General features: G+C 42.8%; 1 protein-coding gene and 1 pseudogene across 1 annotated transcript; one reads left to right on the plus strand and one right to left on the minus strand.

Moving 5' to 3' along the window:
• Positions 1-760: 760 nt before the first annotated feature.
• On the minus strand, positions 761-72,614 carry LOC124268743 (phosphatidylinositol 4-phosphate 3-kinase C2 domain-containing subunit alpha-like). The gene is given in 37 exon segments (XM_046703773.1): positions 761-4,814; positions 11,437-11,559; positions 12,202-12,300; positions 12,844-12,960; positions 14,290-14,395; positions 15,206-15,342; positions 15,761-15,836; positions 18,969-19,094; positions 20,132-20,238; positions 21,961-21,996; positions 21,998-22,118; positions 22,811-22,980; positions 23,748-23,884; positions 24,213-24,342; positions 24,871-24,890; positions 24,964-25,029; positions 25,518-25,626; positions 26,245-26,422; positions 26,974-27,068; positions 27,704-27,797; positions 34,435-34,623; positions 35,766-35,846; positions 36,031-36,092; positions 36,704-36,809; positions 37,434-37,598; positions 38,301-38,426; positions 39,654-39,881; positions 40,679-40,755; positions 41,635-41,769; positions 42,221-42,290; positions 42,693-42,763; positions 43,341-43,452; positions 43,938-44,061; positions 46,283-46,431; positions 47,924-48,000; positions 48,430-49,726; positions 72,536-72,614. Coding segments are annotated over 36 exon segments (5,256 nt in total). The 5' UTR covers positions 49,675-49,726; positions 72,536-72,614; the 3' UTR covers positions 761-4,622.
• A 22,257-nt stretch (positions 72,615-94,871) lies between these two features.
• On the plus strand, positions 94,872-99,650 carry LOC124268804 (annotated as a pseudogene).
• The last annotated feature ends 1,817 nt before the right edge of the window (positions 99,651-101,467 follow it).

Genomic DNA, 101,467 nt, shown 5'->3' on the forward strand with positions numbered 1-101,467 from the left:
ATTCTCATCATAGTTTTGTTGAACTCCGCACATACAACCAATGCCATTATGATTGCTCGTTCAAGAGTGATCTCATGATGTCTTTCAATCAGCTTTGATAATGTAAGTTTACAGTATCAGTGAACATATTTCATTCACAAAAAATATACTTTTTCAAAATGAAGGAATGAGACTTGGTACAAAGGTCCACACCAAGTTTTTGAGGGGAGACAAATCTTACAAAATAGATACTAGTCTATTCATATATACTTGTAGGCTGTTATCCATAAATGAACACATTCCCAAATGAATGGGATCGTTACATTTCAAATATTGTAATTCCCCATATCACTTCACCAGTCGTGTAAATTTCTGATTGTGACACAGCAGATTGATAGGAACTGTGTTTTAACAACTTCCAGATCAACATACACTCTTAAATGTCTCCGGTGATATAGGGTGTAAACCACAAGTGATGTTCTAGTGACATATTTCATCAGATGCTAATCTACTTCACATGTGATTTGATCACACATTTTACAGGAGTACTCAGCTGAATAACATGTATTAACTCCTGGAATTTATAGTGAGTGAGTTGGGTTTAATGCCGGTGTTCCAGTTATGTCAGGATATATCAGTTTGATGTCGGAGGAAAAAAATTTGAGTGAGTGAATTTGGTTTTCGCCTCACTCATCAATATTCCAGCTATATGGCGGCGGTCTGTAAATAGTCGAGTCTGGACCAGACATTCAAGTGATCAACAGCATGAGCATCGATCTGCGCAATTGGGAACTGATGGCATGTGTCAACCGAGTCAATGACCCTGACCACCTGATCCCGTTAATCGCCTCTTACGACAAGCATGGGTTACTGAAGATCAATTCTAACCCCGATCTTCATGGGTCCAAAAAGATCTGAAGTGAATCGGGTCACTGATATCACTTTGGTGAAACCCACGGCACAAGTTTGCTGCTGACAAAAATAGATACATGTACATTGGAGGGAAACTGGGATTCCTAACCACAATTATAGTGTCCTTGCATGCCCAAGGGACATAACTCTCCACAGCAAATGGCAGCATCTTAGAAATGACTGGCTCCATGACCCAGAAATTTAGAAATGTGTTCATCTTGATGCAACAGCATATCTTGTTTTTCTCCACTTGAGCCACTTATCCTTCTAGGAAAGGATATGAAAACACTTAAAACAGCTATTAATGGTTATTCGTATAAGGTTGGATTAAAAATACCTAAAATTGAACTAGCGTTGAGAAGGCTAGGTTTAAATACATACATATAGATATAAACAATAAATACATGTTCCTGTATACAATGCTGAATCAGTGATAAGATGCTAGAAAGTAATACAAGCATAAAATGAATTTTATACACATCTACGTGTCATGTGTAAGATAAAAAGTGTAACTCCCATCTTTAACAGAGCTGAGACAAGCTCCACACAGTGACATAGGGCACTGAAGCCGAGAACAACATACCTTTAACAACAAATATTGAAAAATCACTACCTACACAACAGCTATCAGGTCTATCAACAAACAATTTTAAAAATCAATTTACATTTGATGTATAATGAAAGTGCACTTTTTGTACATGTAAAACTAGGGGCTACTTTACACTGCTGATATATACACTGTACTACTCTGTACAAATCTACCGTATATCGCAGAGTATAAGGCGATTTTTCGTACCTGAAATGAGAGGGTTATAGACTAGATTAGATATAGATTAGCATTGATTTTGAAGGTTTGTAGATTGGGGTTGTCGCACTATACGAGGCTATATACAATATCTGGTCCATGGTATTTAATATATCCCACGGTAGTTGATTGGTCCATTTCACTGGGATATAAGGGAGATAACCATTCTTGGCAATTTCAGTCTTGATTATAGTGGTGTGATTATCAATAATTTCATCTATTGGTCTTACCCCTAAAACTACCTGTGGAGTTAAGATGACATGCAAGCTTCATTCATACTGAAACATTTACAAATAAATTAAGAAAATGAAATACTCTGATGGCAAGATTTTCATACTAATCTACAACCAAATATTAGCTTGAGGAAATCATTCTAACAATTTCTTTGTATTTATTCATCTGCACCAATTTCATCTAGAGATTCCCTCTCACATGTATTTTTATTAGAATTAAGTATTTTGTGATCTCATTACATAGAACTTCTGCCCATAAAAGGAATGCTACACAGTAAAATCTTTGTCTGAGTCCTAGATAAAGTACAGTTAAATCCTATATCCAATTCTCAGATGAATAATGTACAATTCAGTTCAAATCATGACCCTAAAAGTACAATTAATTCCTACTTTTGACCCTTAGATGAATAAAGTACAGTTAAATCCTACTTCTGATCCTTAGGTGAATAAAGTACAGTTAAATCCTACTTCTGATCCTTAGGTGAATAAAGTACAGTTAAATCCTACTTCTGATCCTTAGGTGAATAAAGTACAGTTAAATCCTACTTCTGATCCTAAGATGAATATAGACCAGTTAAATCCTACTTCTGATCCTTGGGTGAATAAAGTGCAGTTAAATCCTACTTCTGATCCTTGGGTGAATAAAGTACAGTTAAATCCTACTTCTGATCCTTAGGTGAATAAAGTGCAGTTAAATCCTACTTCTGATCCTTAGGTGAATAAAGTGCAGTCAAATCCTTGTCCTAACCGCTTGAAATGCGTCATTATGATTCCGACACATCAATGAGTGTAAAACTGATACAAGTTTCTACAACCAAAGCTACTCTACACACAGCAGCTGCAACTACGTGGAAAAACATCAGCTGCACTACCAGAGCTACTGAAGGGTACTGCCATTGTACTCAGGCCAAGCAGTTACCATAGTTACCATGCCAATCTTTGGTGAAAGAGGATACTGGGGATTATGGTATCACCACTTTGAATATCACAGGAAATTAGTGTGAGCGAGTGAAGTCTTCATCAGATATATTGCAGCCTTTCACAGCAGTTTTGGGTTCCAGTCCAATGTTTATAGTTTAACACCACACTCAGTATGCCAGCTACATCGTGGTGGCAGTGTGCGAAATAGCCACTGGCCCGTTAGCCCGTGGCTAGTAAAAGTCCAGTCGGGCCAGTAAATTTCCACAGTCACTGGCCCACTGAATTTTCATGGGTTCATTTTCAAAATATATCCCTCTCTCCGATTTGCTAAGTTATAATACACTTTAAATTCATGCCAGATTACGCCGGATAAATGATATTTTACCTTTGTAATATTTTGATTAGTTTCTACATTCAAATTTCGGGCTAGTGAATTATTTTGTGGGCTAGTAGCTTTCAGGCATAGTTAACCCGACTGGCTAGCAGAACATGGAAACTATTTCGCACACTGTGTGGTGGTCTGTAAGTAATCAAATCTGGACTAGACAATCCAGTGATCAACAGCATGAGCATCTATCCACAGTAAACATTGCTGGATAGGGGTTGAAGACTCATCAAGTGATAGTGTGCAGTGTTCCGATGTGAGCACCAGATAATGAGGGTGTGTTTTGATACAAGATGATACATGTACAAGAGTGTGTACGTGAGAGTAAATATCTGATAAACATGGTCCGGTTGGGTCTCTAGTATTACGTCAAGTCTGCTGAATCGTATTGCAAGTTGAAAGGGGGTCATCAAAATTCCTTATGCTGAGGTTCAGTGCAGAGGTGGATCGAGGATTTTGAAAACTACACAAGGTGAACCAAATTCATGCTGGCATGTGCTCATCACTTCTGGACATACCAGTAGTTAGCGACAGATGTGTACTCGCATCCATCCATTAGGCTTTAACCAAACACTGAATTAGCCAGGGCGAGTTGAAATATACTTGTGCTCTTGTGTGCTGGGTTGCTTAAGGCTGTCCTTGAAATCATATCAGTGGACAATGTCCTTAATATGTGATCGTGATGGACAGCATGTTTAACAAAATGATTAGATAATGTTTGTACCTGACAAAAGGCAGGGTTGTTATGTTTTACACCAATATGAGAAATTCAACAGCTTCAACAAGGCACCTTGTAAATATCTGACTCGTACATACCATTGATATTATGATCAATATCAACATATCATCCACAGATCTGACATGAATGTGATCCACAATTTCTTCGTATTACATCCAAATGATGTTTGATGATCCTATACATCTACAAACAGCCCCTCTACCTAGCATATCAAAACATAATATCAACAAAGGTAAATGTCAGTTAAAAACAAAATAACAAAGTTTCCTCCTGAACACATGTAGTATCTCCTGCAGGCCCTCCTTGGTGACAAGCCAAAATGTCTGCCATTCTTCTATGCCATGAGGCTATGTCTCGAGGCCATCTGTTGATGTCAGGAGGCTATCTATGCCATGAGGCTAACTATTGATGCCATGAGGCCATCTGTTGATGTCAGGAGGCTGACTGTCTGTGCCATGAGATTGACTGTCTGATCCATGATCCTATCTGTCTATGCCACAAGGCTAACTATCAATGCCATGAGGCTATGTCTTGAGGCCATCTGTCGATGGTATGAGGCTAACTATCAATCGACAATGCCAGAGGCTATATCTTGAGGCTATCTGTCAATGCCACAAGGCTCTCTGTCTCTGCCACGAGGCTATCTGTCTATGCCATGACGCTATCTGTCAGCTGGATGCTGCCAAGATGATGCCACTGACAGAACTCCTTGGAGAGGTCGAGATCTCGGAGCTTGAGGTACACGGTGCCCATGAGGTTGTTCTGCCCCAATGCCTGGTCCCACACTGACACCTGGAGAACGCGCTGCTGGATCTTCTCTAGCGGCATCTTGTACTCAATCTGAAAACAGATGACGAATGGTGATAATGTTGAATGTTGTTAATAGTAAATGTTGGAAGAAGTGAATATTGGAAACAGTCAATGGCGGAAACTGTCACTGTCAGAAAACAGTAGAATGGTGAAACAGAGATTGCTGGGAAGAGTGAATGTTGGAAACAGAGATTGATGGGGACAGTGAATGATTGAAACAGTGAATGGTTCAAACAGATTTTTTGGAACAGTCAGTGATTGAAACAGTGAATGTTGGAAACAGAGATTGTTTGGAGCAGTAAATGATTGAAACAGTGAATGGTTGAAACAGAGATTTTGGAAATTTTAATATAAATTGTATATTTATATACTTATCCTATCTCACGACTTGCACCTCTCTCTCTTGCTTCGACTTTAGTGGAACAACTGTAAACTTTTTCCATAGGCCTCCTTGTCCATTCGCCCGTGCACTCCATGCTGCTCTCCTTAATTAGCTTCCTAGTTCCTAATAAAGCTTGCAGCATGCTCCACTAATTGCCCACGTGACTACCTTGAATGATCATTCTCATCTTGGAGCCAACGTTGTAATCTGAGTAGTGGGGAGGCCGGTCGGGCATCCATCACGTGAGATAGGATAAGTATATAAAATATACAATTTTTATTATAAATTGTCCAAATATATAAACTTATCCTATCTCATGACTTGCACTTATCCCACGGGTTGGACTGGCGGGCCGCAGATTACCCTTCTGTCTGGACAGTGCGAACAGCTGGTCTTTGAGCTGTGTGGACTGATGACAACTGTAGATAGCGATGTACAAGGGAGGCCTGTTATGCATGCATGCAACTCCTATGCTTGTAGTGGGTTCTCTGGAACCCCTTGGCTTACAAAGCACAACGACTCCCAGGGAGATGGGTGCTCCTGAGTGATGTGGTGTTCGGCTGCAACCTTGTACAAGACAAGGGACGCAACTCGGCAAGTAAGCCTCGCCTCACCACGAGTTACAAGGTACCCCCGTAATTAAAGTCTTGCGACTTGAATTGGGCCAGCCCCTGCTTCAAGAAGGCCCCCCAGACACCAACCGAGGCGGGGGAAAGAGAAACACAACTCGGCATCTCCACGGTTTAACGTTCAGTTCCGGGCAGCATCAAATCGACCCTCACTCCTTTGCCTAAGCTTAGTCAAAGGATGTGCCCAGCAACTTTGGAGGCAGAATGCAACGAAATCCACTGGAATTCGGGAGTGTCACACTTCACTGACGTCATTGCTCCGTGGAGTAGAGGTCAGTAAGCGTGAATGTCGAACACCTCCGCAGCGTCATACTGATTGTGCCTCAGGTCCATAGGGCCATGCTAGGTGGCCATATTCCGATGCCTTGGTATGGAGGCCAAGTGAAGTAGTTCTTAAACCCATATAATGAAAACAAAAGGTTGAGATCCAGTTCAACTTTTATTCAGTATATACAAGAAAGTAGTAACGCGAATGCGGAACCGTCCCTCATCTGCGTTGTTGGACCGATGTAAGCTGCTGAGCCAGTACAAGAGGTCCGAACTGGTGTAGTCCCTGGACATCCGTGACAGACAAGTCTCACAGGTAATGTGAAGAGAAGACTGTATCAGAACGCCAGAAGCAACCTTCCATGATAGCGGTCAAGGAGCAGTTGCTATGGAGTGCCATTGTTGAGGCTAGTGCACGAGTCTCATGAGGATTGGAAGCGGCTGGAGGAGGCAACCCTGCAAAGGTGTAGGCTCACAGCATCGTGGCACGCATCCAGGAGGCCAATGTGGTCCGGGAAACCTCAGTTCTTGAAGCGTTCGACAAGGGTATGAAGAGGCGCTTCTGTAGCTGTCGACGATCTTTGGAGGCAGCAAGGTAAACGTGTAGAGCTCTAACAGGGCAGAGTGTCAAATCTTCATTATCATCAGGCCCAAGGATGGTGGACAAAGGGGGAATGGTAAACATCTGGTCCGGTTGCCCTGGCAGTTGGTTTTTCGCAATGAAGTCCCAGCGGAGACCCAGGAAAGCCTTGCCATGCTTCTTCCGCTCGAACCGCACCCGATTGACATCAAGCACATTCAGTTCAGATATACGAGCAGCGGTAGCCAAAGCTACCAGGAAGAATGTCTTGAATGTCACTTGTTCGAAGTCCTTGTCTTCTAAAGGTTCATAATCTGTAGAAATCATATGACGAAGGACGACGGACAGATCCCAGGCCGGAGGTCTGAACTTCCTGGACTGGTCAGAGAGTCTATAGGAGCGTAGTAGACTCTGCAACTCGGGAACAGTGGAAATCTTCGTGCCTGTGGTGGTAGCCAAAACCGAGTTGATTGCGGCTAAGTAGGTAGTTAAAGTAGTACCCTTGAGTTTCTTAGTAGTGCGGAGATGCTGGAGAAACTCAGCAACGACCTGAACCGTGGTGGAAGTGCAATTCCCCTAAGCTTGCAATAGTCTTCAAACTTCTTCCACTTGTTGTCGTACAAGGAACGGGTCGAAGTACGATGCGCTGAAGTGATAGCTGTGGCTACTCGGTGAGAGTAGCCCTTAGCTATGAGAGACCTCTGAAGATGCGCCAAACATGTAGATTGAGGGTCTGAGGTGACCCGTGGCGCAGTTCCGAGTGAGGGTGAAGAAGTAGGTCGTCCCGGTTGGAAAGCGGTACTGGGTTTGGCTCTGCCAGGCTTCTTAGGTTGACGAACCAAGTTCTCGCTGGCCAGAAGGGTGCGACCAAAAGCAGTAGTATGTTGCTGGTGGCCAATAGTTTCTGTATTACTTTTGGTAGCAGAGCTGGAGGGGGGAACGCGTAGGCATTGAGACCCTCCCATGATATTGCCAACGCGCCGAGGTCCCACGCCAAGGAGTCTGGGATTGGTGATACGAACTTTGGAAGTTGGTTGTTGAACCTTGTGGCGAACAGATCTATTTGAGGCCGTGATAATGGGTAGATCATCGACTGAAAGATCTGGGGCAGTAACTTCCACTCTGTCGGGGACGATCGGTTGGGACGGGACAAGGCATCGGCGATCACATTTTTTACCCCGGGAATGGGTCTGGCTCTGGCTACGATGTTGAGTGAGTCGATGAGATGGAAGGACCTGATCGCCCATTGTAGCAGACTGGTTGATTGAAGCTCTGTTGCCCAATGTGAGATGGCTTGAATTACCGCCTTGGATTCCAGCTCGTTTATAGGAAGTACCTGTTCGTCAGATGACCACAGCCTGGCCACTTGGTGGTCGAGGAAGTGAGCTCCCCAGAACAGGTACAGGCGTAGAAATCACTGTATCGGCCGAAATTGGAGCTGGCCTCTGTACGTTAAGGCTGTAGCTGATGTCAGAAGGCCCAGTAGCTCCTGCCACTGTCGTAAGGTTCTTGCCTGAGACAGTGCTGGAGGAATGCATTGCTGAATCTTTATCCACCTGTTGTGAGGTACGAACATCATCCCCTGACGAGTGTCGAACAGTGCTCCGATGAATTGGAGTTTCTGAGTCGGTATTAGTTCCGATTTCGTGGTGTTCAACAGCCACCCTAACTGTCTGAGCAGCGTGGTGGTGATATGTACCTGGCGAAGCAATACGATCGGATCCTGTTGAGCCTGCATGCAATCGTCTATGTAGCTTTCGAAGGTGATCCCTTGAAAGTGGAGGAAGCTTGTTATGGGCTTGGTAATTCGGGTAAAAAGCCACGGGGCCGTGGAAATTCCAAATGGTAGGACTTTCCATTGGTAGTGATTCCCATTGAACACGAAGCGAAGGTACTTCCGGTGTTCTGGATGTATCGGAACGTGAAGATAAGCATCCTGAAGATCTAGGCTGATGAGGAAGTCTCCCTTCTTCAGGATTGTGCGTAAAAGGTTGATCGACACCATCCTGAAGTGAGGCGGTGGAAGCAGGAATCGGGCATTGAACAACTTCATATTGAAGATGAGCTGGAGTTTATTGGAATTTTTCTTTGGAACCAAGAAGATGGGGGAGTAGAACCCTGGAGTGATGGGCGATGGACCTAGGAGCTCTATCGTGAGTTTGTCTAATAGCGTACCTATTGTGGATTGCAGAGTCTGAAGCTGGTCCACAGGATATGAGCGATGAGCCGGATGCGACGTCAGAGGTGGATTGCCAATAACGGGTAGCTGATAGCCGTGAAGAAGCAGGTTGGTGACGTACAGATCTTTGAGGATGGTCCAATTCAGGGCGAAGATCTGTAATCTCCCGCCTACCGGAGTGTGGTAAATCGGAACGACTGGGGGCGGGAGGTCCCAGTCGTGCGATTGTCTCAACCGTCACTGCTTCCCGGCCCTGGTCCCTGGGCCAGAGTTGGTCCTGGGGGGGCGACGGGAGGAACCACCACGGCCACGGCCTTGAGTGGATGTGCCACGAAAAAGATTGCGTAAATCCAGGATTGGTAGGGGTGAACTGTGCAATTCGACGCTGTTTTAATGAGTCCTGGAGCTGTGACTTCTGTATCTTTAACAGTTCAATCGAGACTTGAAAGTGGGTTTCTTTATCAACTTTATTAGATACTTCTTAGATGCTACCCTTGAAGAAGGAGATGTTAAGGGGTCCACGTCGGCAAACAGCAAGAGTGTAGCCCAAAAAATCAGACAACTGATCCAGGATAATTTGGAACTGGTCCAGAGCTAAAGTCATGCATCCTCGGATGTAAGCGTCTTGATCAGAGTAAGTATGCTCCAGAGCAGTGTTAACAGCGTCGACTGCTGCAATCACGCAACTAATAGATGGCAACGTCTTTCTCATCCATGTGAGCCAACTCTCGGTCCTCAATAAGGTAGGGCGAAGCAGCTCGTTTGCCACACAGGGTTCCAATATCTTCATCAACTGTTGGAGCCGTAGAGATTTTTGTTAGGCCGTGGACATGAGAGGCAGAGAATCCGTCCTTAATTCGTTTCAGGCTCTTGAAACCATCATTTAGTGTACTGGATAATTTCAGAATACAAGGTCGAGGTGGTAGGGTCATGGTAGACCAATCCCGGGTCCTAAGAGCATAAGAGTGATCCAGGTCATCTGCTGAAGTACTCAAGGGAAGTTGGTGCTTCTCAACAAGCCAAAGGAGTACCTGAGGTGTCTCAACTGCTGCAAAGCTACCCCCAGGGGTAGATAACTGAGGTTATGGCCCTGATCATCATATTTAGATCCGGAGTCGCTGTAGAAGTGGGATTGTTATCAGGTTCCCATGACTCAGCGATGATCCTAGAGAGAGTCAAAGGATTCTCAGAGCGTGTAGACGGAACATCATAGGAGACTGTAGGCCTATTAGTGGTATCAGAGCAATGATCACCCGAACGTCGGTCAGAGGAACTGTATCGAGATCTCGACGTAGTAAGTATCGAAGTAGGTTGGTAAGCCGGTGATCTGGATTCCCTAGTATGGCTAGGTGATCTGGTATGATATGAAGAACTAGTCCGGGTCGCTGTAGTTCTAGTTGGTGATCTGGTTCTGATTGGAGCTCTGGTTCGACCATCTGAATAGGATCGGCCATGAGATGTGGATCTGTACTGTCATCCCGATTGGTCAATGGCTCTGTAAGGTGATCTAGATCATAGAGGTGACCTGGGTTGGTAAGATGATCTGGATTTGTAAAGTGATCTGGATCGAATCGATGCACTAACTGGAAACTGTGATTGTGATCTGGATCTATAAGGTGATCTGGATCGAACAGGTGATCTGGTTTGCAGTTGCGATCTGGCTTGATTTGGTGATATGGATCGGTTAGGTGATCTACTTCGATGTTGCGATCTGGATCGGTTAGGTGACCTAGATCGGTCCGGTGATCTGATTCGAGGTTGTGATCTGGATCCATTCGGTGATCTGGATCGATTAAGTGATCTGGATCGGTCCGATGATCTACTTTGATGTTGTGATCTGGATCGGTTCGGTGATCTGGATCGGCTAGGTGATCTGGATCTGTCTGGTGAACTGATTCGAAGTTGTGATCTGGACCCGTTTGGTGATCTGGATCGTGACTGTGATCTGGATCGATCCGGTGATCTGGATCGGCACGGTGATCTAGATTGGGCTTGTGATGGTGATCTGGATCGTGAAGGTGATCTAGATCGTTGTGGTGATCTAGAATGATGTGGCGGTCTTGATCGGCGATTAGGTCGTCTATTCGTCTTGCATTGAGCACAAACATTCCTTTTCCTTGACTGATTATCAGTTTTCCCCATGATGTTAGGGTGAAATAATGTCCCTAATATACAGCACGTCCACACAGTCGTGCGACAAGAAAGAGAATGATCATTCAAGGTAGTCACAAGGGCAATTAGTGGAGCATGCTGCAAGCTTTATTAGGAACTAGGAAGCTATCTAAGGAGAGCAGCACGGAGTGCACGGGCAAATGGACAAGGAGGCCTATGGAAAATGTTTACAGTCGTTCCACTAAAGTTGAAGCAAGAGAGAGAGGTGCAAGTCGTGAGATAGGATAAGTTTTAAAATGTTGGGAAGAGTGAATGGTTGAAACATAGATCGTTGGGAACAGTCAATGATTGAAACAGAGATTGTTGGGAACAGTCAGTGATTGAAACAGAGATTGTTGGAAACAGTGAATGAGGAGAACAACGTTGATTACAGTCAGGGGTGGTAACAGTGAATGAGGAGAACAACGTTGATTACAGTCAGGGGTGGTAACAGTGACACTCACCACTTCGTTATATGTAGGATGTGCACTGTTCTTCATCACTTTGGTCTTCTGCTTGGTCTGCTTCTCGGGGTCAGGCAGGAGATACGTCTTCACATAGGGGCTGGGGAAGTCGGGCCCGGGGGACTAGGAGAACAGAACATGTTCTGGTTAAATACAATCCACAAATCTATGAAGGAGGGCGTCTGATAAGGAACCTTATGGGTTTTCTGAACACAACCTGTTAACTCTAGGTTGTAAGGGGCCACCAAATGTATGATGTGGCTGTGCTCAGTGAGTTGGGTTATTGTATCAACCGTGATGGCGTGTATCATCCTCATAATATGGATCTCCAGATTATTATTATAATAACATCATAGCTTCGAGAGGGATTTTGGGTTGGACTGAGTTTGGTTTTACGCTGTTTTTAGCACTATTCCAGCAATACCACGGCGGGGACACCAGAAATGGGCTTCACAAATTGTACCCATGTGGGGAATCAAACCCAGGCCTTCGGCGCGTGAGGAACGAACACTTTAACCACTAGGCTAACCCACTGCCCCGAGAGGCATTTAGAAGTCCCAGCAGTAAGGAAGGATAAAAAACATGAATGAACAATTTCTTTATTACAATAAGTTTATCATTTCAGTGTATGTTCTAACACTTGCTTGACAACGGTGCTAGAAACGTTGCTCTAACAGTAATATAACATATACTGCTTTCCTTCCATCTGATCCAGATCTCATTACACACATTTACAGGCCAGACAATGGCTGCTGTTCCACTCACCAGATCCTTGGCGTGCATGATGAGCACCTGCAGCGAGTCCTTCTTGTACTGCAGAGACAGCTGCACCTCGCCGCGGACACCTGTAGCGCTCCCCGTCGTCTGCATGACCGGGCCCTGAAACAGACGACGTCATCAGTAAACATTTCTTCCTTTCCCAAAGGTCATATGTCAGAACAGACGCACTATGGATGAGGGATGGAGAACTACCTTCACTGTTCCTGATTGTGAACAATCAAATTGTCTTTGGGTGCAGTAACTGCAGTACTTTTTGTGCAATTTTTCAGTAAACCTTGTAGCATTTCTTGAGCTTTATAAGGCTAGGTACTCTCCAATTGAAATATGCAGGTTCTGTTTGCTGGACACTTTAGAGAGAGTTGATAAGCATTACACCTTGTGAAGTTGTCAGCTGCATGGATCAATTCACTCTCTTTCAGCTGTTTCCTTGGCTCAAGTATGAATCATTAATACTTGCCTAATACCTTTCTTTCAAATTGGAGAATCATTATTAAAATTTCTACCTGATTTCAGTAATTAGATCAATGTACATTTAGGATGTAGTGAGTTTTGTTTGTTTCAAAACCCATCCCTAAATATCTTCGGGCAAATTTACCCCCAAAATGTCACCACACACATATTTTGTGCTCTTTGAACCAAGGGTTGATCCCACCTACCTCTACTCCTGGGGTTGGCACTGTTGGCACTGCTGTTTTCCTGCTCGTCTCTCAACAAGGTGTGGAAGAATGTGTAGACGAGATCACACTGGAACAGACACAGCGATAGAGCATTCGTAACTACTCGTGTCATTCCGGCAAGCCGGATGGTGTCTCGTACCCCTCTAGTAGCCATGTTTACGACTGGGCCCTGTCTAAGCGTAAACGGGCATGGAGATGAAAATAGTCTAGTACTATTGCCAAGGAAAGATAGCTCTGAATTTCCAAACATGGCTCCCAGAATATCCTATATCCCGTGGGCAAAACAGCAATACAGTCATTCCCTTTGTAAATATATTAAAGTGTTTAAAGTTTCTGATCCTTTAGCTCAAAGTTTATGTTTAAATTGTGCTTTGCATAGTTTAGCGAAGTTTCAAACTTCAACGGTTCGGCCATTTTCATGCTTCGAAATGCGTTTTACTACGGGCGATTTGATTGGTTTGCCACGATTCTTGGCAATAATGGCGCACGATAGGGGTACGAGTCTTCTTGTAGGTCACGGAAAGAGGCTAGTAGTTACGAATGAGCGATAGAGTTGGTGAAACACTGTTTTACAGAACACTTCACATATATCACAACGTGTCCAACAAACTCAAAAATCAAAATATATTTAAAGACAAACACATATATTCAACTGACAAATTATCAAAATAACACAGGTTTGATTAAGTTTTGGGAATAATCAGACATAATCAGTTTAGAGAGTGAGGAATACAATGTGTTTTACCACTCATTCCTACATATATTTTGTGCTACTCCAAAGTGGTTCGGGTTTGTACATAATAGTAGAATACCTACGAACATCTCATATACCTCTCAAGAAGTGACCCAGGGTATTATTAACATGCATGGGATCTGAAAAAAAGAGGAGCTACGTTACCCCTCTTCCAATTTGCCATTGCCATTTTGTGTCATAAATGGTATAACATTCTTTACAAATGGTACCAAGAGTAAGGAATCAAACCCAACTCTTTGATAAAATCGAACTTTGTCAGAAGAAACACATTTGGTCTCTGCATTAACAGATGAGTGAAGTTTATAGAGTATTTCAGTATAGAGTGAGTAAGTTTAGTTTTACGCCACTTTCAGCAATATTCCAGCAATATCACGGAGGGGGACCCATGTGGGGAATCAAACCCGGGTCTTCGGTGTGATGACCGAACGTCTTAACCACTAGGCTACCCCAGTGCCCATTTCAGTATATAAGGTGTGTTAGTTTGCTTTGGAAGGAGCTGGATGGTGTTGTCAGACCAGGATTTGAACCCAGAATCACAGGTTGGTGGCATTGATGGAATAAGGTATGAGAAACTCAGTGTGCTTGTTTATTCCATCGTTTTGTGGGAGACGCTAAATTAAGCAGCTTGGAGGTAGTCCTTACCTCAGAAATTTCGGGTGCTTTTTGCCACAAAGCCTCCAGAAATTGACGTATCTCTACACCACGACTTTCTGCTACTGTTCTGATATTGCTTCGTCCCAGAACCATCCTAAACACAGAAGAATAATGAAGATGATTGCATGGTGGAACACATCACTAACAAACAATAATATCAAAATAATACAAGGCACAGGTCACAGTGAAGATCAAGGTCAGAATAGGGCTTGGGCAATCCATGCTTGTCGTAAGAGGCGACTGTGAGGTCTGGTTTGTTGACTTGGTTGATGTATCACACTGTATCCTAATTGTACAGGTCAATACTCAGGATCGCAATCTGAGTTAGTGAGTGAGTTTAGTTTTACACCGCATTCAGCAATATTCCAGCTATATGGCGGCGGTCTGTAAATAATCGAGTCTGGACCAGACAATCCCGTGATCAGCAGCATGAGCATCGATCTGCGCAATTGGGAATTGATGACATGTGTCAACCAACTCAGCGAGGCTGACCACCTGATCCCGTTAGTCGCCTCTTACGACCAGCATGGGTTACTGAGGATCAATATTCTAACCCGGACCTTCACGGATCTGATTACATACAGCTGGAGTTTATAGCCAGTATATTGCAGTATTAAACATCAAATCCAACATAACAAGCATGATGAAACACAACTTAGCCAAAAACAATCAGATAAACAAATAATGGGACATATGTTTTAATATATTGTTATTTGCATCGAAATTAACAAAATCCAACAAAACAAGAACTTCTACTTTATGTAAAATGACTGAACCAACACACTACATTGTGTTTGGCCACTGAAAACCTCTCCTTTTGGGAAAAAATGCTTGGTAATCTGCTGCAATGACACCAAACATGTTCATTAATGACTTCAGCGTGAGACGTAACAGTGGAGTTTACCTTGTGGAGAAGTTTGGCCACGTGACCAGTGAGAAGATGGATGCAAGTTTATCGCGGAACTCGACAAACTCCTGGAACAGCCGGTAGATGTGTGTGTGGACTCGCTCGTCCTGACGCTCAACAAGCAGCTTGTAGATCTGGCCAGGGAACAGTTGTTATTGCAGTAAATATCTAATACTTCTAAAAACTACAAAAGATGCAACGACCTTTAAATATCTGCAAATACTTGTAAATAATTATATAAGTAAATTGATACTAAATAATTGTGAATACTTGTCAATGTTGGCTGGCTGGCTGAGTATGGTTTTACGCAGCTTTTAGCAATGTTCCAGCAATATCACGGCGGGAGACACCAGAAATGGGCTTCGCAAGTTGTACCCATGTGGGGAATCGAACCCGGGTCTTTGGCGTGACGAGCGAACGCTTTAACCACTAGGCTACCCCACCGCCCCTGTCAATGTTGGGAAATATTTGGGAATATTCACATATCTGTACATATTTGTAACCTTTAAGACCTCCTGACCAAAAACTTTCGCCAAACATGCTTGAACTTACATAATGCTTTTCTGGTGTGTATCGTTTGTCGAAGTACACCAGCTCGACACGTAATATCTTCCCGTCAGTCTGCATGCTGAGGAGAACAAAGAAATCAGTGTACACACAGGACAGGCAAAGAGTTCATGATGTGGCTCGGTGGTCTTGGTAGGACCTTGGTAGGACCTTGGTAGGACCTTGGTAGGACCTTGGTAGGACCTTGGTAGGACCTTGGTACCTAAGGGACAGATTATGTTCTGAGAGTGCCTCTAGGCTGCAGATTTCAGGTGTCAAAAATCATGCTGGTCTGGCAGTCAAAGGCAACTACATTGTACTGGGACAATTAACTTGATTTTAGTGGTTCTTGTGCGAAATCCCTCTACTCTGTGGTTAATCACGCAATATTTTGTTCGATGACAATGCGACTAACCGTCATTTGTCAATGTCCATGACACTACAAGTTACTGATGTTTGTAGTACTCTCTGACAATACATATTTCTTCTAACACATGTTATATTTGGGATGACACTGTCTTAGTAAAGTACAGATTCTAGTACTTTTGTTGGGTTGAGTCCCCTCCGGAATTCGAACCCACACCCAGAGTCAGGCACCTAATCGCTAGCACACAAAGTCAGACGCCTAGACCGCTCAGCCACCGCTGGCGATTAGGACTCTGAGGGTGTGGGTTCGAATCCCGGATACTAGAATCTGTACTTTACTAAGAATGTGTAATCCTTATAATGTGTGTGGTGGCTCGTGGTCCTGTGCTCAAAGCTCAGGTCACAACTCAGTGAAGTTAAGCAGCGTCGAGCTCGGAGAGACCTTGGATGGGTGACCGTGTTTGGCAGCTTGACTCCTGAGAGTTTCTAGGACTTGAGTCCTGCCCCACAACGAAGCACATGTGACACATGTGGTCTCACCTTAGGCAAGTGAGTTTGTTCAAAATTGTCTCTGTTCACCCAGCAGGAAAATGGGTACCCTGTGGACAAAAAGTCATATGACTATAACCTTCTAGCGCCTAACAGGCAGCTTGGGTTATCCAGGGTAATAATGTGCTGTGCCTTGATTGTTAGCGCTATGAGCATACCTAGTGTGGAGTTTGGCGCTATATAAATGGACACATTATTATTATTATTAATCCCAAATATAACATATGTTACATTTGACCACTTTCTAAATGGCAATGTGTATTTCACATATTTCTTCTCACTTTCAGTCTACTGTTTTTGAAGTAATCTGGTTCTCACACAGTTTAAACAAGGAACTGATGCATATTTTATCTTGTCTCAAGATTGCACTGACCCACTGAAACAGAACACAAACGTCATAAGTAAGGTCACCCTGACTACAGCTTACACTTTATACTTTGTGTGACACGGAAAGTTTCCGTTATATCTGTACATTATCAAGGCGATGATGACAATGCAAACAGACAACACCAAATACATTAAACTAAAACTAAAACTATCAAGCTTCAACACTGAGCTGAAAGCCACTGAAACACCGAGACATAACATCAGGAAAGTAGTGTGTCGTAATCTCCTCAGTTCCTCCCCATTGCTGACCTGGAATTTGATATCAAACATGATTGATGGCATTAATCTCTTACTGGTTTCTCATCAACAGCTTCAGAAACAACTTGTAGCATACGACTCGTAGGAACAACAAAGAACATAATGACTTTGTTTTTTGTGTTGTTTTTAAGTTGCATACAACACGTGAGATTCTCCTTTATTACCCACGAGGTCAAGGTATTGGTAGTTGCATACTAATCTCGTACGTCACACGAGTGTCGTATCACGTGGACCTGTGTTGTAACGACTTGACCTCAGATTCAAACGATTTGATTGGATAACCGATGACCTCTCAATTAGGTCACATTCTGAACTATTTTTCCATTATACCGTGAATTCATTCGAAAAACTTAAGTCGAACTGAGACATTATAATGTTTCCACCAGTGATGTTAGGAGAATGAAGCAACTGGAAACCAAGAAACGAGGTGCTAGGGAGTAGTTTACTGTAGGAGGCTGTACGAGGCGATGACAACTGACATGCATCGTGACGTCGGTTACCAAGGCAGTGATGTCATTACAGTGTGACATCATGCAAATATTGTACTACAATACAAAACTTCCGGAACATCTTTATGAAACCGGTTTCAGTTTGAACCAAAAACATAACAAAAATATGCTGACCTCGGTCAGATACCATAGGAAGGACACTCGTCATTACATATTGAATTATAATTCTTCCTATGTTATGTAATGACACAATGATAATTCGTGTAGTATTCTCCTGTATGACATGGCAACATGGAATCGTCAAGCAACAAAAAGAACTTGGCATTACTGTCAGTATACTTGCAGTCACTAAAAAGAAAGAAAACAAAGGATAAATGGTTGTGGGTTTGCGACTTGATTCTTGGACGAAACACTGTTCAGTTTTTTCTCTGGTACGATTAAGTTTCTGTAGTCTGGACTCTAACTTGATGTCAACAGAAACAAAGGGATGTCACTCTGAGGTGGATACAGATATAAGCGATTTGACTGGTTGAGAGCCTCTTACTTGTGGTATGAATTAGAAAAGTCTTATGTCTTACAACTCGGATGCAACTGGTTGAATGCGATGTAAAATTGTTACAATTAGGGTGTTTGATGGGGATGCCATGATACATCGATGCATCACTACTTTTTCTAAGACGATATAATTATCGATACATTCAAAACTGTATCGATATTTAGTTTTGAAAGTATCCGTTTAAATATGTTTATGTATCGTTTACATTTTGCAAATGTATCACGTTTTTTTATGTAATGAGAGTTATAAATCACTGTTTTTCATGCACAAAGATGGGAAATTAAACCTTTTTAATCTCTGAGAATAAAAAATGTTGATCTTTTCATTGACAATTATAAAATATGAAATATGAATGTCTTTTCGCGGCATTTAGAAGTTGTATATAGACATCCAAGATATTTTTTTTATGGATTTAAGCTTAAATGACATGAAAAATTAATGTTCAAAATGTAACTAAATTTACGCAATAATGCCGTGAAAATAGGTATCGTGATAAGTATCAAATCATGACATGGGTATCGTGATACGTATCGATTCATGAAACCTACCCATCGTGACATCCCTAGACTGTTTGGCGTTGCTGCTGTGTCGCATACTACAAGTTGTTACTACAAGTCGTAGCTTTATGTGCATTCACTGTATTGCTTACCTGTATGTTTTGGGCACAAAGGACAGCAGCGCCCCCTCCTGGTGAGACGAGAACTTGAGTTGAGCGAGATTGTGGATGAAGAAGTTGAACTGTGTGAACACCGACTTGAGGCTCTCTTCTATCATCCTGCAATGAACATCGGGGTGAACCAGGTGGTCAACATCATTTGGCATCACTTAAATATTCAGTCCTCATAGCGATCTAAGGTTTCGGAGATCGTATCTCCCATAGTTTAACATAGGCTAATGAAGGTTGTGCCATTAAGTTGGTGGTAAACATGTCTCTTTTCCTAAATACCTGTGAAGATCAGAGTTAGAAATGATCTTCAGCAGCCCATGCTTGTCGTAAGAGGCAACTAACAGGATCGGGTGGTCAGGCTCACTGACTATGTTCATGCTCTGACCACCCGATCCCGTTAGCTTGCCTCTTACGACAAGCATGGGTTCTTGAAGATCAATATTCCATCCCGGACCTTCAGGGTTGAATTGGTCTTCAGTAACCCATGCTTGTCGTAAGAGGCGACTAACGGGATTGGGTGGTCGGGCTCGCTGACTTGGTTGACACATGTCATCGTATCCCAATTGCGCAGATCGATGCTCATGATGTCAGTCACTGGATTGTCTGGTCCAGACTCGATTATTTACAGACTGCCGCCATATAGCTGGAATACTGCTGAGTGCCGCATTAAACAATAACTTTTCTTTAATACTCAATTATACTGACTGACTGTTTAGTTTTACGCCCGCTTTTAGCAATATTCCAGCAATATCACGGCGGGGGACACCAGAAATGGGCTTAACACATTGTGCCCATGTAGGGAATTGAACCCGGGTCTTCGGGCGTGACGACAATAACGCTTTAACCACTTTACCCCACCGCCCATACTCAATTATAAAAATGCGGGGTTAAGAAAAATACAACACGTGTAACACGCGACACTTTCTCCTGTTATAATGATTTAACAATCTCTAGAAATGATTGGAGAACAGGTGAAACAAAAAACAAAATGGAACGGAAAAAAAGAATAAATCATAAAGTTAAGTGTGCTTTGGTCCCATACTGAGTTTTTTACTGCATTTAAGACTCATAACATGTTTGTTAATATTTGAGTCAATAACGTAAGTATAAGCACAGTAAGAGGACAGAATCAATGTCAAGGTTACCTTGTAAACAAAGCAGCCGCCTGAGCGTCAGATTGTCCAGGAAGCAACGTCTGTCTCACATACGCTGCTGCCCTCTCCGACACCCCCGGTATACCGGACCTCGCCATCTGGGGACAATAAACAACACTTCAGGAAACAGATTCAAAATAACAGACACTTTTGGTAACTGCAAGACATTTATATGGCAAAAATGAAAGAATCATTATGACAAAATCTTTGAAGATCCGGGTTAGAATTGGTCTTCATGCTGATATTGTCCCAGGGTTCATATTTCTGAAAACAGGACTAGCCTTTCTTCCCAGGGATCAAAGATCCGTGTAATCAAAAGCACTGCCAGATGACCAACATCAGCACGCAGCGAAAGAAGTCTCCTATGTAGGATGGGACCCTCTATTATCGCGGTAGTTAATGTTGTCGCCATCGGGATTATGAACGGCTACTGACATTTAGCATTTTATATATATTTTCAGTTGACTGATGTTCAATCTTCACTTCTGTCACAAATAATGTGACACATAGTCGCAACTCGTTTAATACCATTGCGGCAATTCCGATTGTCTCGTTTGACCCGGTAACTGAAGCAACTCTCTATTATCGCGGTATTGCTATTTTCTTACTATGGCACGCGGTACAAGCAGATGACACTGTGAAACGTTTACTTAGACAAGTAACTAATCTAAATAGTTTGATCATTAAAAATATTTAGGAATTTCATTCACATTAGTAATATCATCATGCTTTTAACCCAAACATCAGAAACTTCTATTCATTTGGATACAAGGTAACAATAACGCTACAAAATATTGTTTTTCCTCGCTTAAAACGCATTACCATACAAGTAAGCTGCCGTGTGCAGAGTGAAGTTGCATAATACGCCACTTCCTGTTATATTTTTAGCACGGAAAATATGCAAATGACCTTAAAGTTGTCGCAGGATTGCTCTTGATGAAGTAAGATTTGATTCATGCTAGATGTAAGGGCAGTAGGGGTCATACTAGTTTCAAAATGTTCTAGAACTTACTGAAAAGATGAATGCTTTAATATTTTTCCGATTACACATAACATTCCAATGAAATAAATGACTTTTTCAAGAGCGATGAATATATTTTCCGTAATTTGCATATGTAAACAGCCGATGCGGGGCGTGGTGTTTCTGCTTTCCCGATGTTATTGCATGACGCGATAATAGAGAGCCCGCGATAATAGAGAGTCCCAGTATACTGTCCAGGACCTCTGATTCTATGTAGCAGCAACACAACTACAACAGAGATCTGCCCTGTGAAGATCCGGGTTAGAATTGATCTTCAGTAACCCATGCTTGTTGTACGAGGCGACTAACGGGATTAGGTAGTCAGGCTCGCTGACATGGTTGACACATGTCATCGTATCCCAATTGTGTAGATTGATGCTCGTGATGTTGATCACTGGATTGTCTGGTCCAGACTCGATTATTTACAGATCGCCCCCATATAGCTGAAGTATTGCTGTGCGAGGCATTAAACAACAAACAAACAAACAAACAGAGATCTTGGAAGCATTTCGTCATTTCATGTATCCCAACCTCAGATTATTACAGTATCACAATAACTTCCATTCCATCTCCGTGAGATACAGAAATCAAACATGCTGCTGAGAATGTTTTGCCCGTTCTCACAAAACCTTTTAAAGCTGTGATACTGATTGGCCCTAAAGTTCACAGATTGACTCATTTTGAGGGACAGTCACACTTCACACACTGAGGCATGGCAAGAGAAAAACATTGATTTTTTTTATGATGTTGACTAAAACTGAATTGTCCTTGACATCTTGATATCAACGCTTGCACTGACCATGACAAAGAGACTGTGGAAGAGGTCTGCGTGTTTCCCGGAGAATATTGAAGGCCTTGCAACACAGGTCAACAAATCTCTGGAAGCGATCACGTCTCCGCCCACCGTCGTTAATCACAAACGCCATGTCTGACGTCAACACAAATGGAACTCGATCTCTGCAAGTAAAATATTCACGTAAATACATAAAGTGATAATTATCATAAAATATTCAAAAGAAATTGTTACCATACATAAGCATTTCAGCAAATACTCGCATTGTACATTTTTTATTCTTTACATATGACATTTATGATATGCATCCATACTCAGCTAATAATCTCTTTTCATCATGGCTACATTTGAGCCCAATTTATGCTCAACTTATATGCCTCTGGTTATCAGTTATTCGGTACCAGAAGGAGTTAACAGTAATGTGTAAATTGACCTTCTGGCACCTCATAATGCAGCTTCAGTAGCATCCTTCCAAGGGAGCTGAGAACATAGTTCAAGGTCACCCTCATCCAATGACAGGGCTAATAATGTATGTTCTGAGCCTGCTCACGGGTGTGGATATAGTGCGTTATAGCAGGGGTGGAAATAACCCATTGCCTGACGTCCGAGTCCAGTGTTTTTTTCTGTCGGGCAAGCAAATTTGTATATCACATTGTACCGGTGTCCAGTTGACTTTCCAATGTTAATTATGTTGTTTATTTAAAAAATCAGCAGGAAAACGGTCGGTATAGTGGAAAAATTATCAGGGCAAGTGACATTACATGTGCCACTGTACCGGGAGTACACTATCAATTTTAAAGTTATTTCCACCCCTGAATAGATATGCACATTGTCGTAAATAATCTCCATTTCTCACCTCTTAAAGCTACCAAACATCTGTGTGTCTCCTAGAAACTTGCTGAAGTCTATATGGAACATGTGCCCTGACTGTTTCAACATGATGTTGTCGTTGTGGCGGTCCCCGATGCCGAGGACGTACGTCGCCACACAGTAACCCGCACAGGAACATGAGAAGTTGTCCACAGCCTACACAGGAAACAGACATCATGTACTTCCAACAAACATACGCTGAATATCACAGTCTGTGGGATCTTATTGGTTTTATTAGGGAAATAAATCTCTCAGTCAACATCCAACAATAATTCACACAACACATCATCTCGTTATGGACCTGTGAAGATTCAGGCTAGAATTGTTCTTCAGTAACCCATGCTTGTGCTCTTCAAGATTTAACACTCGTTTTGCTATACCAAAATTCCCATTAAGTCTATGAAGCCTTGAAACTATCCCCTGTTCTATAAGAGCAACCGCAGAGCCATGAAATGTCACTACCAAACACCATCATGCTTTCCAGCAGACGAAAGTCAATATTGATCACTTGAAAGGTCAATACTGATCCTATGATATCAGTCAGTCAATATTTCAAGGTCAGTATCAGATAAATTAATTGCAAGATTCTTTACACGGTATGACAATGTCTGACAATTCTTTACACAGTATGACAATGTCTGACAATTCTTTACACAGTATGACAATGTCTGACAATTCTTTACACGGTATGACAATGTCTGACAATTCTTTACACAGTATGACAATGTCTGACAATTCTTTACACAGTATAACAATGTCTGACAATTCTTTACACAGTATGACAATGTCTGACAATTCCTTACACAGTATGACAATGTCTGACAATTCTTTACACAGTATGACAATGTCTGACAATTCTTTACACAGTATGACAATGTCTGACAATTCTTTACACAGTATGACAATGTCTGACGATTCTTTACCTTCTGATACTCCAGCTCTGTGGGGTTGTGTTTCTGAAGCCACTCTTTGATTGGTCGCTCTTTGAAAGACCCAGTCACACCGTAAGACACCTGGATCTTGCGTAGCGTCTCAGCCTCCGTCACCAGCTCGATGATCCCTGCACAACACAAGCACATCTTACGTAACAGTCTCACACTGACCATCTCAATCACCCTATTCCTAAATCCACATCAGTGTGATGAATTTGTGAGAAAGACTCCATTTCCAATTAGAAAAGCCGAAAGTTCAGTGAAAAAATATCTCATTAATGAAGTTTCTTTTATTCCAAAACTGATAGTTACATCATGCTAATCTGGAAATACTTCTTTCCAGAATTAATCTCTGTCAATTATAAATTTGTAAATCTCAAATAACTTTACTGCAAAGTACAGAGCTGGTTAATGATGTCTAATGGTTTAAAAGGATGTTCCACTTTCATCATGTACCTTTCTTTGGCCCTGTTGCCAGACAGGAGAATGTGATCATACGAAGGTCAAGGCCATCTTTGAGCCAGAGTCTGTCCATGATCTGGATCATCTGCAGTGTCAACATGTCCTGGCGAATGTCGTCTCCCACCTGTGGAGGATCAAACAGGGATGTTTTACAGGTGGTAATGCCCTTTTCTTAGCACTAGCCCACTAAGACACCATGCAACAGTTTAACATGGACAATCAACACACAGTATACTGATGCATATGAATCTGTGGCAGGTGGATGCTGGAAAATGTGATGGAGGTGGTAGCTAATGCAACCAATCATGCTGAATCCAGGATTCAAACTCAACCAGCAGATATGGTGCTGGTGCCAAACCATATGGATCCCAGACATTAAGGCATGAATCCAGGATTCAAACTCAGATTGCAGCAGATCCGATGGTTTGCTGGTGACCAACTGCACATAGAATCTTTTGAAGACGGTGTTACCCAGAACATTAGATCGGTGTTACCTTGAACATGAATAGACGGTGTTACCTTAGCATGACATAAGTTATTGCTTTGACATAGACCTACCTTGAACATGACATAGACGGTGTTACATTGAACATGACATAGACCAGTTACCTTGAAGCTACATAGACGGTCTACCTTGAAATGACGGTGTTACCTTGAACATGACATAGACGGTGTTACCTTGACTTGACATGTTCGAAGTTCTTGAACATGACATAGACGGTGTTACCTTGAACATGACATAGGAGGTCAGACTTGGTGTTGGAGTTCTTGAACACCAGTTTGAGCGGAACGCATTGCAAGTGAACACAAGTTAAAACATATATTCTTTGGAACACAAGTCAGAAATATTGGTTTGAAGATTGTAGTAAATCTATGCATTGAAGATTGGTAGTGCATGAGAGTAACATGTGATGCTGCATCTACTGTATCAATGATAAAGACTGACTGACTGAGTTTGGTTGAAGCTGGTTAGAATAGCAATATTCAGTAACAATATTGTCGCAAGAGGGGACACCAGATCGGTGGTCAGGCTCGCTGATTGTACATGTCATCGGGGGATTGGCGCAGATTGATGCTCATGCTGCTGCTGAGCCAGGATTGTCTGGTAACCACTAGATTATTTACAGAACCGCCATACTGCTGGAATATTGCTGAAAGTGAAAATTAAATCACCATGTTCTTAAAATCATATTGATAAATTCTTTCAGAAGATTAGCTCAGATAATCTGATAAATACCAAGATAGTCCTAAGATTAACAAACCTATTATGATCAGTCTGTGAACTTCCATCTCCACTCACCTTTATGTCAATGCCACACACTTCTAGACTAGGGTTGTAAGGCAAGAGTAGCCTCCCTTTATCTTCAAACAGGTCATAGACTGTTTGCAGTTCACGTTTCAATGTTGTCTGGAAATGAATACATGTCTTATTTAAACAAACTATTTATAATTCCTAGACAGAGGTCAGACATTTGTAAACACATGTAGTTATTTTGTTCATCTCATTCCATCCCCATCCTCTAAGTGATGGAAGTGGAAGTAATCTTATGCTGGATTCTGACAAACTGTGGGGCTTGAATTTATTGAGCATTAATCCACATCAGGCACAACAACATAGAGTCAGCCATATTGTTGGCTCTGATAATCTGTTCTGGCCTGACAGAATCAACACATGGCTCAAATAGCCATCTGTGTCAAAGTCTTAATCAGGTGTGAACATGGTAGAATGTGAGACGGAGGTGTGGAGAGAAAACATGATGCATTATGGGTAGAAGTGGGGAACACAGTATACAGTGTCAGTTGTGTTATGTGCAGACCACAAAATGTGGTGCAGTGTTGCTTATGCAGTGTGCAGTGCACCAAGTGCAAGGTGGTGCATGGTGTTTGCATTGCAGCTTGTGCAGTGTGGTGTATTCTGTGCCATACCATAGCGGTTTTCCTGCGTTCAAAGCAGATGACCAGGATTCAGATAAATGATCACAGTTCTAGAAACAAATGTCAAAAACATTTAAGAAGACCCACTCACATCTTTGTCTTTGGCCTTCTGGACCTTCACTGCTGTTTCTGACAGTGTCCAGACAAGATGTTCCTGTTTCTTAAACTCCCTGTAGAGGGCGTCACCAGCCACACTGGCCAGAGCGACGAACATCAGCTCATATCGGCGCTTGAACATTGGATCGAGCGCAGCAGCACCCTTCAGCAGCCTTCAGAGAGAAGGAAGACATGGAAAGACACATATCTACAGCTTCTCATCACATCGTGACATGACAATAATATTTTCTTTGAGAGGCATTTTAGAAGTTGTGAAGATGAAGGAAAACTGAATTCTATGGATAGTCAACTTCTTTATTGCAATGAGTGTGACGTTTCGGTGTAGGTACTAACACCGTTATCAAGCAAGTGTTAGATAGATAACACATGCTTGATAACGGTGTTAGTACCTACACCGAAACGTCGCACTCATTGCAAAAAAGCTGTTCACTATCCATAGAAATCAGTTTTCCTTCATGACAATAATAGTGAGTGATTTACTATTTCAACTCAAGCTATATTGGCCAAAATTGGTTCAAACACAATGTTCCAGCAGAAAAATCTAAATGTTTCTCAATAAAGTTAAGCAGACGGCAGGATAGAACTTTCAAGTCACTTCATGTTGTGACCAGTTCAAAAACAAATGGTAATCTTTTGTCCTATATTCATAAAGGTTTTGCAACAAGACTGATCAGCTAACAGGGTAGAATTTTCTTCCACTTACCAGAAGAATTGATGGGCAAATCGAATACTCTTGCATGACTGTTCTAAGAGCAATCGGGCAAGAGATGAATTGTGGTAGCTCTCAAACTTCAGAGCCTGAAAGCCAAACCCAAACAGGAGATCACAGTTGATGAAACTGTAGAATGCAGCTCATGAATATTCATGACAGGAACATCAGTTGCCATGGTTACACAAGGGTATAACATGTCACATGCAGGTGTAGAGGTGACAACAGTTACCATGGTTACACAAACATTTTGAGAATCTCCCTCTGCACAGATCAGGAGCAGATCAAGATCGGTACAGAAGTACTGAAACTTGTTTAGCAGGGGCAGATCCCCTCTCCCCAAAAAATTCCCCTAACCTTTGGACTTCAAGATTTATGTGTGCCTCATCCAGCAAGTGTTGCTTGAGACCTAGTCGAATTAATAGTCGAACCAATGACCCCCATGATGTCAATGTTGTGTGAAGAATAGTCTTTACCTGAATGAGTTGTGTGAAGAATAGTCTTTACCTGAATGAGTTGTGTGAAGAATAGTCTTTACCTGAATGAGTTGTGTGAAGAATAGTCTTTACCTGAATGAGTTGTGTGAAGAATAGTCTTTACCTGAATGAGTTGTGTGAAGAATAGTCTTTACCTGAATGAGTTGTGTGAAGAATAGTCTTTACCTGAATGAGTTGTGTGAAGAATAGTCTTTACCTGAATGAGTTGTGTGAAGAATAGTCTTTACCTGAATGAGTTGTGGGAGGAAGTCGATCAGATTATCAGTTGGAATCTTGTTTAGACTATCGACAGAAAACTCTCTCACTCGGAGATCAGGGAACCTGAAAAAGAAGAAAGTAGATCGATATTGTGGACAAACTCAGAATTTTCACCAGAATTATAACTTAATGTACTGAGATTTTTGTTCCCAAAGTGAGTCAGTGATTGCTGACTCTGTTATTGACAGTATTTCAGTTGTATCAAGGTGTGTCAGCTTGAGGGGAGGAAGCAGATTGTAGGTTCTACCCCTCTTGGGAATCAAATCGAACATTTGCAGTGCTAGAAACAAACAATCATCAGCCCAAAATCTGGGATTCAAACCCAGGATCAGCAGATCCCCGCATGGTTAAGTGTACAACAAGTGGTGAATAGAGTGAATTTGATTCAGTGTAGCACTCAAACAAGCTGGGGCAGTCTAATAATGAGAGGAAGAACATAAAGGAGGAAGGTAATAATATTTCTACCCCTTTCAAAACCCACATGGGTCTAGTGTAGACAAAGCATCTTAAGACATTAAAACCACAATCATCAAATCCTTGCATGTTTAAGGGAGGCAACTCTGCTAAGCAAATTGTAAAACTGCAGATTTGAATGAAAATGAAACATATCTAAAACTTAACCCCCCACTGCGTGGAGTTCCTCCCGTGGCGCATGCGCACTCAACTGGGTAAGCACCTAGGCCTGTATCATCATTCCTTCTGCTGAATAAATCAGTGAACAGAATTGCGGGGAGGCGGGAGGCCCTACCCCAAGGAAGACTCTCTTCAAAGAATTGAAAACCTCTTCAGGTTTGGTTAATTCTTTTTCATAGAGATCGTCCTTGGGGTACATATTATGCATAAACACAGACTCCCAAAGACCGGAGGCCAGGGAGGAGGGAATTCTGTCCAAGCATATACAAATAGCAATCGCTAATTGAATAATGTAACAGACGCCATAATCACTCACCTGTCACATGTCCCAGTTTGCGCTTCCGCGAGAGGCATTATGGGAGGGGAACTGACAGGGAGGAAATGCACTCATAGACGACCTCGTAGGTTCGCATAAGAATTCGCACATGGTGCGAAATGTAAACAAACCCCCACCCACCTTGTGTCGATTAGAGAGCACCGGAGGGGGGAATTTAAAAACGCTCACTACCGACCTATATTCTCCGTAGAGGATCGAAATGAGGTTAAGCGCCCAGCAGCGGATATGTCAATAAAAACACAGTATTGAACAGCAGCGTCAACAAAACCAATGAACCAAGACTCACTCGGTCAGGGTGGCAGGACACTGTCCACTGGAGAGAACAGAATGGCCAAAGCTTCGCCACGACACGGAATGTGTATCGAGCTGATAGTGCCGAATAAACGCGCTAGGAGCGGCTCCAAATAGCGGCAGAGCAGATCTCTTCAATGGGGAGTGCCGATCCAAAAGCTTTGATGCGGCTACTGCCCTGACCCGAGTGAGCCTTCAACCCCTCAGGGGGAGGCTTGCCCTTAGCCTGATACGCAGCACAAATAGTCGAAACTAGCCAGCGAGACAAAGTCTGCTTGCTCACCGGCAGCCCAGCCTTCCCGCCACCGTAACAGCAGAACAGATGGGTACCCGTACGGATCCCCTGAGTTCGTTTGAGATAGACCTTGAGTGTCTTACGGACATCCAATGGGTGAGTGCTCGTTGCAGAGGTCCCCTATGTGGAAGGCTGGGTAAGAGTGGGAAGTTCGATAGGAGCTGTCACATGGAAAGCGTGATCGACCTTCGGGCTGTAAGTATCCGGGAGGCGAATACTGACACGATCAGTGTGAAACACAGTCAGCGCCGGGTCGGACGACATAGCATGTAAATCGCCGACCCTACGACCAGATGTTACCGCCACCAGAAATACAGCCTTCCAAGCTAACAACTGAATGGAAATAGCCAATAGGTGTGAGAAAGTGGGACCGGACAGCGAATCGAGCACAATTGACAAATCCCAAGGTGGGCTGGTTCGGCTGACAGCAGGTCTAACCCAATCCGAGCCAGCTAAAAAGCGCTGTACGAGAGGGTGCTGCCCCAGAAGAGCACCATCGACAGGGTGTGAAAGGTGGAAATAGCGTTGGAGTAGCCACGAATGGTCCGAAGCCGCCAGGCCTTCTTCCAAGCGGGCTTGCAAAACTCCAATACTCGGACTAAATCCGCCAGAAAAGGGATCTGCAATCCCCCTATCTGAACACCAGCGCGCATGGCGGGACAACCTATCCTCATACTGAACGTTTGGTCGAATCCGCCTCGAAGCCAGAATTGTGTCTGCAACTGCTGCAGGAATTCAAGCGTGCTTCAAGGCTAGACCTGACAGAGGCCAAGCCACCCACACTGAATCCTTGGATTGGGGTGGGCGCCCGTTCTGAGTGAGAATGTCCGGTCGCCAAGGTAATAGAACAGGAGGCTGAGCCAGAAACCTGCGAATTACCGGAAACCAGCTCTGTGACGGCCAAAGCGGTGCCAGTAGCACAAGCAGCTGAGCTGGCTGGGTGGACAGCTGTGAGAGGACACGGGGAATGAGTACGGGGCCCAGAGCACTTTGCCTGTCCAATCCAGCAGGAAGGCGTCGGCAGCCAACGCCCTCGGGTCCGGTATTCGAGAGCAGAACACGGGTGTCTGACTCGTCCCGCCGGATGCACACAGATCCACCTGGAACGACCCGTACAACTGGGAGATAACTCCGAATATCTGCCGGTCGAGCATCCACTCTTGCGGGGCCAGGATCCGGCGAGAGAGAGCGTCTGCTCGCACGTTCTCCAGCCCCGGGAGATAAACAGTGAGTACCTGACAATCGCGACTGGTCGCACCAGAGGAGAAAGTCCCATGTCTCCGGAGGCCTTCCGGGACACCCGTGTCGCCTTGCTTCAGGATGTATGACATGGCCGTCTGGTTGTCCAACTGAAGACGAACCACCTGGCCCTGGACATGCTCTCGGAAGCGTTCGAAAACCAACCACACAGCTCTCAGTTCCAACACGTTGATGTGAAGGTGGGCTTCGGCCTCGGACCAGATTCCAGACACCGACAGACTGCCCAGAACACCCCCCCAACCGTGAGGGACGCATCGGTCTGAACTGTAAGAGCTGGCGTCGGGATTTCCAAGGGGACACCCCTGGTGAGATTCCCGACATTGGTCCACCACTGAAGGTGAGGAGACAACCACCCGGGGACTGTGAGACTCCGCTCCAGGTCCTCCGCTCCAGGTCCTGCGAGTGAGCCCACAGACTCGCCAAAGCTTGCTGTATAGGGCGCATCCTCAACCGCGCCCGCCACACTACAGAGATCGTCGCCGCCATATGGCCCAGTAGACGGAGCCAAGTCCGTGCTGGTGCCTGGGGCTGGGAGAGGAACGAAGACACCATCTCCCGTACTCTGGTGACCCGGTCGGGCGACAAGGAAACAAGATCCTTGTGTGTTTGGAACCTCGTCCCGAGAAAAACCAAGTCCTGGGTGGATACCAGGTCGGATTTCTTGAGGTTGATGATCCATCCCAGTCGAACTAGAATGTCTATCACCCTGTGAGTAGAATCTAGGCTCGCTGGCTGTGTTAGTGCACCGAGCAACCAGTCGTCGAGGTAAGGGTCACAACGCCTTTCTTGCGAGCGAGCGAGGGTAGCCGGGACTAACATGAGCTTGGTGAACACCCTGGGGGCAGTGGATATGCTGAAGGGGAGCACCTTGAATTGGTAATTCATCCCGTCGTAAGAGAACCGAAGGTACTGCTTGAACGATGGATGTATAGGCACATGTAGATACGCATCCTTTAGGTCGATTGACGTGAGCCAATCCCGCCTGTTCCTCGCCCGGTGGAATGCGCTCGATAGCGGACTTGTCCAGCAAAGCCTGGACTTCGTCGCGCAGTATGTCCGCCTGACATGACGGCACCGGATTGCGGCGTATGCCGGTGAAGTCTGGCAGACCTCGCTTCCACAGTGGTAAATGGCCAACACTGACGGTGGACAGCACCCAAGTGTTGTTTGTAGCCTTCTCCCACTCCGGCAGGAATTGAGAGAGGCGGCCGCCCACTGGGACGTTGGGTAAGAGAGCGTGAGTGGTCTCGAGTAGCGGAGCTGACTGGGAGGGACACACGGCTTGGTCTACAGCCTGATGGGTTAACGGGAGGTCGGGGCAGACCTCCCGAGCCCGCGAAAAGGCTGGGAGCCAGTCGAAGAGGACTGCTTTTTGCCCTTACCCTTGGCGGAACGGCTCCTCCGTCTACCCCTGCCTAGCGGCCGAGGCCAGCCAGCAGACTCAGGTGTAGGCTGCACCCCGGCGGAGGAAGTCGGAACGGGAGCGCGGGGGCGAGAAGCCCGCGGGTGCTCCAACAAGGCCTTGGAGTCCTTGAAGGAGGTAGCTGCAGCGGCAGCCTCCCGGATGACCTGCTGTGCCCCAGGAAACAACGTCATTCCCAGACAGTAGGGGAGGGCCAGCAAGGTCTGCTGTGTCGCTGCCGAGTACCGAGACGTTGACAGCCACAGCTTGCGCATCCCCATGACTGCGCACATCACCGTCGACGCAGCCGACCGCAAAGAGTTGTGCGCAAAGAGGTGTGCCTGGACTTCGGATAATTGACGGAGCAGAACGACATGCGGAGAAACGTCTCCAGCGTGCCCCTCCGGCTCCAGGGCCGACCTCTGTATCGAGGAGAGGTAGGCCTCATGGACCGCACCTGCTGCATAGCGTTCCGGTAGACCTCCTCGTAGGTCCGGTACGCATGCAGCAGGGGGGCGCCCGCGAGGGCAAAAGGTGGTGTCAAACGCCCTTGCCTGGCAGCTGGAGCTGCTCCGGAGGAAGCCCAGCCTCCCCCCAGGGCGACCGAAGTGAAAACACATTCGTCGATCATTGGTACAGCGAACTGGGAATCTTCCCCCAGCTGGTACCTCCGGACAAGCTCAGGCAAGTCGAAACGGAGGCGAGACCCAGACAGGAGGGGATCGAGCACGTCCTGCACCAAGGACGGCAGAATGCGGAGCAGCGTCTTCGTAGGCTGCTGAGGGGCAAACGCCTCGCCTGGCAGGCGGAACTCAGTCGAGTCCGAGCGACTGGTAGGCACCGCGGCCTGGGGAAGGAACTCGGCAATGCGCTGCCGGACTTCCCTCAGAGCTGACGAAAAACGGAAGGCACCCTCAACCCTCAACCTCCCCGAGCCCGACTCCAAGGCTGGGTCTCCTCGTGAAGAGGACCCGAACCCCGACCCGGTGGGCGGCCTAGCACTAGGCACAGAGGAGAGGGAAGAACAGACAGAGCGCCCCGCGTCAGCACCTGCCATCACGCACGAACCCCGGTCCTGAGACGCTGGAGGCAGACCAGGCAGAACTGGTGCCTCCGCTCTCATGGGGCGGGACGGCGCAGGGACCGGAACCCCAGGAATCCTCAACGGACCCTACGCCAACTCCGAGAGGGGAACTGGGAGCGAAGCCTCCCCCTTCGGGGCAGCCAAAGGTGTCCGGACCCGAAGCCAGAGGCAACGGATCGATAGACGCCTCCAGGCCGAGGGATGGAGCCGGGCTCGGCGATCCCACCCCCAGACTCTCCGGCCCCTGCTCCGAGTGGGCGAGGAACTCCTGGCGGAGACCTCCAACCGACTCGTGAACAAGGGACTTCACCGAGTTCATGTGCTGCTGGAATAACTGAGTAATCAGAGACATATCAAATCCGCTACTAGGAGCAGGTGTAGGCGCCGTACTACGTGCTTTAGCTTTTTTTCCCTTTACTTTTAGGCTTTTTTGCTTTTGACGGGGGGACCTGGGTCAATTCCCCTCCCGCCTCACGCATCTCCCTATAGAAGAGGAAGTCGGCCGCCCGTCTCTTCTGGGCCCGGGGGGAGAAACCCAAACAGATTTCGCAAGTATCTGGTGTATGGCCGGTTTTCTCAAGGCACACAATACACATAACATGTCGGTCAGCCCGAGGGATACTTTGCCCGCAGTCCGAACATGAAGAAAACGCCTGAAAGCAAACACGCAAGCATGTAGCTAACAGGGTACCAGCAGCCTAAGATACACGTAGAAAACATTGAAAAATACGTGAATGCGACCACGGGAAGAAATAGTTGGTTCAATACGCAATATTACAACCATGTGGCACGCTAAACTTCCCGCCATGGAAGAGCATTTTACATGTGCGTAAACCACGGGAAAGTGCTAGCGTAAATTTTATAATTAATACAAAGTCACAATTATGAAACAACCGACCGCAAAGCTTTACTGTTCCGTTCAAGGACAGAATAAAGACCATACATACAGGTGGCGTCTCAGACATTATCTTTCTCTTTATCTCACAAGAGGTCAGCTCTGCACGACACATGCGACTTGTCTTGGCAGTGACAGCAGAAGGAATGATGATACAGGCCTAGGTGCTTACCCAGTTGGTACGCATGCGTAACGGGAGGTAACTCCACGAGGTGGGGGCCGTATAATAAATAAAAAGATTTTTATTTATTGTACAATATTTTTATTCAAAAACATTGATACAACTGTCACAGGACATTTTCAGCTCGGAAAATGCATAATATGTACCCCAAGGACGATCTCTATGAAAAAGAAATAACTGGTTTGCATGAGATACCCTACTCAAAAGTAGTTAAGGACGGGATGATTCTACCACCACTGATTAACTACAGTAACATGAAGAATTCCGACTATCCTTAACTTGCTTTGTGTAGTATACATCAGGACACTTCTGGGATACTCACTGGGGCAGCAGCAACTCAAACGACTGCATGGCCTGCACCGGGGGCCAAGACTGGAGGAGGGCGTAGGTGTCAGCCAGACACGCCCAGTCCCAGCTATGGGCCGCCTGCAGGATCCGAGGCAGCAGCTCGGGACGCTCGTGTAGGTAGGTGCGGTATGTCCATAGGATCTCCATCTCTTCTGCGGCGTATCTGCATCATGGCAAGAAGATGATAACACAAAGTTAGACGTTATTGGCAATATCTGAGACAAGGGTCTGAATCCACTTGCAAAAAGGGATCTTAGAGCTAAGACAGGTTGTAACTCCAATACTTATAGACTTATGAAAGTCTTAGTGCTAAGACGGTTGTAACTCCCATACTTATAGACTTATGAAAGTCTTAGTGCTAAGACGGTTGTAACTCCCATACTTATAGATTTATGAAAGTCTGAGTGCTAAGACGGTTGTAACACCCATACTTATAGACTTATGAAAGTCTTAGTGCTAAGATGGTTGTAACTCCCATACTTATAGACTTATGAAAGTCTGAGTGCTAAGACGGTTGTAACTCCCATACTTATAGACTTATGAAAGTCTGAGTGCTAAGACGGTTGTAACTCCCTTACTTATAGACTTATGAAAGTCTTAGTGCTAAGACGGTTGTAACTCCCATACTTATAGACTTATGAAAGTCTTAGCACTAAGACGGTTGTAACACCCATACTTATAGACTTATGAAAGTCTTAGCACTAAGACGGTTGTAACTCCCATTAGTGCTAAGATCACCTTGTGTAAGAGGGCCCTATTACACATGGTGCTTGTAGTGCTAAGGTGATGACATCTCCCATACTTTAACATAGACTTATGGCTACCCTGGTGCAACGATCACATTGATGAACGCGTCCTTGTAAACCAGTGATAGTATAAGCAAAGACTCTTGCTAACAGACATGTTAACAAACAGTCATCAAGGTCAACAACCTTTAGGTTCTCTTTCTTCCTTCCCCGAATAGCCACAGGGGAGATTTCATGTCAAGGGAAGCAACTCTGTTTCATCTGAATACCGCCACTGCCGATGTGACCCCCCCAAAGTATCTTGACTCAGTTTCATACTACAACAATTCTTTCCAAACTTTAGCGAATGCATCACTTTAGGGCATCATGACTTTGTAAACAGCAAGGGTGAGTAACTCAAATGCCTTTTGAGTGAATTTAGTGAACAAGCCAGAAATTTATACCTGCAGCTGGGTTACAGTATTGTGTTTCCCAGCTGCAGGCTAAAACCAAATATCTTGCATGCGTTTCACGGTTTCAGCAGCTGTAGGTACAGAAGGGTTGTAAGAGAGCAGCTCACGTGGATGATGAGTCCTTGTCCAGCACATCCTCTATGCTTTTCTTGATGTCCGGGATCAACATGCTGTACGACTTCCGGGGGCTGCAAAAGGATGGAATGGTTAGAAGTGCGTACAGGGTTGTACAGGTAGGTGTAAAACTGCCTGTTGTGAGTTGACAAAACCACATGACAAATGGATTGAGTGAGTGAGTGATTTGGGTTTAACTCTGATGATGATTATGAAGAACACGTGACAACTACAATTCCAATATCCCCTTCTACCTACCTTGTTGGCTTCTTGATAGTTTCTGGGAAAAACAGGTTCTTCTCAAAATCTGGCAAATTTACCTTTAAAAAGAAAGCGTATATTGACAAACACTGACATGACTGTGTGGATACTTTGAGCTTCACATGTATAAGCACATGTCATCACATATTAATGCTGAACTTCTCAATTCTAAACTTCATTAACAGATTCAGGTGTTGAAGTTAGGTAGGTGGTTCAAATCAGAATATCAGAGTGAACATCAGCGAGTTACAATTTAACGTCACATGGGCATAATTTCAGCCAAATGGCGACGATACCAACTGAAAATCAGATGTTTAGAGGGGGATACTGTTGAATTTGTCTGTGCTTCAATACAACAGTGGATGAGGTTTTGTGTCGTTATTAGCAATATTCCAGCAATATCCAAACATGGGACACCAGAAATGGGCTTCACACATTGTACCCATTTGGGGAATCAAACCCAGGTTTTCGGCATGACGAGCGAACGCTTTAACCACTAGGCTACCCCACCGCCCCCCAATCTGTAGAAACGAAGCAGTATTTTAAACTCAAGTCATCACCATAATTATCAGAACTAACTTCAGTATTGGTCAAGTAAGATATGACCAATGATCAGTTGGGATATCTTTGCAATTTTTAATTTTTAACAAAAAGACAACACTACACAAACCTGTAGCAGCACAGAGTCGGGCAGCAGTGTCTTACAAGACGGCATAATCGGATCAGCCTTGACGCCCATCATGAGAGGGACCAACTGGCTTCCCTGATTCAGATGGCTGTGAAGAAACAACATTGAAGTTTTAACCAGGTTCACATACCACACATTAAGGCCTACTGACTTAGAAAAGTAGCTGGCAGAGTGAGTGCATTTGTGTAAATTGATATACCCTGTGGCAATTCCATGAAGAAATCTTCACACTTTTACTGTTCAAATGGTGTAGTTATAACCATCTTTGTACTAAGATAGTGTTGTGAATCAGAATAAACCGTAGAGAATACTGGTGATGCATTTAAAAGGTCCTGTACTGTGTTGTCATCAACATTTAAGTAATCGTATCCCAATTGCATAGAACAATGCTCATGACGTTAATCACTGGATTCTCTGGTCCAGACTCGAGTATTTTCAGACCGATGTCATATAGCTGGAATATTGCTGAGTGTGTCGTTAAACAGCCAGCCAGCATCGGCACCTGGGGATCCTTTCTATCCTCGAACCCCACGTCAAAAATTGAAAAGAATTGGTGACCCCTTCATCAGGACCCTTGACCTTTACTACATTAATACTCTGTCAAACTCATAAGCATGTACGGTATGATGTAACAGGTCAAGTGGCTTAATCAAGATATATTTGGGATTCAACCCCCCCAAATCACTAGGAATGAGGAGTACGAGAGACTGACCCATCTTGACTGTACAGCTGGATCGTTGCTCCTCCCAGGACGATGGTCACCTTGTGTGTGGTGTCCGCTGATCCACCGGACTGTGGACTCTTCAACCCACACAGCGTCAGGCAGAGGCGAGACTCCCGCGGCAAGATGCACAGCGACATGTTTTTGAAGTCTATCCTGCAACAGTCAACATAAAGGTGTTTGAGAGTCAGGCAGAATATAGTGAGTGAGTGTGTGAGTTTTATGCTGCTTTTAGCAATATTCCAGCAATATCACAGCAAGGGACACCAGAAATGGGCTTCACACACTGTACCCATGTGGGGAATCGAACCCGCGTGACAAGCGAACACTTTAACCACTAGGCTACCCCACCACCCAGGCAGAACATAAAGACCATCAATTCCTAATAAAAGGAGGTGATGCAGTTACTATCTGTTGCAGGTGGTGGAGTGGCTCAATCATGCCCCGTTTCATTGTTAAGTAAGATATCAAGAACCAGCTGTCCCTATGTTTGCCTACAGACTGGCATTCAAATCCCCATGGCAACAGGAAAATCTGTTTTCAGCTGAAAACTTAGTATTGTGTCATCAAATGGGGGGTTACCTACCCCCTGAAGCGGAGAGCTTTTGAGCAATTTATAAATAAAATCGGCAGAAATCAACAGATCAGCAAAAATTTGCCATCCCTGAAAGATCCTGTCACTCCTAAGGGAGAGAAGCAGCTTACACCACTGGGACAACCTGCTCTAGCTGTGTTAGAGTCTCTTACCACTCATCCCTAAAAATCCTCTCACAGATACTCAAGTCCACAATGAACAGATCCTGTGACTGCAAAGGGACATAACTCTAGCCATATATTATTATGGAGGTTGTCTCTCACCATTCATCCCAGACTATTCTCTCACAGAGTCCCGAGGTGACTGCAGGTTTTACGTTGGTGGACACATCCTCAGCCAGCTTCTTTGTTCCATGGTACAAGCTGCACACAACTTTGTATCCTTCATAGCTAGAACAGACACACAACTTTGTATCCTTCATAGCTAGAACAGACAAACATTGTTGTATGCCACAGTCAGAAGTGGGACTTGATCATCGATCATCAACCATCGACTGACTATACGACTGAATATACGTGTGAGTTTTCGCCAAGAAGAATCTATTTTTAAAAATGCTAATTTCTTGTACAATTATGGTACAGATGATATTGCCACATTAACTATTGACTTACAACACCCATTCCCACCCTGCCCAAACAGAAACCCCATTCACCCAGCCCAACCATATACCTCAGTCACCCATCTCACCCCTGCCCAACCAGACACCCATCCTACCCCTGCCAAACCAGACACCCATCCCACCCCTGCCCAACCAGATACCCCAGTCACCCATCCCACCTACCCAACCAGATACCCCTGTCACCCATCCCACCCCTGCCCAACCAGACACCCATCCCACCCCTGCCCAACCAGATACCCCAGTCACCCATCCCACCTACCCAACCAGATACCCCTGTCAGATCCCACCCCTGCCCAACCAGATCCCATCCCACCCCTGCCCAACCAGACACCTCATCCCACCCCTGCCCAACCAGACACCCATCCCACCCCTGCCCAACCAGACACCACCTATCCTCCCACCCCCTGCCTAACCAGATACCCCAGTCACCCATCCCATCCCACCTACCCAACCAGATACCCCTGTCACCCATCCCACCCCTGCCCAACCAGATACCCCTAGTCACCCATCCCACCCCTGCCCAACCAGACACCCCAGTCACCCATCCCACCCTGCCCAACCAGATGTCCCCTGTCACCCATCCCACCTACCCAACCAGATATCCCTGTCACCCATCCCACCTACCCAACCAGATACCCCTGTCACCCATCCCACCTACCCAACCAGATACCCCAGTCACCCATCCCACCTACCCAACCAGATACCCCAGTCACCCATCCCACCTGCCCATCCAGACACCCCAGTCACCCATACCCAACCAGATACCCCAGTCACCCATCCCACCCTGCCCAACCAGATACCCCAGTCACCCACACCCCCCACCTACCCAACCAGATACCCCAGTCAACCAGACACCCCAGTCCCACCTGCCCAACCAGATACCCCAGTCACCCATCCCACCTACCCAACCAGATACCCCAGTCACCCATCCCACTTCTTCCCAAACAGGTACCTGTCACCCCTCTACCATCCCTACCATCTACAAGGCTGTACTCACTGGTTAAGCCAAGCCTGGGGCATCCTATGAGAGGTGGCAACATGTACTATGAAAGTGTCCCTGATGAGGGTGATGTCCTGCATGTCCTTCTGGGTTTCGAGTGGCGGCCCCAGGGTGAAGTCCGTGTGGAAGGTGTGGCAGTACATACGCACCAGCTGCTTCACCGAGATGACCATCTGGTCCATGGCTTCCTGCAGTTCCTCCACGTAGGAACACCGGATCGCCACGCTGGAGAAACAAACACACAGTCACCGTCCTGGAGCCGGCATGAGGGAGGAGGGATGAAGGAGGAGGGAGAAAACATTGATGCGAGGGTTTTATGATTTCAGTGTTTGAGCATGTCCCTATTCTCACTGCTTGGGACAAGTGTGTGGGTACATTTTTTAACCTGTCACAGATACTTGTTTCACAGACCATTATTTTCATGTAACCTCTCAGGAAGTTTTACTATTTTCTTTTAATACCCTATCCCGAGTATGAGGTTTCACTTCATCAGAGTAAGTACAGTAGGAGCTTATATTTCTTTCCTAGTAAGTTTTTCACAGTAAGTACAGTGTGAGGTTTTCCTTTTTTCACAGTAAGTATACTATGAGGTTTTACTTTTACACAATAAGCACACAATGAGGTTATAGATTTCACGTTTTTTCACTTTTTCACAGAAAGTACAGTATGAGGTTTTACATTTTCATACTAAGTACTGCATAAGGTTTCACCCTTTTCACAGAAAGTACACTATGAGGTTTCACATTTTTCACAGTAAGTACACTATGAGGTTTCACCTTTTTCACAGTAAGTACACTATGAGGTTTCACTTTTTTCACAGTAAGTACACTATGAGGTTTTACTTTTACACAATGAGCACACAATGAGGTTTCACCTTTTTCACCGTAAGTACACTATGAGGTTTCACCTTTTTCACAGTAAGTACACTATGAGGTTTCACCTTTTTCACAGTAAGTACACTATGAGGGATTCACCTTTTTCACAGTAAGTACACTATGAGGTGTTTCGAACAAATCACTTACTTTATAGCGTCCATGGTGTCTCTGTCAGCCTGTGTTCCAGAGCCGGCCATCAGGGAGCTTGCTCTGTTGCTGGGGTTCTGAAAAGAAATAATCTCACTGTTACCATGGTGACTGAGTGATGTAAGAGGATCAATAACAGGAGAAAATCTGAGTGAGTGAGTGAGTGAACAACATCAGTCATATTATATCCCACTGTAACCATGGTCACTAGAGCTGGCTATCATTATATAACTAAATGTGAATCTATTACTGGTGAGTGATGACATATTTATGCATGGATTACTAACAAAACTGCATGCTGAACATAATCTAGAAGCAGCCTTAACTCTGTGCACTGTGTGAGTAAATTAAACCAAAATTTCACAACAACAGTTTAGGTATGATATCATCGATGACACATTTATTACATCAATAAATGAATGTTTCTTCCCATCGACATTATTTTTTATTATTGATGTTTTTAGCCAGACAAATTGTGACTGAGCGATTCAAAAACATCAAGGAAAATATATTTTCAATATCCCAGGTGAGTGGGGGAGGGTGGGTGGGGTGGTGATGGTGGCGTGTGTGTGATGATAATGATTTTAAGAGGGGTGACCCATTTTGGTCTGGGGAGGTAGGGGGGTCATCAACTTTCTACACATGTACTAGGGGGGTCGTCACTGAATTTGTGCATGATGTGCAGGGGAGGAGGGGTATTTACTGTGTACATAAATTTGGTGAGTGAGTGAGCGAGCGAGTGTCGCGTCGCGATGCGCGCAAGGCGTGCGTCGCGTGCGTGCGTCGCGTCGCAGTGTCAAGGCGTTCATACTATTCCGCGGCAGGGTAGCCTAGTGGTTAAAGCGTGCGTGCGTGCATGTCAGTCATTCACATTGTTCATACTATTCCATAAAAATCATCATCACCCCACCTAGCCATATATTATGAATGGTCCCTAATAATCTCGGCATCCTCACCTTCAAGTCAGAGAGAATCCTTTCCAGTCTCTCCAGAGTCTTGCTAATGTCGGTCGTCTCAATCTTGGCCAGGTTTGTGCAGATCGCCTTCACTGACTGATGGATCTGTTTCGGCTGGACTAGTTCAATTTCACCCTGAAGCAAGAAAAGATTACTTCTTTCATATCTTCCACACAACCACATTCAATATATCATGCGATCATCGAGTGATCCTTAACTTCTTTGAGTGGTATATCACATGCAACATATTACGGAAACTATGTTTATAGTTAATTAGCCCTATTTAGTTTACCCTACCGCATCCCATTGATTCATGCTGCACTGTGTGTAAACGTGTGGAAACAACCTCAGTTCAGAGGGATACTTGCCCATGAAAGTTAGGTGAATATCGAGTTAAAAGGGTAATTTTGCCTGTTGGGACCATGAAATTATATCGAGATATCAGAAATATCGAGACATCCCTATCGAGCTAAAAGAGCTTGAATAATGATAAATTATGAAGGATTTTGCCGGGACCGAGATGTTATATCGAGATAACCGAGATATCGAGTTATCGACTGTAGTTATCGTGGGAAGTGACCATCACCTTCAGCACGAGGTCACTCATACGTTCCATCTCCTGGTAGAAAGTGTCCAGGAGAATCTCCAAGGAATCCCTGTAACCATGGCAACAGGACAAGTTTAGTACATTAGGTAAGAAAAACATTTGTATGAATTTAGTTCCTTCATAAAATTCAAAGAAAAAGGTTGGAAATAAAAGAACCTGTACCTTTTGAAAACATAAAAAAATGATGACACCTCAGCTGATCATGCATATGTAATCTTTCCTTCTTTTGGGGCAACAATCACATCTCGTTTTTATAAATTGATTAAAAGCTAGTAACCGCTAGAAGTGTGAAAGTTGTGATACTGGCAACTGATGATTCAAATGCAAATTTCATACATGATTGTTTTCGGAACATAACTATCCTATTGTAAAACATGCTGAGTTGAGGAGAAACTTTTCCAAATCGGGCAAATTGGCACCTATGTTTCATTGACCACAAGTAAGGTCTCACCTGGACACCGCGTCCTTGTCCGTCTTAATGTATTCCTTGGGGAAGAGGAGCTTCTGTGAGTCATCGTCCACCTGCAGACAATAAGCAGTGTGCAACAGTGTGGACAAACTACTCTCAATATTCCAGAGCTATACAGAGCCCCACCCTTGTGTCTTCTGCTGAGATCAAACATATGAAAATAAGTTGATAAAATCCCAATATCTCAGGCTGGCCAAGGATACTTTTACTTTCACCAAATCCACTTGATGTATGTATTTCAGGTCAAAACACGTAATGAGAGAGGTGGGTGACATCATCAATTGCCACTGATGCAAGCACAAGAACCATTATCATACAGAGAGACAAGGATCCTGGATGGTTGCTTGTTGTTTAATGCCGCTCTCAGCAATATTCCAATTATATGGCGGCGGTATTTGTCCGCGGTCTGTAAATAATTGAATCTGAACCAGACAATCCAGTGATCAACAGCATAAGCATCATTTCAAGCAAACGGGATACGACGATATGTGTCAAACAAGTCAGTGAGCCTGACAACCTGATCCTGTTAATCGCCTTTTACAACAAGCATGGGTTGCTGAAGATCAATTCTAACCCGGATCTTCATGGGTGGAGATGGGAAGATTTAGACACGGGACTTGTTCAACTCACCGTCCTCAGGAAGGGGTGGAGGATGTCCTGCTTGTGCAGCATCTGGAAGCGGATGTCCTCATCCAGCTTCATGCAGTGATGCACGTAGTCCAGGGAGGACAAGGACAGGTGGCTGGAGGACGAGAACACATACATGCAGTCCTCATGCAGGAGCTACCATGCTTATGGATTACACGTAAACTCATTGTCTTCTTACGTGTGTTTGCCATGCTTCTTAGCCAATTCCTTGGATACTCCTCTCAATGTTTTTTTTAAACAATGATAATATTTATGATTACAGATGTACTATTGAAAAGAGAATTAAAATATAATTGTGAAGCCACGAGAACATGTTTTATGCGTAAATAATTTTAAAACTGGTTGACAGGGTGTACTGAATTCTGCTGCCATTGGTGCTGCTTTGGTATGACAAGAGTTATTTCCCTTCCAATATCAATTTTCCTCTTTTTCTGATCACTAAATACCTAGAATAGGACGAAAGCAAAAGTATTTTTTATTAATAAATATTATTAATCAACATTGTAATTCTTGGGTAGGCAGTTTCATAAAATGAGTTTTAAAACACCAGATAATTTTGAGGAATTTCTACAATCTAACCTCTGTAGATACTCTGCCCTGTCGTACACCTTGAGCACGAAGTCGGATGAAGTGAGCTGCTGGCCGTGACTCGGAGACTCACTGTACACCACCTGGCTGATCACGTGTTCCACCAGGGTGTGCGCTGAAACCATTCAGTCAGAATCAGTGATGTCATTCACAACCCATGTGGTCTTAAATTTCTTACAAAAGGGAATGTCACACAATCACTCAGTTCCCATATTGTGTTCAGCCGAATCTTATCAATTGCTTCCAACAACAGTGAACTGATGCTCTGTTCTGCCAAGAATCCACAAAGGTCAGGATCACTGGGTCAAGGTCAAGGACACAGTCACTAGCAACAAGTTTTCTCTCCATCTTTGTATCATATCCGAGAAAATTACAAAACTCATCTTGTCTGCATCCAACACAGGTTCCATTCACGATTAATTTAAAATATTTTCAAACATATTTCGCTCGCTGCAGCACTTTAGAAATATGAAATTACAAAAATCATCTCGTCTGTATTCAACACAAGCTCCACTTCATAATAAGAAATCCAAACAAGAATTTTTAAACATATACTGAGGGAAACAAAAAAGGGAAAACATGAAAGCACAAGTGTTCCTGGATTCTTTTCCAACTTTCTTCACAAGCCTTGTCTTGCACTGTAGGTGAAAATTTGAGAATAAATAGAGGAACACTGCTTTGACATGTGGTTCCTTGTTTGTTTCCTTCAGTATATTTGTCTCATTGATGCTAATGAGAAATATGAGGAGCACAAGCATAGGAAGAAAGGTAAACATTGATTGATTGTTGTTTAATGCCGCACTCAGCAATATTCCAGATACATGGCAGCAGTCTGTAAAGCATCAAATCTGGACCAGACAATCCAGTGATCTACAGCATGATCATCAATCTTCACAACAGGGATATGATGACATGTGTCAACAAAGTCAGCGAGGATGACCACCTGATCCTGTTAATCGCCTCTTACGACAAGCATGGGTTACTAAAGACCATTTCTAACCTGGATACAGTTGAGATGAGTACTTACTATCACAGGTAACCTGACAGGTGAGGGCAGGTAAAGACAGGGGAGTACTTACTATCACAGGTAACCTGACAGGTGAGGGCAGGTAAAGACAGGGGAGTACTTACTATCACAGGTAACCTGACAGGTGAGGGCAGGTAAAGACAGGGGAGTACTTACTATCACAGGTAACCTGACAGGTGAGGGCAGGTAAAGACAGGGGAGTACTTACTATCACAGGTAACCCTGACAGGTGAGGGCAGGTAAAGACAGGAGTACTTACTATCACAGGTAACCTGACAGGTGAGGGCAGGTAAAGACAGGGGAGTATTTTACTATCACAGGTAACCTGACAGGTGAGGGCAGGTAAAGACAGGGAGTACTTACTATCACAGGTAACCTGACAGGTGAGGGCAGGTAAAGACAGGGGGAGTACTTACTATCACAGGTAACCTGACAGGGTGAGGGCAGGTAAAGACAGGGGAGTACTTACTATCACAGGTAAAGCTGACAGGTGGAGCAGGTAAAGACAGCAAACACAGGGGAGTACTTACTATCACAGGTAACCTGACAGGTGAGGGCAGGTAAAGACAGGGAGTACTTACTATCACAGGTAACCTGACAGGTGAGGGCAGGTAAAGACAGGGGAGTACTTACTATCACAGGTAACCTGACAGGTGAGGGCAGGTAAAGACAGGGGAGTACTTACTATCACAGGTAAAGCTGACAGGTGGAGCAGGTAAAGACAGGGGAGTACTTACTATCACAGGTAACCTGACAGGTGAGGGCAGGTAAAGACAGGGGAGTACTTACTATCACAGGTAACCTGACAGGTGAGGGCAGGTAAAGACAGGGGAGTACTTACTATCACAGGTAACCTGACAGGTGAGGCAGGTAAAGAGACAGGGGAGTACTTACTATCACAGGTAAACTGACAGGTGAGGGCAGGTAAAGACAGGGGAGTACTTACTATCACAGGTAAACTGACAGGTGAGGGCAGGTAAAGACAGGGAGTACTTACTATCACAGGTAACCTGACAGGTGAGGGCAGGTAAAGACAGGGGAGTACTTACTATCACAGGTAACCTGACAGGTGAGGGCAGGTAAAGACAGGGGAGTACTTACTATCACAGGTAACCTGACAGGTGAGGGCAGGTAAAGACAGGGGAGTACTTACTATCACAGGTAACCTGACAGGTGAGGGCAGGTAAAGACAGGGGAGTACTTACTATCACAGGTAACCTGACAGGTGAGGGCAGGTAAAGACAGGGGAGTACTTACTATCACAGGTAACCTGACAGGTGAGGGCAGGTAAAGACAGGGGAGTACTTACTATCACAGGTAAAGCTGACTGGTTCTTGAGATGGTTTGAAATGGATGATGACCTTGACTGATGTTGGCTTATGTTTCTTGTCAGAGACAGGTGAAATAATTAGTCCAGGGTTAGCCTTCTCATCTGTAGACTTGTAGTGACTCTTCAGTCTGAAGGCAATAAACTCACATAAAATTCTCCCCGTAGAAGTCGCTATAGGCTAACTTATATCTGTTTCAATTTTCAAAATCTGATGACTCCACCCTCTGCTGGATTTACAATGTCAATAAACAATGTGTGTTTTCAGGTTAACATGGCACATTAACGTGTTACATCTACAAATTAAACAGCAAAACAAATCTTGAAAGTTTGTAAGGTGAACATCACTAAGCTAGTTCATCGTGAATGTATGTTTCATTGTACAAATGACTATCTGAAGTAGTGTTGGTCCGATTGATTGAAATAATCGAAGATTGGTCGCAGTGACTAAATGACCAAACAATCGATCATGTTTTCTCATAATCGAACACAAACAATTCTGGAACACTTTTTGCATTAACAATATTTTTCACACGGTTGGTTTTGTCGGTTACATTTCATGAGCACTACAAGCTCGTTCCAAGTGACAATTGAATTTATCTGTAAAACCCCATGAAATTTATGTTCCTAAGGTACTAGTCATCCTTTAAAGATGTGCAATTTGCAAAAAAACACCACAAAGAACAACATGTTTTTTCTTTATGTTTTTGTGCTTTTACAAAAATAACCAACAACATTTCATACATGACGCTAACCAATTATTTTCGACGATTGATCGGTTGTAATGAACCAATCATCAATTATAAGATTTTAACCAATTCCCAACACTAATCTGAAGCATCACCTTTTTGTAGGTGATGAAGGAAAATACTCCTACAAGTTATGTATGAAAATGTTAAAACATTTTGAACACATGTATACTGTCAGTTTGGAATCTGTAAGAAGACTGTGGGTGTGTCTGCAAACAAACAATTTCCACTCAAGATAGTCGGAATACATTTGAATAGATTCCTTTCATCATGATAAAATGATTTCCAAATATGGTGCTCACGCCATTCGAGGGCATATTTCTCATGTGCCGATAAGGATGGGACTAAACGCAAAAAGTACTAGAATTTGTACAGCAGTTGTCCTCTAAACACATAATCAGAGCTGTTAGCTGAGCTCTAATCAATGAATCAGAGCCAGCAGCTGTTCTCTAAACACATAATCAGACCTGTTAGCTGAGCTCTAATCAATGAATCAGAGCCAGCAGCTGTTCTCTTAACACATAATCAGAGCCAGCAGCTGTTCTCCATTCACATAATCAGAGCCAGCAGCTGTTCTCTAAACACATAATCAGAGCCAGCAGCTGTTCTCTAAACATATAATCAGAGCCAGCAGCTGTTCTCTAAACACATAATCAGAGCCAGCAGCTGTTCTCTAAACACATAATCAGAGCCAGCAGCTGTTCTCTAAACATATAATCAGAGCCAGCAGCTGTTCTCTAAACACATAATCAGAGCCAGCAGCTGTTCTCTAAACACATAATCAGAGCCAGCAGCTGTTCTCTAAACACATAATCAGAGCCAGCATCTCTCCCCTAAATGGAGCTGTGAGCTGAGCTATCAGTTCATCACTTACTCTGCAACCATCTGACAGAAAGCATTTGATTCTTCATCACTGAACAACCGTTTCCGTAGTTTCTCCGGCATACTGGCCTGCAAGCAGAGGAATTTACAGTTTGTGAAAAACATCAAAAGCATGTCAGTGTAATGTTGCTTGTACATAGCCATACTTATACAGTGTTAGCCCACTGAGATACCACAGTTCAACATGGACACTTAACTTTGACTCTGAACATGGGATACAGGAGACCTATCCTGCCCTGAAATCTCCACAAAGTATGAGGGACTGAGAATCTAATCTGCACTGGAATCTCCACGGAGTGAAAACCAAAGGGTACAGGGCACCCACTTTGCCCTGAAATCCCCATGCTGATACAAGCATGGGTTTAAGGGAACATATTCTCACCCCAAATCCGATTCTGATTTTTCTTACACAATCTCTACAAAGGAAATACCATTGGAAACATTTTAAGCTCCTACCGACAAACAATCTCAACTGAATAATATCAAATGTATGAATACCTTGGTGTTGGTTTTCCATGATGGCGGTCTTGGTGGTGGTTTTGAGGTGGATGATTCTCTTGAAAGACTCGTCCCCTCCGACCTGTATGTCACACTCTCACCGACAGGCACCGGCACATCCAAGTCCTGCACATGTATTTGAGTTCGGTCTGCCGATGCCCATTCATCTAACTGGTTAATACACTTCTCTGTGTCGGGAGTTTGTGGTTCAGCCTGAGCTTTTGTGAAACTCGGGAAAGCATCTCCAAATGAAAACGAAAAGGAGGCTTCATTTGGTACAACAGACACCGATTCCTTCCTGGCTCGATCATACAAAGGGTCAAAATAGTCCAGGGACAGATACTCATACTCTACAACAGGCTCCCCATGAAAGTTCATTAAATCACCTGAGCTGGAACCACTTTGAGCTGGTGAAGGTTGAAGAAATTGTTTCTGTTCAAACTGTGCCCACCCGCCATCATTAACACCAACTTCCTTCCAAGCAGAATCAAACACATCACCACAGCTCGCTGGTCGAGGCAAGGAGTTGACCTTCGTTGACCCTCCCCACGCTCCTTGACCGCTCGGAGGAGCGAAGGGATTCCCCGGACATCCCACACCTGGTACTGGTGGAACAACATCCAAGACAAATCCTATAGGTGGCGCTGGAGCCTGGTAGGAAGGAACATTACTGGCGTTATTTTGTTCGTAGCCTTGGTTAAACAAGTTCTGATTCCATCCATATGATGAGGTTGGGTTAGGGTTTGGAATTTGTGGGTACATTGTCGTCTGCTGTCCGTACACATTGGGTCTGATTTCATTGAAAGCACCACTGATATCCGGGTAGATACTCCTGGATGTGCTGGAAGGAAGATCTTCCAGAGAGGAACTTCTCCGTTCTTTCCCGAAAGGATGTCTGCCAGGATCAGTAAAGTCTAAGCCATCCAGGTCAGCTAGGAAGCCAGACTCTGCGTTGGACGATGGTGTGTATTTTTCTATGGGTGACTTGTATTTTTCTACGGGTGACAGGGATATAAGTGCTTTGTTGGGTAGATGTATATGTGCCTCAGAATTTGTGCCCCTCAGAGGGACTCTGACTGGCTGGGTTTCATGTAGGCTAGCATGACGGGGCGGGATGGGAGGTGCTCCATTGCCTGTTTGAAGCTGTAGGCTTGCCGCTCGGTCCAGCTCTCGTCGTGGGGGTATAGGAGGAGGCCCTTCCAGGATGGGAAATCCGTTGCTCCGGGAACCTGACGGCAGCGCCATTGATCACAGAGAACCTCACACCTCTATTGTTTTCATGTATATTGAACCATTTCTGAAAAACAAATTAACAGAAATTAGGTAAGTTTGTATCTTAGTACTCAACTTGTGGAATAGATACTCAATATTTCACACAAAAATACAAAGAAAATAACAATTTAAATATTACGGGAATGTATGCATGCTACTGCTACTCAAAACATTAAAGGGGATTGGAAAGATCGGAACTCGGCAGCATGTTGTACCTCAGATCAAAAGGGACTGGAAAACTGTTGGAATCACGATATGAGACTACCTTTCTAAACATGAATCAGAATGTGGTTACATGATGTAAACCAGGAAGGTTTGTATGTCGAGAATGGTATGGCAAGTATGGCAGCTAGATTCTGAGCCATCTTGGACTTTGGTGAAGGTGAGCATCTTGTGTTTAAAGTGTGATATGTTTATTGTGAGACAACATGGTCTGGGCTATTATCGTATTGATTAAATGTGCACATCAAATCGGCGTGCGGCGGTGAGTGAGTGAGTGAGTGAGTGAGTGAGTGAGTGAGTGAGCTGACCTCAGAGTGAGCATGAGTGAGTGAGTGAGTGAGTGATGCATACATGCTTATAATTAGTTGTTAAAAGAAAACAATATCGTCTGAGAAAAAATGGCTGCGTCATGTTTGAACTCTGCGTTAGAATGTTTTATGGGCCATTTATCACAACAAAGGATCAAACGTTTGTTTTCATTACTATTATTGCTACCATGGACTGGTATACCGGTTGTTATAACAGTCAGACAGCAGTTATCACAGGCTACTAGGAGTTTTGCCGATAGCTCAGTGAGTATTGGTCCGGTAAGTGATGTTTCTGGCCCCTTTCTTCTAACCTCGTAATTAACATTGTCTAAAATATTTATTTATTTTAGGTCCCCAAACCTCGAAATTTAAATCACCTCGAAAGCTCTGGGGTCTCAAACCTCGAAATTTTAATACCTTGAAAATTTCCCGGTATACGGTATTTACAAAAATTCAAGCATACGGTACTTGTAAGTAATAGACTTAATAGGTATAGAGTTTTAAAAACAATATACGCAGATACACAGCGTATTTGTACCTCTGATGATACACATCACAAATCTTTGGGTAACAAATACAATAACAAGGCAGAACTTGATGTATTACTCTCTATATTCATATGCAAGTGTTGAGTCTCTGATAGCAATTAATCGATGGTAAAACAAAATACTATCGATGCATCGATAGTATGTGTGACTATCAATAGTTTAGTAATTGACTTCCGTTGATAAATGCGCAGCGCAAAATACAGGAAGTTCCAGATTCGTTCACTTTGATTTAGAGTTATCTGCCCCTATTACCTCTTAAACAAACATGGCGGCAAACACGGCTTGCAAATCGCTGTTTGAAATTGTGAATAACAATAAGTTTACTTGATCTGGGTTTCAAGTTTCTTGTCAGTTATTATAAGAGACTGAAACTACTTCAACTTGTTTTTATTTCATATAAACTATACATTCATTTGGGAAATGACTTCAAATGAGACAATACAAAGAGAAAATAACTATTGCAATAGTTGGTCGCGATAGTATGTTGCAATAGACTACTGGTCTTGTAATAGTTGTTACCCCCTCAATAGTCATCACTAATATTCACTATTCAGTGAAGCAATAAGAAAATACATATTTTGACATCTTTTCACCATGTTGCCAGTGATAAACTATTACAGTGACAAGTGACCACATTATTGTCAAAACAAACATATATGAGTGTTGGCTATAATCCTGCCTGGCTTAGGTAGATTCCCATCTGCATGTCTAAGCTAGCGAAATAACCCTCAAATTCATGTCAAAACACTCTCCTTTACAAAACTCATGAATATTCGACTCAAGTAACTATGAATAACAAATTGCATTCATGTAGGGTCACGGTTTGTTTCACCAGGTATTCGAGTAAATTGTAACTATGGTAACAGCAGTATTGTACTGTTGACTTTCATCAGGAAACATATACTGAACATCATTGAAAACACACCAGTCTAAAATTGTCCATATTTTCATCAAGATGGATTTCAGCATGACAATAAATATAACTAACATGAAGTCGAAGTGCCAATGAGGACAAGATCCCTTTCTCTTCCATGTACGTTTAACACTCCATCAAGTCGCATCGGAAACCATAAACCGGAACGACCGGGTAATACAAAAACAGAAATCAAAAACAGCATCAAAAATGAAAAGAAACTCATATAATGGCGAAGGGCATGTCCAGTTGAAAGTATGCTTTAGAAACAAATTCCTGTCCACAGTATGATTCTTAATTCCAAAATGCATCAACATGCAGCCACGCCATGAAACAAGCACGAATTTCATTCTGAAATCATACTGACTGTGACATTAAAAGCAGGTGTATGAGAACCGATTCTCATTGCTTCACTAACGATTGTGAAACGAGGACAGAGATGCCGAGGTTAACACCTCAAGAAAGAGAACATGCACTAGGCATGATTCAGGTTGGCACGAGCAGCAGGGTTGCTGCTCCTCGACAACTTGACTTAGCCACTCCATTATCATTAGGCTTCATAGGCGACATCAGTAGACAGGCAGGTTATAGCATCTGTTTGACAGTGACAGCAGTGAGCTATAATTAGAAACAAGAGTATGGGTCATGTGATGGGTCATGTGACTGGTCATGTGACGGGGAGTTGAGGCGAGGCGAGCCACGGGCAGGGGTGAGAGAGAGGTCGGCCGAAGCAAAAAGATGCTAACGTTCGGGCATAGGGCTACACGGTTTTCAACCGTATTACAGCGTAATTTAAAGGGTTTGCATAGGAAATATGAGTTGTAACTGTAATGGTCCTGAATAAAGAAGTGGAACAACGTCCTGCGTTTGTGGAACCTACAAAAGTTGAAAACCAGCCCGTCAGTTGTCACGAAAGTTTCACGAAAACAGGACAGGCGGCTGAAGACTCGGAAAAAACACGAGGCTAAACACTGCCAAACAATACAGTGTCATGAAGGTAACAGTCAAGTTCAAGATAGACAAATGCTATTTCAAAGTGTTACTAACATAATTCAAGTCATATTTTGGTGTGGAAGTAACTTTATAAACTGTCGTTTCGAAATGAAAACATTCGTCACGCTTGCATTGTGGGAAGAGCACGTGTGTTTGGATATTCGACATGGTACGCCGTGGGTATCAAAATGAGTTCATGAACTTTGACATTGCTTATGACCAGTTAACCTGTTAACTTTGAAAGCGAAGACTGAAGATTTCTTTTTGTTTCCAATATGTCGGAGGCAAGTGGTAGAAAGAGACAGTTAACAGAAAAGGGATTAGAATACAAACTCACACGACTGAACGAAAATAGAAGATTATTGGGGAATCAAGTTACTTCAATTGAAAATAGCCTTCTACAATTGATGTCAAGCTTTGATAACTATGACAGAATTCAGACAGAATATGCATTATGGAAGGAGAAATATCAGGCATTTGATAATGCTCACAGTTCTTATCATAGTGAATTAGTGAGCCCACATGAACTAGAAGAATCTTCAACATGGTATGCTAGGAGAAAGAGTGACTTTATGAGTTTCAGAGAATCAGTAGACGTTTGGCTGAAGGATGCTGAAGAGAGGTTAGACATAGATATTGTGTCAAATGTAGTCAGGCCTGAAGATAGCATTTCACATGCTTGTTCGGATAGAAGTTATCAGTCGACAGTACAGTCCACTGCTTCTAAAGAGAGAATGAAAGCGGAAGCTAAGCGAGCAGAGTTGTTAGCACGCTCTTCAGTATTGAAACAGAAGCAAATGTTAGAGGAAGAAGAAAGTCGTCTTAGACACTTGAAAGAAGAAGTTGAGCTTAGAGCAGAATTAGCAGCTACAGAAGCCAAAACACTGGTATATAAGCAGTATGAGAGTGAAGATAGTCAGAAAGTAATTCAGAGGGATGATACTTCAAACATTAAGGAGGAAAAAGAGATTCATATCAGTCAGAGACGTCCAAGTACACCGAGAGTAGAATACTTAGACAATGTTAGAAACTTTGACTCATCAACTAGAAGACTTAGCAACCAGAATAGTGGAAACCCACTTTCAAATGATGGAAAACCAAAACCAAGTTCAGGTGAAGGGAAACCACAGTCTGACACATCATTACATGATATCTTGAGCAAACAGAACCAATTGATGGAACTATTAATGGAGCAGCAACTTATGTCAAAGTTACCATTTAGAGATATTTCTGCATTCAGTGGGAATCCGTTGGAATTTCATGGTTTCATGCAATCTTTTGAACACATCATTGAAGAAAAAACTCATAACCCGAAAGATAGGTTGTATTATTTAGCGCAGTACACAAGAGGGGAACCTTATAAATTAGTGCAGAGCTGTATGCTTATGAGACAAGAAGATTGTTATTGGACAGCAAAGAATCTTCTCAGAAAGAAATATGGAGATCCGTTTAAGGTGGCTTCAGCATACATCGAGAAAGCATTGAATTGGCCACCTGTGAAATCTGAAGATGTTCAGGCATTGAACAGTTTCTCACTCTTTCTAATAGGATGTAAGAACAGCATGACCAATATTGAATATATGAGAGAGTTAGATCACCCTATCAACTTGAGAACTCTTGTTTCGAAGCTACCATTCAAGCTGAGGGAGAGATGGAGAATGCAAGCCCATTTAATCCAAGAAAAGCAAAGAAGATATGCTGATTTCATAGATCTTGCTGAATACGTGGAGGAACATACAGAGATAATATCCAACCCATTGTACGGCAATATTGTGGAAGACAAAGCATCTAAGACTAAAGTACAACCAACCAAAACAAGCAAATATAAAAGTTCAAGCTTTACCACTGTATTGTCGGAAGTTGAAAATTCCAAGGCAAGGAGGTTTGAATCCCCAAAACACACAGATATGAAATCCGAAAGGAATACATTGGAGAGTTATACAGATCGCACAATATCTAGTGAACAGCAGACAAATGGGAGTAAAAGTGCTTTTAGATCTCCATGTCTATATTGTCATGCAGAACATTCCTTGGGAAATGTGCAAGCGACTGCGCAACAAGCCAAATGAAGAGAGGTTAACATTCCTTAGGTCCAAAGGTCTTTGTTTCCGGTGTCTTAACCATGGGCACATAAGTAAAGATTGTACCAAGAAACTTTCATGTGAACTCTGTGGAAGAACACATGCTACAGTATTGCACTTTAATAACAAGAATAATCTTCACCAGACAGGTTCATCAGCTCCAAAGGAAGTTGCAAGTAATCATGTAACTGTCTGTGATGCGAAGGATACTGGGGCCGGAAACAGAGAGTGTGGCATGCCTATTATCCCTGTACGAGTAAAGGTAGACAGTGGGGATGAGTGTGTAGAGACTTATGCTTTCCTGGACAGTGGCAGCTCAGGAACATTCTGTACAGAAAACATCATGAAGAAACTTAGAATAGAAGGGAGAAGGTCTCAAATCACAATACACACATTGGGACAGGACAAAGAAGTTGACAGCTTTCTTTTGAGAAATCTTGAAGTCACAAGTCTGGATGGAGATAGTGTGATTAAATTACCAGATGTGTACAGTCAGAAACAGATACCAGTCTCTAGGTCTGATATGTATGTACAAGAGGATCTCAAACAATGGTCATACTTGAAGGAAGTAAACTTGCCTACAATCAATGCTGAAGTTGAACTTCTCATAGGAAATAATGTTCCGCAGGCTATGGAGCCATGGCAAGTTATTAACAGTGAAGATGAAGGACCATATGCTGTCAAGACATTGCTTGGATGGACAGTGAGCAGTCACATGAGAGGAAGCAGTGATGGTCAGAGCAAAACACAGTTTTCAGTCAACAGAATCATGCATGATGTGAGAACAGATTTGAATCAACAGTTAACAGATCAATTCAATCATGATTTTAGTGAAAGTACAGCAGATGAAAAGTCAGAGATGTCACAAGAAGATAAACAGTTCATCAGAATCATGGAAAATTCTGTTACTTTGAAAGACGGACACTATCAGTTGGACTTACCTTTTCGCGACCATAGTGTAAAGATGCCCAACAACAAACATCAAGCATTGGAAAGAATGAACTCCTTGAAAAGGAAGTTTCAGAGGAATCAACAATACTTTGAAGATTACAAAGGATTTATTGATAAACTTTTAGAAAAAGGTTATGCTCAGAAAGTCCCTGATGAGAAATTGGGTCGGTCAGATGGAAAGGTCTGGTACTTAGTTCATCATGGCATATATCATCCGAAAAAGCCACAGAAAATCAGAGTTGTTTTTGATTGTTCAGCCAGGTTTCAAGGAACTTCGTTAAATGATCAACTGTTACAAGGACCAGATCTCACTAACTCGCTTCTTGGTGTGTTACTCCGATTCAGACAGGAGCCGATTGCAGTTATGTCTGATATAGAATCCATGTTTTACCAAGTGAATGTCAATCCAGATAACTATGATGTATTGCGTTTCCTCTGGTGGACTGATGGAAACATTGACGAAGATATCATAGAGTATCAGATGAAAGTACACATTTTCGGAGCTGTTTCATCCCCAAGTTGCTCAAACTTTGCACTTCGGCAAACAGCAGAAGATAGTGCGAAGAACTTCAGTCCAAATGTAATCAACACGATAGAGAAGAATTTCTATGTTGATGACTGTCTCAAGTCGCTTGCGACAGAAATTGAAGCAGTTGATCTTGTTCAGGACTTGACCACAGCATGCCAGAAAGGTGGATTTCACTTGACTAAATGGATTAGTAATAGCAGAAAGGTGTTGGATAACATACCTGAGAATGAAAAGGCAAAAGAAGTTAAAGATTTAGATTTGAATCAGAACAGTTTACCAATAGAAAGGGCACTTGGAATGAGATGGTGTATTGAAACTGACCAATTCAAGGTAAAGATTGATATTAACCCAAGACCAGCGACCAGAAGAGGCATACTTTCCATTGTAAGCTCAGTGTATGACCCGCTTGGATTAGTTGCGCCTTTCATTCTGCCTGCCAAGTCTCTACTACAGGAACTATGCAGACTCAAATATGGATGGGATCAGGAACTACCTAGGAAGTATGTGATCATATGGCAGAATTGGCTTCATAACTTACCGAAGTTGGAGGACCTCGCCATCAACCGATGTGTTAAGTCGACACAATTACAAGACATTTCATCGACACAGATTCACACTTTTGCTGATGCCAGTGAAAACGGATATGGGACTGTAAGCTATTTGAGACAAGTGGACACCACTGGTAAGGTACACTGCACCTTCCTTATTGGTAAATCCAGAGTCACGCCTTTGAAGCAGATTACAGTGCCTAGGTTAGAACTGACAGCATCAACAGTTGCGGTAAGAGTTGATAATTTACTAAGAAGAGAGTTGGAAATCCCAGTGGAAAAGACATTCTTCTGGACCGACAGTATGTCAGTTTTGTGCTATTTACAGAATAAGAGCACAAGATATCAGACATTTGTAGCTAATCGACTAGCTGTCATACATGAGATGTCAAACCAATCACAGTGGCGTTACGTTCCTTCAGAGGAGAATCCTGCCGATGATGCGTCAAGAGGAATATCACTCAAGTCAGTGGAAAAATGTACAAGATGGCTTAATGGACCAGAATTTCTCAAAGAAGAGGAATCAAAGTGGCCTATTCCAAAGACAAACATTCCAGAAGTTACCGAAGGTGACCCAGAAGTGAAGACAGTTTGCTTAAGCAAGGTTTCAGCAAATGATGCATCAGAGCCTATCAACAAGCTGTTCGCCTACTATTCGGATTGGTTCCGATTGAAAAGAGCTGTCGCGTGGCTGCTGCGACTGAAGAAAATATTTCGTGAAAGAGGTAAACAAACCGATAAAACAGCATGTAAGTACAGTTTGAGATCAAAGCAAACATTTTCTGGAAAAGGAAACTCTCCGTTAACTGTATCAGAAATGGAAAATGCTGAAATAACCATTTTGAAGCATGTTCAAAGACAAACCTTTTCAGAAGAAATTGATATTTTGAAAAGTCAACTGAACAAGAAATCAACAGCCAAAATCAAGAAGAAAAGTCCAATCTATCGGCTTAATCCATTTGTCGAAGATGATGTTCTACGTGTGGGAGGACGTATCGGAAAAGCAAATTTGAATGACTTGTCGAAATATCCCATTATTTTGCCAAAGAAATGTCATGTTACAAATCTACTCATTCAGTACATTCATGAAATTGCTGGCCATATGGGAAGAAATCATATCCTTTCAAGACTTGCAGACAAGTATTGGATATTGAAAGGTAACTCTGCAGTTCGCAGCATACTAAACAAGTGTGTTGTGTGCAGACGACAACAGTCGAAGCCTTGTGAACAGAAAATGTCAGACCTGCCAAGCGACAGATTAGTTCATGCAGAACCACCTTTCACTTATGTGGGAATTGACTATTTTGGACCTATCATGGTCAAGCGAGCTCGTAATCAGGTCAAAAGGTATGGTGTTCTCTTTACGTGTTTGACAATACGAGCCATACATCTTGAAGTCGCATATTCTTTAGACACGGATTCTTGTATATGCGCATTACGCAGATTCATCGCGAGAAGAGGTCAGGTTAAGTCAATCCGGTCTGACAATGGGACAAATCTTGTTGGAACTGAAAGGGAACTGAGAGAGCAAATTGAAAGTTGGAATCAGTCAAAGATTCATGAATCCTTGTTGCAGAAGAATGTGGATTGGATATTTAATCCCCCGGTAGCTTCACATTTTGGAGGTATTTGGGAAAGGCAAATAAGAACTGTTAGGAAAGTACTTTCTGGACTTGTCAAAGAACAGATTTTGGATGATGAAGGATTGCAGACTGTTTTCTGTGAAATTGAGGCTATTGTCAATAGTAGACCTATTTCCAAAATCTCTAGTGACCCCAATGATTTGACACCACTAACTCCAAATCATCTACTTCTACTCAAGGAATCTACTAGTCTATCACCCGGTGTGTTTCGAAAAGAAGATTTGTATGTCAAGAGAAGATGGCGCCAAATTCAATACATGTCTGACTTATTCTGGAAGCGTTGGGTGGGAGAATACCTACCGTTATGTCAAGAGCGTCAAAAATGGTTGGAACCAAGACGAAATCTCCAGGTAGGGGATGTCGTGTTGATTGTGGACAGTTTGTCACCAAGATGCTCCTGGCCTATGGGGCGCATAATGAATGTGTATCCAGATAGACAAGGTCATGTGCGTCAAGTACAAGTGAAGACAAGAGTAAGCACTCTTGAGAGACCAGTCAACAAGTTGTGTTTACTGCTAGAAAATGAGCAGTAATATTATGATTAATGTTTCCTTGTCTAATTCTAATTCTTAAGATTAATTTACAGAGACTGTTAAGCCAGTATGAAGTTCATACTGCAGTGATGTACAGAATGTACAAATAACATTCCAGTGATGTACCGGGCATAAAATGTGACATTCCAGTGATGTACAGAATGTACAAATAACATTCCAGTGATGTACCGGGCATAGAATGTGACATTCCAGTGATGTACAGAATGTACAAATAACATTCCAGTGATGTACCGGGCTCAATATGTGACATTCCAGTGATGTACCGAGCAAAATATGTGACATTCCAGTGAGGTATCCAGTCATGTACATTACTGACAAACAAGTGACAATCATGTCAGTTTATTTGTGATTGTTTCAGGATTGAAACATATAATTTATAGTGTGTTTGACTCTTTGAGTTTATTATTACAAGGGAAGCTATGTTAAATGTATTTTGCCAGATTATGATACAATGGTGATGTGACAGTGAAAAGTAAGTTATTTCACTGATTGTGAGACTAAAGGTGTGAAGATATAGTAAAGCTACAATTTTGAATTATGATTTAAAGTATTTCTTGTGCTGAAAGATTCAGTATTAATTTGAATGTACATTTAAGGTGATGAATTTAACTTTAATCTGTGTTATCAGTATTTCAAAAGTGAATAAGAATGATATTTCCTTTGTTTACACGAGGGCACTTATATATTTTGATGTAATTAGTCACAGGTTGTTACTAATTAGGGGCCGGAGTGTAAGTGCCAGTTATAGCATCTGTTTGACAGTGACAGCAGTGAGCTATAATTAGAAACAAGAGTATGGGTCATGTGATGGGTCATGTGACTGGTCATGTGACGGGGAGTTGAGGCGAGGCGAGCCACGGGCAGGGGTGAGAGAGAGGTCGGCCGAAGCAAAAAGATGCTAACGTTCGGGCATAGGGCTACACGGTTTTCAACCGTATTACAGCGTAATTTAAAGGGTTTGCATAGGAAATATGAGTTGTAACTGTAATGGTCCTGAATAAAGAAGTGGAACAACGTCCTGCGTTTGTGGAAACTACATCATACCACAACACATATGAAACACAGGGGCTTGTCACGCAAAAACTAGCATCAAGGTATATACTGTCACCGCCAGGGTCTTAGCAATATAGACCTGTGAAGGTCTGGGTTAGAATGAACCTTCAGTAACCCATGCTGGTCGTAAGAGGCGACTAACGGGATCGGGTGGTCAGCCTCGCTGGCTTGGTTGACACATGTCATCGGTTCCCAGTTGAGCAGATCGATGCTCATGCTGTTGATCACTGGATTGTCTGGTCCAGACTAGATTATTTACAGACCGCCGCCATATAGCTGTAATATTGCTGAGTGCGTGTAAAACTAAACTCATTGACTCACTCTTAGCAATATATACACCATATATATAGTGCTGAGACTATACACACTGTATTAGTGTATATATAGTGCTAAGATCCTAAGACAATATATACTATATATATAATGCTAAGACCCAAAGACAGTACTGACTCACTCTTAGCAATATATACACCATACATATGGTGCTGAGACTAAAATACTGTATTAGTGTATATATAGTGCTAAGATCCTAAGACAATATATACTATATATATAATGCTAAGACCCAAAGACAGTATATACTATCTATACAAAGATCCTAAGAATATACACTATGTATATATAGTGCTAAGACCCAAGACTACATACGTAGTTTTAAGAGCCCAAGACTATATATTCACTATTTATATAGTGCTAAGATCCTAAGACTATATATATAATATATATATATATATATAGTGCTAAGACTATATATATGCTATATATATATATATAGTGCAAAGATCTTAAGACTATATACTGATTGACTGAGTTTGGTTTTACGCCGCTTTTAGCAATATTCCAGCAATATCACGGCTGGGGACACCAGAAATGGGCTTCACTCATTGTACCCATGTGGGGATTCGAACCCGGGTCTTCGGCGTTTTAACCACTGGACTACCCCACCGCCAATATATACAATATATATATATAGTGCAAAGATCCTAAGACTATATACAATATATATATAGTGCTAAGACTATATATATGCTAAATATATAGTGCTAAGACTCTGAGATTATATATATGCTATCTATATAGCGCGCTAAAGCCCTAAAACTATATACATTATATACATAGTGCTAAGACCTTAAGATTATATATATGCTATCTATATAGCACTAAGGCCCTAAAACTATATCAGGGCTCGATTTAAGAGATGTTAACCTACTTGCACCAGGTGCAACCTAAGATAAAAACCTAGTTGCACCAGCCAAATTCCAGTTGCACTGCTTTTATTGCAATATACAATGTAAGAAATATGGTATTGAATTATTTAGATGTTTTATTGAGAGTTTACCCACTCAAAAATTGAGTTGCACCAGGTGCAAGTTCAGCTAATAGCTAGATAGCACTTTGTAATATTGGGTTGCACCAGTGCAAGTAACAAAGTACTAAATCGAGCCCTGCTATATACATTATATACATAGTGCTACGACCTTAAGATTATATATACTATATAGCGCTAAACCCAAACAAACAATGATTCACTGTGAAGTAACTTAAATCGTGTACAAACATTCTAAACCAAATTCCTTCCATCCTTCTTTCCTTCAGTGAGTTTCTAACCTGTTCTTAACGATGGCTTGCCATGATTTACAGGCTGACGGAATAGCATGGAGGTCAACCACCAACAAACAAATCTTAAACACATGCAGCCATTACCAAGACTCATTATCTGATTACCTTTGGCACGAGATAATGATAAAGTTAACACTAAACACAAATTTCCCAGTTAATCCAAGAAATCATTATACAGGAAGGTTTTCTCTAAAATTATATATGTTCATGAAATAAAATGGCAAAGTTCTGTGTTGGCAGTGTTTACCAGTAATTACCAGAAATTAACAGTAACAAAGAGCTTTTACCCAACCATTCCACTGTACAAGCATTGAATATGACATCATTATCTTTAAATAGAAATCATGACAAACCCTCTATCAACCAAGATCTACAGTTATCACATCGTCTGAGTGTGTTTGTAAAAAGAAGTAACTAGTCTATACTTAGCCAGCTCAACCATTGGTTGATATGAGTCACATGATAGTTCACTGACAACAGTGGAAACATGTTGCATGTACTGGTATCTTTAAAGGCAGCCTGTCCCGAGAGCTGGTCAGTTTAAAACCAAACAAGAGGGAGTGAGTGAGCTGAGTTTTACACGCTTTTAGCAATAGTCCATCAATATCACAGCAGGGGACACCAGAAATGGGCTTCACACATTGTACCCATGTGGGGAATTTAACCCGGGTCTTCGGCATGACAAGCAAACACTTTAATCACTAGGCTACCCCACCTCCCTAACCAAACAAGAACACTGGTCTGAGAAGTTAGAATTTGTTATGAAGTTAACATAATTGACATTAAGCATGTTAAGACAAAGTTTGCATGTGTTTGACTTACAAAATCATATATAAATGAGTAAAAAATCTGTGAAAATAAAGCTGATAAAAAAAACATGTAAGTGCAAATATTTTCACTTTATCTGGCGATTGATCCATCACATTCTAATAGCATGACTAACACAGAAATGTCCAATTGTCAGGCGAGGAGACATAGTCTCCCCAGTTCAAATATTTTAGTCAGGTGCAGAGTCATAAAACAAGATAAAATTCTTGAGTTGCTCAAGAACATGGTTCAAGATCAACAAAAACATTTCACTGAACTTTGTCACGTCATCCAATCACAGATTAGAACATGCAATCTGAGCTGTGTCCGATTAATTTATTTTGACAGGTCACCTCTGTTCATGCAATGTGTTTCTAGAATATTCAATAAATATACACATGGCCATACTAACAGCAACAGTATACTGCATTAATCCCCACCACACCTCCTGTGGATGTGCAATTGTAGTAACTGGATATGTTTGTTGTGAGACAACATGGCCTGGGTTGTTACTGTAATGAATAAATGTGTGCATCAAATCGAGTGAGTGAGTGAGTGAGTGAAGTTTTATTGCTTCACAAACTGAAAAAGTTGACAGAATTATGTTTTAATGATAAAGTATCTCACTCTCACCTGTGTGTTTTCTGATATCAAATCAATCAAAAGACACTTGGGATCAATTATCCACACATGCATGCACGCACAGGTTTGCCACACAAAGCGTTAGTAGTGCTATAACATTCATAAGCCCATGTAAAACCATAGAGTCACGATAGGCAGTAACGCTACAAACGCTTGGTGGATCAGCACCCTGAGCTGTCTTCAGTGAATGTAATGTAAAATATACTTGTTCAACCTGTTATCAAACTGAATGGTAACAAATTGATTTATGCAGTAATGTTTATTTAACCTGAAATGAAGTTTAATATGCTTCAGTTCCTTGACAATATTGAATACTACTCGCATAACAACATATCCAAGTAATCAGTCACATTCAGACCTCAACTGGATTCTCAGAGTTTTTGTACGAAATTTTGAGCTGGGTTTGTTTATCAAGTTGACTGACAGAAAAATGAGTAAAATCACATCAGTATTACTTATTACTCCAAAGGCTCCATTAATTCAGAGATTTAATCAGGCCCTTAGTTGATGAATGTAACGTGATATTATCTTGCTATGCAGTAGAGTAAATATTTTTAGAAGGCTGTCAACGTAATCAGTCCCTTCCAATAAACCTGGAAGAAAACATCAGAGGCCCAGATAAGCGGCATATCCGGGTAAAATACGCATATAAAATTTCCAATTACGCATTGAAAAATAATTGTTGCTTACCAATTACGGATTTAAAATGTTAGATACGAAAAATGTTTAAAACAAATGCGTACGGAATATATTTATAAAAATCACTTGCGTAATGAAAAAGACATCGATTGCTATCAAGTTGTACTGTTAGTATAGGACAAGTGTTGTACTGTCAGTATAGGATGAGTGATTTTTTATGATATCATTTCCATTATATTTAAGAAGGGGTGGAAATGACTTTAAAATTGCTTGTGTACTCTGGTACAGTGGCACATGTAAAATCACTTGCCCTGATAATTTTTCCACTATACCGGCCGATTTTCTGGTTGATCTTTTAAATAAAACAACATAATTAACATTGGAAAGTCAACTGGACACCGGTACACTGTGATATACAAATTAGCTTGCCCGACAGAAAACAACACTGGACTCGGACGTCGGGCAATGGGTTATTTCCACCCCTGTATATTAAAGACAACTTTAACTAAAACCCAAGAATTATCATCCAAGTATTTACAATATCTGTGTTACGAAACCACTGCAAGAAAACATCCAATATAACACCAATATTGATGAATCTCCATTGGCTCCCAGTACAAGCTAGAACCGGGTTCATAGCTCTGACCCTGACCTACAGCTGTTACCATGACGCTAAGATATCTGAAAGAACTTCTCCAGAAACATACTTCACACAAACATCTGAGATCCAATGATCAACTTCTACTATCCATCCCCTAGATCAATCTCAAACCCTTCGGCCATAGACCGCCTCTGTGGTGTAGTGGTTAGAGCGTCCGCCCGGAGAGCGGAAGGTCGTGGGTTCGATCCCAGACCGCGTCATACCAAAAGACGTTAAAATATGGTACTTGTTGGTCCCTGCCTGGTGCTCGGCATTAATGGGTACAACAAGGACTGGTCGGCTCTGAGTCAGTATAATGTGTCTGAGTGGGGTATTCATGCTTCACTGCGGCGTGGTATCTCAGTGGGCTAGCACTATAAAACCAGCTTCAGTCCACATACACATACACACGCATGCACGTCGTCATATGAGCGAAATATTCTCAAGCACGATGTTAAACCCAATTTCACCTTCGGCCAGAGATCATTCTCATTCTGTGTTCCTTCCCTCTGGAGCTCCCTTCCTTTTGATATCAAAACCTCCCATCTTTAGCTTCAGTCCCAACTTAAACCCATCTCTTCTCAACGTACTACCTTTGAGACCCATGCTTTGAGCAACCACAACAGATGGAATATAGCACATAACAAATGCACATATTATCATTATAGTTATTATTAGAGTGACAGTAAACACTGGCATCTAAAAAGGTATGAAGTCCAAAAACATACCATCTGACAATACACTCAACATATAATGAAAATAGGTTGTGTCACTTTGAAAGCTAAAAAATTTTATCCCTGTCGAGCTATGTGGTTTGTAATACAAAGATCGCGACACCATAGTGATCATTACCCAGGGAGACACCACAAAAACTGAATCTATATGTGTACCTGGGATGACCTGGAGTCCGAGTGAAACCATCAACAGCCAACAGCTGCCGGACCTTCTCGTCCCAACTTGAACAATGAACAATATTATCACGATTAATTACCGTCCCTGTAACATGTGCTGAGTGAGGATCCTAACCATGGTAACATGCTGAGTAGTGATGAGATACTTCACATCACCAGTAGAGCTTAAAGTTGTATTCCTAGTCTGTCTCACAGTCCCTGAACCACATTACCGGTATTTTCCTTTCTGTCTAGTCCTGCCTGCAATGCCAGAGCCCTAAATGAGTGAGTGAGTATGGTTTAAGCCATTATTAGCAATATTCCAGCAATATCATGGCAGGGGACACCAGAAATGGGCTTCACACATTGTACCCATGTGGGGAATCGAACCTGTGTCTTCGGTGTGACTAGCGGACACTTTAACCACTAGGCTACCCTACCGCCCACACCCTAAATGAAGCAAGTCTAGATTTCTCCCAACTCACGGGGGCTCCCTTTCAATGTGAGTGGGTTTATTTGTTACTGTCAAAATTATATATATTCAGGAACTAAGCGTTAGTCTATGGGTATTCCTTGTACAAAATTTCAGCATCCTTGGTAACTTATTCTGCAATGACTGTATCCGTGGTGTAGTGAAAGCAGAGCCTGGAGTGCGGAAGGTCGCGGGTTCGATCCCCGACTGCGTCATACCAAAAGACGTTAAAATATGGTACTCGTTGGTCCCTGCCTGGCGCTCGGCATTAATGGGTACAACAAGGACTGGTCGGCTCTGAGTCAGTATAATGTGTCTGAGTGGGGTATTCATGCTTCACTGCGGCGTGGTATCTCAGTGGGCTAGCACTATAAAACCAGCTGAAGTCTGGGCTAGTACAAGCAGCCGCACATACACCTACACACGCTTGCACGTCGTCATATGAGCGAAATATTTTCAAACACGACGTTAAACCCAATTCCACCACCACTTATTCTGCAATTACTGTATCCTATGTCAGTGAAATAAGGCCCGTCCGCCCGCCTGAGACAGGCTAGATTTTTTATGGACGGTCAAAATTTACAGCAAGCCAGTCCGATGGTCTGGTGAAAATGTTAGATGTCCCATACATCTGAGTAAATTCACCACCATATGTTGGTGTCTGGTCTGGTTAAATTCCACTGGTTGCTGTTAACATTTTGAAGTTACAAGCCAAGTGGTTAAAGCGTTCGCTTGTCACGCCGAAGGCCTGGTTAGATTCCCAACATGGGTGCAATGTGTGAAGCCCATTTCTGGTGTCCCCCACCGTGATATTGCTGGAATATTGCTAAAAGTGGCGTAAAACCATACTCACTCACTCACTATTACATAAAATAATAATAAAATCATTAGAATCATCCAATTCTTTCATGTTACCAAGGTAATCAGGGGCAAGGCAATGGAATTTACTGTGCAGAGTTACACCCCTTCAGCATACACCAGAAGCTGATGCACAAGCTATGTTCCTCGGCCCAATACCGAAGCTTGTTTATCACTTAGGCTTTCCTCCATCAAGCTGACACTCATGATATCATAGGACTGACTGACTGAGTTTGGTTTTACGCCGCTTTTAGCAATATTCCAACACATCACGGCGGGGGACACCAGAAATGGGCTTCACACATTGTACCCATGTGGGGATTCGAACCCGGGTCTTCCGTGTGACGAGCCAACGCTTTAACCACTAGGCTACCCCACCGCCCCGATATCATAGGATCACCATGATTACTCTTCAGTGTGGCATTGAATGGAAGTAACACTATTCAATCTGCCAAATTGATATAAAAGTATAAGGTGATCCATAATTTTCTTAGTTAATACATTATAAGTTGTAAGCTTCTCTCGAGGGTAATACAGTCTGATGTACGCCTCTTTGCAGCAGTGTCACCCGGGCCGGTAGGCACCACATGCATCATATTATGACGTCATATGAGTATTAGCGATACAACTTCTCGGCGGAGAGTTTGGCGGTTACCGTGGCAGCGGGTAATATTTTTTTCAGTTGTCACCCTCCTGGAAGGGGTGACACAGAAACTTGTTAAAGCGTCATTGACCAATGAAATTCAAGTATTTTACATGAAGGCAAGATAATATAAGTTGTATGCTTCTCCCTCGGGTAATACGGTCTGATGTACGCCTCTTTGTGGCAGTGTCACCCGGGCCAGTAGGCTACAAAAAGGCGTACATCAGACTGTATTACCCAAGGGAGAAGCATACAACGTATTTATCTTACCGCCATGTTAAATGTACAAAATTTTATTTTATTTTATTTTGAAGATCGCTACCGACTATATGACATGTAAACCAAATGGCGTCTGCCTCTCGACTGGATTTTTAAATCTGTGAAACATATTCTGACAAGCTTAAAACTGCTATAAAAAAAGGTTAATTGTGTTTAAGTTGAGTGTGCAAACGATTCAATGTATACAACAGTTTAAATAAAGCAGTGAAAGTCGGTAAAATAAATCTGTACATACTGAACTTAAAAACAGCTAATCGAACATTTTTTAACTCCGGGCACTACATGTGTCATATTATGACGTCATACGAGTATTAGCGATACAACTTCTCGGCGGAGAGTTTGGCGGTCACCGTGGCAGCGGGTAATATTTTTCCAATTGTCACCCTCCTGGAAGGGGTGACACAGAAACTTGTTAAAACGTCATTGACCAATGAAATAAAAGTATTTTACATGAAGGTAAGATAAGGAGTTTTATCAACTTTCAGGCAATGTAGAGCCTTGGAGCTGTAAGCTTAATTGTCTATTTGTCTAATTGTTTCACAACAACCAATAAAGAATCTTGTCTGGAACTGTCAAAGTGACAGAACATTCATGAATAAGTCAAACATGAGCAACAATGTATGTGCTGGACACAATGACATGAAATCAGTCTGATAAAGTTTGATCTTAAAACAAGTATGACATACTCGGGAAGGGGAGATAAGCATGATATACAAGGGTTCCTTGGTTGGTTGGTTAGTTGTTCAACACGCACTCAGCAATATTACAGCTATGTGATGTTGGTCGGTGAATAATTGAGTCTGGACCAGACAATCCAGTGATCAACAGCATGAGCATTGATCTACACAACTGGGATACAATGACGTGTGTCAATGAAGTTAATGACCACCTGATCCTATAAGTCGCCTCTTACAACAAGCATGGGTTGCGGAAGACCAATTCTAACCCGGATCTACACGGATGATATACCGATACAAGGGACCTATTCTGACCAGGAACCTTTCTTGAGACAAGACAAGGTTGATCTGACAGAATGAGCATTTATCCAACAAAACATATTTATTATTGTACATAATTTAAACTTCATTCAATCTGAGCATTAATATCTGTGAACTCTTCTACATACCAAGAGTGAGTGAGTGAGTTAAGTTTTACACCACTTTTAGCAATATTCCAGCAATATCATGGCGGGAGACACCAGAAAAGGGCTTCACACATTGTACCCATGTGGGGACTCGAACCCGGGTCTTCGGCGTGACGAGCGAACGCTTTAACCACTAGGCTACCCCACCGCCCCACATACCAAGAGAAGATAACAGTTAAATGTGTGCTCAATCGTTCAATAGTTTTTCAAACTAATCCCCTTAGACCTTGACTTTTGCCACCAATGTTGGATGGATTTTATCCCAGTTTTGTAGAAGTTCTATTCCTGGCTGTCCAAAAAGTTCTCATCATTGTTAGAGTTGAAATGGGTTCCTGGTAGAGTGTTTGATGTTTGGGAACAGATTTGAAGATAAAGGAGTTCAAAACTATGCTAGTGGATTATGGCTATGTCATGATAGAAGAGAAACCTTTTCTGCACAATATTTCACATATCTTACTCTTAATTTCACTACAGAGCAAGTATGTCACTGTCACAACCTTTCCAGCTGATGGGGAAGTCTTTGCCTACTTTGGTGGTGATGTCAATGTTGCAAGTCTTTGGATTCTTGTTTAGACTCACACTGGAAGTGAACCCAGGTTTCATCCATTGTCACAAATCATTGCAAGAACCTTTCTGGATCAGTTCCAAACAGAGCTAGATTATCACCAGACATGTTGTATTTTATGTCTTTTTTGATCTGATGTCAAACACTCGGGAATCAATCCTTTCATCACTACCAAAGTTTCTGTTAAAATAGAATTCAATGACTTCAAACCAAAAAATGGGGAGACTCTGTCCTTTACCTGTTGGTCATCTCCATTTCATTCATTAAATCTTAATCCCTTCTAGATTTGCTGACACATCAGGCCTTGGTGGATAGGGGTTGTCTCCAAGCCTCTCCTTGTCACATTAAACTCCTCTGCCCAGTCGTAATTTGTGGCATAGAAAGGGGAATCCTTCCAAATGTTGTAGTAATATCTTCATAGACGGTTTCGGATGTTGAAACCATTTTCTGCAAGTACTTGCTCACTACTTGTTCCATAAGTTTTCCCAAACCACCTCCTTTGTGATCATCAAAGGTTTGCAATCAACAGCTAGATGTATTTTACCCTCAAATGAGCATAAATTTAAATAGCATTAATTTTTGTCCCTTTGTTTTACTTATATTGTTTCAAGGAAGTCACAGTAGAAAATTTGTAATCACTTGCAATTATGAAACCTTTGGAATATGATTCTGAAAGATTTCCTGGTCAAGCAATTCAGACTTGGATCCATGCAGGAATGAACCTAAACTTGTAGGAGCATGAAAGAGTGAGTGAGTTTAGTTTTGTGTCACTTTTAGCAATATTCCAGCAATATCACGCCAGGGGATACCACTATACCAGAAATGGGTCAAACAAGACGGAATCCAAAATACATATGGATGTTGCAGGAGTGGAAACAAATATATAGATATGAGCGTACACTGATTATGTACTTATTTACTAACCAGTTGTTTCTTCACTAATGACTGCTCAAACTGAAAAAAGATCCAGGGCTTTACTTCCACTTACAACACTTTGGATTAAAGGGTCCCCCCAAACTAACTTTCAAAGGCCCCAGGAAATATGGAGTTCAGTAAAAGTAGTGAGTGAGTGAGTTTAGTTTTACGCAGCATTCAGCAATATTCCAGCTATATGGAGGCTGTCTGTAAATAATCGAGTCTGGACCAGACATTCAAGTGATCAACAGCATGAGCATCGATCTGCGCACTTGGGGATCGATGACATGTGTCAACCAAGCCAGCGAGCCTGACCACCCAATCCCGTTAGTCACCTCTTCCGACAAGCATGGGTTACTGAAGGCTCATTCTAACTCTTCACGGGTCCTATATATATTGAACAATGACCAGTTTCTTCACATTATCATATCTTGTGCAGTGCACTTTGCTATATCACAGCCTCACACTGTTACTATCTACACGCTGAACAAATAATAATGTTCCCTGCATTGCATTTATACTAGGATGACTTGATGGACCAAACTCGTAACAGTTGAAATGTTAGTCCCGTATAATAACCAATATTCCGCCTGATTATCATGTCTTTCTCTCAAAATAGCATCCACCACTACTCGTGGAAATAAATCAGCTCTTGGTTTCTTACCTAAGTACATTCATGTAATGTAAATACGTGAACGTGGACTGACGTTATGAGATCTTTGTGGTTGGGAATCGATGACATGCATGTTACATATATGTAGGACTCAGATCTGTGGCGAGTCTCTAATCTATGGCGGGTTTCCTAATCCGTGGCAGGTTTGATTGTTCGATTGTTACATGACATCATTGCGTAATTACGTCATTACGCGATGACGTCATAATCGCTAACCGTTCCTGACGTTATTCGACACTAGCCGTTTGTGGCGATAGTAAGCTCAGGAAAATCTTCAAAGCTAAGAAAATGGAAACCATAGAAAATGATGGTTTTGTAATTGCGGAGCTACCTACAAAGAAGAAAAAACACGTATCAAAAGATCTCAATGCAGAGACATTTTGGAAAGACATGGAAAAACTTGATACGTGTGGATTACAAAACTGAAAACGCTGAATCCGAAATGGGGAAGTTTAAAGATTTGCAAGATTAGCATGGCCTAAATTGTTGATGCTCTCTTAGTTCTATGATAGTCATAAAAACATTAGCAATATTGAAATATCTTAGTGCTAACAGAGCTTCGAAAATCTAGGCCCAGGGGTATCAGTAAGTCAGAAACACATAAATGAAATGCCATAAACCCCTATTCTACCGAGGTAAAATGTTCTAATGACGATGTGTAGGAAATCCGCCACAGATTAGGGTAGGTACGGCAATCCGCCACAGATTAGGTACGGCAACTAGCCATGGATTTGAAAATCTGCCATGGATTTGGAAATCCGCCGCGGATTTGAGGCCTGCCATGGATCCGAGTACTACATATATTTACACACAACATGCAAAAGACAGAGAACAGACAAAGGTTCTACAATGTCAACACATGACACACAGATCTATATCAAGTACAAATGTTCGCAAGAATCTTCAGTTCAGGTGAGACTGACATAAAATTGATAAGCTTACATACCTATTTCAAAATTTATCCAGTTTACTTGCAGCCTGATGATGAAATACCTAAGTTTAAGTTGCTAATTGGGCCTATTTACTTACAATTCAACATAATGAACAAGGTATCTAAACAAGTTTACTTGGTTTACAGAGGGAACCATTAAAACAAACAAAATAGATGAAACAGCTGTACTGAGAACAGGAATTTGCTGCATATTTTGTGAAATGTTTTGGAAAACTTGTTTCAGTACGTTAATACTTGCAGCTTTATACAGATATGTAATTAATTAGTATCCTTGCAATTTATACAATTAAAATGGTAATTCATTAGATATTGTTTTGAGAACATTTACTCAGTAGGCTTTGTGTTTTGCACATCTGCACTATTAACAACAAATGAAACCACAATAGGAAACTGTCATTTGCAGCTGTATATATATAGTCCGAAGGCCAATTAATTATAGCCGAGAAAAAAACTTTACTTAGAGGGGTTTGAGTCTCCATATTCTCTAACGATAAATATGACAGTTAAATGCCGGAATCTTATAAAAATACCTGGATATATGAATACCTGACAACTCTCACGCGAACACGGATAACATATGACTGTCGAAGATCGTTGACAACGCTCAGCAGATTAATGTCATTTTGCAAGTCTACGATGTCCTGCCAGTATCTCAGAAAAGATAATCTTGATAAGGGTCAGCTGGTTATGTAAATGTTGAAATACTACCTGGTAGTCTTCTGTCTGATACTAAATAATGAATTGGAACCTACTTGATTTAAATCCAGTCTGCCAATGATCCGTTTGCATTGTTTTTGTTTTGTTGGTCAACTTTCATTGACAGGGGCAGCCATTTCCACTTAAGTGTATAGTAGTGGATAATATATTTTATTTCTTAATTCTCATTGACAAATGCTCTTACGACAAGTCTGCATAACACAATGTTTATATTTTTAAAGAATCCCACAGTTTTATAATAAGGACATAGTTTGCAGCAGGGAAGCAATTACCAATGCTGAATATATCATCGTGTAGTTTATCGAGTAGTATCCTAGCGAAGGACGGTAACTCTAGAACACTTCCTGAATGGTGGGCGTTTCTACGCGCAGTGAACTTCTTCACTTATGAACATGATAAATGTAGGTTCGAATCCCAAACTGTGATATCTAAAGATTCTGACGATTCATAAAGAATGGTCCCTCGTTTTGACATAGTAAAATTACAGTTTGTATACAAAAGTAATTGTTTATGTCAAATAATTATCCCTGCATTAAGTGAATCTAAGGACATTGCTATGCAAAATCTATACATGTTTTTGTGTGTGTCTGTCGTTGTCTGCTGTTGCTTTATTGTGTGTAAGATTTTACTTGTATTATATCTGCTTAGCCATTCTTGCTTGTGTAACCAATGAAATTGTGGAGAGAGAGAGAGAGAGAGAGAGAGAGAGAGAGAGAGAGAGAGAGAGAGAGAGAGAGAGAGAGAGAGAGAGAGAGAGAGAGAGAGAGAGAGAGAGAGAGAGAGAGAAGAGAGAGAGTGTAAAGAGGTTAATAGTTTATATATATTGGGAAATTGGCACAATATGAATCAACACGAAATTCCCTCCAACACGTTTCAACTTTTCTTCGGGGAGCTGAAGTTGAAACATGTAGAAGGGACATTCGTGTATCATTATTATTATCATACGCACACACATACGCACGCACACACGCACACACACACATATCTCATTGAACACACCCATTGTCATTAGCTATATATTGCAATTCTCCAATTTTCCACGTCGTATCGGTACTCTTTTTATCAGACCACGTAGGGCTTGAGACATGCAGGTGTGCGACATACTCCCTTTTTGACCATGCAGGGCTTGAGACGTGCGATATGTTCCCTTTTTATCAGACCACGTAGGGCTTGAGATATGCGACATGTTCTCTTTCTATCAGAACATGGAGGGCTTGAGACGTAGAGGTGTGCGACAACCTTTCTATCAGACCATGTAGAGCTTGAAACGTGCAGGTGTGCGACATGTTCCCTTTCTGTCAGACCATGGAGGGCTTGAGACGTACAGGGTGTGCAACATACTCCCTTTAAATCAGACCATGGAGGGCTTGAGACGTGCAGGTGTGCGACATGTTCCCTTTCTGTCAGACCATGTAGGGCTTGAGACGTAGAGGTGTGCGACATACTCCCTTTAAATCAGACCATGTAGGGCTTGAGACGTAGAGGTGTGCGACATACCTTTATATCAGACCATGTAGAGCTTGAAACGTGCAGGTGTGCGACATGTTCCCTTTCTGTCAGACCAGGGCTTGAGACGTAGAGGTGTGCGACAACCTTTCTATCAGACCATGAGAGCTTGTGCAGGTGTGCGACATACTCCCTTTATATCAGACCATGTAGGGCTTGAGACGTAGAGGTGTGCGACAACCTTTCTATCAGACCATGTAGAGCTTGAAACGTGCAGGTGTGCGACATGTTCCCTTTCTGTCAGACCATGTAGGGCTTGAGACGTAGAGGTGTGCGACAACCTTTCTATCAGACCATGTAGAGCTTGAAACGTGCAGGTGTGCGACGTACTCCCTTTATATCAGACCATGGAGGGCTTGAGACGTGCAGGTGTGCGACATGTTCCCTTTCTGTCAGATCATGGAGGGCTTGAGACGTAGAGGTGTACGACATACTCCCTTTATATCAGACCATGTAGGGCTTGAGACGTAGAGGTGTGCGACATATTCCCTTTATATCAGACCATGTAGGGCTTGAGACGTGCAGGTGTGCGACATGTTCCCTTTCTGTCAGACCATGTAGGGCTTGAGACGTAGAGGTGTGCGACATGTTCCCTTTATATCAGACCACGTAGGGCTTGAGACGTAGAGGTGTGCGACAACCTTTTCTGTCAGACCATGTAGAGCTTGAAACGTGCAGGTGTGCGACATGTTCCCTTTCTGTCAGACCATGGAGGGCTTGAGACGTGCAGGTGTGCGACATGTTCCCTTTATATCAGACCACGTAGGGCTTGAGACGTGCGACATGTTCCCTTTCTGTCAGACCATGTAGAGCTTGAAACGTGGAGGTGTGCGACATGTTCCCTTTCTGTCAGACCATGGAGGGCTTGAGACGTAGAGGTGTGCGACATACTCCCTTTATATCAGACCACGTAGGGCTTGAGACGTGCGACATGTTCCCTTTCTGTCAGACCATGTAGAGCTTGAAACGTGGAGGTGTGCGACATGTTCCCTTTCTGTCAGACCATGGAGGGCTTGAGACGTAGAGGTGTGCGACATACTCCCTTTATATCAGACCACGTAGGGCTTGAGACGTGCGACATGTTCCCTTTCTGTCAGACCATGTAGAGCTTGAAACGTGGAGGTGTGCGACATGTTCCCTTTCTGTCAGACCATGTAGGGCTTGAGACGTAGAGGTGTGCGACATACTCCCTTTATATCAGACCATGTAGAGCTTGAAACGTGCAGGTGTGCGACATGTTCCCTTTCTGTCAGACCATGTAGGGCTTGAGACGTAGAGGTGTGCGACAACCTTTCTATCAGACCATGTAGAGCTTGAAACGTGCAGGTGCGCAACGTGTTCCCTTTCTGTAAGTCCACGTAGGGCTTGAGACCTGCAGGTGTGCGACGCGTTCTCTTTTCTCAGACCTTTTAGGGCTCGAGACGACAGTCGCAGAACAGAGGCCATTCCTGGAATTAAGCTCTGAAGTGTGCTATCACTGTACAGATCTTCTCCGATAGAGCCTATGATCTTCTCGGATATAGCCTATCGGCATAGCGGTAAAGACTGAGTGAGCGAGTATGATTTTACGCCAGCAAACATCACAAAGGGCTAGACTAGAAGTGGTGTTGTACCCGAGTGTTCGGCGTGACGAGCAAACGCTTTAACCACAAGGCTACCCAACCGCCTGACATAAATGACCTTGCTTGTTCATCCCCTTCTGTGTCCCACTCCGTGGTATTGTTGAAATACTGGTAAAAGCGGCGTAAAATCTTATTCACTCACTCATCCCCTTCGCCGTGACCCGTGAAGATCCGGGTTTGAATTGGTCTTCAGCAACTCGACAGCAACCCATGCTTGTCGTAAGAGGCGACTAACGGGATCAGGTGGTCACGTTCGCTGACTTGCTTGACACATGTCATCGTATCCTAATTGCGTAGATCGATGCTGAGTGCAGCGTTAAACCCATGCTTGTCGTAAGAGGCGACTAACGGGATCAGGTGGTCACGTTCGCTGACTTGCTTGACACATGTCATCGTAACCTAATTGCGTAGATCGATGCTGAGTGCAGCGTTAAACAACAATCAAACCAAACCATTCGCAGTGTTTGTCAAATTTGTCAAAGTTCGTTTAAATCAAAGTTATCTGGAAATAATGACAAGGTTCCAAAATATTTTCTATTTGGTGAAAGAAAGACAAATATACTACACACGAAGTTAAGACATTCGTGTAGTTCATTACAAGCAGATCTGTTTCGGGTTATTCTATCAGAGAGTAGAGCTTGCAATTGTGGTGCTCCGGTGGAAGATGCTAACCATTTCTTCTTAAAATGTCCAAAATTTGTCAGTTGCCGTTTTGATCTGAAGAAAGACTTTAAACTATCAAAAAGTTCAGTTAGACATTGATACCATTCTTTACGGCAATTCTGCTCTGCCAAATACTATCAATGAAAATATCTTTAGACATGTGCATAAATACATTGAAGCGCTTCAATTAATCAATAATATGTCTCAATATTATTATGTCCATCCATTACGTCCAACCATTATTGTTCATGTTTCTGATGGGAGCGGGCGGTAATAAGTTACATAACTTGTGCCCAATCCATTTCAACACTGAATAAAATATGTTCAAACAAACAAGTGTTTGTCATCAAATCAACAATTCCAAGACAATGCCTCTATATCTGTCCATTGTTGTCTGTTCATCTGACCGTTGTTGTCTTTAACTATATATATATGTTTATGTCTATACTATCAGTCGGTCCCATATTCCGACTGCTTGTGTAAGGACAACCACGAGCAGCATGTGCCGCTCGAAGGAGTGAGTGAGTATGGGTTTACGCCGCTTTTAGCAATATTCCAGCAATATTACGGCGGGCGACACCAGAAATGGGTTTCACCCATTGTGCCCATGAGGGGAATCGAACCCGGATTTTCGGCGTGACGGGCGAACGCTTTAACTACTAGGTTAACTGCTACCCCACTGCACCACTGCACCAGCGACCCGCCGCTCGAAGGAAAAGCCCAGAGGTTGAGCTGGAAGTCCGCTCACCTCATTTATTTTTCTGCGGGAAAATTTGCTCATTGCTGTCTTTGTGTAGTTGTTTATCATTTACGGTATAGCAAACTGAAGAAATTTGTACTCAGCGTATTTCCTCGTCTTAGGGGGCGGTGGGGTAGCTTAATGGTTAAAGCGTTGGCTCGTCACAACGAAGATCCGGGTTCGAACCCCCACATGGGTACTGTGTGTGAAGCCCATTTCCGGTGTCCCCCACCGTGATGTTGCTGGAATATTGCTAAAAGCGGCGTAAAACCAAACTCAGTCAGTCAGTCCTCGTCTTAGTTCGGAGCTAGTTCCCCTGTAGGCATGTACCGGTTGACAGCGTATCCAAAAGTTATATCAAAATCATTAAAAAGAAAATTAGAAAAGAAAAGAGTTACAAATCACGATATTCACTGAACCGTACAACATACTTCCACTGTTATTGATTTTTAATGAAAGTCACATATGATCGTGATCAATGCCTCATCGATCACCCATATTGCACCACACCCGAGGATATTTCGCTTTATTAAGTTCTAATAATATTCGTAGAAACGAAATAAGAAACTCGAGAAATATACTTATCCCCATCTTGTTTTCTGTTGTCATTGACAATGCGGAAGCAGGATCCTTCCCACGAAAGCAGCTCAATGAGGCATAACAATAGAATATGAGGACGGGAAATCTTATAGTCACTTTATTGGTGGGAGACACGAGCACGCATTGCGTACAGTCCGTGCCTTGCCTGCGTTTGAGATAAATTAAGAAACGGGACGCCAGGAACCCGGACGTGAATTTATTTGTTGAGTTGTAATATATCCAGAGGATATATCGGTTGATATACGAGATATGTTTTTGATTTTCAAAGATGGTATGACATGTTGGAGAACTCTGTAAGAAATTATATATCTGATCTCAGCCATTAAAACTTTTATATTACTTTTATTATTTTATTAACGTGCTTTTCAACATGCACAACCATGGTTTAATATTCAAATTTATCAGTTTGAATTGGATTTAGGCCAGTCTCTTTTTCACTAACAAACTTCTATTAGATTATTTGGAAATGAATTGATTTGAGCATGCGTAATGATTCAAATTGTCGGTAATGATTCGGTTTGTGTTAGACTAAGGGCTAGTTTTTAAAAACATAAATTTAGATGAAAAAAAGAATTCCGTTAATCTGAAACGGAGTAGGAAATTCAGAACCTGAGGGAAATCTAGACCTGCTTCATTTATGACTTATGCATAGCAGTAATGTTTGTTTTCGTTGTCAACCAAGTCAGCGAATCTAACCTTTCAATCCCGTTAGTCACCTATTACGACAAGCACGGGTTGCTGAAAAGCACGAGCTGGGTGAAACGGAAAAGATATGGTTCCTCTATTGTGTGTATATTATGTCCGAGTGGATCATGTGTTAAACACAGTTTAGTTACATTACAACGTCTCAGGGTCCTTAGATGGAGACGTAAATGTAGATGGAGACGTGAACACTTTAGTGAAACCAACGAACATGGGTACAGCACCCAGACCCAAAGCTACATCAACACAAACGCTCGTCCCAATTTCAAAGGATCCTATACGGAAAGGGGAGCAACTCTACACAGCAAATTGCAGCGCTTTAGATAAGCATATATTAACTTGCACAGGGCAGTAGATAGGACGCATACAAATGCATATGGACAAACATACTTGCATACTAAAATCAGATCTGTTACTTGCTTCTTTGTTTCCTAAGTCCGCACTCAGCAATATTCCAGCTATATGATAGCTGTCTGTTTATAATCATGTCAGACAATCCAGTGATTGACATCATGAGCATCGATTTGTGCAATTGGAATTCTATGAAATGTACCAACCAAATCAGCTCGTGTAATCATTCAACCCCGTTAGTCGCCTCTTACGACAAGCACGGGTTAGTGAAGATCATTTCCAACCAGGATCTTCACGGGTCACTAAACAAAAGAGGACACGTGTCAAATAACATATGTCACAGCTATGGATAAAGATAACGAGATACCTTTCTAGCTGCGGCTGCCTCCGGTATAGCTGTTTTCTCGGGGTGTGCCAATTTATGTATATATGCCGTATATATGTATATATGACTTTTAATAAATTTTGGGGAAACCTCACGTACTTCCCTGTTACGGCGAAACCGGAAATGGCCAGATCATAGATATACTCGTTGGTCACAATGTAAAATGTCTGTTTCTCGAGAGTAAATAAGTTACAGAAATTGCATTTATAACGTCTTACCTAAAATGAAAAAACACCCAGCCAGTTTCAATTAAAATCCTTTGAGTAAAAGGGATATAGTCACGATTGCACGATTGTCTGTCTGTTACTCTGTCTGTCTGTCATTTAATAACACTGGGGCAATATTGTGTACACTTACAATAAGTGGCCCAATTCGTCCGGCTTGCCAGCTGATATATCCTGTGTTATAAGGACCCTTGTTGTGTGTAATGGGAAAGCTACATATAGATTCGGGCTGGGTATTGCCCTGATTTTCATATTGCGATATGTTGCAATAATTTAAGAGATATTGCAATACATATTGTGATATATTGACTGGAAGGTTTCTGCCCAAGTGCGTACATCATAAATTCATAATAGCCACACTTTCAGTCTCCCTATCCCCTTTGTGTATGGCGGTATGTCAGTGGTTTACAGATAGATAAAATAACATAGAGCCTTAACGTGGAATGTTGCGAACATAATAATAAAGGTGACAGTAGAACATGATGTTCATGGTCAGTGTTGTTTGCTGAAACAGAATGTACTTCAGTGCAGTGTGCCATTTTTGTTACTGTATGTCAGTGATTTATTCAGATTCAACTCCATTATAAACATGTGTTAACATGGACTATTGCAAAATGAAACAAAATCCTGATTTAAGTGAATTACTTGACATTAAAATCGCATGTGACTTCCAATAACTAAGACCCTTGACTGGAATGTCATTTATACAGTCGTACAAAATGTATCAGACTCAGGTCTTAATGATGAATTGATATCACATGTCCCATTATGAAACAAAAAAACAAAACAAAACAAAATACTGTGAAATTTTGAAATGATCACTCAGAGTCGGAGCGCTCTACTACTCCTCCCCAAAAAGTTGAGTTCATTTGAGACCACTTAATTCCTCCAAATGAAATCATTCAAACCCACAAAACGTAAAGCATTTGGTAGAATATTTTTCAAATTTAGAGCCAGTTATAATGACAGTTCCACTTGTAAAATGTTACATGAAACCAACAGAAATCAGAGTATATTTGACACTTTTAAAGCAAATATTTTTGCTATGGAAATCAAGGGCAGATAATTCAAATGGAGCTAACTCTGGATGACACAATATATTGCAGAATCTGAACCATATCGCGATAATCGTATCGCGAGATACTGTACCGGTATATACCGGTTTACCGGTAATTTTGCACAGCCCTAATATAGATCGAACATTGTACAGTACAACCAGAAATTATTGAGAATTTTGAGATTGTATTTTTTTATTTTTTTCACTCATTACTCACGTATTAAATGTGAATATTAGCAGAACATAACTCCAGATTCAAAGACAGGTGAACAGTTAGCATTTTGTCAAGTCACCATAGGCAGCAATGCAGGCTTCAATGCGGCGTGGCATACTACTGATCAATGAAGTTAGAAAGTCGTGGTCCATGCTGTCCCAATATCTGACCACCTCTTTTTTCATTTCAGCAATATTTGTCAGATCTTTCTTATTGACACTTTCCTTCATAAGTCCCCAAACATTTTCTATTGGATTTAGGTCAGGGCTATAGCTTGGCCAATCTAATAATGTCATATTTTGGGTCCGAAACCAGGCCTGTGAGTGCTTTGAACGATGTTTTGGGTCGTTGTCCTGCTGGAAAATCCAAAATTTCCATAGAACACGTGAGCAGATGGATGTACATGTCCCTCGAGAATATCTGTGTACCGCTCACTGTTCATATTCCCTTCAAATACACAGAGGGGCGTTGCCCCTAACACAGATATGCCACCCCATACGTTAAATTTCGGACTGTACTTTGGGCGCTGATACAAAGATTTTTCAGTTTGTTTGGTCCAGAATTTCAGTGTATTAGGAAACAGCCACACAGAACTTTCATCTGAGAAAATCACATTGTCCCAGTTAAAATTTCTATGCTGTAAGCACAAGTTCAACCTTCGCTCCTTTTGTTCAGGTTTCATGTTCGGTGATGGAATTCCTCGACTTTTCTGCCAACCCATTGCATGCAGCTCAGTTCTAATTGTCTCCTTACAGACAGCCCAATTCCTCTATCAATCATATCCAGCCTTAAGTTTTCTAAACTCCTTCGTTTGTTTTTAGAAACAAGAATACCAAGCCGCCTCCTGTCACCGACAGTCAAATTTCTGTGCCTACCTGCGCCTCCCTAGTGCTCAATGCCATATCCATTTGCAATATTTTTCAAAACACGATAAACAGTGGACAAAGGGATGCCTGTTCTACTTGAAATCACTTTAGTTGATCTGATGTCCTTGTTATAATACTCTAAAGTCAACTTCCTCTTCTCTAAATCATCCATACTGAGGAGCACTGAAAATGTCGTCTGCTAGCAAGTAAACAAAGGGGGATAACTCTTCACAAACTAATGAAAAAGGATTAACGGAGTTGTCTCTCTTGAATGAAACCAAGCACTTGATAGCTGGTCAAGGTTGTTTATACTAGAAATCCAAATAAACATATTCCTAAAATTCTCAAAAATTTCTGGTCATACTATATATCATTTCTGTAGGCCTCTAATTGATTTCTGGTGTCCCCCGCCGTGATATTGCTGGAATATTGCTAAAAGCGGCGTAAAACCAAACTCACTCACTCTAATTGATTCAAACATATCACTGGTTACAAGAACGGCTAAAAAGATATAATAAATACTGAAATCCTAATACAAGCACACCTACACAACAACTGAATGTCGATGAGGTTCCATTCCCCACATGGGTACATTGTGTGAAGCCCATTTCTGGTGTTCCCCGCGTGATATTGCTGGAATATTGCTGAAAAAGCGGCGTAAAACCATACTCACTCACTCTAAATATAATTGGGCAATAGGGGTAGCCTATAGTGGCTAGTCCACTCGTCACGCCGAAGACCTGGGTTCGATTCCCCACATGGGTACGATATGTGAAGCCCATTTCTGGTGTCCTCCGCCGTGATATTGCTGGAATATTGTTAAAAGCGGCGTCAAATCTCATCACTCACTGGTTTGGGGAGACCATCTTCACTTTGGGCTTTTCTCCCACATAAATCAAACCGTCACTGAGATGACTGAAATAGTGTTGGAAACGCAGTAAGTCACTCAGTGAAACTTGTACTTTGTTTGTTAAGAGATGACTTTGTTTTGTAAGCCGATATTGTTTAGTGATATAGTTTAATTAAAAGGAAACTCACTCACTCACTGAACATAATCATGTGGTACATTTAATGGATGTGTACGTTACACTACGAATCAGTGGTTTGTCTGGTCCAGACTCGATATCGTGCACAGCTGCAGTCACATAAACTGCCGGAATAAGGATAATATGCACAAGTGTTTGATGGGGGCTGAAAATAGATCAAACAAGGAAAGGTCATCAGATCGGAATGGTCTTGATTGGGTAGCATGGTAGAGTTTTGGTCCTTACATTTGCAATCTATGGCGACTTTTTGCAGCCATAACGTTCTGATAATGTTTCCATGTTTTGTTGTTGTCAGTTTCAGTATTCAGGAGTATTCTTTTATTCTTCTTCGCCGTAAATAGCTGCAAAATTGCCGATGCGGCATTAAGCAATATTCACTCACTCTTTACTCTCCAGATCAATTCACCCACGCACACGGGCGTAGGGGTAGCCTAGTGGATAAAGCGTTCGCTTATCACGCCGAAGACTCGGGCTCGAGTTCCCATATGGGTACAATGTGTGAAGCCCATACCTGGTGTCCCCACCGTGATATTGCTGGAATATTGCTAAAAGCGGCGTAAAAGCAAACTCAATCACTCACCCACGCAAACATACGCTGTACATACACGGGTGGTGTAAAATCGACCAATATATCTTCAATAAGACAGTCTTCTCTGGTGGAATATACACTTTAATATACCCCTATATATTTGTGAAATGAACCTTCGCAAACTCAGAGCCCTTGTTGGTAGACGATAGGTAGTACAATATACAGCATGGCTAAGTGTCAGTGGAACTCTGCAAAATTGCAGGTTTAAGATATTGGTCCCAAGCAAAAATTGCCATGATTAAGTCTTAAAGGCGTTCTTCATGGTTTAGCGTTATACAGAAAGAAGGAAACTTGTTCAGGAAGCCCTTCCTGCTTGACGAATTTGACAACAAGAGCAGTTCAGAAAGGCTGAAGTGTCTACTACTTCCTAGTTTAATCCCGAAGTAGAAATATTGAGTTTAGAGTAAACAAAGCCACATAGATATTCTTTATAAAAGAGTTTGTTTGTTGTTTACTTAAAGGGACACTGATCCAGAGCAATTCCCCTGGACCGGTTGTTGCTTTTGTTATTGTTTATCTCCCGCGAGTACCCGGATGATATCCCAGAATTCTTGACTGGGTTACGATCTTTTCTTAACAAGCGCAATGTGGCAGCATAAGTATCCTGACATTGATCAACAAATATGGAATCTTTTTACTCATCACCATTTCCATCTTCATTATTTTGATAACAATTGAAACCATTCTGAAGTTTAACTTAATCTGTCAGTAAAAATATTAAAATTAAAATTAGAACAATAATATCAGGCCATTACACTGTTCGAGGAATGTCTCCATCAATATCCACATAAAGGAACGATGTGCCATTCATCTGCAGCTGACAAAGAAACCTGTTCCATGTCATGTATTTTTTAACAGTCTAATAGGCAATATGCAAAAGAATTGTATAAATCGTTATAACTAGTGATGAACAGGTACGTTTTTATGGATAGAAAACGTCTTTATTGCAATGGATGCTAACGGCGTTACACAGAAACGTCTCATCGATTGCAATAAAGAAGTTGTCTCTCCATAAACAATCGTTCCTGTTTATCATACCAGCTTCTATATGCCACTCAAAGAAGTAATAACTATAGTCTGTATTACACGGGGGTATGCACATTAAATGAAACACCGAGAACAAGAGCGTTGGTCTAAGTTAACGCTCATCAAGTACCGCACGTGCATTTGTTTCACTGTTCCAACTACTGCGCTAACCCCTTTGTAATACAAACCAGTAATAGCGATTTGAAACGATGATCGTTTGTTAAACAACTTTTATCTTAAGTTGAAAAAAATCTGAATGTTAAATGTTCAAATGGCAAGGTAAAATTATGAGGATTCGCAATCTTAATTTCCCTTCATTTGATTTACATTTTTGTTGAAAGTGGATCGCTGGATCATTATCCCTTTAACGCCACACTCAGCAGTATTCCGGCTACTGTATATGGCGGCTTTCTGTGAACATAACACCAGACCAGACAATCCAGTGATCAACAACATTAGCATTGATGGACGCAATTGGGATGCGATGACTGTGTCAACCATGTCATCGAGCCAGATCACCAGATCCCGTTAGTCGCCTCTTACGACAAGCATGGTTTGTTGAAGACCAATCCTAACCCGGATCTTCACGGGCTCTTCATTGAAGAAAGTTAGTTGGGTTTACGCTTCTCCTCTCAAGCTGCGTTTGAGGTGAGTGTGCTGGAGATGAACCAGGCTACTGACGAGAATGTCAGTAGCTATATTACAAGACTAACTGACTGACTGAGTTTGGTTTTATCCCGCTTTTAGCAATATTCCAGCAACATCACGGCGGGGGACACCAGATATGGGCTTCACACATTGCACCCATGTTGGGATTCGAACCCGGGTCTTCGGCGTGACGAGCCAACGCTTTAACCACTAGGCTACCCCACCGCCCCCTATGTTACAAGAGTTGAAGGTACTGCGACACACCTCAACCTCCCTTCTCTTGTCGTGGCAGTAGCAGTAAATGGTGTTCGGAAATACGGCAGATTGTCTACAATAAAGAGACTACCACCATACAGGAAGCAAGGCATCAGGCAACATCAGCTGAAAAGTCCTTGACAGCTACAGAATCGTGCAAAAAATATTCGGACACTTGTCGTAATTTCCATAGACTAACATGTTAATTTAGTGTAGCATAAATAATTTTCATGAATTTACTTTTCGTAAGATCCAAGTCAAATTTTGCACATTTGTGAGGAATCATCTTACCTACAATTGCATAATTTCTGTTTAATTTTCCGTTGCTTATTTATCGAACGGCAACAATTTAATCAACCTGTGTACAGTGCCGTAAACGCCTTGAACATGGCGGCCTACGGGATTGGGCATTGTGGAACCATACGTATAAGTTGATAAATGTGATGTCATTAGTTAAATAATGGGTGGAAAATTGAACTGAAATTATGTGCGCAGAGCAGAGATGGTTTCAAATTTGCCTGTCAAACTTTACATAGATCTATGTTTTTCACACATTTGAAAGTCGATTTCCTAAAACTAAACTAAACTCACTCACACACTCACTTTATGACAGAACAACTATAGTAATCAGAGAGCATATAGCAGTCCCATGTAAACCCTTAAAAAAGAAATGCACAGGTCAGAAATAAGGCAATGTATTAAACGTATTCAAGTGTACACAAGTCGCTTAAGCTGGACTATAGATGAGGGAAATTCGACACACGGATGAACATATGTATTGTTGTCATTGTCAGCATTAACTCAGTTCACTCACTGCACATGTGTGGACACAAGGGGGCGTTCAGGTCAGTACCTGGTGACACCACTCCTTGCAGCCGTCACTGCCCGACGTCGCTTTGGAAGGTATTGCACAAATCGTCCGATTTTTGCGTGGGGAATTCTTCGCCATTCCTCCTGCAACGCCAGGCGCGTAGCAAGCTAATTTTTTCTTGTAAGCCCGATATTATATTTACATAGTATTCAGGACTTGTCCATCCCTATTAGCAGCAATCATGTAAGCCCGGGCTTTTATTAATGGTAGCTACGCGCCCTGAACGCGTTGGCAAGGTCTGCAAGTGTCCGAGGACGATGGTGACGTTTACGGACTCGTCGATCAAGTTCGTCCCATAGAAGCTCGATCGGGCTCAGACCAGGCGATTTGGAAGGCCAGGGAAGGACATTGACGTTTGCATTGGTGAGATAGGCATCTGTTACATGAGCTGTTTATGGTAGAGCGTTGTCGTGTTGAAACACCTCCCCCTGGCGGTTAAAAAGTAGGAGGAGGTGAGGTCGCAGGATTTGGTCGATGTAACGATTTGCTGTAAGATTGCCTTGAACCACCACTAGCTCTGATCTACCCGTGTAGGACACGACTCCCCACACCATGACGCCATCTCCACCAAGTCTGTCTACCTGTCGAACGCAGTTCGGCGCAAAACGTTCGTGTGGACGTCGATAGACACGTTGTCTCCCACCCCGTCGTTGCAGGACTGAGTTTTAGTTTTACGCCGCTTTTAGCAATATTCCAGCAATATCACGGCGGGGGACACCAGAAATGGGCTTCACACATTGTGCCCATGTGGGGAATCGAACCCGGGTCTTCGGCGTGACGACCGTCGTTGCAGGAGGAAACGCGATTCATCGCTAAACCAACGCGTCGCCAGTTCCCATTCCTGGACACGTCGTTGTCGGTGTAGTCGTGTCGGGACAGGTCGATATGCTCGAATTCTCGCTTCTCTCAGACGATTTCTGATGGTTCCTTCGAAGACCAGGCACCTGTCCTGCAGTTTCCGTTTTAGCAAATCGGTGACATAGGTGAAACACCCGGATGAATTGGTCCTGAGCAGGAGTGGTCACTCTTGGTCTTCCACTTCTTGGACGATCTTGGGTCGAATTGAAGCGGGTATATCGATGTCATAATCGAGATATGGTGCGGTGGTGGACGTTGAAGTGTCTTGCAACGGCAGACTGGGACTCCCCTGCTTCCAAACATCCAATGGCGATATTTCGGTCAGAAGCATTCAATTTTGGCATTTTTGGTCTTTGTTTAGGTTGTAAATTGCATACTGAAGTGATGAATTTGGTTTGGAGTTTTATAGTCGATGTCGCTATTCATGTTTCCGACACACTGCACGAGCATTACGAGGATAACTTTTTCAGTATGCACTTTTCATGTATCGTTTTCGTTTTTTATGGCAAACATATACAAACACATTTAGGGATGCATTTGCGAGCTGTACACAACAACCACGACATTATTAACGGGATTCAAACATAAGAATTGTCTTAATGACGATTGCTGTCAAAATATATCGAAATGACCTGCTGAAAACGCCTGTGCGTTTCATTTTTTGAAGAGTGTATTTTAATATATATTACAGAGGGAATGCATCTCCATCCACGTGGGTCAGGCCGGAGTCCAAATCGGCAATACATGCTGGGAATTATACTGTCTGGAGCACGGCATCCAGCCTGATGGTCAGATGCCCTCGGACAAAAGTACCGGGGATGGGGACGACTCCTTCAACACCTTCTTCACCGAGACCGGGGATGGGAACACACCCCAGAGCCGTCTTCGTCGACCTGGAACCCACCGTTATCGGTAAATAAACGATTACCTTTAACCCATGTTCTTGACTGAGCATCCAGAACAACATGTGCAACAACAGCAACAACAAGAAGCCCAAAGTGAGTGAGTGAGTTTGGTTTTACGCCGCTTTTAGCAGTAATCCAGCAATATCACGGCGGGGGTGACCGGAAATGGGCTTCACACATTGTACCATGTGGGGAATCGAACCCGGGTCTTCGGCGTGAAGAGAGAACGTATAAACCACTATGCTACCCCACCGAGGCAGAAACCCCAAAGAACAAACCGTCAATATTATATGTGCCTTTATCAAATGGTCACTAAAGGTGACACCTCAAGCTAAAATCGAACGTCTTGAAGTGTAAATGGCGATTATCACCAGCTAAGACGATCCTAAATATTACACTGTAGTAAGTGAATGATCATGAGTGAGTGAGTGTGTTCGGTGTTACGCCGCTTTTAGCAATATTCCAGCAATATTACAGCGGGAGTGACCAGAAATTGGCTTCAAACATTGTACCATGTGGGGAATCGAACCCGAGTCTTTGGCCTGACGAGCCAACGCTTTAACCACCAGGCTACCCTACCGCCCCTCACACTGTGAAGACAATCACAGCGCTAAGATCGAACTGAAGCCGGGTTGTGTTATTATGCCTAACGCGCCTGATTTTTTCTGCCAGATGAGGTCCGTATCGGCACCTACCGTCAGTTGTTCCATCCCGAGCAGCTGGTCACTGGTAAGGAGGACGCCGGCAACATCTACGCCCGTGGCCACTACACCATCGGCAAAGAGATGGTCGACCTCGTCGTTGACCGGATCAGGAAGCTGGCTGACCAGTGCACTGGACTCCAGGGCTTCCTTATCTTCCACAGCTTCGGTGGCGGCACCGGCTCTGGCTTCACCTCCCTGTTGACGGAGCGCCTCGGCGTCGACTACGGCAAGAAGGCCAAGCTAGAATTCTCTGTTTACCCGGGCACTCAGTTGACTACTGCTGTTGTGGAGCCCTACAACTCCGTCCTGACCACCCACGCCACCATGGAACACTTCGACTGCGCCTTTATTGTCGACAACGAGGCCATCTACGACATCTGTAGACGTAACCTTGACATTGAGCGACCAACGTACACCAACCTCAACCGTCTGACTGGTCAGATTGTAAGCTCCATTACTGCCCCTCTCAGGTACGATGGCACCCTGAACATGGATTTAAATGAGTTACAGACCAAATTGGTCCCCTTCCCACGTATCCACTTCCTTCTGGCTACCTACGCCCCTGTCATCTCCCCCGAGAAGGCCTACCATGAACAGCTGTCTGTGGTAGATATCACCAACGCCGCTTTCGAGCCGGCCAACCAGATAGTCAAGTGTGATCCCCGTCACGGCAAGTATATGGCGTGTTGCATGCTGTATCGTGGTGACGTCATTCCAAAGGACGTCAACGCTGCCATCGACACCATCAAGACCAAAAGGACTATCCAGTTCGTCGACGATTGCCCCACTCGTTTCAAGGTCGGCATCAACTACCAGCCACCAACAGTTGTCCCCGGCGGGGACCTGGCCAAGGTCCAGAGAGCTGTCTGTATGTTGAGCAACACCACGGCCATCGCCCAGGCCTGGGCGCGTCTTGACCACAAGTTTGACCTGATGTACGCCAAGCGAGCCTTCGTCCATTGGTACGTGCGTGAGGGTATGGAGGAAGGAGAGTTCTCCGAGGCCCGTGAGGACTTGGCTGCCCTTGAGAAGGATTACGACGAGGTTGGAGTCGACTCTGTTGAGGGCGAAAGAGGGGATGAAGAAGATAGCTGAACATTGTCTACGGGAGATTTCCGAGAAATGACCCATTCGCCAAGACACAAAGAAACATATTCGCCATGACAGATGCGCCAAGACACATACGCCAAGACACATATACGCCCAGACACACATACGCTAGATCTCGTAAGTGTATGTTACTTGATTAAACATATTAATAAAGTCGGGTGTGTTCTGTTTCTCTTTAAAGTGAACGCGGGGCTGGTTGCACAGGGGCTTGTAACGCTAAATACTGCCATCAAGGTATGTACTATCACTGACGGGGCCTTAGCACTACACCTTTTACATAGTGCTAAGGCCCAATCAGTGATAGTACATACCTTGATGGCAATTTTTAGCGTTACAAGACCCTGAGGTTGGAGGTGAGTGAGTGAGTTGGATTTTATGACGTTTTCATTATAGCCAAGTAATGGCGGGGATCACCAGACATGACATTCACACATTTTACCCACTTGGGAAACAAACCCGTGCCTGAGGCGTGACAAGACAACTAGGAACATATATCTCGCTCAACACACATATTCTCGTGGCTTTCGAGACTGCAGATTTAAATATATATATAGATATATATATATATATATATATATATATATATATATATATATATATATATATATATATATATGTATATATATATGTATATATATATATATATATATATATATATATATATATATATATATATATATATATATATATATTTGAGATGACCCCGACCCGAAATGCTTCACAGCACAATACATCCATTTCGGCTCTAGAAAACGTTAGCAAAACCCACTCAAACCCATCCATTCGTCGTGCAAATGACTTGAATTGAAAAAAACAACACTTTTAAACCACAGCTTCTGAAAATGAAGAAGGTCTCAGGGCTCCTTTTCATTATATTTTATATTTTTTTACCATGACGCTTTTTCAGTAAAATATGTTCATATCAGAGACTAGATGTTAGTCTAAGATATTCTTCATAAAAGAGTTTGTTTGTTTGTTGTTTAATTAAAAGGGACATTGTTGCTTTTGTTATTGTTTATCTCCCGCGAGTACCCGGATGATATCCCAGAATTCTTGACTGGGTTACGATCTTTTCTTAACAAGCGCAATTGGTAGTATAAGTATCCTAACATTGATCAACAAATATGAAATCGTTTTACTCATTACCATCTTCATTATTAACTTAATCTGTCAGTAAAAATATTAAAATTAAAATGAGAACAATGATATCAGGCCATTAAATTGTTCGAGCAATGTCTCCATCAATATCCACATAAAGGAACGATGTGCCATTCATCTGCAGCTGACAAAGAAACCTGTTCCATGGCATGTGTTTTTTAACAGTCTAATAGCCAATATGCAAAAAAATTGTATAAATCGTTATAACTAGTGATGAACAGGTACGTTTATTATGGACAGAAAACTTCTTTATTGCAATCCATGCTTACGGCGTTACACAGAAACGTCTCATCGATTGCAATAAAGAAGTTGTCTTTCCATAAACAATCGTTCCTGTTTATCATGCCAGCTTCTAAATGCCACTCAAAGAAGTAATAAATATAGTCTGTTTGCAGTGAAAACGTCCCGACGAATTTCAATTCAAACAAAAACGTAAATCAAATAAAGTGAAATATGATTGCGAATCCTCAAAATTTTACCTTGCCATTTGAACGTTTAAAACTGAGAATTTCATTCAACTAAGGATAAAAGTTGTTTAACAAACGATCATAGTTTCAAATCGTTATTATTGGTTTGTTTTACACGTTGGTATACACATTAAATGCATGCAACACCGAGAACAAGAGAGTTGGTCTAAGTTAACACTCATCACGTACCGCACGTGGATTTGTTTCACTGTTCCAACTACTGCGCTTACCCCTTTGTTGAGTTCCATTTACCAGGAAGAAATATGGCGAGGAAGTTCATTATTGAAAACCTGAGAACTGGGTGTCGTAGGAGTGTTTATAAACACGAACTTGACTTCGATGACAGTGACGATGATATGTTACTTAGCGCTCCTGAAATGACACCTGCGTTTGATGTATCGGAGCCGAATATACCAGCCGAGGATATAACAACAAGGTTTGCAAGTACAGACGAGAGCAGGCTACAACAACTGGCTAAAAGTAGGAATGAAAAGTCAACAGAGAACAGCACTAAATGGGCGTTAAAGATATTTAAAAGTACGGGCAATTGCGAATATTCAGTAGCCTATACTTTATATAAACAATCGGTAACTGAACACCTAAATCATTTTGAAATGATATCATTAAAATAACAATTGGTGTAATTTAATGAAACAATAGAAATAGAATAGAAACCTATATTTTGACCACTAAAGAGTTTAAAGAGGAAACTTACCCGTAGCGAAGATTTATATTCTGACTTCCGAACCAGTAATATCCAAACATACAAATGACACAAACACAATATTTTTTTCACATCGGTGTATTGATCACCCAAGAGAGCACCCCTGACAGCTATTTGCATGATGTCCATTAATATTTGAAGGTAATTTAGTTAGACAACAATGAGCAATCAATCAACGTATTAACGGTTAATCCTTTGGAGGAGAGGCGTTGTTTTTACACAGGCACTTTACAGGTTGTATTCAGTATACGTTAGTAAATCTACATACATAAACACTACCTTTTGACAATTCCGCTCTGCAAGATAAAAGTAATTAATCAACCAGTGTGTTATCAGTTAATCCTTTGATGGACGTTTGTTTTTTAAACTCAGCTGAACATTCCTCTTGCTGCACTATATGCACATATTACATAGCATGTAAAAGATTTACCACATCAGACCTTAATTCATAATGTTGAGTATTTACTCGAGACACGAGAAATGTTAAATGGGAACCTTTATCGGGTAATCTGAGTGTTTTTTTTCTATCAATTATACCTGTTATAAATTCATCAACTAACCATCAAGTGAATAACTTCTTTGAGAGGCATTTAGAAGTTGGAGCAGTAAGGAAGGGTTACAATATATGGATGAACAACTTCTTTCTTGTCTTTCAGTGGCATTTTGAAGTTGTACATTGATGTCCAAGATATTTTTATGGATTAAACTTCTTTATAATTTTCACGACGTTTCGAGATATTTCAGGTCCCTTCATCAGAGTTCACCTGATGAAGGGACCTGGAATGGTCTCGAAACGTCGTGAGGGAAATTATAAAGAAGTTTAATCCATAAAAATATCTTGAACTTCTTTCTTGTGAGAGCTCTCACAGCAATAAAGACGTTGTTCATCCAAATATCGTTGCCCTTCCTCATGAAGTGAATCATGACATAGAAACAGGTGTAGGTTCATAGCACCAAACACGGGTTACAGCAAGGGAGTAGTAATTGCTGTATTGCATGCAATTTAAATTGCCTAAAAAGACTTAGGGGTCGACGCTGTTTTGAGGATACGAACGGAACTTTATTGTTCCATAAGAAATACATGTAAGCATTTGCTGTGATTTTAAGTTAGATGTGTAATACTATTTGCCTAAGTACATTTTGTGATTTTTCAAGCAATGGCAAAGTTTTCGGATTGAAATAATTCAAATGTGTGTTTTTATTATCATAGGCCAATAGAAATCACAGTGTTACATGACATGCTTAATATGGAGGTAAAAAACACAGAAATAGAATTAAATTGGATAGTCATTATACCATCCACGTACCAGCAAATCCGAAAACGCCTACACTGCTGTGATATTTTATTACAATCAGACAAGAACTACCGGGGTATTTTCAAACAACGGCATCTGATGCCGTTCTTATCGTTCCATTGTTTATGTTGAAGACATTCTGCCGAGTTGGACAGTTGCCCAGACCGCACTCTCCTACCCAGAGTTCCATGCGGCAAGCCAGCATAGTACCTCTGCCACAGGCCAGAAAAATGTGACGATTCGTCACATCTTGCAATGTCCATTCAATATAATGTACAGATTTCTTTTATTCTTTTATTTTTGACGAGTCTACACATCTAACTAAACATCTTTAATAGAATGGTTTAGTTTCACTGAGAAAATATCCAAAAACATGTAACACTATTTCGATTTGCGTAGCGATCCTTTGTTTACATAGGTTGTACGGCTCCAGGTGCAGTCATCGAAGCTGATGGAGAGCAAACGATGCAGCCAGTTTGATGTCTAAATATGTACTGTCATAGACCTTACTGTCGCAGTTGTGGAAGAATATATATGTAACAATGAAAAACATTATGAAGAGAGCGCCGAAAAATCTTTCGTGAGTCCAGTCTCTTCTTATTATGAATATGCGCGTTTGATTACAAACAACAGAAAAGTCCGGTCACGTGATATGCAAATAAGCCTGTGGCAGTGATGATATGTTAAGTCATCGCTGTGCCGGAGTGTGACCAGACCGGACAATCCAGTGATCAACAACATCAGCATTGATCGACGCAATTGGGATGCGATGACTGTGTCAACCATGTCATCGAGCCAGATCACCAGATCCCGTTAGTCGCCTCTTACGACAAGCATGGTTTTGTTGAAAACCAATCCTAACCCGGATCTTCACGGGCTCTTCATTGAAGAGAGTTAGTTGGGTTTACGCTTCTCCTCTCAAGCTGCGTCTGACGTGAGTGTGCTGGAGATGAACCAGGCTACTGACGAGAATGTCAGTAGCTATATTACAAGACTAACTGACTGACTGAGTTTGGTTTTATCCCGCTTTTAGCAATATTCCAGCAACATCACGGCGGGGGACACAAGAAATGGGCTTCACACATTGTACCCATGTGGGGATTCGAACCCGGGTCTTCGGCGTGACGAGCCAACGCTTTAACCACTAGGCTACCCAACCGCCCCCTATGCTACAAGAGTTGAAGGTACTACGACATTCCTCAACCTCCCTTCTCTTGTCGTGGCAGTAGCAGTAAATGGTGTTCGGAAATACGGCAGATTGTCTACAACAAAGAGACTACCACCATACAGGAAGCAAGGCATCAGGCAACATCAGCTGAAAAGTCCTTGACAGCTACAGAGTCGTGCAAAAAGTATTCGGACACTTGACGTAATTTCTATAGACTAACAAGTTAATTTAGTGTAGCATAAATAATTTTCATGAATTTACTTTTCGTAAGATCCAAGTCAAATTTTGCACATTTGTGAGGAATCATCTTACCTACAATTGCATAATTTCTGTTTAATTTTCCGTTGCTTATTTATCGAATGGCAACAATTTAATCAACATGTGTACAGTGCCGTGAACGCCTTGAACATGGCGGCCTACGGGATTGGGCATTGTGGAACCATACGTATAAGTTGATAAATGTGATGTCATTAGTTAAATAATGGGTGGAAAATTGAACTGAAATTATGTGCGCAGAGCAGAGATGATTTCAAATTTGCCTGTCAAACTTTACATAGATCTATCTTAGACTCACTTCGTGAAAATTATTTATGCTACACTGAAATAACATGCAAGTCTATGGAAACTACGTCATGTGCCGAATACGTTTTGCGCGGGTCTGTAATTCAGCTGGTGTTAAGCGAAGGTGGACCAGCTCAGCAACTTGGTTGCCACTTTGATAACCAAGACAACGCCCCCAGCTCTGCAGGCTGCCGCTGTCGCATCAGCTACTGGACAGCAAGACTTCCTCAGCAACAGACCTCCAATGCAGAGACGACGACAGCCTCCACAACAACAGCTGCAACAACTACCACCTCCCAACCAGCCACCACCACCGATGTCTTCTCATCCAATGAACACGCCGGTACAGGTGCCTCCACCTGCACACCAACAGTACCCACACCTCCAGCCACAGTATCCGCTGTGACCACGACTACCAGTGCCACGTCACCTCCAACAGAAACGTCATGACTGTGGTATGTATTACTCAAATCGTTATGCATGCCCACACTTGAACAACACAGCCTATCCTTATTGCAATAAGTTAGGACACCATTTTAGCGTTTGTGTTCGTCTTTGTGTTTATTGGGCCAGTGGGGGTTTCGATTTCCCACATGGGCACAATGTGTGAGTGAGTGAGTTTAGTTTTACACCGCACTCAGCAATATTCCAGCTATATGGCGATGTTCTGTAAATGATAGTCTGGACCAGACAATCCAATGATCAACAACAATGATCATCGATCTACGCAATTGTGATACGATGACATGTGTCAACTAAGTCAGCGAGCCTGATCACCCGATCTTACGACAAGCATGGGTTACTGAAGGTTCATTTTAACCCGGACCTTCACGGGTCTATATTGCTAAGACCCTTGCGGTGCCAGTATATACCTTGATGCTAGTTTTGGCGTGACAAGCCCCTGTGTTTGGTGTTGTGGTATGATGTAGTTTAATGTTGTAGATAATGTTATGGACAGTTTCAGCATTGCGTAACTATGATAATACAACCTTCAAGCATGAATATGTATCACTTATACTTATGAGTTTCAGTTTCTGAAATGGATGGCTTAATATGCAAATACTACGTGATATCCATGTTTTTCACACATTTGAAAGTCGATTTCCTAAAACTAAACTAAACTCACTCACACACTCACTTTATGACAGAACAACTATAGTAATCTGAGAGCATATAGCAGTCCCATGTAAACCCTTAAAAAAGAAATGCACAGGTCAGAAATAAGGCAATGTATTAAACGTATTCAAGTGTACACAAGTCGCTTAAGCTGGAATATAGATGAGGGAAATTCGACACACGGATGAACATATGTAATGTTGTCATTGTCAGCATTAACTCAGTTCACTCACTGCACATGTGTGGACACAAGGGGGCGTTCAGGTCAGTACCTGGTGACACCACTCCTTGCACCCGTCACTGCCCGACGTCGCTTTGGAAGGTATTGCACAAATCGTCCGATTTTTGCGTGGGGAATTCTTCGCCATTCCTCCTGCAACGCCAGGCGCGTAGCAAGCTAATTTTTTCTTGTAAGCCCGATATTATATTTACATAGTATTCAGGACTTGTCCATCCCTATTAGCAGCAATCATGTGTAAGCCCGGGCTTTTTATTAATGGTAGCTACGCCCCTGAACGCGTTGGCAAGGTCTGCAAGTGTCCGAGGACGATGGTGACGTTTACGGACTCGTCGATCAAGTTCGTCCCATAGAAGCTCGATCGGGCTCAGACCAGGCGATTTGGAAGGCCAGGGAAGGACATTGACGTTTGCATTGGTGAGATAGGCACCTGTTACATGAGCTGTTTATGGTAGAGCGTTGTCGTGTTGAAACACCTCCCCCTGGCGGTTAAAAAGTAGGAGGAGGTGAGGTCGCAGGATTTGGTCGATGTAACGATTTGCTGTAAGATTGCCTTGAACCACCACTAGCTCTGATCTACCCGTGTAGGACACGACTCCCCACACCATGACGCCATCTCCACCAAGTCTGTCTACCTGTCGAACGCAGTTCGGCGCAAAACGTTCGTGTGGACGTCGATAGACACGTTGTCTCCCACCCCGTCGTTGCAGGAGGAAACGCGATTCATCGCTGAACCAAACGCGTCGCCAGTTCCCATTCCTGGACACGTCGTTGTCGGTGTAGTCGTGTCGGGACAGGTCGATATGCTCGAATTCCTCGCTTCTCTCAGACGATTTCTGATGGTTCCTTCGAAGACCAGGCACCTGTCCTGCAGTTTCCGTTTTAGCAAATCGGTGACGTAGCTGAAACACCCGGATGAATCGGTCCTGAGCAGGAGTGGTCACTCTTGGTCTTCCACTTCTGGGACGATCTTGGGTCGAATTGAAGCGGGTATATCGATGTCATAATCGAGATATGGTGCGGTGGTGGACGTTGAAGTGTCTTGCAACGGCAGACTGGGACTCCCCTGCTTCCAAACGTCCAATGGCGATATTTCGTTCAGAAGCATTCAATCTGGCATTTTTGGTCTTCGTTTAGGTTGTAAATTTCATACTGAAATGATGAATTTGGTTTGGAGTTTTATAGTCGATGTCGCTATTCATGTTTCCGACACACTGCACGAGCATTACGAGGATAACTTTTTCTGTATGCACTTTTCATGTATCGTTTTCATTTTTTATGGCAAACATATACAAACACATTTTGGGATGCATTTGCGAGCTGTACACAACAACCACGACATTATTAACGGGATTCAAACATAAGAATTGTCTTAATGACGATTGCTGTCAAAATATATCGAAATGACCTGCTGAAAACGCCTGTGCGTTTCATTTTTTGAAGAGTGTATTTTTAATATATATTACAGAGGGAATGCATCTCCATCCACGTGGGTCAGGCCGGAGTCCAAATCGGCAATACATGCTGGGAATTATACTGTCTGGAGCACGGCATCCAGCCTGATGGTCAGATGCCCTCGGACAAGAGCACCGGGGATGGGGACGACTCCTTCAACACCTTCTTCACCGAGACCGGGGATGGGAAACACACCCCCAGAGCCGTCTTCGTCGACCTGGAACCCACCGTTATCGGTAAATAAACGATTACCTTTAACCCATGTTCTTGACTGAGCATCCAGAACAACATGTGCAACAACAGCAACAACAAGAAGCCCAAAGTGAGTGAGTGAGTTTGGTTTTACGCCGCTTTTAGCAGTAATCCAGCAATATCACGGCGGGGGTGACCGGAAATGGGCTTCACACATTGTACCATGTGGGGAATCGAACCCGGGTCTGCGGCGTGAAGAGAGAACGTATAAACCACTATGCTACCCCACCGAGGCAGAAACCCCAAAGAACAAACCGTCAGTATTATATGTGCCTTTATTAAATGGTCACTAAAGGTGACACCTCAAGCTAAAATCGAACGTCTTGAAGTGTAAATGGCGATTATCACCAGCTAAGACGATCCTAAATATTACACTGTAGTGAGTGAATGATCATGAGTGAGTGAGTGTGTTTGGTGTTATGCCGCTTTTAGCAATATTCCAGCAATATTACGGCGGGAGTGACCAGAAATTGGCTTCACACATTGTACCATGTGGGGAATCGAACCCGAGTCTTTGGCCTGACGAGCCAACGCTTTAACCACCAGGCTACCCTACCGCCCCTCACACTGTAAAGACAATCACAGCGCTAAGATCGAACTGAAGCCGGGGTTGTTTTATTATGTCTAACGCGCCTGATTTTTCTGCCAGATGAGGTCCGTATCGGCACCTACCGTCAGTTGTTCCATCCCGAGCAGCTGGTCACCGGTAAGGAGGACGCCGGCAACATCTACGCCCGTGGCCACCACACCATCGGCAAAGAGATGGTCGACCTCGTCGTTGACCGGATCAGGAAGCTGGCTGACCAGTGCACTGGACTCCAGGGTTTCCTTATCTTCCACAGCTTCGGTGGCGGCACCGGCTCCGGCTTCACCTCCCTGTTGACGGAGCGCCTCGGCGTCGACTACGGCAAGAAGGCCAAGCTAGAATTCTCTGTTTACCCAGGCACTCAGTTGTCAACTGCTGTTGTGGAGCCCTACAACTCCGTCCTGACCACCCACGCCACCATGGAACACTTCGACTGCGCCTTTATGGTCGACAACGAGGCCATCTACGACATCTGTCGACGTAACCTTGACATTGAGCGACCAACGTACACCAACCTCAACCGTCTGACTGGTCAGATTGTAAGCTCCATTACTGCCCCTCTCAGGTACGATGGCACCCTGAACGTGGATTTAAATGGGTTCCAGACCATCCTGGTTCCCTACCCACGAATCCACTTCCCTCTGGCTACCTACGCCCCTGTCATCCCCCCGAGAAGGCCTACCATGAACAGCTGTCTGTGGTAGATATCACCAACGCCGCTTTCGAGCCAGCCAACCAGATAGTCAAGTGTGATCCCCGTCACGGCAAGTATATGGCGTGTTGCATGCTGTATCGTGGTGACGTCATTCCAAAGGACGTCAACGCTGCCATCGACACCATCAAGACCAAAAGGACCATCCAGTTCGTCGACGATTGCCCCACTCGTTTCAAGGTCGGCATCAACTACCAGCCACCCACTGTTATCCCCGGCGGGGACCTGGCCAAGGTCCAGAGAGCTGTCTGTATGTTGAGCAACACCACGGCCATCGTCGAGGCCTGGGCTCGTCTTGACCACAAGTTTGACCTGATGTACGCCAAGCGAGCCTTCGTCCATTGGTACGTGCGTGAGGGTATGGAGGAGGGAGAGTTCTCCGAGGCCCGTGAGGACTTGGCTGCCCTGGAGAAGGACTACGAGGAGGTTGGAGTCGACTCTGTTGATGGCGAAGGAGAGGAAGAAGGGGAGTGCTGAACATTGTCTACGGGAGACAGAATTCCTGAGAAATGACACATGACACAAAGACACCAAGACACATACGCCATGACACATACGGCAAGACACAAACGCAAGACACATACGCAAGACACATACGACATGACACATGCGCTAAGACATATACGCCAAGACACATACGACATGACACATGCGCTAAGACACATATACGCCAAGACACATACGACATGACACTTGTACGCCAAGACACATATACGCCCAGACACACATACGCTAGATCTTTGACGTGTCCGTAGTTCTCCTAAGTGTCTGTTATTTGATTAAACATATTAATAAAGTCGGGTGTGTTCTGTTTCTCTTTAAAGTGAACGCGGGGTTGGAGGCACAGGGGCTTGTAACGCTAAATACTGCCATCAAGGTATGTACTATCACTGACGGGGCCTTAGTACTATACCTTTTATATAGTGCTAAGGCCCCGTCAGTGATAGTACATACCTTGATTGCAATTTTTAGCGTTACAAGCCCCTGTGGTTGGGGGTGAGTGAGTGAGTTGGATTTTATGACGTTTTCATTATATCCAAATAATGGCGGGGGTCACCAGACATGACATTCACACATTGTACCCACTTGGGAAACAAACCCGTGCCTGAGGCGTGACAAGACAACTAAGAACATATATCTCGCTCAACACACAGGTTCTGGTGGCTTTGCGAGGACTAAAGATTTAAAAATATATATATAAATTTGAGATGACCCCCGACCCGAAATGCTTCACAGTACAATACATCCATTCGTGACCAACTTGTGTTATTCCGGGACAAGCCGAATAGCGAGTCGTGCCCTGCTGAAAGGATTTCATTTTGGCGCATGAACATCATGAACGATAACTCTGTCTCTGTTTGTTTCCAATGTTTCTTAATATCACTAAAGCACTCGTACATTGTATTGCTGTGTTTTATTTTAATTATTAACTCTAAAGAATTAAACCTCTTTCATACAACTAAAAAAAGGAGAAAAACATATTTGTTAAAGACATATTCTAATGTAATTATTACTAATTGTTCACCTTATATTTCCAATTTAATCATCACAAATGGCAATTGTTTTACTGCGAAAAATATATTTAAAAATTCAGCTACGTTAAATCCCAAAGCATATACTCAAAAATGACTTTAAAATATTTCTCAAACTGAACATTCGTGCAATTTCAGTTGGACCCATGAGAGCTGACAAACGCACGTGCGTGTATTTGAATCTCGCACCGTCCATGGCACTATCCTTACAAAAATCTGCACGAGGCAACACAGTTCTGTGAGCTACGTTCTTTGTGCTTTCAATATGACGATATATATTTTTCATGATTTTTAAACAAACACATACTGCCATAAGCGATTTATGTACTGGGGATTATTTTTATCAAAGCACGGGACATCCTGGTTATGAGAGGCCCGGGAACCAGGATGGGCAACCATGGGTTATCTGCAGAACAATTGTAACCCGGATCTTCACAGGTATAAAAAAAAAATTAAAAAGAAGTAAAAAGTGACGAACAGATACTTAATCCCACTACTGCGCATGACACTTAATTAGGGCATTTGGAAGGAGGAGTGAGTGAGTTTAGTTTTACGCAGCACTCAGCAATATTCCAGCTCTATCGCGGCGGTTTGTAGATAATCGAGTCTGGACCAGACAATCCAGTGATCAGAAGCATGAGCATCGATCTACGCAATTGGGATACGATGACATGTGTCAACCAAGTCAGCGAGCCTGACCACTCGAGCCCGTTAATCGCTTCTTACGACAAGCATGGGTTACTGAAGACCAATTCTAACCCG

The sequence above is a fragment of the Haliotis rubra genome, unplaced genomic scaffold (assembly GCF_003918875.1).
Source record: "Haliotis rubra isolate DU_JTF1 unplaced genomic scaffold, ASM391887v1 Scf14, whole genome shotgun sequence".
Taxonomy (NCBI): domain Eukaryota; kingdom Metazoa; phylum Mollusca; class Gastropoda; order Lepetellida; family Haliotidae; genus Haliotis; species Haliotis rubra.